This window comes from Oncorhynchus kisutch, linkage group LG15 (assembly GCF_002021735.2).
Source record: "Oncorhynchus kisutch isolate 150728-3 linkage group LG15, Okis_V2, whole genome shotgun sequence".
Taxonomy (NCBI): domain Eukaryota; kingdom Metazoa; phylum Chordata; class Actinopteri; order Salmoniformes; family Salmonidae; genus Oncorhynchus; species Oncorhynchus kisutch.
This window is the reverse complement of record NC_034188.2, coordinates 38,627,068-38,748,068: the sequence shown is the minus strand read 5'-3', so window position 1 is coordinate 38,748,068 and position 121,001 is coordinate 38,627,068. Positions and strand designations below refer to the sequence as shown.

Sequence of the window (121,001 nt, the reverse complement as noted above, 5' to 3'; positions counted from 1 at the left end):
CTGGGGTGACACCATGTGCTAGCTTGATAGTTAGCTAGCTAGCACACAGTGTCGCCACCCCCCCTGCTGTGTATCTGTGTGCCACAATTGCACCCTTCTCCAGACAGTCCCTTTTTGCTCTCAGCGATAAATGGCAGCGTATTATGTAAGGACAATAACAATATATTAACGTGATGCATACAAACTCGCTTTATGATGTCATATTTTTAGCAACGCTTAACACCAACTAGGCTAAAGAGTCGGTAGAGAGCTTATGAAGGTTGCACAGCCTATGACACCATGCTATTTAGCAAATAAAATTATTGTGTCTAATGATTATGTTTGTTTGTTTGTTGATACATACATATTACTGAATGTAAGTTAATTCAATATTTTCATATTAAAATGTGAAATGTGAATTTATGACTGAATGCCAGTGGTGTAAAGGACTTAGTAAAAATACTGTACTTTATTATTAATAATTTTGACTACTTCTACTTCACTACATTCCAAAAGAAAATAATGTACTTTTTACTCTATACATTTTCCCAGACACCCAAAAGTACTCGTTACATTTTGAATGCATAGCAGGAGAGGAAAATTACAAGAAATCCTGCTATGCCCTGTGACGAACCATCAAACAGGCAAAGCGTCAATACTACACTGGCTGAATCATACTACACTGGCTCCGACGCTCGTCTTATGTGGCAGGGCTTGCAAACTATTACAGACTACAAAGGGTAGCACAGCTGAGAGCTGCCCAGTGACACGAGCCTACCAGACGAGCTAAATCACTTATATGCTCGCTTGAAGGCAAGCAACACTGAGGCATGCATGAGAGCATCAGCTGTTCCGGATGACTGTGTGATCACACTCTCCGTAGCCGACGTGAGTAAGACCTTTAAACAGGTCAACATACACAAGGCTGCGGGGCCAGATGGATTACCAGGACGTGTGCTCCGGGCATGTGCTGACCAACTGGCAGGTGTCTTCACTGACATTTTCAACATGTCCCTGATTGAGTCTGTAATACTGCACACTCTAGGAGCTCAGATGCAAAAATGTAATTACCAACGTTTCGACAACCTTGATAATTTATTGTTAAAACGAGAGGCTACCTGGATCTTTAATTTAAAGACCCTTGCGCCCTTCGGTCTCAACATAGACTTTGATCTGAAGCCATTCTTGTGATTATTGTGACTTTGCCATTGTAATTGTTTGTAAACTTGTGTAGTCAAATTAATCTATGATCGTATGCTATCCATTTGTTGTTTGTATGCTGTTCTTTGTATGACATTTTAATATTTGATTATTAACCAATGATATTAGGCCACTCTTGGCCATGATTACAGACACCTGTGTCTTTTTACACTATATAAACGAGTCATCCCGCAGTGTTTGTGATTATACCCTGATGAAGACAGCTTGGCTGTCGAAACGTTGGTAATTACATTTTTGCATCTGAGCTCCGAGAGTGTGCGGCTCTCTTTTATTTTCAAGTTTCTACTCTGCTAGACAGCACCTCGTCTTAATAGGTGTGTGTTTCTTTTTCTTCTAGATGAGTCTGGAATACCAACATGTTTCAAGCAGACCACCATAGTCCCTGTGCCCAAGAACACAAAGGCAACCTGCCTAAATGACTACAGAACCGTAGCACTCACGTCTGTAGTCATGAAGTGCTTTGAAAGGTTGGAAATGGCTCTAATCAACACCAATATCCCAGAAACCCTAGACACACTCCAATTTGCATACCGCCCCAACAGATCCACAGATGATGCAATCTCTATTGCACTCCACATGGCCCTTGGCTCACGTAAGGGAACACTTACGTGAGAATGCTGTTCATTGACTACAGCTCAGTGTTCAACACCACAGTACCCTCAAAGCTCATCACTAAGCTAAGGACCCTGGGACAAAACACCTCCCTCTGCAACTGGATCATGGACTTCCTGACGGGCCGCCCCCAGGTGGTGAGGGTAGGTAGCAACACATCTGCCACGCTGATCCTCAACACTAGAGCTCCACAGGGGTGCGTGCTCAGTCCCCTCATGTACTCCCTGTTCACCCACGACTGCAAGGACAGGCACGACTCCAACACCATCATTAAGTTTGCAGATGACACAACAGTGGTAGGCCTGATTAAAGACAATGACGAGACAGCCTATAGGGAGCAGGTCAGAGACCTGGCCGTGTGGTGCCAGAATAACAACCTATCCCTCAACGTAGCCAATACTAAGGAGATACTTGTGGACTACAGGAAAAGGAGGACCGAGCACGCCCCCATTCTCATCGACGGGGCTGTAGTGGAGCAGGTTGAGAGCTTCAAGTTCCTCGGGGTCCACATCAACAACAAACTAGAATGGTCCAAACACATCAAGACAGTCATGAAGAGGGCACGACAAAGCCTATTCCCCCTCAGGAAACTAAAAAGATTTGGCATGGGTCCTGAGATCCTCAAAAGGTTCTACAGCTGCAACATCGAGAGCATCCTGATTGGTTTATCACTCTCTGGTATGGCAATTGCTCGGCCTCTGACTGCAAGGCACTACACAGGGTAGTGCATATGGCCCAGTACATTACTGGGGCTAAGCTTCCTGCCATCCAGGACCTCTACACCAGGCGGTGTCAGAGGAAGGCCCTGAAAATTGTCAAAGACCCCAGCCACCCCAGTCATAGACTGTTCTCTCTACTACCACATGGCAAGCGGTACCAGAGTGTCAAGTCTAGGACAAAAAGGCTTCTCAACAGTTTTTACCCACAAGCCATAAGACTCCTGAACAGTTAATCAAATGGCTACCCGGACTATTTGCACTGTGTCTGATAATTCATGTACATACTACCTCAATCAGCCTGACTAAACGGTGTCTGTTGCCTCGCTACTTTTATGGCCTCGCTCCTAAACGATATCTTAACCGCCATCGATAAGAAACATTAATGTGCAGACGTATTCATTGACCTGGCCAAGGCTTTCGACTCTCAATCACCACATCCTCATCAGCAGACTCGATAGCCCTGGTTTCTCAAATGTTTGCCTCTTCTGGTTCACCAATGAAATCTCTGATAGAGTTCAGTGTGTCAAATCGGAGGGCCTGTATACCATTCTGTATACTTCTGGCCCTTCTCTGGACACTGTGTTAACAACCCTCCAGACGAGCTTCAATGCCATATAACTCTCCTTCCATGGCCTCCAATTGCTCTTAAATACAAGTCAAACTAAATGCATGCTCTTCAACCGATCGCTGCCTGCACCTGCCCGCCTGTCCAGCATCACTACTCTGGATGGTTCTGACTTGGAATATGTGGACAACTACAAATACCTAGGTGTCTGGTTAGACTGTAAACTCTCCTTCCAGACTCACAACAAACATCTCCAATCCAAAGTTAATTCGAGAATTGGCTTCTTATTTCGCAACAAAGCATCCTTCACTCATGCTGCCAAAACCCACTCAATAAATTGGATGCAGTATATCACAGTGCCATCCGTTTTGTCACCAAAGCCCCATATACTACCCACCACTGCGACCTGTACGCTCTTGTTGGCTGGCCCTCGCTTCATACTCGTCACCAAACCCACTGGCTCGAGGTCATCTACAAGACCCTGCTAGATAAAGTCCCCCCTTATCTCAGCTCGTTGATCACCATAGAATCACCCACCTGTAGCACGCGCTCCAGAAGGTATATCTCTCTGGTCACCCCCAAAGCCAATTCCTTCTTCGGCCGCCTGTCCTTCCAGTTCTCTGCTGCCAATGACTGGAACGAACTACAAACATCTCTGAAACTGAAAACACTTACCTCCCTCACTAGCTTTAAGCACCAGCTGTCAGAGCAGCTCACAGATTACTGCACCTGTACATAACCCATCTATAATTTAGCCCAAACAACTACCTCTTCTACCCTACCAGGTAGGCCAGTTGAGAACAAGTTCTAATTTACAACTGCGACCTGGCCATGATAAAGCAAAGCAGTGCGACAAAAACAACATCACAGAGTTACATATGAAGGTACTGTCAATAACACAAAATAAAAATAAAATATCTATGTGCAAATGTAGAACTGTAGGGAGGTAGGCAATAAATAGGCCATAGAGGCGAAAATAATTACAATTTAGCATTAATACTGGAGTCATAGATGTGCAGATGATGAAGTGCAAGTAGAGATACTGGAGTGCAAAAGAGCAAGAGGGTAAGTGTAAGGGATTTCTTCCATTGACGGAGAGGCGGACCAAAGCGCAGCGTGGTTATTTTGATTAATGTTTTAATAAATCACTTCACATGAACAAACTAACAAACTAACAAAAACAAGAACCGTGAAAACCCAAAACAGCCCTGTCTGGTGCAAAACACAGAGACAGGAACAATCACCCACAAACACACAGTGACACCCAGGCTACCTAAGTATGATTCTCAATCAGAGACAACTAATGACACCTGCCTCTCATTGAGAACCATACTAGGCCGAAACATAGAAATACCCAAATCATAGAAAAACAAACATAGACTGTCCACCCAACTCACGCCCTGACCATACTAAATAAATACAAAACAAAGGAAATAAAGGTCAGAACGTGACAGTACCCCCCCAAAAGGTGCGGACTCCGGCCGCAAAACATTGACCTATAGGGGAGGGTCTGGGTGGGCGTCTGTCCGCGGTGGCGGCTCTGGCGCGGGACGCGGACCCCACTTCACCATTGTCTTAGTCCGCCTCATTGTCCGCCTCCGTGGCTCTCTAACCAAGGCAACCCCTCTCAATGACCCCACTGGACAGAGGGGCAGCTCGGGACAGAGGGGCGGCTCGGGCCAGGGGGGCGGAAGCTCTGGACAGAGGGGCAGCTCGGGACAGAGGGGCGTAAGCTCTGGACAGAGGGGCAGAAGCTCTGGACAGAGGGGCGGAAGCTCGGGACAGAGGGGCAGCTCGGGACAGAGGGGCAGGGGCTCTGGCGCCTCTGGGCTGAGGGGCTCTGGCGCCTCAGACTCTGGCAGCGGCGCCGGACAGGCGGGAGGCTCCGGCAGCGGCGCCGGACAGGCGGGAGGCTCCGGCAACGGCGCCGGACAGGCGGGAGGCTCCGGCAACGGCGCCGGACAGGCGGGAGGCTCCGGCAGCGCTGGAGAGGAGGAAGGCTCTGGTAGCGCCGGACTGAGTAGCTCTGGTAGCGCTGGAGGGGAGGAAGGCTCCGGCAGCGCTGGACAGGCGGGAGCCCCTGTAAGGATGAGCCGGAGAGACAGCCTGGTGCGGAGGGCTGCCACCGGAGGGCTGGTGCGTGGAGGTGGTGACGGATAGACCGGGCCGTGCAGGCGCACTGGAGCTCTTGAGCACCGAGCCTGCCCAACCTTACCCGGTTGAATGGTCCCGGTCACCCTGCCAGTGCGGCGAGGTGGAATAGCCCGCACTGGGCTATGCAGGCGAACCGGGGACACCGTGCGCAAGGCTGGTGCCATGTAAGCCGGCCCAAGGATACGCACTGGAGACCAGATGCGTAGAGCTGGCTTCATGGCACTTGGCTCGATGCCCACTCTAGCCCGGCCGATACGCGGAGCTGGAATGTACCTCACTGGGCTGTGCACCCGCACTGGGGACACCATGCGCTCCACAGCATAACACGGTGCCTGCCCGGTCTCCCTAGCCCCCCGGTAACCACAGGCAGTTGGCTCAGGTCTCCTACCTGGCGTAGCCATACTCCCTGTGAGCCCCCCCCCCCCCCCCCCCAATACATTTTTGGGGCTGACTCTCGGGCTTCCATCCGCTCTGCCGTGCTAGTTCCTCATAATGCCGCCTCTCTGCTTTTGCTGCCTCCAGCTCAGCCTTGGGGCGGCAATATTCTCCTGGATCTGCCCAGGGTCCTTTCCCGTCTAGAATCTCCTCCCAAGTACATTTTTCCAAGTAGTGCAGCCTCTCCCACTGCTGCTGCTGCTGCTCCTGTTGCAGCTGCCTCTGTTCCTTCTCCTGCTGCTCCTTTTGCCGTTGCCCGTTACCACGCCGCTTGGTCTTGTTGCGGTGGGTGATTCTGTAAAGGATTTCTTCTTCCGAAGAGGAGAGGCGAAAAGGATCAGAGGACCAATATGCGGCGTGGTAAGTGTCCATGGTTCTTTTAATACGTAAACATGAACAACTGATTACAAAAACAAGAACCATGAAAACCCAAAACAGCCCTGTCTGGTGCAAAACACAGAGACAGGAACAATCACCCACAAACACACAGTGACACCCAGGCTACCTAAGTATGATTCTCAATCAGAGACAACTAATGACACCTGCCTCTGATTGAGAACCATACTAGGCCGAAACATAGAAATACCCAAATCATAGAAAAACAAACATAGACTGCCCACCCAACTCACGCCCTGACCATAATAAATAAATACAAAACAAAGGAAATAAAGGTCAGAACGTGACAGTAAGTAATAATATGGGGATGAGGTTGTTGGGTGTGCTGTTTACAGATTGGCTGTGTACAGGTACAGTGATCAGTAAGCTGCTCTGACAGCTGATGCTTAAAGTTAAAGAGGGAGATATAAGACTCCAGCTTCAGAGATTTTTGCAATTCGTTCCAGTCATTGGAAGCAGAGAACTGGCAGGAAAGGCAGCTAAAGGAAGTGTTGGCTTTGGGGATGACCAGTGAAATATAGCTGCTGGAGCGCATGCTACGGTTGGGTGTTGCTACGGTGACCAGTGAGCTGAGATAAGGCGGTGTTTACCTAGCAAAGACGTATAGATGACCTGGAGCCAGTGGGTTTGGCAAAGGATATGTAGTGAGGGCCAGCCAACAAGAATATACAGGTCGCAGTGGTGGGTAGTATATAAATAAAACAGATTCGCACTGTGATAGACTACATCCAGTTTGCTGAGTAGAGTGTTGGGGGCTATTGGGTAAATTAAATCGGCGAAGACACTGATCGGTAGGATAGTCAGTTTTACGAGGGTATGTTTGGCGGCATGAGTGAAGGACCTTTGTTTGCGAAATAGGTAGCCGATTTTATATTTAAATTTGGAATGGAGATGCTTCATGTGAGTCTGGAAGGAGAGTTTACAGTCTAACCTGACACCTAGCTATTTGTTGTTGTCCACATATTCTAGGTCAGAACTGTCCAGAGTAGTGATGCTAGTCGGGCATGATAGTCGGGCATGATAAAAAAAAATGTTTTTTTTAAATACACCCAACAATGACAATAAAGTAGGCTGGTATGTAACATGCTACATTAACATGAGAAAATATGTATTGTATAATTTTTTGTCAACTCACAGCCTATCCATAACTCAACATACTGTAACCTGGCAAATATGATCTATTTAATTTCTCTCCATTTCTCAAATGTCTATATCTGTGTTTGTACACTAAGGCCTGATCCACTGATAAAAGCAACTAACTTACTTGCTCACCTTTTTGTTGACAAGGTTTCAGTACTGTTTGCTGACATTACATTGGGGAGGACAGGCTCGTGGAAATACCTCCTGGAGTGGAATAAGTTGAATGGATGTTTGATGCCATTCCTTTCGCTCCGTTCCAGCCACTATTATTTGCGGTCCTCCCCTCAGCAGCCTCCAGTGATACAGTAGCAGTACTGGCTATATCATGTGCGATGGTTATGAAGCGCTACTCGACAGTCACAAGAAGGGGACTTAGTCCTATGTGGCATGTCAAGGAACTGTAGCCTACTGTTCAGATGGGTTAAATGTAAACTGAAATCTGGACACTAACTGTAGGTCTACACCCTCCACATAGCAGTAATATTAACTCCTGTAGAATGAATACTTTTTTTGCAGTAAAATCATACACCAAATGCAGGCAAAATTGTACTTGGGAAAAGGAGTGGATAATTGTTTACAATTTCTTTCAGCATGTTGAGAGAACGCGAATGCGCAGTTATCTTTATCAGCATCATAAAAGATGATAGCATTTCAACCACGTAAATTAGGGCTATGCATCCAAGCCAAACTCAAATCTTATCAGAAACATGTTGGGTCGTTTTCATAGCTTTCTATTTCCTTACAACAGGTCAAACTGATGTCATATGACATTTAACACAAAAATGTGTTATTGCATTTTCACCCAGATCCCTAAGCGTATTTCCTCCTCGAAAGAAGCAGACATGACAGAGAAAACTTTACCGATGTCAACTAGACATTATTATTCTGGTGAGCAAGTGTTTATTTAGTCTTCTAGGACAACATACAGCACAATGACAGAAGAAAGCTGCAAGTACTGTATCTAATTATAGACAGGTTGACTATACAAAAGCCTGCCAAAATGTCTGAAATTATAAGCAGAAACCTATCTAAATCAGGAAACAACAAAAAAAATCCTGCAACTGCTGTCAAAAAATAATTCCGCTGTCTCTGACTGTAGCTTACATATCATTTTCTATATTAGTGGGTTAGGGTCGGGTGCGGGTCTCAGATTTTCACTTTATCATATATAGTCAGGTGGTTGTGGATGGGTTATTAGCAATTGCGGGCGGGTGCGTGTGAACAAACACTGACCCAGGCACCACTAGCAGACAAGTTTGCATTCCTTCCTGTCCATTAAGATGCCACCAATCTCCTCCGTACTGTTTCATCCTCTTTTACCACTTCACCAACTCTATCCCAAACATGACTTTTCTGGTCCTCCCTTCTCTTTATTTTCAACTCTCCATTTCACAGCTTTTCTCTTATTGAATGAACTCCGACATTGTTCTTTTTGCAATGAAGATATGTGAAGTTATTTGGATTTTTACGAATTATCATTGAAAGACAGGGCCCTGAAAAAGGGACATTTCTTTTTTTGCTGTGTTGATCATTAGAAAACACTTTTGCAATTATGTTAGCACAGCTGTAAACTTTTGTGCCTGATTAAAGAAGCAATAAAACTGGCCTTCCTTAGACTAGTTGAGTATCTGGAGCATCAGCATTTGTGGGTTCGATTACAGGCTCCAAATGGCTAGAAACAAATACATTTCTTCTGAACAACGTCAGTCTATTCTTGTTCTGAGAAATGAAGGCTATTTCATGCGAGAAAATGCCAAGAAACTGAAGATCTTGTACAATGTTGTGTACTACTCCCTTCACAGAACAGCGCAGACATTCTCTACCCAGAATGGAAAGAGGAGTGGGATGCCCCCGTGCACAACTTAGCAAGAGGACAAGTACATTAGAGTGTCTAGTTTGAGAAACAGACGCCTCACATGTCCTCAACTGGCAGCTTCATTAAATATTACCCACAAAACACCAGATGACCACTGTCATCACAGTGGTCTCTGACTTGCGGTCAAACTTAAACTTGCGCCTTTTTTCAATGCTGATTTGAATGTCATTGAGAAAACAGAGAAGTGTCAAATATTTTTTTCCCTCACAATCATCCATTCTGAATTTAAAAGTAATCCTCGAACTAATCATCTAGTTTTTCAAAAGTATCTGTAATGTTATTACAATATTTTTGGTTGTTAACGTAATGGATTACAGTTTTATGTAATCCCTTACATGTACATTGTAATCTGTTACTCCCCAATCATACTTATGCACTATTGCATATGCCTAAAATAATGAAAGAAAAACCTAAATGTAGCATATAGATAGATATAAATCGCACAAGAATTATACATTTATGGATTTTTTAAGGTAATGTTTTCTCGTTATTTAACCAGCCCGCCACTCACCCGCCCTTTATCCACACAATATTAATGACCCTAAATCCGACCCCACCTGCGGATATCCGCAGGGACGGGACGGCAGGTTATGAGTCAACCCATGCATCATTATTGTCTGCCAACAACACAGTGTCAGTGTTTGTGTGTGTGCAGGACTGCATTCTAGCCTCTTAAGCCCATCAGGAAATTGGGAGTGGAGGTTCTCTACCATCTACGGTGTGTGTGTATACTGTACTTCCACATTATTATAGCCACACCAAAAGAGAATCAAAGCTGACCTTTGATGTGGAGCCACTCCTTTCTTTCACACACGGTCTGATATCAAGAAAAGCAAACTACAGTATGTGGATTCTGATCCGTGCCTTTGTATGTCTAGCCAAGAGGTATTACTGGTATCACGTTTTGAGGTAAGACCCAGATGCAGACTGTGTCGAAGTAACAAACTTTATTACAACAGGGGCAGGCAAACGACAGGCCAGGCAGGGGTCAGGTCAGGCATAGTTTGGTGATCCGGTGGAGAGGGGTGGGCCAGGAAACAGGAGACAAAGGGCTGTGAGACATGGGTTTAACTCTGGACACATGAAAGGTAGGATGTATATGAAGGGTACGGGGCAACAGAGGACGAACAGCAAATGGGCTAATGATCTTGGAGTGAGGGAGAAAGGTCTCGGCTTCTGGGGGTGTAGCCGCGGGGCTATAGTGGCGTGCCAGCGCATCTGGCTTGACCTTCTTGGATACAGGTCGGTGCTGCAGAAGGGAAGTGGCCCGGGCCTTGCTGAACCCCTCCCGGAGGTCCTGGTACTCCACGGGGCTGGCAGAGAGGTCCGGTGCAATTTCCATGTCCCCAGGAAGATGTCCGAGGGCAGGCAGAGCTGACTTCAGGCCATGAGTGTGGCAGGGCAGGCTCCAGCCCACAATGGCACCAGTAGCCCAGTCAATAGAGAGATTGTGTCGCTGGAGCCAAGAGACTCCCAATACCACGCGAACCTGCGGAGACTCAACTAGCAGGAATTGGATTGTCTTGCTGTGGTTCCCTGACACTCGTAAGTTGATGGGGGTGGTATGGTGGGTGACCCAGCCTATAGAGCGCTCGTCCAGCGCTCTAACATCAATGGGAATGGAGAGGGGTTGAGTGGGGATGCCCAGCTCGGATGCCAGGGTAATGTCTATAAGACTCACATCGGCCAACGAGTCGATGAGTACCTCTGGAGAGACTTGGACTGGTCACCCCACAGCAAGATGGCATGGATAGGGGGCGAGTAATGGGACAAGATTTTTTTTTTGACCCACCAGAGTACTTACTCCAAAGAATGAGCTAGGTCTCTTGAAGGGACAGGTAGACACATAATGACCAGCAGTACCTCCAATACAGACATCTCTGGGTGTCAAGGCTGCGTACGTGTTCGGCTGGAGACAGCCCAGCCATGCCGAGCTGCATCGGCTCAAGAAGAGGTGAGTTGGCAGTCTTCGGAGGCTCTTGGAGGAACTAGGGTAATCTTGGATCCTCTCGGGGACGTAGCCGACCATCGATCCGGATGGTTAAAATGATGATTGAGTCGAGATCCTTTACTTCCTCTGATAATACGTGCAGGAACGTTTCGGACAGCGCTTCTGGGTTCCAGGCACCCTCCGCTGCTACCGTGCGGAAGTCCACTGCATAGTCTGCCACACTGAGGGTGTCCTGCCGAAGCCGGAGTAACTTCCGGGCAGCCTCTCTCCTGGACAACGTAGCCTCGAAAACCTTTTTCACTTCTGCCACGAATCCCTCCAGACTGAAGCTTACGGCCAACTGTTGTTCCCAAATGCCTGGAACCCAGGCGAGGGCCCTCCCGGACATCAGCGTGATGAGGTACGCTATCTTAGAGCAGTCTGTGGTGAGGGAGGGCTGCAGCTCCATGACGAGGGAACACTAAGCGAGAAATGCCCGACAGGTGCCCGACTCTCCATTGAAGCGCTCCGGGGGAGGTAAGCGGGATTCCTGGGAAACCGTGGTGACGGCGCTGTTACCAGCTGGGTTACTGAGGGGCTGGGAGGTTAATGTTGTGGTTGGCTGCCTAGTAGACAACCCACGGAATTGCTCCCTCAATGTGTCCAATACTTGGTCATGAGGTTCGGCCACGGCCTGGAACCTTTCCATCAGACCACGAAGCAACACCTTGTGCCTTCCAATGATGGCTTCTTGGGAGACGAGGGAGTTGTGGATCTGGTTCGGGTCTGCTGGGTCAGTCATGGCCAGTTCGTACTATCACATTTTAATGTAAGACCCAGATGCAGACTGTGTCGAAGTAAAAGTTTTTCACAACAGGGGCATGCAAATGACAGGCCAAGGCAGGCAGGGGTCAATAATCCAGAGAGGGTGTAAAGGTACAGGACAGCAGGCAGGCTCAGGTCAGGCAGAGGTTGGTGATCCAGAGTAGTGGGGCAAAGGTACAGGACGACAGGCAGGCTCAGGGCAGGCAGAACGGTCAGAACCTGGAAACAGATATAACCCAGCCCAGCCAACCGGGAACATTCCCAGAACGTTAGCTAAGATTCCCATTAAGTTCTGGTTATGGTATTATCTATCATTAGGATGGTAACATCCCAAAAACATTCAAAGAATGTTTTTGATAACTAAACCTTTTTATAATTAAATATATTTGTAATGCTCTCCTAACATTCACTAAAATGTTGTGCACAACATCTGACAACCACCACAGAACTTTCCATAAAAGTTATTATTAGGTTTCCAGGTAAAGTAATAACACAATGTATCAGTAATGTCTTCCAAGCAACCCAAAATAGGTTCTGTGAAAGTTAACATAACATTCGTTAGGTTACAGCAAATGGTCTCAAAACACAAAAACTGTCCAGTTGTGCTGGTGAAGTTTTTATAAACCATTCACATGGTATTACAAGAACGCTCCGAGAACACATTTCATCTGTCCATTAAACGTTGCCAGAATGTTTCATTAGGTTGTGGAAGCAGTCTAGTTAGAATATTTTGAGGACGTCACAAAATATCTGTTTCTGTCACACCATGACCTGTTTCACCTGTCTTTATGCTTGTCTCTACCCCCCTCCAGGTGTCGCCCATCTTCCCCATTACCCCCAATGTATTTCGCTGTTTGTCTGTTGCCAGTTTGTTTGTCAAGTCTACCTGTGGTTTTCCCCATGCTCCTGTCTTTTTCTAGTTTTCCCGGTTTTGAGCATTCTGCCTGCCCTGAGACTGCCTGCCGTTCTGTTCCTTGTCACACCACCCTGGATTATTAACCTCTGCCTGCCCTGACCCCGAGACTGCCTACCGTTCTGTACTTTATGGACTCTGATCTGGATTACTGACCTCTGCCTGCCCTTGACTTGTCATCTGTCCCCTGTTCTACTAATAACGTTTTCTTACTTCGACACTTCGACACTTCGACACATCTGGGTCTTCTCCTGAAATGTGATACCTCCCAAAACAAAACAAAAAACTGTCCAGATAATTCTACAACGTTTTTCTTTGTCCAATTAGTTACATTAAACCATGTGCGTAGATTACCCTGTAGTGGGCCAACAATACAGTCCTCAAATGCTAATTGACATTAAATCTGGAGAGAAACATAATGGGGATGTATTACCATCTAATTTCTTTTGCTTTAATGAGCTACAAATGTGCATGCTGAGAATGTTGTGGTAATGCTAGATAAAACTTAAATCTAACATTTTCTAAATGTTATTGAAATGTTCTGAGGACCTGCAAGACAAGGTTAAATGTATATTGTGTGAATATGAATGGAATATTATGTCAAATCTTTAAAAACAATATATGCTATGAACGTCATAAAAATGTACATTTATGGGAATGTTCTGGGCAACCTATGTGAATATCACAAGAATACTCTTGCAACATCCCAGATAACTTGAAATGTTCTGGGAACCTTTAAATAACCTAGACCAGGTGTTTTGTCAACAATCTTACATTATAGGATTGTCCTGTGCAACCTAACTTAAACATTGTATGAATGTCATCACAACTGAGAATATTTTGTGTTTCGGGAACTTATTTCTTGTAATGTACCCATACTGTTCCCACAACCCTAATTAAATGTTCTGGGAACCTTTAAAGAACTCAGGAAGGCCATTCTGTCATCATTCTTGCAACATCAAAGGAATGTTTGTGCACCCTGAAACAAACATTATCTGAATGTCAGCACAACTGGACAGTTTTAGTGTTTTGGGAACCTACTGTATCTGGTGTCATATTCCCACAATGTTAGCAAAACCTAAATAAACATTCTGCAAACCTTTGAAAGAACAGACAAACTGTGTTCTGCAAACATCCTTGTAACATCAGGTGAATGTTCTTTGCACTCTAAATGAAACATTGTAGAGTCATCTTCACAACTGGACTTTTTGTGTTTTGGGAATATATATTTTGTGATGTCCAGACTGTTCGCACAACCTAATGAAACATTCTGGGAACCTTGAAAGAACCGATTAATTGTGTTCTAGGAACATTCTTGCAACATCAGATATATATTTTATACAAACAGTCTGTAATCATCAGCGTAACCGAACAGTTTTATGGTATGAGAACATTTGCCACGACATAACAAATGTTCTGGGAACTTTCACAGAATCAATTTTGGTTTGCTGGGAGGGCTGCAAATACATTTTTATTCAATGATTCTGGGTCTGATTGGACAGGTTCCCCACTTTAGTCCCTGTAATATTGGTGGGATTGACTGGGATTGACAGGCCATGTCATTTGCATATACAAAATAATTCACATAAACTGAATTATGATTAATATCCGAGTGCATGGTTCTAATGTTATAATCAATGAAATTACTTTGGAGTACAAAGCTACTTTTGTGTTTGAGAAAGTGTTCAATGTTCAACGGCGTGCCATTCCAAAAGGTTTGTCAGTAGGGTTTAGCAAATCTTTTGTGGTATGATATCTGGCATGCAGGCCATATTCTGCTCTCAGTAAGTAAGGACTTTGTGTGGACACGTTCTGTGAATTAATGAAAATAAAGCCCTTGACAGAGGTAGAAGTATACCACTTTGCTGGTTTGAGAGGCCTTCGTTTAGCCCTAAGGATTTGGTTTTCAATAGGTGATTCACAGCTTGTTCAGTTGAAATTCTAAGGTCGGTGTGTGTATGCCTGTGTGTTTGTGTGCACGTGCATGTGCATGAAACATGTGTGTGCCTGTCTAGTTATTCGGAGTAACAAAAGTGAGAAATATGATATTGAGTTTTGACAGGGACAAGCACTTACCATGTGGCAAATAGTGCTAACAAAGAGGATGAAGACTTGAATGATGATCGAGGTGGCAAAGGCACCAGCAGAAGAGGTTCATATTCCTATTTGTTGTAGATGCAAACTAAGGCTGAAGACGTTTCGAGGGAATTGGATCAGTGGTGATGACCTACCAGACACTATTTAGATCTCAACCAGCCAAATCCTTTTGGTAGTTTTCTCAATGACAAATGGGACTTATTTAGAGAAAGTTTAGAGATTCTTGATGCCTTAGGTCTAGCTGACAGCCCTCTCTCTATCAGACAAGGCGGTTGGTACGCAGGTCCCCCCCCCCCCCCCCCCCACATACACACACACACACACATACACACACACTTAGGCTGGGATTCAGCCCAATCGAGGGTTATAAGCATTTATGTTTTTAAAGGCATTTTTCGATTGAGTCGACATATGAAGAGTTTACCGTGCCGTACATGCCTACCCTATTGGCAGTTTTTACTTCTTGTATCAGAATACAGGGGGAACACATTACAAACAGTTCTGAAAATCGAATCCCACTTTCCATATATTTGATTGGATTCTGTAACCATATGACTTACACAACTCTTCTTTGCGATTAGATATTGCCCATCATTAGTGGTCTCCAATACCAGATCCATTGTCAGCCATTGGTCATGACTGAGATGCAGCTTCAGGGACCACCAACAGGGGGATCTAGCCTCAAAGCAAAACACCAATATATCACTGCTGGAGTACATTAGCAACCGTGACATACTGTAAGATTCAAAGAGGGGTCACAGTTTTGGTTTTATGTGTAGATCAACATCTGACTTTAAAGGTAAAGGTGCTCTAATGAACAATTTAGTGATTCTTTCTTTGTAGTTTCAAATGGTGCTATGTTTTTTCATTCATGCAATTGTATTATTTTACTACAGCATTGACACGTATGGTCTATATGCAGAAGGCATTATAACATAGAGCATCTTTAACTATGCTAGCGTGACATTGTACGGTAACTATGCCCGTAATCACAGACTACCAGCGATACAATTTGGTGTCAAAGCCTTTAAATTATGTAGGGGCCTATTAAACTCTTCAACAAGATTAAACATTACACATGTAATGACTGGGATACCTGACTACCTACCTATAAAATAGACACGTGGACAAACATGGACAAAAAATATCTCACCAGTATATGGTAATGGATGAGCGGAGCATTCAAAAGCTGAGGCTGGTAAAACATTTTTTACCATGCAAATTAAGTTTTCAGAAAAGCATAAATCTCACCTAGAGGCAGGGGGGTCATGCACCCCAAAAATCTGAGGAGGCACAAATTACATGAGGATGGCTGTGGGATGGAAACAGCTTTTTCCTGCAATCTAGAGCCATTGAGTCTATGTAATAAAAAAAAGGTTATTGTTCTGCATACCGAAGCATACCTCTTGAACTGTCTGTATTCTTCTGACTTGTGGTTCTTTTTTTAAAGAAATGAAATATGCTCGTCTGCATCTCTGCTATGATCTGGGTAAAATATTTAAATTCATGTGAGTCTTATTCAGTACATTTAGTTATTGCTTGCTTTTCTAAAGTCTACCAACCTTGCCAGCAGGCATGCCATCTAAGATAGTTAGACAAGCTAGCTACTCTAACTTGATTGATAGCCTGAAATAGCTTCTTGGTAGCTAGTTACTGTATGAGGTTGGGAGATTGGGAACCTACTGTATCTGAGCTAGCTAAAGTCATCCTCATAAAATTGCTAGGTGGCTTGTAATGTTACACATAAGAAAACAGATGTTATATATTATTTTGTATTATTATAATAAAAATAAAACAAACGTAAACAGAACAAATCTGAGGAGGCACATGTTCCTGTGCCCTCTATGGGCATGACGCCCTTGCCTCGAGGTACGATGAGGTACTACGCTTGAACATTGTATAGCAATGTCCATTCATAAAGTTTCCATGTTAATTCACCTCTATCAAAATAATATCTCACATTCACCATGACGAATACATAACGTAATATGTTTGATGGGGAATTTGTTCGTTTGCCGGTGTGCGTCCTAAAAAGGCAACTCGACTGTAATGGGATTTAGCTCCGCTAACGACTGTGAATTTTCTGTTGCATACATTTCCATCCCAGCTTACTTAGCAGAGCCCTCCTGGCTGGCATTTCTTTGTACGCTTGCAGTGACCAAAAAGTCAGTCTTGTTTCTAATTTCCTCTGTTTATGATTTTTTTGTTGTTGTATCAAACCCTCTGTGTTTCACGAGACCACCATGGAAGCAGCAATCAAATGTGGACAGGGAGACCAAATACCAAGCTTTCACAGACAAAACCTTCAGGGGTGAAAGAGTGTGTGCCTGTGTGTGCCTGTGTGATAGAGAAAGAGGGGAGTGCGGGTGTATGCATGCATGCGTGTGCTCATGCATGTGTGTGTGTGTGCACGAGAGAGAGAGAGAAAAGGAGAGAGATAGGTTGTTTGTGTTCGTGTGTGCATGTTTGAGTGTGTTCATATGCATGTGCACAAGAGACATAGAGAGAGAGAGAGAGGCTGCATGTCTGCTTGTGTGCATGCTTGATTGTGTGTGCGAGAGAGAGAGTGAGAGAGAGAGAGAGAGAGAGAGAGAGATATTCCACTATGTGAAGTGTTGACAACTGCTGCAGGCTTTTGCAGGGGTGGAATGTTATACTCTCCTTTACACAAAGGGACTTGGCCCTTGCAACCAGGCAAAAGAGGACCTCTATGTGCCACTCTTCATGGGGGCAACACACCAACCGGTGTATCACAGTCATGCAATCTCTTATCCGCCATTATGTTGGATTAAAAACATTAAAACCTTTCAGGTGGGGCCATCTTTAAGATTTCCTTTCGCCTTCCTTTGAGGCTGTAATATCTCAGAAATGTGAGACAAGGCTAAATTGCTCTGCCATTGCGTCATTTGTCTTGGTGAATAGGTTCAATGTGTCTGCAACTTCCTTTGATTGTTTTGTCTGCTGGTAGACTTACACAGGGACACACACACTTTACACTGACAATGAGATGAGAGTAACCACATGAAATGCACATGATGAGGTGCAGCTTTGTATTGCAGAGTGGAAATTGGGAACATAAGGGGGAATGGTAACAGTGGTGTCTACAGCTTTGATATGACAAATTGAGCGTTCTTAAACAGTTCCCCAAAGAGGCATTAGGCATTGTTTTTACCGCCCCTGTTATGAAACGTTCTGGGCAATGATGGCGAGATTAAGGAACGAGTGCAGGTTGTGTTACAGTATTCACATTGCTGAAATGGGAAAGTTATTCTGTAGCCTACAGTGCCTCTGCCAATACTAAAATAATATCAACCCTCAATGGCATGATATCACAAGGAACTACATATTAAAGCAAGTGGTACGACAACAAAGAAGGGAAAAGAGGACTAACTTATTTGGTTCATTACTTTTCATTACTTTGCATTATTTTGTTAACATAGCCTTTCATTTTTACATGGACTCTAATGTGACATTTGTGGATGCTGCATTTATGCAAATATGGTGTGTTTAATTTATGACGTGATCATAATATAGATTAATTCTCTAATTTACAGTTGATAAGAATGAAATGAATAGTTAAATACAGGCACAATGCATTACACATTATGGACACACATGGTTTGTTATTGTAGACGTACTTTGTCAGGGACTTGTGGGAATAAATAACAGAAACATCCGTTTAATGACTTCGCAGATGTGGGGAGTGTAAATTATTCTAACACCATGCAACAAGGAGAGCTGCAGCAACTAAATAGTTAACTTCCTGGGGAGTTTCCTTTGGTAAAAAGTTTCCTTATGTATAGCACCTGTTGGGTCGTCAGTTGGCAGTCTGCTTCTCCAAAAATACAGATGCGGTAGTCCCGGTTTTAGCGACAGCTAATAGTTCCAGTCTCCAGCAACCTCACCAAACAACTGGAGTCATGTGTGCTCTGCAATATCATCCACTTTACAAATTGTATCAAATTGCGATGTACTCTCGTGGTATCTGCGGTGACTGTGAAGTTTATTCTAATGCCTGCTAATCTTTGGACTGGAATTGCTTTGGAAACAGATTTTGGAAACTGAACGTCGCGGGCAGGCTACAGTATCGCACTTCTCCCTGGGCAAAAAAAAGTTATCCATTTCAGCATTTGCGAAATATTTCACTCAATATGTAACTCATTTGTTTCATTTGTTGGAACCTCAAGCTGGATATGGAAATTATTTAAAGCGCAGCAGCAATTTTCTAACTTCCAAGCCAATTTTCCATAAAAGCAACAGGTGCGCATCCGAACCAATAAGACTAGCGCATAACGGCCATTAGTTTCAACGTTTTCTTATTGTGGACATTACAGGATTTTTATGACGTACATAGTTTTTCTCAAAGGACTCCGTTTTTGAATGAGGTTATGTGGATTTTACTCTGCGTTTGTCCGCTACAAAATGTCTCCAAAACAGCATTGGTGTCGTCCAAACAACTGTTGTGCGTGGTGATCGAAAACGTCCCGTGAACAGTGCATTGTAATCGCTTTCTGCCACTAATCCAAATGATCCTTCCATTATTCATCCTACTTGTGTCGCTTCTCCAAAAACATGGCTCAGAAGCTGAATCAAGTCACATCAGCAAATTCCAACAACCAAGTTTAAAGGAACAAAACGGTAAGTTGCGTGTTTTGGACTGTGTGTGTGTAGAGTTGTCATGGTTTGAGTTGGAAATAACACATCCATTGCTGCCCATAAACTAATGTGCTTTTGTAAGAGGAGCAGGTTTAAGCTACATCTTGCTTGAGTTTAAACGGCAATAAATACATATCTTATTCAGCTCAAGCAGCATTATCCGGGATAGGAAGTGGAAATGACCTTTTCAAGTGTGCCCATGTGTGTTTTTAAGGGGGGACCTGAGAGCGGTTTTCTCTATGATCCTAAAAGGCTCCATTCATTCAGTGGTAGTCACTCCAGATGATGTCATTTTACTTACCCTTTGAACCCCACTGATTTAGACGGTCAAATAAAACATTTCCCGTTTTAAAGTAAAAAAAACAAACATGGTGAAACACATGAATTATTTATTATTTCCAGCATGTGCAACTTGGAATCAAACTGTTTGTTGTTGTGATGAGGTGTATGTGTGTGCATGCTTAAGTGCATAAATAGCCTATGCTTGCTGCAGTTAATTTAACATTATTTGATGAAGCATACACAACGCGACCTAGCAATGTACTCTGTCCACCATTTAATGTATTCTATGTAAACAGTTTGCAGGTTTTTGCTTTACACTGATACTGAATCACTTTCTCTAAAACGTTGTTTATTCTACACTTACCAGCATCCTTACCAAGTCATTACGAACCCAAAATCGTTTTCTAATGCAGAGCCCCCTCATGCTGTGGCAGTTCATATGGCACTCTATTTTCTACTTTAAGCTTTAGTAGTCGTTGTCTTCTTCTACCGTCAAAACAGATCATTTGCATATTTCACATTCCTGCATGGGGCTCCTCTATCTGCATTTAACCAGAGATCTTTATATAATGATGAGATGCTCATGTCTCCGCCCTAACAATAGGCAGGCGACAAGCATAGGTCTGCATATTAAGCCCATTTTGGTGAGAGTGAAACCTCTCGCTTCACCACTTCATCTCTAATTTATGTACTTGTTAGCATATGGAGGTCAAGGGCAGGAAGTGTTGTTCTTCGGTTGGGCCCTGATCAAAGCCTCGCCCCAGGATCCCCATCTAATCAATCTGGCCATGGAGAAAAACAAGTGGGCTGTTGAACCATAAAACCTGCTCTTAAAACAGTGGCCACACATGGAATTATATTAAAGGCCCTGGCTAGCGGTAATTGTTGACTCTGATGTGTGAGTCGTTTCACCAGAGCTCTGGTGTGGTTGATTGCTGATGCTCGGCCACAATTTGATATTGGTCTGCTGGAAAAGCTAGACCTGGCTGGCATGTTTAGTGGTGGTTGCTGGGAGAGTTACAATCTGGGGTAATTTAAGTCTTTATTTATCTGTTATTTTACCAGGTAAGTTGACTGAGAACACATTCTCATTTGCAGCAACAACATGGGGAATAGTTACAGGGGAGAGGGATTAATTAGCCAATTGTAAACTGGGGATTATTAGGTAACCATGATGGTTTGAGGGCCAGATTGGGAATTTAGCTAGAACAGCAGGGTTAACACCCCTACGATAAGTGCCATGGGATCTTTAATGACCTCAGAGTCAGGACACCCATTTAACATCCCATCTGAAAGACTGCACCCTTCACAGGGCAGTGTCCACAATCACTGCCCCTGGGAATTGGGATTTTTTTTTAGACCAGAGGAAAGAGTGCTTCCTACTGGCCCTCCAACACCACTTCCAGCAGCATCTGGTCTCCCATCCAGGAACTGACCAGGACCAACCCTGCTTAGCTTCAGAAGCAAGCCAGTGGTGGTATGCAGGGTGGTATGCTGCTGATGACTCTATAGATGGCTATCAGTCACCGCATGGTTGCTAGTGCGGTTCCTCTACTCTTAGTCTCAGTTTGGTAGCTCAGTCTAACTTTCTCCAAGGAAACTGCTGTTGACTTTTGTTATGCAACCTGATACATAGGATATCATCTTTTGGCAGGCCAGACTCCAGCCACCCAAGTCATAGACTGTTCTCTCTGCTACTGCATGGCAAGCGGTACCGGAGCACCAAGTCTGGGACCAAAAGGCTCCTGAACAGCTTCTACCCTTAATCCATAAGACTGCTAGACAGTTAAACAAATGGCTACCCGGACTGTTTGCATTGACCCCCTTTTTTTTCTTGCGCTGACTCTCTTGCACAGGCTCTATGCAAACTTACTCTACCCACACACTCACACTTACTACACTGACACTCCGACACACACAAAACACACACATGCATATTGTCGCCCCACACACACTTTCACACTCTTCACACACGCTACTCTGTTTATTATCTATCCTGATTGCCTAGTCATTTCTACCGCTACCTGCATGTACGTATTAACTCGAGGTTCACAGGCCAATGGGGAAATGTGCAGTTTTTCACCTGTACACGTGAAATGTCTGGGGAATGGGGATAGAGAAGTGCAGTGTGCAATCAAAAGGTCCCAATAAGAACAAGTCAACAGGCAATCTGTAACCAACATGCATAATGGGAGAAAAACATGGGGTGGTGTAGTTGTTCGCGACAGACCGAGAACTTGGGACTTGAAATGTGTACATGGAAGTGTAACTTTAGTTTCATACATTGATGTCAATGGATATTTGCATCATAATTCATGTTACTGGTGCAAATCTCAAGTCACCCTCTAGTATCTGGAGATATCATATGTATCTGGAGATTTGACCAAACCTCTCCATGTAATTTTTTGACTCACTCTACTGTAGTTTCATACAAAGCCAAGCATAATTTCCTCACATCAAAGCCATAGTCTTTTGTGTGGCGTGGGATTGGTTGAAGTCAGCGTATTGCATGTTTTGCTCTGTTTAGGAAGTAACGCCTCTCACTATCAGGCAATTATTACCCAACATTTGCTGGCTTGACTTACTAGGGTGGTTTATATAGCTGTTAGCCCATGCTGTTGGCAGCTACCAGCTTGGCAGCTTGAATTCACATTGCCAGTCTGTTATTGTGTTAAATGGTTTCCATAGTAGTTTATATTTTAATTGGAAGTTACGGTATAGCTGTAAAACTGGTGACATGGCACCAAAAGGATTTGGAATATACAGTTATCCTTTAATAATATAAGTTTCTCTGGGAAAAGCCATTTTCAGTTAGAGTAAGTTGTAAATTGACAAATCTTAACAAAGAACTAATGTACAGTTACTCGCACTATAGTAGTTGGCCTATACTGACAACTACGGTCTAGTTGAGGAAAAAAAAAGCTGATTGGATGATGCTTTACTTAAAGTAACTTGCAATGAAACTGCAATACAAATATACCTGAAAATATACTGACCGCACAAGCACTTTCCCACGCTGAGACACTAAACAGTCTCTCGTTGCCACAAGCAGTCCATGTTATTTCCCCCACACTACTTCAGTCTCAAGTGAGGACTAACAGTGAATAACAGTGTCTATATTTTTGCTGTCAGTACAACTTGAACATCGGAGCACTGAATTTGGCAAGCGAGCATGCCACCGCCTGCCTGCTGTTTGTCATTTTGGGCAGCGAGTGTACATTCTCCTCAGGCAAGAGGGAGTTTCTCAAGGGAACTGGGTCACATTTTTTTTTTAAAGCTCTGCATTGGCTGAGAAAGCCTCCAGGCAGGCAGTAGCTTCTCTCTCATTTGCAGTATCAACATTGCCCCAGATAATTTGGAAGGACCTATTGTTTTCAGAAGAATCAATGTCCTCTTGAGGTCAGTATGCAGCTCAAAACATCTTGACATTGTCATCGATATGTCCCTGTGAGGAGTGTCACCCATCCAGCCAAAGGTGTGTGTAATGTGCGTGCCTTTTCTTTTAGTATCACAATAAATGCCCTCCGTGTCCCTTTAAATAGTAAGTGTGGAATAATCTTGCTATACTATGTGGATAGGGAACACCTGCGGATTCTCAACTTTTAATTCATCTACCAGTCAAGGCCTAAACTATAGCCAGCATGCTGATTGTCGATGCCAATTATGGATTCATGTAAATCATGAATAGCAGTGACATGTACGTAATACAATTTTTGTTTTCAGCTTGAACCATTTCAATGTAACAATTTGGCTGTTTCCACCTGTGAACCAGTGACCAAATAACTTTCTGGAGACACAGAGCCAACCAATCCCAAGAACATTCTTTCCTTATCTGCTGCAAATCCTTATCTGCTGCAAAATGAAATGCCTCATTGGAAAAATCAATTCATGAGCGATTCTTAGATAGCAGTAGATTTTAATGAATGTTATCAGCTGCCTACAATTGCTTCAGCACATGGAATATAGTGAGCACTTCTTTAGCTATTTCATCGATGGATTAGGCCTACAGCTGAAAATATATTCAGTATGGAAATGAGCACCGAGTCCAAAAGCACAGAGTTTCCCAGAGGAGACAAAAATATAAAGCGCTCATAAATTTGGTCATATAAACGCACCACAGTAAATAGCCCAATGCTAACATTGACATTGAATGGGAGAGAAGATAGTCTAGACATGAGTATGTCTGTCTCAAATTAGGATTACCTGTCAGTGCTGCAGAGGAGTAAAAGACCGGTATTTGCATCTTTTCCTCAGGTTTCTCTTGTTTCTCAGCTGCACTTCGGCCAGTGGTTTATGTGCTCATTGCCACGCACACTTGACGTAATCCATTGGCATTTTCAAAAACATTGAGGTGAAGGCATTGAAGGCTACATGTAACTACTGTGTTACATAGATAAAATAGACATTACATAGGTCTAGGCATACATTTCCTTGGAAAATGTCTTGAGGAGGAAGCATTTCTGAAATGACTAAACGAGAGAATGTAAATAGAGCTGTTGGCATAATCAGTGCATTACTATTGGGTAATTAGCGTGTTATCATTCTTGCGGTGGCTTCGTCTCGAGTGCAGCTCATATTGGCACTTCCAAACTGAATACATTTGGATTACCTGTAGCTGTGTTTGAGGATTTGTACATTGCTGGAACAGCCCTGCACTTGAATGGATTTAAGCTGTCTGTGGGGATATTGGCTGTTTTGAAAGTAAACTGAATTCCATTAGACTCACAATTTTGACCTTGGTTACCGTCTCTGGAGGGTATGTATACATAGTTTTTGCAGATGTCATCGCCCCCTTTCAGAGAACTATTTGAAAGTGTCTTGTTCTGTCAATACGCCGGGCTTGGGCGTTGCCTTGCAGTTGATTGACAAGGAGCTTGACCCTGAACAAGTACCAAAAAGTAGTGCAGCAGTGGTTTCTAATATAGAGATGGATTAGGAGAGGCAGATGCAACATTGTGCTTACATTTTGCAGAGAAGGTAACAAAGTAGTATTGCTTTGGTACAAGAAGAGCAGAGCTGGTTATTGAGGGATTGGTCACTATGCTAAATGTTCACAGAATATTAATTACTCAAGAAATGTACAAATATTTGGCATGGATCCCCAGATCCTCATAAAGATCTACAGCTGCACCATCGAAGGCATCCTGACCCGGTTGCGTCATCCAGGTTTGGCAACTGCTTTGCATCCGACCGTAAGGCGCTACAGAGGGTAGTGCAAACGGCCCAGTACATCAATGGAGCCAAGCTTCCTGTCATCCAGTACCTACATAAGTTGAAGTCAGAAGTTTACATACACGTTAGCCAAATGCATTTAAACTCAGTTTTTCCACAATTCCTGACAATTAAATCTTAGGTCAGGTAGGATCATCACTTTTATTTTAAGAATGTGAAATGTCAGAATAATAGTAGAGTGATTTATTTCAGCTTTTATTTCTTTCACATTCCCATTGGGTCAGGAGTTTACATACTAATTTAGTGTATTTGTTAGCATTGCCTTTAAATTGTTTAACTTGGGTCAAATGTTCTGGTAGTCTTCCACAAGCGTCCCACAATAAGTTGGGTGAAATTTGACCCGTTCCTCCTGACAGAGCTGGTGTAACTGAGCCAGGTTTGTAGGCCTTGCTCACACACTTTTTCAGTTCTGCCCACAATATTTCTATGGGATTGAGGTCAGGGCTTTGTAATGGCCATTTCAATACCTTGACTTTGTTGTCCTTAAGCCATTTTGCCACAACTTTGGAAGTATGCTTGGGGTCATTGTCCATTTTTAGAAGACCCATTTGCGACCAATCATTAACTTCCTGACTGTCTTGAGATTTTGCATCAATATATCCACATAATTTTCCGTTCTCATGATGCCATCTATTTTGTGAAGTGCACTAAGTCCCTCCTGCAGCAAAGCGCCCCCACAGCATGATGCTGCCACCCCCGTGCTTCACGGTTGGGATGGTGTTCCTCGGCTTGCAAGCATCAGCGTTTTTCCTCCAAACATAACGATGGTCATTATGGCCAAACAGTTCTATTTTTGTTTCATCAGGCCAGAGGACATTTCTCCAAAAAGTTAGATCATTGTCTCTATGTGCAGTTGCAAACTGTAGTCTGTCTTTTTTATCGCAGTTTTGGAGCAGTGGCTTCTGCCTTGCTGAGCGGCCTTTCAGGTTATGTCGATGTGGGACTCATTTTACTGTGGATATAGATACTGGAGGAAATAGGTACACAAGTATTTTCATAGGGTCCTTTGCTGTTGTTCTGGGATTGATTTGCACTTTTCGCACCAAAGTAAGTTAATCTCTAGGACACAGAACGTGTCTCCTTCCTGAGCGGTATGACGGCTGCGTGTTCCGATGGTGTTTATACTTGCGCACTATTGTTTGTACAGATAAATGTGGTACCTTCAGGCGATTGGAAATTTCTCCCAAAGATGAACCAGACTTGTGGAGGTCTGCAATTTTTCTGAGGTCTTGGCTGATTTTCTTTAGATTTTCCCATGATGTTAAGCAAAGAGGCAGTGAGTTGGAAGGATAGGCCTTTTTAAATACATCCACAGGCACACCTCCAATTGACTCAAATGATGTCTGCAGCTTCTAAAGCCATGACATCATTTTCTGGAATTTTCCAAGCTGTTTAAAGGCACAGTCAACTTAGTGTATGTGAACTTCTGACCCACTGGAATTGTGATGCAGTGAAAGAATCTCTGTAAACAATTGTTGGAAAAATTGCTTGGCATGCACAAAGTACATGTCCTAACCGACTTTCCGAAACTATAGTTTGTTAACAAGAAATTTGTGTAGTGGTTGAAAAACCAGTTTTAATGACTCCAACCTAAAGTGTATGTAAACTTCTGACTTCAACTGTATATACTAGGTGGTGTCTGTGGAAGGCCCAAAAATTGTGAAGGACTCTAGTCACCCGTCAGAGCAGTCTATCTGATACCACATGGCAAGCTCTACAAGAGTGCCAAGTTTAAAAGGCTCCTTAACAGCTTCTACTCTGAGTAGCTCAGCGAGGAGTGACGCAGCGGTCTATGGCACTGCATCTCAGTGCTAGAGGCGTCACTACAGACTTTGGTTTAATCCTGGGCTGTATCACAACCGGCCGTGATTGGGAATCCCAAATGGCGGCGCACAATTGGCCCAGCGTCGTCCGGGCTATGGGAGGGTTTGGTCGGTGTAGGCCGTCATTGTAAATAAGAATTTGTTCTTAACTGACTTGCCTAGTTAAATAAAGGTTTTTACACTGATGATTTTTGCTGTTACCTGTTGTATTCGGAGCGTGTGACAAATCAAATTTCATTTGATTTTATGTAAGCATATGTTGTCTTTTCAATCATTGACCAGTTATCAAACCCAGACTATTATATTCAGAAATTGCCATCCTGATTAATTATGTTTTACAACTTCCATTGTGACCATGGATTTCCTGAATAAATCTGAGTGTTTCACAGGCATGACTCCAATGTATGCATCCAGCAGCCCCCACACACCAAAGAATAACAATTTATCCTCACTTTTGGCATGGTCCAGTGGTGGCAGGAATACCAACCCAGCAGTCTGGGAACAATGTGTCTTTTGCTCCACTAGAACAGTGGTTCTCAAACGTATTTAGGCCAGGGACTCTTTTTGTGATAGCAAATTCATCAGGGACCCCCCTCATGAATAAAAATAGCGTACAAGGAGTTCTACTCGACCATGGCAGTGCAGTCCCAATGAACCAAGTCTCGGGCTCCGGGAAGGAAAATTTTTAGGGCCCATCACTTGACATTGGAGAGAAAATGTGGCAGTTGTCAAGCAAATAAAAAATAAAATTGTCACGGGGCGAGTATTTGAATCAGCTTTAAAGCCAATATCCTGTAATTCTACACATTTTGACATGAGGCTGAGAAAGAAGTTAGCTGTTTTAGAGGTTAAATTACAGTGCTTTTTTTAACTGTTGGGGGGGGATACAAGAGAAATTGAGTTAAAAAATGTACAATTGGTGGAATACTGTGGATACCAATATCCCTGTGAGCCTCTCGGGCCCAGGTTGCCCAGGGTTAAGAACATACATTATAGATTGTAATACAATAATATTATTGTCAATTTATTCCATGGATCCCTTGGCCAAAATGTGTTTAATCTGTCATTAATATCTATATTTTACTGTGATATATAAATTTTAAAAAGAGAACCCTGCACTAGAATGTTCTCCTCTTCCGCTGTAACAGTCTGAAGGTAAAAGTCATAGTCATAGTCAACTGACACAATTTCTGATCTAATTCCGTGAGGCTGTGATGTGTAATCTGCTGCACATTGATTACGATATCAGAGCAAGATCAACTTCTCACTGGAGTTTATATGCTAGTTTGAGCAGTCTGTTAGAACATGGAAAAAGATTATTAGTACTGTATTTCACTGCCTCGTGAGGTCACATATGGAGCTTGTATACTGTTAGAGTTTTACAGGAGCCCCACATCAGCTGTTCTCACATGCTGGGCTTCATATACTGTAGGTCAGTCAGGGAATGAGTGAGGAGGGAAGCTAGATACAGTTTAAAATTCGGATTAATCGTGTATGGTTGTACTCCATTTTTAAAGGGGGACTGAACTGGCCTCGTTTTTCATATTGCTCATTAAGAAATGGTAGCGGCCATGACTGAAGCCAAACGAGAGCTGTGTTGGATGTAGTTTGGTGTTTCTTAGGTGTGTCTTTGCCATTCAATCACAACAAACAGGGGCTTTGGTGAGTAGTGATGGCGAGTTAAGCTAAACTAGCTTTGCTATGGAGATAAGGTTTTAAGTTGAGGACTTCTCCCCTCCTGACTGACTCGCCATCTTGATGGTCTGCAAATTCAGTTCTATGTTTAGGCTAAAATCTGCGCTGACCTTGTGTTTAGCCAAGCTGAGAGCAGCTAGCTAGCATAGCTTGGGGATAGCGGGAGCTGGCTAGCCTGTCTTATCACAGTTATTCCAAAATAGAAAGGACAAGGGTCTGGAATGTGTTTCATAAGAAACTCGTTCTACAACACCTTGAGTCTGCTCAGCTGGTCTACAACACAATATTCTATAACTGTCTATTTTTGTCTCGTCTCTCCTTATGTCTACTGTTAGATCTTTCCCGGGTGATAAATCCCAGAACTACTAAAATCCCTATAGGTGTAGGCTACATGTGGACATTGCCCAGCTTGAGTGTAGATACATTTATCAACAGAAAATCAAGCAGGTTAGTATTTTTAACATGAATCTGGTTCTGAAGGCAGCTCTGCAGAGTGGCCACTAGCTGGCACTACCACAAAGTTTTAAAATCAGATTTTAAACATAACCCAACCTTAAACACACCGCTAACCCTAATGCCTAAACTTCACCTATAACTTCAATAGCCAATTTTGACTTTGCATCTGGCCCATCTAGCAGAAATCACTGTGTTGTGTAGTGTTTCCCCCAGGATTTTTTCATCAGCGGTGGCAATGTTTTTTCTGGATCAAAATGGGATTTAAGTGGTAGGTCTGGCGGGGGCGTTGTAGTGGGCGTTAGGGTTGGGTGGTAGCCAGATTTTCATATCATCATACCGTCCTTCTCTCATCCCAGGATTTACTGTAGTAGCTGTTAAGTACACAAAAAAAAGCCAATTGGGCGTCTATTACCAGAATGCTAACAAAATTGGCAGAAGTACTAGTGAATGACGCCCTTTCTCCAGATTAAATCGGCCACTTAGCTAACTAGCAAGTTAATCCAAATACAAAGCTGGACTTAACACCTCCCACTTTCTCCCGTAGTGCTGTATTTACACCAACAAAAAACACTCTCTACAGTACAACCAATTTGGTTGGATATGCAACTAAATATTTAGCTGTGCGACCATTCGTTTTATTTTGGGAGCCATGACACTAACTAATGTCCCATAAAATGATTGTTATTATGAGTGCCCTAGAGAGAAAAAGTGAGTGCAGATGAGTTAGTGTCAGGGTTGCACCATTACCACAGATAAAACGGCTTGCTTCTAGACCAACCAGATCAAAAGATCTGACCCATATTACCGGCACAACATTTGTATCTTCCTATCGTGGCTCACGTCATTAACCATTTTGTTGACACTTTGTTCAGTCATGTTACCTCATTGGCTAACTTTAGCAGTATATACAACTCCGTAGAGGAAGGGGAGGACCATCCTTCTCTGTGAATTTCATAAACATTTAACCCTTTGGCATGCACCAACACACGGGTGTGATCGTTCTACAGTGGTTCCTGCAGCGTACGCTCAAACCGGTGTGATTTTAGAACTTTCAGTTTCAAATTGACACAACAGTCAGCGTTTGTATTGAATGTGTCACTGTCACCTTCATTAATCTGGGGCGGCAGGGTAGCCTAGTGGTTAGAGCATTGGACTAGTAACCAGAAGGTTGCAAGTTCAAATCCCAGAGCTGACAACGTACAAATCTGTCGTTCTGCCCCTGAACAGGCAGTTAACCCACAGTTCCTAGGCTGTCATTGAAAATAAGAATTTGTTCTTAACTGACTTGCCTGGTAAAATGAAATAACAAAATCACCATTATTCTCTCGACCTGTAAACTTTAATTCATAGGCTAGGTCTTGGCAACCTCATGATGGGTATAGGGGAAAATTGTCATGTAGTGGCTTAAACCTATCAACGTTACATTGAGCTGGGTGAATTGAATATGCATGACAGTCATCCAATATGCTGTAATATAAATAAGGCCATGCATCTCAATAAAAAAAATTGTGCTTTTACACAATGTAGAAACGTAATATTCCACACATTACTTTGTCATTTTAATGACAGGTATTCGTATCAACAAATTTAGCTTTTATAATAAGTCAATGTCTTTACAGTGTTACAGGTTATACTGAACAAAAATGTCAACGTAACATGCAACAATTTCTGATTTTACTGAGCTACAGTTGATACACAGTAACAGTCAAATGTTTGGACACCTACTCATTCAAGGGTTTTTCTTTACTTTTACTATTTTCTAAACTACAATTTTTGATTTTGACTTTATTTAACTACGCAAGTCTGTAAAGAACAAATTCTTATTTTCAATGAAGGCTTAGGAACAGTGCGTTATAACTGCCTTGTTCAGCTCGGGGATTCGATCTGGCAACCTATCTGTTAAAATATGTCTGTTTCTGTCCTGCCCTTGACTTTGGTGCATGGCATGTGATGTTCATAGCCTCTTCATTGCAAAACTCCCTGATATTCTCAAAAATATACATTTGTCTAGCTGTGTCCAGTCCAGATGGTGCTTCTACATGCAGACCATTTATGGGAGGATGTCAGCGTTGCGCAGCAGCTGAAACCTGGTCCGGACTGAGTCTGAACTGCTCCTTGGCGTCAACAACACCAGGCTCCAGAGCGTCGAAGCTGTAAAACAGGAAATAAAAAATAAACATTTGAAGACGTTACAACATTACAATTCACCTCCCAAGTTTAGATAAGAAGAATAACCCCATACAATGAAATTAAAATTATATTCACCTGAAGTGCTGGTACTTATTGATCTGTGGCAGTGGCCTGAAGTACGGAGTCAGGTGTTGCCAGCCATAGCTTTCCACCAGCACCGTACCATCCTCCAGTCCAACCAGCTGTGGGATGTTGACCCCTGTGCTGGTGTTGTGAAGGACAGCACTGTGAATCTCAGACAAAGTGCCAGTCATGTTGGAGGTCAATTAAATAATCAAAATGGGTTTATGCTTTACATACCAGGTGTTATCATCAATTCCTTTGGAGACGCCACACTGCTGCTTTTGTCACATTGGCTGGCAGCAGTTTTCTACCAAAATGTTTGTCCTGGGTGGTGTCCTGGTAATACTATTGAGTTATCCTCGGCGTAGTTGTTTAAGTTCACCACTCGCTGCAAGTCCTCATGCTTCAGCTGTAACCCGTGCTTGCTTGGGCCAGCTGTCTTTTTGATTGGAGGCATTAGCCCATTCTTCAGTATTACTGGTGGAGGAGAGTCGGGCGTGTTCTACTGATGCTGAAAGGCAAATTCCGGATACAAATATTTTAGCATTATTATGCAATAGATAGCCGTAATCACCATCAGACACACCTGGCTAACTTGATAGGTTGTCAGCTAGCTAGCTAACAGTAAGCTTTAACTTGGTCTTTTGTTTAGACATGTAGCTCGCTAGCTAGCTTAACAATGAATAGTAATCCCAATTCATGGAGTACTAGCAATACAAACTGATTGTCAAAGCTAGATAAAGTTAACCAAATAGGTTCAATGTTAGCTTGATAACTAGCTAACATTAGGCTATAACCAGCAATGTGAAATGGCATCCTGAGAACATTAGTACAGGCAGATCATAAACATAATGTTAGCTAGCAAGCCATCCATCTAATGTCAGCTAGCTAGCTACCAGTAAGCTTTAACTTGCAATCAAAACAACTTTCTGACAAAATGACATGTATAATATCTGAAACTGTAGCTAGACTCTTACCCGTCCGTATACATGGATGAATGCTTCACGGCAGACTGCTACCCCTTTCATTAAATATGATTTTGTTTTTGTTTGTACAGCTTGCTTGGCCTGTTGTCAAGTCACTCTGGTTAACACTGACCATTTGCAATGCCACAATCATCTTAAGCTTTACTTCCCACCAACTGACCATTTTACGTGCACTAGCAGAGCTGGTTAGGCTGTTTTCATGTTATCTAGAGCGTTAGTGACTTTAACAGTGCTCCTGGAAACAATTTAATTACCCTTTTTTCCCGACGTTGACCTACACAGCTCAACACAATATGGCCATTCGTAAAGTCATCAGTTATTCTGCACTCTGGCACATTCAGATGAGAGTGCTCTGAAACAGTTGTCGCAGTGACATTCTATTGAAATGGATACTTTCATAGTAAAGTCTTGTTAAGTTTTATTATACGATACATATACATAAAAATAGAAAAGCCTTGTTATACAGGATTACCTACACATATTGACCAGCTGAAATAGACAGAAGCGTGCTATATGGCAGACCAATCCAAACATCTCTCTGCTTGTCCAGCCCACTCATTATCTCAGTCAATCATGGCTAGCGGGAAGGTTGACATTTTCTGTGGCTTAACCAACTAGGCTCGTAATTTAACAGTTTTCTTCGTGTTTACAGATGGCATACACGTTTGGTATTAAGGCACATTAAAGTTCACATGTTCGAGAGGGCATTTCTGCCAAAAATGCATTTTGATCAAAATCGTTGTAACATAAATGGCTCCTGTGAACTAGTGACCTGTGACATATGCCAAGTTTCCTGAAATGGGTCACATTTCTGCGAGAAAATGCATTTTGATAAAACAAATGTTTACGGTCAATTGCCTCACCTGTGAAGTAGTAAGTTTAGGCTATTTACTCCATGGTGCCCGGCCATGTTGCCAGGTGAGAACTTTTCCTGTCTGTGCTCGCTCCTTAACATTCCCACCACCACAATACACAAGACTCCTTACCCCCCCCAGTCACACAGTGGGTTCCACATAACGTTGGTGAGGACGGCACACCCTAACAGGTCATGGTGAGGGAGGTACCAGCATAGTCTCTGGCGACAGCCTCTGTGCCTGTACACTACACACATGCTGCCCCTCGCAGTACCCACACTAGGTCCCCTGGGAGGGGGTATCCAATGGAATGAAAATGTACATTGGAATGTTAGGTAGCTCTTGCGACTACTGATGATTTGAGCAACTGTGTTCTGGAGATACGTGTGGTGCACGGTGCAGACCGGATGGCCTGTCAAGATAATCGGGATTCTCCTTTTTTGATGAAGGCACATTATTACAATCGGTCCACTAAAGCAGAGCAAGGATGGGTCCGTCTTATTGGCAGGCATGGCTGTCTGACAATACAGAATGACATTGGCAGCAGCTGCAGATTTTTTTTTTTAAGGTAAACATTGTCTCAGGCTTTTCACTCCCAATGCCAAGAACACAAGGATTGTATCAATCATGAGGTGATTACATTTGGAAACAATAGCAATGGGCTATTATCCCTATGTCAATAGTCTGCTAGTGCAAGCGTAGCTACCATGGTAATGCAGTCAGGGCCAAAAAAAGGATGACCGACTGGGTAAAGATTGAGCAACAGCAGTGCCTGATGTGAGGCCTAATTTATCAACCAATCGCCATCTGTATAAAAAGTGGTAAAGTGAGTTGGTTATTTTTAAAGGTGGTAGGCCTTCTTTTTTTTCTCCCCAACGGCAAGGCAAACATCTGCTCAGCTGTTTCTCATTAGCGCTTATCGTTGACAGTATTGAAATCGCCCAGGAGCCCTGCTGGTTAATGAGATGCCATTGACAAGCCCAATCTATCATGTGTCACCTCTGTTTGTCAAACTCCATCTTTCATTCTATTCAGCTTGACAGCCAACGTTTGTTCATGTCGTCTCCCCTCCCACTTGTTCACAGGCATTATGCAGACATTTAGACCTAGGTCATTGAGTTGGTTTGTATCTGGAACAGATTTGAGATTTTGCTAGACCCAGTAACGAGTCCGATGCTATGTGCACCGTGATGGTAATCAATATAATGTGGCCATGGGGTACCAACATAATCATAACCATGATGGATCTTCCTTTAAAAGTTTTCAGCTTATGCCGTGACCGTTTGCGGTAGATGGTGGCAGATTGTGGTAAATTGCGTTGTTCTGCTTCACAGGAGAGCCAATTGAATGGAAACTTTTTAATTTAACTCGTTTTTTGTCAGAAATGCCTTCTCGAACATGTGAACTTTCATGTGACTTAACACATTTGTATGCCATCTGTAAATATGATTTTTCAATTTTTTATTCGAACCTAGTTGATTAAGCCACAAAGACAGGAATCTTCCCGCTAACCATGATTGGCTGAGACAATGAGTGGGCTGGACATGCAGAGAAATGAGTTTGGATTTGTCTGCCATATAGCACTTCTGTCTATTTTGAGCTGGTCAGTATGTATTGGCAATCCTGTATTACGTGTCCTTTTTTGAAATACAGTATCAGTCAAAAGTTTGGACACACCTAGTCATTCCAAGGTTACTATTTTCTGCAATGTAGAATCATAGTGAAGACAGAAACTGTGAAATAACAAATGAATCTTGTAGTAACCAAAAAAGTGTTAAACAAATCAAAATATATTTGAGATTCTTTAAAATAAAATAATTTTATTGGTTACATACACATGTTAAGCAAATGTTATTGCCGGTGTAGCGAAATTCTTGTGTTTCTAGCTCCGACAGTGCAGTAATATCTAACAATTTCACAACATACACACAAATCTAAGTAAAGGAATGGAATTAAGAATATATGAATATTTGGATGAGCAATGTCAGAGCGGCATAGACTAAGATACAGTAGAAGAGAATACAGTATATACGTATGAGATGAGTAATGCAAAATATGTAAACATTATTGAAGTGACTAGTGTTCCATTTATTAAAGTAGCCAGTGATGTCAAGTCTATGTCTATAGGCAGAAGCTTCTAATGTGCTAGTGGTGGCTATTTAACAGTCTGATGGCCTTGATAGTTTTGGCCTTCCTGTTACTTCGTGTGCTGTCGGTTTCCTGGAGGTTAGGTAGTATTCTGCCGGTGATACGTTGGGCAGATCGCACCACCCTCTGGAGAGCCCTCAGTTGCGGGCGGTGCAGTTGCCGTACCAGGCGGTGATACAGCCCGACAGGATGCTCTCAATTGTGCATCTGTAAATGTTTTAGGTAGCCACCCTTTGCCTTGATGACAGCTCTTGGCATTCTCTCAACCAGCTTCATGAGGTAGTCACCTGGAATGCATTTCAATTAACAGTTTTGCCTTGTTTTAAAAATGTAAACTTTTATTTAACTAGGCAAGTCAGTTAAGAACATATTCTTATTTACAATGACGGCATACCCCGTACAACGCTGGGCCAATTGTGCACCACCCTATGGGACTCCAAATTTATGGCTGGATGTGATACAGCCTGTATTTGAACCAGGGACTGTAGTGACTGACGCATCTTGCACTGAGATGCAGTGCCATAGACCACTGTGCCACTCGGGAGCAGCGTTCCTTTTGTTATAAGTGAATTTGTGGAATTTCTTGACAAGGTAGGGGTGGTATACAGAAGAGCTCAATTTGCTAAAAGTCCAAGTCCATATTATGGCAAGAACAGCTCAAATAAGCAAAGATAAATTACAGTCCATCATTACTTTAAGACATGAAGGTCAGTCAATCTGGAACATTTTAAAGGAAGTTTCTTCAAGTGCAGTCGCAAAAACCTTTTAAGCGCTATGAGGCAACTGACTCTCATGAGGACCGCCACAGGAAAGGAAAACCCAGAGTTACCTCTGCTGCAGAGGACAAGTTCATTAGAGTTATCTGCACCTCCGATTGCAGCCCAAATAAATGCCTCACTGAGCTCAAGTAACAGACACTCCTCAACATCAACTGTTCAGAGGAGACTGCCTGAATCAGGCCTTCATTGTAAAATTGCTGCAAAGAAACCATTACTAAAGGACACCAATAAGAAGACGAGACTTGCTTGGACCAAGAAACACAAGCAATGGACATTAAACCGGTGGAAATCTGTCCTTTGGTCTGATGAGTCCAAATTTGACATTTTTGGTTCCAACTGCAGTGTCTTTGTGAGACACAGAGTAGGTGAGTGGTGGTGTGGTACCCACCGTGAAGCATGGAGGAGGAAGTGTGTTATTGAGGGTGGTGCTTTGCTGGTGACACTGTCAGTGGTTTTAATTAGAATTCAAAGCACACTTAAGTATTGTTACCACAGCATTCTGCAGCGATACACCATCCCATCTGGTTTGGGCTTAGAGGTACTATCATTTGTTTATCAACAGGACAATGACCCAACACACATCCAGGCTGTGTAAGGGCTATTTGACCAAGAAGAGTGGTTGAGTGCTGCAGCCAACAAGTGCTCAGCATATGTGGGAACTCCAAGACTGTTGGAAAGGCATTCCAGGTGAAGCTGGTTGAGCGAATGCCAAGAGTGAGCAAAGCTGTCAAGGCAAAGGGTGGCAACTTTGAACATTTTCAAACATTAAATATATTTTGATTTAACACTTTTTTTTGTTCGTTACCTCATGATTCCATATGTGTTATTTAATATTTTTTTGTCTAATTATTCTACAATGTAGAAAATGGTAAAGATAAAGAAAAACTCTTGAATGAGGTGTGTCCAAACATTTGACTGGTACTGTATGTGTGATATTAGTTTAGATTTTTGAATGAAGCATTATTATGCACCTGTCTCGGGGGAGGAGCAAATCATACATATCATCTGTGTACTTAAATAGCGAATTGAGGACACTTTCCCGTGGTAATTTCCATGCCAGCCAGGTAGGCTGTACTCCTGTTGTAAAGCGAATTAGTGTGCTTAATATTAGCAATGTTGAGGAATAAATATAGTAGGCCTAGCCTATAGAAGAAAGCTGATTGGATCCTCTTTTAATAGAGGCACCAAAACGGTTTCACACAATTGCATACCCTATAGAAATGTTGTTCAACATGAGCTTATGGGCTCTCATGAAGAGTTTGATTTGATATTCGATGACATTTGCATTGACATCAGAGTGATTACAGGGACAATGGAGTGTGGAGTACCAGGCAGTTAGCAAGTTGGTAGGCTACTAATGACCATCAGCAGCAGCATAGCTTGGAGAAGCCTCGTTACCTTGACTAAACATTCTCGTGGAATTTGACTGTGGCCATGACTCGTGACTGCTGATGTGGCGGTAATATGATCACCATAACAGCCCTAATCATAACCCTGATGCACTGTAATCATGCAAATACGGCAATAATTGGTTAGAAGTGGGCTAAGTAATAACTTTTCATGTAATCAGTTTAAGAAGACATTTTGAGGCTCTATTCAAAAGGGATTTGTTTGTAGTCTGTCCAATGTTCTTGGAGACATTACAATACTTCCAATTTTGAGCATGTAGAAATTCTCCCCAAAAGGAATGGACCCCATGCCACTTGAAACCGTGTCAGTGCAGGGACGTGAGAGGGAAGGTACTAAACATGAGTTTTACCTTAGCAAGAGAGGAGTGTCCGGTATAATGTCAAAGGTGTGAAACTGTGAAATTAATCAGTTCTACAAGGCTGTTTATTTTTCTGCTTGTTTTCTCGATTCAAAGACCGATCCCTCAATATCTCAGAGAAAGTGTGACAGGATGTGCTGAATTCAAACGCCTCAATATTATTTTTATTACATTTTAAGGCATGACATCTGGATATTGTTTTGCAATAGTTTCCTAAAATGTAATTGTAATCTACTTCTGTGATTTCTTTGTCTCACTAAACTAACTTCCTCAAGATAATAAATTACTAATCAAGAGGATTGCAGAATTTACTGATTAAATTGGAATCTATCGTCTTGATTGCACCCATAAAGTTCAAGTAGCTAGAGGAACTGTTGAGCAGTCAGGGTGTGTCAGAAATGTTCATGACCTGTACATACAACACGTCAACACCTGTGATAGATCTTACCTTCCGGCGTGTAAAAAAAAAAAGGCAAACGTGAGGAGAAAGGCGGCATTAGTACAAACCTGACATGATTAAAGAACAAATATTAAGGGAATAATAGTTAGCTTAAAGAAGGAAAAAAGTACTTCAGTCAATGAAAATAGTTCTGTAATATTTACCCTCGTTAAGTTATAGTGTACTATGGGTGTGTCTCAGTAGTCCTCTCCTTGAGGCTTCCTCACCTTGTGTCCTCTGTATTGATGTGAAGGAACTGGATAGGTGAACACTACTTCACAACACATCCACCATATTCATTTCACAGGAATTTTAGGTTCGTTCAGTTGAAATAGATTGGAGGAAGAGCAGCAGCAACATCAGAACATTGAGACATGCCCTTTGTCCCCTTCACCCTGAAGCAATTGCTACTGTAGCTTTTTGGACCAGCCATCTGCTTGTATGGGGTCATTTAGCGGTCATAGGTGATCTCATCTCTAGACTCAACTGCAGTTTCTTCTCATAACAAAAACTATAAAATGTTTACCGATATGTAAATTAGCATTTTTAAGACTGCTTTTGAATATAAAGCTTCAATATGTAACTTTTTGGATGACCCGACCAAATTCACAAATTTACTTCTGGTTTTGTACACTAGCTTCAAACAGCTGAAAAATACAATATTTTAGGTTTTGAAAAATATAGTTCACAGCGATTTAGATGGTACAGTGATTCTCTCCTAATTTCACAAACTTAATTCGGCAAACTATTAGAATTTTAGAAACCAGGAAATGGCGGAGTGATTTTCTGCATCTTGCACCTTTTATTTTTTACAGCTGCTTTAGAGAGAACCTCTGTTTCCCAGGCATCCATCTAGGATGAAATTAGACAGCCATTTTTCCAGAATTGCAACCGCACATGAATATTCATCTTTAAAGATCACATCAAAGCTTTTAAAACTGGCTGCTGCTGTTATAATTCTGCGTTTGCAATATATTTTTCTCAAGACTGTTTGCCTTATGCAATGGCTTATTTTTGGAGAGAAACAAGTAGCCACAGTTAAGTAAAAAGAGAGAGGGGAAACTTTTTGTTATTGGTCTATTAATTTAAGTGAAATGTCTCATTTTGTATATTTCTGTTTCTGAGTACTGGAGGCTGTAAATGACGAGTGTTTTTCTGCATTCAGTTACCTTGTTTTAAAACGCCACAGGTCATTAAAGGGGCAGATCAGACTAAAACATGGTTTTATTTATATTTCCACACAGAGATTGGAATAATGCTGTGAAATTGTGACTTCACCAGGCGGTCAAAATATCCCACCCAGCCAAACAAGCAGAAATTTCAGCAGTCTTTTTTTTTTTTACAATAAGTGCAATATCGTAATTGTCACAAATTTCATAGTATTATTCCAACCTCAGTGTGGAAATATAAATAAAACCATGTTTTTGTCTGATCTGCCTCTTCAAATTGCTTTCAATCACCCATTTTTGTAAATGTAATGCATTTTAAACTTCAAATTTCTCTAGTAGGGCCCTATAGGTTATTTATCATAATGAACGATATCAGCAAAATGTCCATGATAAGTGGACGGTTCGTTTGTTGTCGATACTGTTCGGTTTTTCGTCCCAGCTCTACCGTCAATACCATTTAAAAAAAATGTTTTTAGCTTGTTCTTTTGTAAATGTGAATATTTCTTATTTTCTAAAAATGTGAATACCTGCAGTCAACTTGTGCACTAGGCTAATTGATTGAGCCAGTCACATGGTATGTTTGTTTACAATTATACAACGGGTGGGCCTAATCCTAAAATGTCAGTGTCTTTTCCAACGGCTAAATCTGACGTTAAAATGCATATTTACCCTGTTCCATCTGACTGTGCGATCCACTGTCTCATCAGCACAGCCAGGCAATTTATAAACTTTGTCTCCACTATAAAAAGCTTCTAGATGTTATCTCACATTTTTGTTAAGACTAACATTTCGTTTTCAACAGCAGAGATTTGTGTAAACCTTGCTGTCTGTCTCACTTGCTGTCTGTCTCACTGACACTCAACGTCAACAAAACTAAGGAGATGATTGTGGACTTCAGGAAACAGCAGAGGGAACACCCCCCCCATCCACATCGATGGAACAGTAGTGGAGAGGGTAGCAAGTTTTAAGTTCCTCGGCATACACATCACAGACAAACTGAATTGGTCCACTCACACAGACAGCATCGTGAAGAAGGCGCAGCAGCGCCTCTTCAACCTCAGGAGGCTGAAGAAATTCGGCTTGTCACCAAAAGCACTCACAAACTTCTACAGATGCACAATCGAGAGCATCCTGGCGGGCTGTATCACCGCCTGGTATGGCAACTGCACCGCCCTCAACCGTAAGGCTCTCCAGAGGTTAGTGAGGTCTGCACAACGCATCACCGGGGGCAAACTACCTGCCCTCCAGGACACCTACACCACCCGATGCTACAGGAAGGCCATAAAGATCATCAAGGACAACCACCCGAGCCACTGCCTGTTCACCCCGCTGTCATCCAGAAGGCGAGGTCAGTACAGGTGCATCAAAGCTGGGACTGAGAGACTGAAAAACAGCTTCTATCTCAAGGCCATCAGACTGTTAAACAGCCACCACTAACATTGAGTGGCTGCTGCCAACACACTGTCAATGCCACTGACTCTACTCCAGCCACTTTAATCATGGGAATTGATGGGAAATGATGTAAATATATCACTAGCCACTTTAAACAATGCTACCTTATATAATGTTACTTACCCTACATTATTCATCTCATATGCATACGTAGATACTGTACTCTATATCATCGACTGCATCCTTATGTAATACATGTATCACTAGCCACTAACTATGCCACTTGGTTTACATACTCATCTCATATGTATATACTGTACTCGATATCATCTACTGTATCTTGCCTATGCTGCTCTGTACCATCACTCATTCATATATCCTTATGTACATATTCTTTATCCCCTTACACTGTGTATAAGACAGTAGTTTTTTTTGGAATTGTTAGTTAGATTACTTGTTCGTTATTACTGCATTGTCGGAACTAGAAGCACAAGCATTTCGCTACACTCGCATTAACATCTGCTAACCATGTGTATGTGACAAATAAATTTGATTTGATTTGACATTTGCAACATTGTTTCAGTATTCAAATGCGATCTCCAGCTGCCCCATAGTAATGGACGAGACAGAGAAGCAGGCAGTGTTTCTCAGCCAGTCGAAATCATGAATCAGCTGACATTTCTTTATGGATATATACAAAGAAATGTGAAATTGAAAAAAATGTTAAAAACAAAACTAAGTGCAGCTAGTTTGCAGTCTTTCCAGCTACAGTTTGAAGTGATTGTGTTAGCTGTGTTGTGTTAGCTCTGAACAACAGTGTCCTGACAAGTGAGCACATTTTCTTTGCCAGGGGAAATCACGCCTCATTAGCTCATTGTAACTGCTACTTTGCTGTTATTCTGGCTGCACTGTTGATGTGACTGTAAGTTAGCCGTAGTTGGCTAACTCGAGAGCAAAGGGATAACAACTTTTCCAGCCAGCATGGCATTGGAACATTTTAGAACGAACGACTGGGTTGCGTCTGTAGATACAGAACAGAAAGACTGAACGACTGGGTTTGGCAACCACACTGCCAGCAGGCTTGGGTACCAACCCTAGATTTGTGTCGTAACTATCTTCCGGAAGGATTAAATAGAATGAATAAATCAATCAAAATAATGTTCATGAAAATATATCCGTCATTATTTGAATATGATGGTAACCCCCCGTAGCCAGTGTTTTGGAGGATATATTGGTATGGTTTGCCGGCACTAATTCGTCTTGGGCCTAACAACACGCGTGCCAATATATCCTCCAAAAACTGACATCACTGGCATTATCACGTAAAGTGCCCACAGAGTAAATGGAAGCTTTGAAGTGACGATCCATTGTTGTGCAGAGTGAGATAAGTAGTGAATGTGAAGTGTAAATTGATCACCTATGTTTGCCAGCTACAGTGCCATCAAACAATTCATACCACTTCTTACAGCCTGAATTCAAAATGTATTACATTTTATATTTTTTCTCACCCATCGACACACAATACTCCATAATGAAAACATGTTTTTATAAATTGTTGCAAATTTATTGAACATAAAATACAGATATCTAATTTACATAAGTATTCACACCCCTGAGTTAATACTTTGTAAAAGCACCTTTGCAGTGACTACAGCTGTGAGTCTTTCTTGGTAAGTCTAAGAGCTTTCCACATGTGAATTGTGCAATATTTGTCCATTATTCTTTTCAAAATTCTTCAAGCTCTTCAAATCAAATGTAACTTGACCGCTCAGGAACATTCACTGTCTTCGTGCTAATCAACTCGTATAGATTTGGTCTTGTGTTTTAGGTTATTGTCCTTGCTGAAAGGTAAATTCATCATGTCTGGTGGAAAACAGACTGAACCAGATTTTCGTCTAGGATTTTGCCTGTGCTTAGCTCCATTCTGTTTTTTTGTATCCTGAAAAACTCCCTAATCATTAACGATTATAAGCATAACGATAACATAATGCAGCCACCGCTTGAAAATATGGAGAGTGGTACTCAGTAATACAGTGGCTTGCGAAAGTATTCACTCCCCTTGGGATTTCTCCTATTTTTCTGCCTTACAACCTGGAATTGAAATATTTTTGTTAGGGTGTGTGTGTATCATTTGATTTACACAACATGCCTACCACTTTGAAGATGATGAAATATTTTTTGTGAAAAAAAAACAAGAAATAATACAAACAGAACTTGCATTACTATTCATCCCGCCTCCCAAAGTCAATACTTTGTAAAGCCACCTTTTGCAGCAATTACAGCTGCATGTCTCTTGGGGTATGTATCTATAAGCTTGGCACATCTAGCCACTGGGATTTTTGCATATTCTTCAAGGCAAAGCTGCTCCAACTCCAAGTTGGATGGGTTCTGCTGGTGTACAGCAATCTTTAAGTCATACCACAGATTCTCAATTGGATTGAGGCCTGGGCTTTGACTAGGCCATTCCAAGACTTAAATGTTTACCCTTAACTTCTTGCGTCGAGCAATCCCGTATCCGGGAGCGTAATCATAGCCTCATGCTCATTACCATAACGCAACGTTAACTATTCCTGAAAATCGCAAATGAAAGAAATATATTCACTCACAAGCTTAGCCTTTTGTTAACAACACTGTCATCTCAGATTTTCCAAATATGATTTACAACCATAGCTACACAAGCATTTGTAAGAGTATTGATAGCTAGCATAGCATTAAGCCTAGCATTCAGCAGGCAACATTTTCACAAAAACAAGAAAAGCATTCAAATAAAATCATTTACCTTTGAAGAACTTTGGATGTTTTCAATGAGGAGACTCTGTTAGATAGCAAATGTTCATTTTTTCCAAAAAAGGTTTTGTGTAGGAGAAATCGCTCCGTTTTGTTCATCACGTTTGGCTAAGAAAAACCCCTGAAAATTCAGTCATTACAACTCCAAACTTTTTTCCAAATTAACTCCATAATATCGACAGAAACATGGCAAACGTTGTTTAGAATCAATCCTCAAGGTGTTTTTCACATATCTATGTGATGATAAATCAAATAGTTGGGTTTCTCCTCGGAAGCAAATGGAAAAATACACGCAGCTGGAGGTTACGCAATAATTGCGACGGAGGACACCAAGCGAGCACCTGGTAGATGTAGTGTAAAATGGTCAATCTTCCAATGATATGCCTACAAATACGTCAATGCTGCAGAAACCTTGGGGAAACGACAAAGTGTAAGCTCATTCCTGGCCCATTCACAGCCATATAAGGAGACATTGGAACACAGCACCTTCAAAATCTGGGGCACTTCCTGTTTGAAATTTCATCTTGGTTTCGCCTGTAGCATCAGTTCTGTGGCACTCACAGATAATATCTTTGCAGTTTTGGAAACGTCAGAGTTTTCTTTCCAAAGCCGTCAATTATATGCATAGTCAAGCATCTTTTCGTGACAAAATATCTTGTTTAAAATGGGAACGTTTTTTTTATCCAAAAATTAAGAGCGCCCCCTATATCCAAGAAGTTAAACCTCTCAAGTGTTGCTTTAGCAATATGCTTCGGGTCATTGTCCTGCAGGAGGGTGAACCACTGTCCCAGTCTCAAATCTCTGGAAGACTGAAACAGGTTTCCCTGTATTTAGCGCCATCCATCGATCCTTCAATTCTGACTAGTTTCCCAGTCAATGCCGATGGAAAAACTGTGGGGATGGTGTTCTCGGGATGAGACGTGTTGGGTTTGTGCCAGACATAGCGTTATTCTTGATGGCCAAAAAGCTCAGTTTTAGTCTCATCTGACCAGAGTACCTTCTTCCATATGTTTGGGGAGTCTCCCACATGCATTTTGGTGAACACCAAACATGTTTGCTTATTTTCTTTTCTCGAAGCAATGGCTCTTTTCTGGTCACTCTTCCATAAAGCCCAGCTCTGTGGAGTGTATGGCTTAAAGTGGTCCTATGGACAGATACTCCAATCTCCTTCAGAGTTATCTTTGGTCTCTTCATTGCCTGTCTGGTTAATGCCCTCCTTGCCTGGTCAGTGAATTTTGGTGGGCGGCCCCCTCTTGGCTGGTTTGTTAAGGTGCCATATTCTTTCAATTTAATGGTGCTTCGTGGGATGTTCAAAGTTTTGTATATTTTGTTTTATAACCCAACCCTAATCTGTACTTCTCCAACTTTGACCCTGAACTGTTTAGAGAGCTCCTTGGTCTTCGTGGTGCCCCTTGCTTAGTGGTGTTGCAGACTCCGGGGCCTTTCAGAACAGGTGTATATATACACTGAGATTGTGACAGATCATGTGACAATTAGATTGCACACAGGTGGCTTTATTTAACTAATTATGTGACATCTGAAGGTAATTGGTTGCACCAGATCTTATTTAGGGGCATCATAGCAAAGTGGGTGAATACACATGCACGCACCACTTTCCAGTTTTAGATTATGTTTTTTTAACAAGTCATTTTTTTTCATTTCACTTCACCAGTTTGGACTATTTTGTATGTCCATCCATTACATAAAATCCATTACAGGTTGTAATGCAACAAAATAGGAAAAATGCCAAGGGGCATGAATACTTTTGCAAGGCACTGTATGTTGTATTAGATTTGCCCCAAACACAACCCTTTTGTAGTCAGGAGAAAAAGTTAATTGCTAAGCCAAATGTGTTGTAAGATTACTTTAGTGCCTTGTTGCAAACAGGATGCATGTTTTAGAATATTTTTATTCTGTACAGGCTTTCTTTCCTTTTCACTCTGTCAATGAAGTTAGTATTGTGGCGTTTTAATTGACTGAACTTGTATGTCTAAAACTAATGTACTGTCATTTTTCTTTGCTTATTTGAGCTGTTCTTGCCATAATATGGACTTTGTCTTTTACCAAATAGGGCTATCTTCTGTATACCACTGCTACCTTGTCACAACAACTGATTGGATCAAATGCATTAAGAAGGAAAGAAATTCCACAAATTAACAAGGCACACCTGTTAATTGAAATGCGTTCCACGTGACTACCTCATGAAGCTGGTTGAGAGAATGCCAAGAGTTTGTATAGCTGTCAAGTTAAAGGGTGGTTACTTTGAAGAATCTCTCATGATATATTTTTAAAAAAATGGTTACTACATGATTCCGTATGTGCTATTTCATAGTTTTGATGTCTTCACTATTATTCTACAATGTAGAAAATAAAGAAAAACTCTTGAATGAGTAGGTGTGTCCAAACCTTTTGAGTGGTACTGTACAAACAATGTCCATACTGCTTCCTTTCTCCAGATGTAACGGTTTTCTTCCTGGGAAGGAGAGGAGGACCGAAATGCAGCGTGGTTATGGTTGAACATCTTTAATAAAGAATATAACGTGAACAATATACAAAATAAGAAAATTTTGAAAAACCAAAACAGTCCTAACTGGTGCAAAACACAGAGACAGGAAACAATCACCCACAAAATACCCAAAGAATATGGCTGCCTAAATATGGTTCCCAATCAGAGACCACAATAAATTGAGAACCACTCTAGGCAACCATAGACTTACCTAGAATACTACACTGAACACAACCACATCAATCTACAAAACCCCTAGACAAGAAAAACACATAATCACCCATGTCACACCCTGTCCTAACCACAATAATAAAGAACACTGAATACTAAGCCCAGGGCGTGACACCAGACAGCTGAACTCTGGGTTGTGGGAGCCTGGCGGGGCGGCCATTAATTAGAAGTACAGGGGAACCCTCTTAAAGAAGCAGCTCTATATCTTAGAGACTAAAGCAAAGCCATTACATTTGTTTTTTAATTGCCCAGATTAAAATGTTCTTTGGTGCTTGTTTCCCCTTTCCTGGCTAGGATTAATCATTAAATTTGCCGCTGATGGAAATCACTTTAGACCGTTTGAAAAGCTTTATTCAGATTTGCTTGCATAGCTCCAAGCTTATTAAAGGGTTGGTCAGAATTTTTAATTTTTTGTTGATGTACCTAAATTTACCAAAAATGAACTTCCCAACTTTGCAATATCTGCCTACCGTAGGTGGCTTTTGCTTAATGGCTGTAATGCTACCTGTTTTCAAGGGCATGACAATGAAATAAGTGTGGTCTTTGGTGAGAAGTCATAAGTAGAGCTTTTTATTTATAAACTATTTTTACAAGTAATGGATTCTGTGGGAGGAAGATGTGTGAAGTTGAGGCTCTCTATGGAGTGTGAATGTGGGTAATGTCCAAGCTGCGATCCAAGATATACAAACTTGTGCACTTTCTGTGTTCAAGGATATTGAAAGGTCGACCCACCTCTCTTAAAAATTAACTTTCCACTTTATCAATACCTTCACTGTGGACTATTTTTAAGATGGAGTTTTCTGTTTTTGGGCCTAGAAAGCTTTATGTAAAAAAAGAAAAAGGTGGGTCTACGATCACCCGTCTGTCTTCAGTCTCCAACTCCATCCAACAACCTGGATCTCTAATCAGCCTTTAGCAGTATGTGGATCTTGAGAGGCAAGCTGTGTGCCAATATGGCCCGCCCAGATAAAACTGTAATTTACTCCAAACATCCAGCTGCCCATTTCAGACTACAAAGGGGCCCGGAGCCGCCTCTGCCATAAGGTCTTACAGCTGTGGAGGGAACTTGAAAAAATATGTGGCCTGTCTGTAAACCGGCTGGTGCTGAGCCAGACAGAGGGTTAGACTTATCTCCCTGCGTTTTGTAAGGTACGTCTCGAACCTCCCATTCACAGGATTTGTAATCGGTTAGAAGGAGAAACAAGAATTATCTTTAGATATTTACCCATAGCTAATGCTGAAATTAAGGCAAATCTGACCACCCGCAACAATGGCAGTTTGTTTTGGCATTTGGATAAACTAGACTGCCTTTTGATTTAGCTAACAATATATAGATATCAGCTTTGACAGTGTCCCAAAAAATATGTTTGAATGTGAGGACTGGTTACAGTTCACAAGCTGCCACTGTCACTCCCAGCAGGAGTCTTTTACATTATTATCCATATCGAACAACGTAACACTCTCAATGATTTGGCGTAATTGTTATTCATTATGTGAGACTTAATAAATGCAAACGAAAATAAGTCTGTCCAATGAAATCAGTCCATCACAGAGAAGCTCATGCTTGAAGCAAGCAGGGAGAGAGGTCAGTAGTAGTGTTTCCCAAACTTGGGGTCAGAGACCCAGGTGGGGTCCCCTAAAATGTAAATGGGGTCCCCTGAGAATCTTTAATCTTGTCAAACATTAATAACTGGTTTCTCTTTAAATGGGTATAGAATACAACATTTTAGACTAAACTAAGGGCCTTTTTACACTGTTATAATTCACTTTTATGTTATTGTATGTTGGTACAGCCTGTGGGACCTAAGGGTTTGTGAAATATAAAGACAATTTCATATTATTAGCATGTACACTGAGCAAAAATATAAATGCAGCAATTTCAAAGATTTTACTGAGTTACAGTTCATATAAGGGAATAAGTCAACATCAGTGCTGATTTATCACTCCTGTATGTAGTTAATTAGTTGTGAAACACGTATTATTGAGTAGAATTCAGTGATGAATAGTAAGTTAGTTGGGTTTTTTCATGAGGTTGTGGCTGCCATCTGGTGGCGACTAGAAACAACAATTGATGGCCCGTGAAAATATTAGTGCTTGAAAAAGTACTTACCATAGATTATAGGCAACATAGGCACTGAGCTAAAGGCTATGCTTCTATGCTTGCTTCAAGGCAAGCAACACCGAACCATGCATGAGTGTGCCAGCTGTTCAAGATGACTGTGTGATCTTGTTCTCTGTAGCTGACATGAGTAAGACCTTAATGTTCACAAGACGGATTACTAGGATGCGTAGTCTGAACATCCGCTGACCACGTGGCAAGTGTCTTCACTGACATTTTTAACCTCTCCCTGACCCAGTCTGTAATACCTACATGTTTCAAGCAGACCACCATAGTCCCTGTGCCCAGGAATGCCAAGGTAACCTGTCTAAATGACTATTGCCCCGTGGCACTCAAAGCTTTTCATGGCTACATATGTGAAAGGCTGGTCATGGCTCACATTAACACCATCGCAGACACCCTGGATGCACTTCAATTCACATACCGCCCCAACAGATCCACAGATGACGCAATCTCTATTGCACTCCACACTGCCCTCTCCCACCTGGACAAAAGGAACACCTACGTGAGAATGCTGTTCCTTGACTATAGCGCAGTGTTAAACACCATAAAGCCCTCCAAGCTCAACACTAAGCTCAGGACCCTGGGACTGAACACCTCCCTTTGCAACTGGATCCTGGACTTCCTGATGGGAAGCCCCCAGGTGGTGATAGTAGGGAACAACACAACCGCCACGGTGACCCTCCAACATGGATGGCTCTCAGGGGTGCGTGCTTAGTCCCTTCCTATACTCCCTGTTCACCCACGACTGCGTGGCCACGCACAACTCCCAATAACATCTTAGTTTGCTGACAACTTGACGGTGGTTGGCCTGCTCACCAACGACGATGTGTCAGCCTATAGGGAGGAGGTCACTGACACTGCCCGGACAACGTCCTCTCCCTCAACGTCAACAAGAGAAAGGAGCTGATCGTGGTCTATAGGAAACGGAGGGTCATGCTTGCCCCCATCCAATTCAAGGGGGCTGTTGTGGAGTGGATTGAGAGCTTCAAGTTCCTCTGTGTCCACATAACAAAGGAATTATCATGGTCCACACACACCAACACAGTCGTGAAAAAGGCATTTCAACGCCTCACCCCTCTCAGGAGGCTGAAAAGATCCGGCATGGGCCCTCAGGCTATATACAGTAGCGAGTCTACTTTATATAGACTCGGCCTTATTACATTTATTTCTTTACTTACCTATTGTTCGCCTAATACCTTTGCACTATTGGTTAGAGCCTGTAAGTAAGCATTTCACTGTAAGTATTGTCACTTAAGCCAAATACAAACTTTGATTTGATCCTCAAAAAGTTAGAGCTGCACCATTGAGAGCATCTTTACTGGCTGCATCACCGCTTGGTATGGCAACTGCTTAGCATCAGACCACAAGGCGCTACAGAGTTTAGTGCATACGTCCCAGTACATCACTGGGGCAGAGCTCCCTGCCATCCAAGACCTCTATATCACTCAATGTCAGAGGAAGGCCCTAAAAATAGTCTGACTCCAGTCACCTAAGTCGTAGACTGTTTTCTCTGCTACCGCATGATAAGTGGTACCAATGCACCAAGTCTGGAACCAACAGGACCCTGAACAGCTTCTACACCCCCCCCCCCCCCCCCCCAAGCCACAAGACTGTTAAATAGTCCGTTTGGGTAGGTAATGGCTAACTATTTAACTATCTGCAAGGACCCTTTTTACACTAACTCTTGGACCTCAGGACCTGCTAACAGATGGCCACTCCTGGGGTCCCATGTTTTGACACAGAGGGCCTAAGGGGAAGTACATCTCCTCTGAGGTGAGGTGTCCCCCTCACGTGGCCAGGGTGCTTACTTCACTGGACGAGGCCAGTGTTTCCCCAACACTGGTCCTTGAGTACCCCCAACAGCACACAGTTTCATTGTAGCCCTTGACAAACAACTCATTCAACTCATTAAGGGCTTGACAAGTTGAATCGGGTGTGCTTGCCCATGGTTTCAATAAAAATGTGTACTGTTGGGGGTACTCGAGGCACACTGGACTAGGGTGCTTTACTGTACTATCGGGCCAAAGGGATTTTTGAAAGGAAAAAAACCCCAGCTGCGTCTTGGCTTGCGGGTCTTCTGCCGAGTGATGGATCTTCCAGACAGACCATTAACATTCAAATCCCGCTATTTACATTTACCTTCTTATTCTCTTAAAGGCCCTTGCGCTCTCTCTCTCTCTCTCTTCCTCCTCCCTCCCTCTTTCCATCTATCCAAGTAGAGGAAATCAAATGTCAAAACAAACTGTAAAAAAAAATTCTGAAACCTACAGGTGCATATAACTTCATCTACAGCTGAAGTTACTTATCACTGTTGAAGATTTACCGACCTGTGAGTCGACTGTCTTCATGAGATGAAAAGTCGATAGTCTTAGGAGGTCTCCGGTATTTGTCTGCTCTGGTATGTCTGTCAGTAACGAACAGAGATAAGCCTTGGCCACATGGTGTCAAAGGGTTGTGTCATGCTGTCAATCAAATCTCAATGATTTTGTCTTTGACACTAGCCATAGTGGTTTTCATATGTTGTCAGGAGATAAAATGTTGCGAGTTGAAGGTTTGTCAAAAGTTTAGAAGACGCAGTTAGTAGAATGAGGATGCCTTTTGTGGACTTAAACCAACACAAATGCACTCAATTACTACAAACACACACTTGGACTACAAACCGGTATGTACAGTATAGGCCTAGGCACGCACAGTGTCTAGGCGTATACAGTGCCATGCCTCAGCCAGGCTTCTGTGCTGCCTCAGCCAGGCTTCTGTGCTGCCTCAGCAGGCTTCTGTGCTGCCTCAGCAGCCGCCACAGTAGCATCAGTGACCTCTGCAATTCAAGTGTCATGCTTTATGTTTAGTCTCATACAGGAGCTTATTGCCAGTCAGATTGTATCATTACAGATGGCAGAGGTCCGATGCAGGCCAACTTTTATTTTTAACCTTGCCTTAAACTCTGAGCGGAATGCTTACCATTTTGTCCGAGTTGAAGTGTGTTGTGGTCTGACATGAATAGTGCTGGTCTATTAGGGGAGCAAAAGTTATGTCTGACAAATATTACAACATGTCTGTTAGAAAAGCTCATTGCTACAGGCTTTCTAGAATGTGACATTCATGATATAATTATGAAAACATGAGTATTTAGTAATGTTACAGCAAAGCCAGAATAGTTTTTTTCTTCTTCAAATCTCACTTTCCATTGTGATAGGACACATACAACAAGTCCAGTGGGTGCCTTTTTACATTGGGTGGGTGGGTGGGTGGGTGTGTGTGCGTGCTCTTGAGTGTGATTGTGCATGTGAATGCAGAGTGCAACTACCTACTTAAGTGTTGTGGACTGTGACTAGGTAATTGTACATTAGTGTGGGTGTCCCTTCATGTCCCCCAGTGTGTGCGTTCATGTGAGCACTTACTCACTGTCCTCTGTTTTGGCAATCGAAAAGTTAATGTTTTAATAGTGTTAGCATAGGCCCAAATGGTTTACCAAGTAATGTGTCAACAAAGTACAATGGTAGCACTGTGTGTGTATACAGTTGAAGTCGGAAGTTTACATACACCTTAGCCAAATACATTTAAACTCAGTTTTTCCACAATTCCTGACATTTAATCACAGTCCAAATTCCCTGTTTTAGGTCAGTTAGGCTCACCACTTTATTTTAATCATGTGAAATGTCAGAATAATAGTAGAGAGAATGACCTATTTCAGCTTTTATTTCTTTCATCACATTCCCAGTGGGTCAGAAGTTTATATTCACTCAATTTAGTATTTGGTAGTACTGCCTTTAAATTGTTTAACTTGGGTCAAACGTTTTGGGTAGCCTTCCACAAGCGTCCCACAATAAGTTGGGTGACTTTTGGCCCATTCCCCTTGACAGAGCTGGTGTAACAGAGTCAGGTTTGTAGGCCTCCTTGCTCGCACACGCTTTTTCAGTTCTGCCCACAAATGTTCTATAGGCTTGAGGTCAGGGCATTTTGATGACCACTCCAATACCTTGACTTTGTTGTCCTTAAGCCCTTTTGCCACAACTTTGGAAGTATGCTTGGGGTCATTGTCCATTTGGAAGACCCATTTGCGACCAAGCTTTAACTTCCTGACTGATGTCTTGAGATGTTGCTTCAATATATCCACATCATTTTCCATTCTCATGATGCCATCTATTTTGTGAAGTGCACCAGTCTCTACTGTAGCAAAGCACTCCCACAACATGATGCTGCCATCCCCATTCTTCACGGTTGGGATTGTGGTGTTCAGCTTGCAAACCTCCTCCTTTTCCTCCAAACATAACGATGGTCATTATGGCCAAACAGTTCCATTTTTGTTTCATCAGACCAGAGGACATTTCTCCAAAAAGTACAATCTTTTTCCCAATGTGCAGTTCTAAACCGTAGTCTGGCTTTTTTATGGCGTTTTTGGAGCAGTGGCTTCTACTTTGCTGAGCGGCCTGAAAAAACATGTGCGAGCAAGGAGGCCTACAAACCTGACTCCGTTACACCAGCTCTGTCTGGCGGAATGGGCCAAAATTCACCCAGATTATTGTGAGAAGCTTGTGGAAGGCTACCCAGAACATTTGACCCAAGTTAAACCATTTTAAAGGCAGTGCTACCACATACTAATTGAGTGAATGTAAACCTCTGACCCACTGGGAATGTGATGAAAGAAATAAAAGCTGAAATAAATCATTTTTTCTACTACTATTTTGACATTTCACATTCTTAATATAAAGTGGTGATCCTAACTGACCTAAGAAAGAGAATTTTGACTAGGATTAAATGTCAGGAATTGTGAAAAACTGAGTTTAAATGTATTTGGCTTAGGTGTAAGTAAACTTCCGACTTCAACTGTGTGTATGTATATTTATGTATTTGTCCTATTTATTCAAACTCACTTACTCCCATAATCTTGATTACACTTTCCTCACAGAAAGTGGGTCAAGGGAAAGTCAGGTTTGAGGTAATTCACTCCTGAGATTGGGCCTATTATGTGACATTGGTTAACCTGGGGAGAGAGGTCATTTGGAAGTCTGGGTTTCATGCAGAAATGGACAGACCTAGAGGTGTGTGTGTGTGTGTGTGTGTGTGAGCCACTAAAACAGTGGAGGTTGAAAGTGGGTGTGTAATATAAAGATGGTATGTGGCCTCATACTGTATTGTAGCTTTTTTTTCTCTTTTTATTTTAAAAAGGTCTTGTTCAAGGGAATAGTTCTAATTCCTGTTTTAACACAGACATGACAGAATATGTACATATTTTCCCCATTTATTACAGTAAACCACACTGTGACTGTACCATCAGTGGGCTACCGGAAACGCATCCGATGACATTTGCACCTGCAAATAGAACTTGATTTCTATGATATATCAGACTGTCGATTTAAGAAGTTCAACATGCAACATAATATCCCTTTTGGTTTTATGGACAGAGTAGGATATCACTTTCTTCCCACGTGTCTAAAAACCTTCTAATCAGGGCATAACCTTTTCTCTCCTTCCCTCTGTCACTGACAGTAAGGCCAGATTGTCATTTAATAAAAAGGCATTCCATTCAGCATTTAGCTGATTTTCCCCAAGGAATTATGTTTGGGAATGGTTCCCAAATGCATTTGTCTATTTTTAATTGCAACAAGTATGTTTTTAAAGGAGGTTGGTTGTTCTCCACCTACATTAAAACCATGTGTATCCTACTATTCTTAATGTGCCGCTTGTACTGGTATATCTGAGGTCGTATTTTCACAATCATTATGTACCTAATGAGCCTCTGTTTTCCACACTGTAATACGAAGGTAATTCAAGACATGCCATTGTGATGGAAAGCCTTAACAGGATTAAAGAGCCTATCGGCTGGCTGGTTTTATAGCTGTTAGTGGTCCAACCAACCAATGACTAGCAAGCGAGCAGTCAATCAAATGGGCCCAATGATGCCGTTACTTGCACCTCCAGATGAAATGAGCTATAAAACTTTTTTTTAAAAATTGACATCAAAGACATCAAATAAAAGTTGGCTGAAGCAACAAGGATGATCTGTTTATCTCTGACTGAGAACATAAGGTGTTTTGTTTCTTCTGGAAGAGGTGTTTCTGAGTTGTACAGCCATGAAATACTGCTTGAAGGGTAATCGGCTCTTTTGTCTGGAAAGATATTGCACAAAATGTCCGTTTTCTATCTCCGGGGGAGTGAAAGAATCATTTTGCTGCAACAGCTTGCCTACCCAAACAAGGTGGCTTTTCTTTTTCCTCGCTGTGGTTGGTGTTGAAAGCCAAGTTTTTTATTTTTTTTATTTTTTAACTTCTGTGAAAGAACCGGCTTCATTGAGAAGTCTTGACATGCGACCGTTCCTTATAATTTGTGTCTTACGTAATTCTCTCCCTTTCCTAGTTGGCGTTCCACCAACCCTAAATGGAAACATCAAAATCTTTTGATGGTGTCTGATGTGTTATCTCACCAAGCTGTGTCATCCCAATTATTTATCTCATATTTGTGGTCGACAAGCACTGTATTTCGTGCCAGATGTACAACTTGTGTCACAGTGGATCAAATCGAGTTGGATCTTGGATCAGACACTTACGCACAATGTCTTTCTGTTGTCGACGACTCCCTTGGTCAGCAATGTTGTCCAGACAACGCAGTCAGCGCTCGGGGAAAACTCCCTGCTATTGCGACCTGTAATAGTGATCTGGGGTCATCTGACCAACACTGGCAGAAACCACTGTGTTATAGAAGTATAGTCTACTCTTCCTTGTTAAATCATGCTAACATGGCAAGATTTGTGAGATGGTTCTGCACAGTCTCCCTTTGCCTGACTCTTGATTAGAGAATGGAAATGCTATCCTGTGCAATTAAAATCCAATTGTTCATCTGGAAAAGCTTACTTTCCTCTTATTCCTCAAAGCTGCCTGTTTTAAAGCCGATCTCCCTGATACATCTATATGTGACATCATAACGACACTGTTTCTTAGGAGATTGGTTCAGCTCGCTATTATTGTCGTGGTGGGAGGCAGGCAGTAAATTTTGGGCCGGTAGGCTGGCAAACAGACAAATTATTGACAGTGTATTCTCCTTGAGGTGACAGGCCCTGATGGAGAGAGGGAGTGTAGAGGGGCAGCGTGAGGGGTGTGATTTAAGACCCTTTGGCTGCAGGTCCCGGGGGAAACCGGCCCGTGGTGGGTAGCTCGTTAAGTCATTCCAGGAGTTTATGGAGACAAGATGTTGAATCATAGTGTATTGTAGCTGTAATTTTTTTTTAAAGGAACCGCTGACAGTGGAGATTTGTGTAAATTATAGTGTCAGAAAGGTGTTGGGGAAGCTTTGAGATGTTTTTTTTCTTTGCTGTGGTTGTAAAAGTCACTCAAATACTTTGCCCCTATAGGGAAGGACACGTACTTCCTGAGGCAACACTTGATATTTTGTCAAACGGTAGTGTTCAGGCATTTCATTTATTTCACAAAATAAATTAAGCTTAATAGGTATTGTGATGTTCAGTGTTTAGGCAGGGGCAGTGGACTGATGCTTTACTGTGCCAAATGGCAAACTGGAACAATTATTTTGGCCCACTCATACAGTATGATGGCCCCAATCATAAGTGACCCTTATTTAGTGTTTTGCCCCTCTGACCATTCAATGTTTTAACAGTTGTTTTCTTTCTTCGATTAACAAAAGTAGATAATTTGTCAGACAGAGACTATAGTGAGAATGACATTGCAAGCAGACCTTACATGTTTCATACTTGCGCTCTTACCAGCAGAAACCAACTTCTTGTGAGTAAAAACTTAGTGTGTGTGGTGATTCCTTTTGAGGATTATTGCATTGATCCACATCAAATCTCTGAAGCGGTGCTGCGTTGGCAGAACATAAAACCGTGTCCACATTTCAACACAGAGGTCTCATAACCATTTATTAAGTTATACTTTTATTACTCCACTGTATTACTTTAAAAATATTATCAGAGGCTCTGACGATCAATATTTAATGAAGATGCAATTTAGCTGGTAACTCATAGCCTCTGTCGAATAAATTATTCTTTATCAGTTTGGTGTTCGCATATTTAGCCTGGCAGAACAGTCTGTGCATTCTTCCTCTTTCCTCAGATATATTTTTACTTACTTCTGTATCGTCATTACTTTTTTCTGTGTTTACATTGTATTATATTGGAGGTTGTGAGGCTTCCACCCCATTTGCATTTCCCAAAAATGGATACAAGGTTTATTGTTATAAGTATGGCATTTCATTATTCCAAATACATCGCCATCCAAAAAGATTCTTTTTTTTCTTAGCCTTGTGCATCAGTAGGTTTCTACCATGTCCTGAAATGGCCAACATCTTTAATAAACCACAATTACAATGCCAGCAGAGATGAAGTTCACCATTCCTATTCATCTTTACACAATCTTTCATCTTGTCTCAAACAACTCTTCTACCAATGTAAATATAATATAAAAGTAACATTTCCCAAATATCTTTCCAAGGAGTCCAAGATTCCCAGCATGAGAAGATAATCCCCGTCACAGGAGAGGGAGTGATCCATAGTCCGGACTTCCCACTCACCTACCCCAGGAGTACCGTGTTGGTCTGGAGACTAGTGGCCTCCAATGACAACATGAGAATCCAGTTATCCTTCGACGAGAGGTTTGGCCTGGAAGACCCAGAGGATGGAATATGCAAGTAAGATCATAAGCAAAAACACATATGAAATGTGCATATAACATATTGTGAGAACAACTAAGATTTATATTGCAAATGCAACATATAGACAACATAGCTACACTATATATAGAAAAGGATGTGGACACCCCTTCAAATGAGTGGTTTTGGCTATTTCGGCCACACCCGTTGCTGATAGCTGTATAAAATGGAGCACACAGCCATGCAATCTCCATAGACAAACATTGGCAGTAGAATGGCCTTACTGAAGAGCTCATTGACTTTCACCACCTTTCCAGCAAGTCAGTTCGTCAAATCTCTGCCCTGCTTGAGCTGCCTCGGTCAAATGTAAGTGCTGTTATTGTGAAGTAGAAACGATTGTTCTGCCCTCACAATATGTGTAAGTATAAAGCTTGGCAGACAGCTTATAACTCCCAATAAAGACCCCGGAGGCAGGAGTACTCTTTTTTTATGTTTCGTGAGATAATCTTTGCAAAACTGTAAACTACAGAATAAAGTATTTAAAAAAAAAAATATATATATATATATATATATATATATTATTAGAAAATGATTTGTACACATTAATACATAAATGCGTACACAAAGAATAGACTCCTGCATGAACCATCACGAGCTAACAATACAATAGGTCTAGCTAGTCAACATGACATTGCAGAAAGGATGACAATTTACCTGACTGGAAAAGTGCCACAAAATTACTAAATTAATACACATATTAAAAAATAATTACAACTGTATCATCTTGTAACAGAGATACCTAGTCACTCACATTAGCCAGATACACAACAATATAAAGTAAAGGAAGCTAAGTTGCATGTCAAAAAGATAGCTAACATGATAACACCTAATGTATTCTCCTATGGCGATTAGTTAGCACACATTAGCTTAGCATCATTGCATCCCTAAAGCCTAGAATACACTTTTAAAAATGTTAATCTTCTAGAAAGCACAGCTTGAATGAACAAAAGCATGTACTAATGACTCAAAAACCAAAGGTGCCTACTTAAAAACTTATCTTTATCAAAGGCCTAGTAGGTAAGGAAGATGAAGCTTATCTGTATGTTTCCGTTGGAATGAGCTCTAAACACGAAGTTGGTTGATTTAAAGCTACGGTACCCACGTTTGCCACTAGATGTCAGAGTAGCGCAATAGAGCACTATAATACTATGTATAGATAACTATATGTCTATCAGAACAGTTCTCACTTAGTTTAAATACACTGTAAGGTCCATGGAAAATGAGAACACCTCCTCCCAGCTGCCCACTGCACTGAGGATAGGGAACTCTGTCACCACCGATAAGTCCACTATAATTGAGAATTTCAATAAGCATTTTTCTACGGCTGGCCATGCATTCCACCTGGCTACCCCAACCCGGTCAACTGCACTGTACCCCCCCACGGCAACTCGCCCAAGCCTTCCGCATTTCTCCTTCTCCCAAATCCAGTCAGCTGATGTTCTGAAAGAGCTGCAAAATCTGGCCCCCTTCATATCAGCCGGGCAAGACAATCTGGACCCTTTCTTTCTAAAATTATCTGCCGAAATGATTGCAACCCCTATTAATAGCCTGTTCAACCTCTTTCATGTCACCTGAGATTCCCAAAGATTGGAAAGCAGCTGCGGTCATCCCCCTCTTCAAAGGGGGGGACACTCTTCACCCAAACTTTTACAGACCTATATCTATCCTACCCTGCTTTTCTAAGGTCTTCGAAAGCCAAGTCAACAAACAGATTACCGACCATTTCGAATCCCACGCACCTTCTCCGCTATGCAATCTGGTTTCAGAGCTGGTCATGGGTGCACCTCAGCCACGATCAACATCCTAAACGATATCTTAACCGCCATTGATAAGAAACAATACTGTGCAGCTGTATTCATTGACCTGGCCAAGGCTTTCGACTCTGTCAATCACCACATCCTCATCAGCAGACTCAATAGCCTTGGTTTCTCAAATGATTGCCTTGTCTGGTTCAACAACTACTCATCTGATAGAGTTCAGTGTGTCAAATCGGAGGGCCTGTTGTCCGGGCCTCTGGCAGTCTCTATGGAGGTGCCGCAGGATTCAATTCTCGGGCCGACTCTCTTCTCTGTATACATCAATGATGTTGCTCTTGCTGCTGGTGATTATTTGATCCACCTCTACGCAGACGACACCATTCTGTATACATCTGGCCCTTCTTTGGACACTGTGTTAACTAACCTCCAGATGAGCTTCAATGCCATACAGCTCTTCAACTGCTCTTAAATGCAAGTAAAACTAAATGCACGCTCTTCAACCGATCGCTGCCCGCACCCACCCAGCATCACTATTCTGGATGGTTCAGACTTAGAATATGTGGAAAACTTCAAATACATAGGTGTCAGGTTAGACTGTGAACTCTCCTTCCAGACTCACATTAAACATCTCCAATCCAAAATTAAATCTAGAATCGGCATCCTATTTCACAACAAAGCATCCTTCACTTGTGCAGCCAAACATACCCTTGTAAAACTGACCATCCTAACGATCCTCGACTTCGGCGATGTCATTTACAAAATAGCCTCCAACTCTAATCAACAAATTGAATGCAGTATATCACAGTGCCATCCGTTTTGTCAAAAAAGCCCTATATACTACCCACCACTGCGACCTGTACGCTCTCGTTGGCTGGCCCTCGCTTCATACTCGACGCCACTGGCTCCATTTCATCTACAAGTCTCTGGTAGGTAAAGCTCTGCCTTATCTTAGCTCATTGGTCACCATAGCAGCACCCACCCGTAGCATGCGCTCCAGCTGGTATATCTCACTGGTCACCCCCAAAGCCAATTCCTCCTTTGGTCGTTTTTCCTTCCAGTTCTCTGCTGCCAATGACTGGAACGAACTGCAAACATCTCTGAAGCTGGAGACTCATATCTCCCTCACTAGCTTTAAGCACCAGCTGTCAGAGCAGCTCACAGATCACTGCACATGTACATAGCCCTTCTGTACATACAGTGCCTTGCAAAAGTATTCGGCCCCCTTGAACTTTGCGACCTTTTGCCACATTTCAGGCTTCAAACATAAAGATATAAAACTGTATTTTTTGGGGAAGAATCAACAACAAGGGGGACACAATCATGAAGTGGAACGACATTTATTGGATATTTCAAACTTTTTTAACAAATCAAAAACTGAAAAATTGGGCGTGCAAAATTATTCAGCCCCCTTAAGTTAATCAAATCAAATCAAATTTATTTATATAGCCCTTCGTACATCAGCTGATATCTCAAAGTGCTGTACAGAAACCCAGCCTAAAACCCCAAACAGCAAGCAATGCAGGTGTAGAAGCACGGTGGCTAGGAAAAACTCCCTAGAAAGGCCAATACCTAGGAAGAAACCTAGAGAGGAACCAGGCTATGTGGGGTCCTCTTCTGGCTGTGCCGGGTGGAGATTATAACAGAACATGGCCAAGATGTTCAAATGTTCATAAATGACCAGTATGGTCGAATAATAATAAGGCAAAACAGTTGAAACTGGAGCAGCAGCACAGTCAGGTGGAAGTTGAAACTGGAGCAGCAGCATGGCCAGGTGGACTGGGGACAGCAAGGAGTCATCATGTCAGGTAGTCCTGGGGCATGGTCCTAGGGCTCAGGTCCTCCGAGAGAGAGAAAGAAAGAGAGAAGGAGAGAATTAGAGAACGCACACTTAGATTCACACAGGACACCGAATAGGACAGGAGAAGTACTCCAGATATAACAAACTGACCCTAGCCCCCCGACACATAAACTACTGCAGCATAAATACTGGAGGCTGAGACAGGAGGGGTCAGGAGACACTGTGGCCCCATCCGAGGACACCCCCGGACAGGGCCAAACAGGAAGGATATAACCCCACCCACTTTGCCAAAGCACAGCCCCCACACCACTAGAGGGATATCTTCAACCACCAACTTACCATCCTGAGACAAGGCTGAGTATAGCCCACAAAGATCTCCGCCACGGCACAACCCAAGGGGGGGGCGCCAACCCAGACAGGATGACCACAACAGTGAATCAACCCACTCAGGTAACGCACCCCCTCCAGGGACGGCATGAGAGAGCCCCAGCAAGCCAGTGACTCAGCCCCTGTAATAGGGTTAGAGGCAGAGAATCCCAGTGGAAAGAGACAGCAAGGGCGGTTCGTTGCTCCAGAGCCTTTCCGTTCACCTTCCCACTCCTGGGCCAGACTACACTCAATCATATGACCCACTGAAGAGATGAGTCTTCAGTAAAGACTTAAAGGTTGAGACCGAGTTTGCGTCTCTGACATGGGTAGGCAGACCGTTCCATAAAAATGGAGCTCTATAGGAGAAAGCCCTGCCTCCAGCTGTTTGCTTCGAAATTCTAGGGACAATTAGGAGGCCTGCGTCTTGTGACCGTAGCGTACGTGTAGGTATGTACGGCAGGACCAAATCAGAGAGATAGGTAGGAGCAAGCCCATGTAATGCTTTGTAGGTTAGCAGTAAAACCTTGAAATCAGCCCTTGCTTTGACAGGAAGCCAGTGTAGAGAGGCTAGCACTGGAGTAATATGATCAAATTTTTTGGTTCTAGTCAGGATTCTAGCAGCCGTATTTAGCACTAACTGAAGTTTATTTAGTGCTTTATCCGGGTAGCCGGAAAATAGAGCATTGCAGTAGTCTAACCTAGAAGTGACAAAAGCATGGATTAATTTTTCTGCATCATTTTTGGACAGAAAGTTTCTGATTTTTGCAATGTTACGTAGATGGAAAAAAGCTGTCCTCGAAATGGTCTTGATATGTTCTTCAAAAGAGAGATCAGGGTCCAGAGTAACGCCAAGGTCCTTCACAGTTTTATTTGAGACGACTGTACAACCATTAAGATTAATTGTCAGATTCAACAGAAGATCTCTTTGTTTCTTGGGACCTAGAACAAGCATCTCTGTTTTGTCTGAGTTTAATAGTAGAAAGTTTGCAGCCATCCACTTCCTTATGTCTGAAACACATGCTTTTAGCGAGGGCAATTTTGGGGCTTCACCATGTTTCATTGAAATGTACAGCTGTGTGTCATCCGCATAGCAGTGAAAGTTTACATTATGTTTTCGAATAACATCCCCAAGAGGTAAAATATATAGTGAAAACAATAGTGGTCCTAAAACGGAACCTTGAGGAACACCGAAATTTACAGTTGATTTGTCAGAGGACAAACCATTCACAGAGACAAACTGATATCTTTCCGACAGATAAGATCTAAACCAGGCCAGAACATGTCCGTGTAGACCAATTTGGGTTTCCAATCTCTCCAAAAGAATGTGGTGATCGATGGTATCAAAAGCAGCACTAAGGTCTAGGAGCACGAGGACAGATGCAGAGCCTCGGTCCGATGCCATTAAAATGTCATTTACCACCTTCACAAGTGCCGTCTCAGTGCTATGATGGGGTCTAAAACCAGACTGAAGCATTTCAGTAAGGTAAATTGTTAATATTCATCTATGCATGTGATGTCATCTAGTAACATCCATATGATATTGATGTGTACAAGTCTATACCATACCATAGTTAATACTTTGTAGCGCCACCTTTTGCTGCGATTACAGCTGTAATTCGCTTGGGGTATGTCTCTATCAGTTTTGCACATCGAGAGACTGAAATTTTTTCCCATTCCTCCTTGCAAAACAGCTCGAGCTCAGTGAGGTTGGATGGAGAGCATTTGTGAACAGCAGTTTTCAGTTCTTTCCACAGATTCTCGATTGGATTCAGGTCTGGACTTTGACTTGGCCATTCTAACACCTGGATATGTTTATTTTTGAACCATTCCATTGTAGATTTTGCTTTATGTTTTGGATCATTGTCTTGTTGGAAGACAAATCTCCGTCCCAGTCTCAGGTCTTTTGCAGACTCCATCAGGTTTTCTTCCAGAATTGTCCTGTATTTGGCTCCATCCATCTTCCCATCAATTTTAACCATCTTCCCTGTCCCTGTTGAAGAAAAGCAGGCCCAAACCATGATGCTGCCACCACCATGTTTGACAGTGGGGATGGTGTGTTCAGGGTGATGAGCTGTGTTGCTTTTACGCCAAACATAACGTTTTGCATTGTTGCCAGAAAGTTCAATTTTGGTTTCATCTGACCAGAGCACCTTCTTCCACATGTTTGGTGTGTCTCCCAGGTGGCTTGTGGCAAACTTTAAACGACACTTTTTATGGATATCTTTAAGAAATGGCTTTCTTCTTGCCACTCTTCCATAAAGACCAGATTTGTGCAATATACGACTGATTGTTGTCCTATGGACAGAGTCTCCCACCTCAGCTGTAGATCTCTGCAGTTCATCCAGAGTGATCATGGGCCTCTTGGCTGCATCTCTGATCAGTCTTCCCCTTGTATGAGCTGAAAGTTTAGAGGGACGGCCAGGTCTTGGTAGATTTGCAGTGGTCTGATACTCCTTCCATTTCAATATTATCGCTTGCACAGTGCTCCTTGGGATGTTTAAAGCTTGGGAAATGTTTTTGTATCCAAATCCGGCTTTAAACTTCTTCACAACAGTATCTCGGACCTGCCTGGTGTGTTCCTTGTTCTTCATGATGCTCTCTGCGCTTTTATCAGACCTCTGAGACTATCACAGTGCAGGTGCATTTATACGGAGACTTGATTACACACAGGTGGATTGTATTTATCATCATTAGTCATTTAGGTCAACATTGGATCATTCAGAGATCCTCACTGAACTTCTGGAGAAAGTTTGCTGCACTGAAAGTAAAGGGGCTGAATAATTTTGCACGCCCAATTTTTCAGTTTTTGATTTGTTAAAAAAGTTTGAAATATCCAATAAATGTCATTCCACTTCATGATTGTGTCCCACTTGTTGTTGATTCTTCACAAAAAAATACAGTTTTATATCTTTGTTTGAAGCCTGAAATGTGGCAAAAGGTTATTTATTTATCTAGCTCCTTTGCACCCCAATACAGTGCCTTGCGAAAGTATTCGGCCCCCTTGAACTTTGCGACCTTTTGCCACATTTCAGGCTTCAAACATAAAGATATAAAACTGTATTTTTTTTGTGAAGAATCAACAACAAGTGGGACACAATCATAAAGTGGAACGACATTTATTGGATATTTCAAACTTTTTTAACAAATCGAAAACTGAAAAATTGGGCGTGCAAAATTATTCAGCCCCTTTACTTTCAGTGCAGCAAACTCTCTCCAGAAGTTCAGTGAGGATCTCTGTGTAGGACGACTTCGGAGACAGGTCTGAAGTACACCTTAAGGGTGCCCTGTTTCATGGCTTTGACTTCAACCTTTCAAACTTTTGTCACTGCTGTGTACAGTTTTGACGATGAGTCCAACAGGCCATTCGTTTCTGTGGACCTGAGTGTCCTTCAGTTAGATGACATCTCCAACTTGCCGGTTAGATTTGCCAACTTGCCTTTTTCTGTGTGACTGGAGTGTCACCAGGTATTCTTGTCTCCATCTCCAAAATGTGTCTGCGAGAATGTGAACTTGTTTCCATTGCTTGCTGTAGAGATCGTTGAGGTCGAAGTCGCCTCGGGGTGCTGTTGTTTTATTCTTCTGTGTCAGCAGCATTGCAGGTGTCAGGACTGCTGGCATCTCCAGATCTGTAGACACTGGAACTAAGGATTGAGCGTTCATGATGGCTATGACTTCAGCCATTAGTGTGTTGAGAACTGTGTGTTCCAAGAGCATGTCATCCAAAATGCGATGAGCGACTCCCAACGTCCTCTCCCAAGCTCCTCCCATATGCGACACATGAGGAGGATAGAAGGTCCCTGTGCATCCTTGATCTTGAATGTAAGTACTCAGAGACCTGAGTGGAGTTGCTTCGCAGGTCCTCGGATAGAGAAGAATCTTCTTAAAGCGTTGTTGAAGCTGGTGGTAGACACTCAATCAACTTGATGTGTATCGCTCTTGTACTCCTGCAGGAGAACATAATAGCCTAGGGTTTACTCTCTGCGCTACTTCCTCTGGTCCGGTGAGAGGTGAAGTTCCAGGGTCCGAAGATATCCAGGCCAACATGAGTGAATGGTGAAGCTGAGGTAAGTCTGTCTGCAGGTTAGTCTGACATCTTTTGGTGTTCCAGTTTTCCTCTGAGTTTCCTGCAGGTTACACACTTATAGACCACACTGGATACCAATGTTTTACTTCCAGTGATCCACAATCCAGATGACTGGACTACGCCCTGGTGTGCAACTTGCTCATTGTAGTATCTTACCAACAGATTGGCGATGTGGTGGTTCTTGGGGATGATGAGGGGGTGTTTCTCTTCCCACGTCATATCAACTGCTGATGTGCAGCCTACCATTCCCATCAACCCGTCTTCATCAATGATGGAGTTCAGATGACCACTTTTTTTTCCTTTTTTTTCTTTCTTGGTGACCTCTTTTGTGAGTTGCCTGATTTAGTTTTCTTTGAAGACTTCTTGCTGTACGCATCTGATGGTGGTTTTGGCTGGTGCAAGATGGTTGCTGTTGCACTTGTCACTGTTATTAGCCCTAGAGAAGGATTTGGCCAGGTGTATGAGCTTTGCTGTTGCTTGGGTGAGCGACTTCCAGCTGGAGAATCGTTCAATCCTGTGTGAGCCAAGCTGGCCTCCAATAGCTTTGGCAGTGGCGGCTTCCAACCAGCTCTGTGGTCCCTTGGCGCAGTGTTGTGTTAACCATTCTCGCCTTGATCTGGATGCTGTTAGCGCAAGGGCTAAGGAATGTTGTGCATCCATTGTGTAGCACTGTCGTCTGGTATCAGTCCAATTCTATGTGAGTGGTGAGAGTGAGCTGTGTCTTGCCGTCTATTGACTCGATGATGTAGTTGCTTCCGCTCCTCCCAGATATATCCACAACTGCTGAACGTGTCTTCAGAGTGTATGGAGCGGAATTGCCTCGGACAGCAAAGAGGTCGAAGAACTTGGTTCATGTTAAAGACATGTTACTTTTCTTTGTCTCAGACAGCGTCCGTTCTGAACGCCTTTCTCTGCGGCCTGCGGGATACACTTTGTCTTAGCATATCTTGGAGCATGACCTAGAGCTGAATGCATCTCCACAGATCTCAGTGCACTTTGAGGTTACTGCAAGTGTTGCACTCTCCTCTTGCTTTCCGCCATGATTTTCCTTGGTAGCGGAGTTTTCTGTTCTCCATGAGGCTGGCCCCGGATGCAGTGTGGAGGGATGTCTATCACTGTCACATTCTTTGCACAGCACCCCTTTCCCACCATATTTTGCGAGATGACTGGTTGAAGCACAGCATCTGTAAAATGTGGTTGTCCTTGAGACTAGACTTAAGCTTTATCTAGTATCTTGCTCCTGAAACTGCAGCATTTTCTCATCGGATGATGATTGTTGTGCAACAACACTGCCTGGGTCCTCAACTTTCTTCCCTGAGAGTCTGGTTGGCTTCAGACTCAGATGAGACTTCTGTCGTCCTTATGGACACTGGTGTTCTGTGTTTTGTTGTGCTTCGTAGGTTGTTTCTCAGTCTTTGAAGAGTTATAGCCTCGTTTTCAAGAAGGCAAAGCTTGGAACATTGTGTGGCTTTGCCTGGTTTAGGATGAACTTGGCAAAGAAGGAAAAAGGTGGGAATGCAACCCTATTTATCTTCCTTGTATTTTGACGCTGTAGGAAGCTTCTCTATGATAGGATTGACTCCAGCTCTAGAAGCAGGTCCCCAAGCTCTCAACTTCTGGTTGTTTTTGTTTGTTATCCTCGGAAATCTTCAATTTTCTTCAGAAGTGCGCCTTCAATTTCTTCAGGTGAACCATAGCAGTCTTCAATTCTCTGCCATACAAGTGTGTGCCCTGCTGTTGCGTTGTGTATATGCACCTATTTTATTCTCTTGGCCTGCTCAGATGACTCAGCCATTTGGGGAGTAGGTCCAGCTCTTCTCTGGTTGTCAGATTTAAGTCCTGGGTGCTGCTAAGGAAGGATGGTTTCCAGGCCCAATAGTTTTCTGGATGGTCGTCAAACTTCAGAAGGCCAGAACTCACCATTTTCACAGCGTATCAGGTACTTGGTTACATCTTTAGCTCCTGAAGTATTGGCTGAGTACTGTCTGGGTGAATCCTCTCCGGAGGCAGCCGACTGTGGCTGGCGAAACGGCAGGTGGGCTTGGTTGGACCCTTTTTTTGTTATATTCTCCTACTTTGTTATGTGGTTGTTCTCCTACATTGATAATCTCTCCTCTATAGTGTGTAATCGTGTTCTGAAGTGGAGAGATTATGTCGGTGTTATGATGGTTTCCTGTAGGACTGACAGGTCCCTGCTTAACTTTTCACATCGGAGGTCTGTTTCTGTATTGTAGCGTCTGACTGTATCAATGTTGACCACTGCTAACTTGACCTGCGATGGTGTCAATGGCTTTGTGTCACGAGGCCGTTGAGCAGTGACACAAAGCCACTCAATTCATACAAAAAGTATTTCATTAGATTTCGTGTGTCTAGTGAACAATGGATACGCAACAATGGGGTAACGTGTATATAATTAGTCTCTACAGGTGTGATCAAGCCTTACATCAACTTTTCCTGAAGCTGAATGGAAAATGCTATTCCCTGACTAGTTATTCAGAAGAAAACACTCTGTATAATTTACAAAAGTTAACTTACCAGTGTGGACCCAAAACAAACACATTTTACACATTTACAAACGACCTGTTTGTCATTACAACCATGGTGTTCTTTTGTTAATGAAGCCTATATCAAATACCCTGACAATGATCCACATCATATGAGTAGACAAATGATGTTAGTTGCTTTTTCTGGATAACACACTATCCTTTTTTAGGCTGTAAACAAGTAACATAAATCACTATTGATCCATTCTGTTCTGATCTAATGAGATGTAGGATTTTCTACGGCCTAGAATCAAGGATTTTCCCAGTCATGATGGACGAAGCTAGGCCCCTGTTTGTTCTCATTGTCAAAGACTGAACTCAAGTATGTCAGACTCTCCTATACCACTTTACCCAACATGTTATATCCCAGAGGTTGTAAATAAACCATTTTAAGGTGGTATGACTTGTATCATTATTATAGGGCTGTGAAACCCATAGCCGAATTGCTTCAGACTGAGCATTTCTCATCATTTGCACTACCTTTCAAAAGGTTGGGGTCACTTGGAAATGTCCTTGTTTTCCATGAAAACATGCATGAAATTAGTTGCAAACTGAATAGGAAATATAGTCAAGACGTTGACTACATTATGAATAATGATTTTTAATTGAAATAATTGTGTTCTTCAAACTTTTTATTTTCGTCAAAGAATCCTCCATTTGCAGCAATTACAGCTTTGCAGACCTTTGGCATTCAAGTTGTCAATTTCTTGAGGTAATCTGAAGAGATTTCACCCCATGCTTCCTGAAGCACCTCCCACAATTTGGATTGATACCATACGGTCAAGCTGCTCCCACAACAGCTCAATAGGGTAGAGATCCGGTGACTGTACTGGCTGAATACCAGCTGACTGCTTCTTCCCTAAATAGTTCTTGCATAGTTCGGAGCTGTGCTTTGGGTCATTGTCCTGTTGTAGGAGGAAACTGGCTCCAATTTAAGCACCGTCCACAAGATATGGCATTGCAAAATGGAGTGATAGCCTTCCTTCTTCAATATCCCTTTTACCTTGTACAAATCCACCATCAAAGCACCCCCAGACCATCACATTGCCTCCACCATGCTTGGTGGTGTCAAGCACTCCTCCAGCATCTTTTTGTTTTTTCTGCGTCTCACAAATGTTATTCTTTGTGTTCTGAACACCTCAAACTTAGATTTGTCGGTCCATAACACTTATTTCCAATCTTCCTCTGTCCAGTGTCTGTGTTCTTTTGCCCATCGTAATCTTTTTTTTTATTGGCCAGTCTGAGATTTGGCTTTTACTTTGTAACTCTGCCTAGAAGGCCAGCATCCCGGAGTCGCCTCATCACTGTTGACGTGAAACTGTTTTTTTGCCGATACTATTTAATGAAGCTGCCAGTTGAGGACTTGAGGCGTCTGTTTCTCAAACTAGACACTAATGTACTTGTCCTCTTGCTCAGTTGTGCACCGGGGCCTCTCACTCCTCTTTCTTTTCAAGATAGAGCCAGTTTGCGCTGTTCTGTGAAGGGAGTAGGACACAGCATTGTACGAGATCTTCAGTTTCTTGGCAGTTTCTGTAACTCGTCAGAAGAGACTGACGAGTTACAGAAGAAAGGTCTGTGTTTCTGGCCATTTTGAGCCTGTAATCGAACCCACAAATGCTGATGCTCAAGATACTCAACTAGTCTAAAGAAGGCAAGTTTTATTGCTTCTTTAACTTCTTGCGTCGAGAGCGTAATCATAGCCTCAAGCTCATTACCATAATGCAACATTAACTATTCATGAAAATCACAAATGAAATGAAATAAATATATTCACTCACAAGCTTAGCCTTTTGTTAACAACACTGTCATCTCAGATTTTCAAAATATGCTTTTCAACCATAGCTACACAAGCATTTGTGTAAGAGTATTGATAGCTAGCATAGCATTAAGCCTAGCATTCAGCAGGCAACATTTTCACAAAAACAAGAAAAGCATTCAAATAAAATCATTTACCTTTGAAGAACTTCGGATGTTTTCAATGAGGAGACTCTCAGTTAGATAGCAAAAAGATTATTTGTGTAGGAGAAATCGCTCTGTTTTGTTCATCACGTTTGGCTAAGAAAACCCCCGAAAATTCAGTCATTACAACGCCAAACTTTTTTCCAAATTAACTCCATAATATCGACAGAAACATGGCAAACGTTGTTTAGAATCAATCCTCAAGGTGTTTTTCACATATCTATTCGATGATAAATAATTTGTGGCAGTTGGGTTTCTCCTCGGAAGTAAACGGAAAAATACACGCAGCTGGAGATTACGCAATAATTGCGACGGAGGACACCAAGCGAGCACCTGGTAGATGTAGTGTAAAATGGTCAATCTTCCAATGATATGCCTACAAATACGTCACAATGCTGCAGACACATTGGGGGAACGACAGAAAGTGTACGCTCATTCCTGGCCCATTCACAGCCATATAAGGAGACATTGGAACACAGCGCCTTCAAAATCTGGGGCACTTCCTGTTTGAAATGTCATCTTGGTTTCGCCTGTAGCATCAGTTCTGTGGCACTCACAGACAATATCTTTGCAGTTTTGGAAACGTCAGTGTTTTCTTTTTCTCCAAAGCTGTCAATTATATGCATAGTCGCATCTTTTCGTGACAAAATATCTTGTTTAAAACGGGAAAGTTTTTTAATCCAAAAATTAAAAGAGCGCCCCCTATATCCAAGAAGTTAATCAGGCACAACAGTTTTCAGCTGTGCTAACATAATTGCAAAAGTTTTTCTAATGATCAATTAGCCTTTTAAAATGATAAAGTTGGATTAGTTAACACAACGTGCCATTGGAACATAGGCGTGATGGTTGCTGATAATGGGCTTCTGTACACCTATTATATACAGTCTGAACCAATAATATTTTATCATGAACATAAAACTAAAAAACAACTATGTATAAAATTAACCACAACAGATGATCATGCTACTGTAAATCACTGATCATAAAACACTACAGATTCCATTAATAATCAGCCGTTTCTAGCTACAATAGTCATTTACAACATTAACAATGTCTACACTGTATTTCTGATCAATTTGATGTTATTTTAATTGACAAAATGTACTTTTTTTCAAAAACAAGGACATTTCTTAGTAACCCCAAACTTTTGAACGGCGGTGTATTTACGAAGAGCGATTGCCGTTTTATAATGGGTAGGTTCCATTTATTTACAGTAGTGTGTAAATTATTTCTTTCTTCAGTGGAAATACAAAATATGAATAAAAATGCCAAATATTCCAAAGGCTAAATCAAGCAGAGATTTTCAACTATTTAATCATTACTGAAACATGCAAACTACAAACATTAAACCAGTTACAGATAATGAATACCTGACAACTAGATAGAAATATTTTATGAAAAAATATTCATACAAAAGTCGTGTTTAAAACATGAGTACAAACAAAGTGAGTGTGTGTATTACGAACTGTATCCCCATTTCCCAATCAAATACCTAAATTGATACTAAGAAAAAAATATATATATTTTTCCCCCTCCTATCTGGCAATCCTCATAAAATTTGACATAGCCTTGTTTAAATGCATTCTGAAAGAAATGGTGTAATGTACACAAAAAAAGTGGAGCCTTGTATTAAATGAGTCATGAAGAAAACTGTAATGTAGGCTCCACGAAATATAAAATAGTTATGAAGGAAATCGTGTAGGCCTACAGTTGCTTACATGGGGGGGGGGGGTCTTTCTGACTACAAGGGCGGCAGTATTTCAAAGTATTAAGTGAAAACAAGCATAGAAAACACTTGGCATTAATAAAACATGAACAAACAAAACATTTTGCTGTCAACCTGGTTGATTAACAATATTGGGTTAACACATTTTTTTATAGAGTTGAAGTCAGAAGTTTACATACACTTGGGGTCATTCAAACTCATTTTTCAACCACTCCACAAATTTCCACAAAATATATTTTTTGGCAAGTCTGTTAAGACATCTACTTTGTGCATGACACAAGTAATTTTTCCAACAATTGTTTAGACAGATTATTTCAATTATAATTCACTGTATCACAATTCCAGTGGGTCATACATTACATTAAGTTGACTATGCCTTTAATAAACAGCTTGGAAAAAGCTTCTGATAGTCTAATTGATTTTTTTTTGTCAATTGGAGGTGTACCTGTAAATGTATTTTAAGGCCTACCTTCAAACTCAGTGCTTCTTTGCTTGACATCATGGGAAAATCAAAAGAAATCAGCTAAGATCTGGTTCATCCTTGGGAGCAATTTCCAAATGCCTGAAGGTACCACGTTCATCTGTACAAACTGTAGTATGCAAGTATAAACACCATAGGACCACACAGCCGTCATACCGCTCAGGAAGGAGACACGTTCTGTCTCCTAGAGATGAATGTACTTTGTTGCAAAAAGTGCAAATCAATCCCAGAACAAAAACAAAGGACCTTGTGTAGATGCCGAAGGAAATGGGTACAAGAGTATCTATATCCACAGTAAAATGAGTCCCATATCGACATAACCTGAAAGGCCGCTCAGCAAGGAAGAAGCCACTGGTACAAAACTGCCATAAAAAAAGCCAGACTACGGTTTGCACATCGGGACAAAGATCGTACTTTTTGGAGAAATGTTCTCTGGTCTGATGAAACAAAAATAGAACTGTTTGACCATCGTTATGTTTAGAGGAAAAGGGTGAGGCTTGCAAGCTGAAGAACACCTTCCCAACCGTGAAGCATGGGGGTGGCAGCATCATGTTGTGGGGGTGCTTTGCTGTAGGTGGCACTGGTGCACTTCACAAAATAGATGGCATCATGAGGCTGGAAAATGATGTTGTTATATTGAAGCAATATCTCAAGACATCAGTCAGCTATTTTTTTACTAGGATTACATGTCAGGAATTGTGAAACTGAGTTTAAATGTATTTGGCTAAGGTGTATGTAAACTTCCAACTTCAACTGTATATTAAATAATTAAATGTGGGACAAAAAAAATTGCGCTGAGAGGTGCCATCTGGGTTTCTATCAGATGTCGTGGCTCTCTATTTTCATCATCGGCAGGTGCTTAGAGAACCTGGGCTTCAGCTATGGCTGCTATTGCAGCTTTCTCCGCTTGAGAATGTAAGTGTGCCTTTACCTCTGCTTTTCTTTCCAACCTCACTAATGCTCTTGTGGCTGAATGCTGAGGGGACTTGCTTCTAATGTTCCAACATCTAGTGTAAAAGCCTTCCCAGAAGAGTGGAGGCTGTTATAGCAGCAAAGGGTGGACCAACTCCATATTAATGCCCATGTTTTTGGAATGAGATGTCCAACAAGCAGGTGTCCACATACTTTTGGTCATGTAGTATATGTCTGCATGATTTGTTTCGCCTTAGGGTATACCTGATGGATGCCATTTAATCACTAATTTAAATACAGGATGTACAATGACAATGATGTAGTATACTGCAACTATGCAGAATGTAGGCCTATACTTTGTAACTCTATTTACAGTGGTAGTAGTTTACCTCATCTTTCTCTATGCTTTAGCCAGCTTGGACACTCCCCAGTTCAGTTAGCATGCAGAGGCTATGCCCGGGGAGCATGACATGTTGCTGTGTTGTGGGCTATTTTTAAAGATTTATAGTCAAACTGGGCCCATTTGTGAAATTGCCTTTTTCCCCATGTGGCTGCTGATGAATATCGAAAAGCACAGCGACCGAGTGATTTGTTTTGCCAAGGCTGCCGCAGCCATACGCCATGGGCACATATTTTGTCGGCAGCGAGTTCCCTGCGGACGCGCCGTGTGATTGTGCAAAATGATCGGAGGTCTTAGACCCCCCCCCCCTATTTGATTTAATACCTCTTTTTCAATTACCGGCTATCTTTGTCTCTGTTACTATTCATTAGGACCAGCAGTGCTGAACCGGTCTGTGATCGATTTCCTTCATGTATTATACCTAGCGTCCCAATACCAATTCAGCAGGTCTGACTTGTCCTGTAGAAGGGAGAGAGGACAGAGAGTGGCTGGCTATTGTTGGAGAGTCACCTGATTGCAGTTAAGACGTATGACATGACAATGCCACAGCCAGCCAGATCCCCAGAGATGTGTAGTCATCATACTCAGGCTGATCCTAGATCATCTCTCCCTGCCACAGCCCTTAATCTCACCTAGGATATGATGACATAAAAGGCCAAGTTTATTCTGCCGTCAGAAGAACCATCCAGAGGATTCAGTCCTGGTAATTTGACCCCACGTTCAGCCATCTTGGGTGGGTGGATGTATTTTGATGAGTGGGGTCACTGTGGTGTCTGATGCCCAAGAGGAGGAGTCCCACATTGGGGAAGAGTGAGGATTTGCAGCCTTTGTTCTGGCCCTACTTCCATACAAGACTGCACTAGTTTCCCGAGGAGGGGAGCAGACAATAACATCCTCATGCAGGGTCATGCAAGTCATTGCCACGTCTACCTCTCTCTACTTCCCACATTTTTCATTTTCAAGCAGGGGCAGAGAACATGTTTAATCTGATCAGGTTGGCAGGGATGGCAAACAAATGACTTCATGCACACACAAGCAGAAGCAGACAGATCTCCACAAGTGTCTCTCACACACATGCTCTCTCTCGCTCTCTCTCCCAATCACTGTCACTGTCGGTCTCCTCCTCCCCCCCTCTCTGCTTCTCTCTCTCCCTCTCTTACAAACACCAGCACACACCCTCTTGTTAGCTCTACCCCCTTCCAACTCATCGTTAACATCCACGGTCTCTCTCCTAGTCTGTTGAAAAAATGAATCCAGTGCACCCCAGTAGGAATCCATTCCAAGCTGACATATCTGAAAAGAAAACATTCACATACAAAGCGTTATATCGCTAAGGTTCTCAACCCTACGCCTCACATCACAATAACCAGTAAATAAATAAGAGAATGCAAAATCCTCAAATCCTTGGTTCTCTAATCCGCAGTAGTAGACGGGAATAAAACAAATAAAAGGTTGGAGGGGGGAAAAGGCGCTAGAAAGGGAGTGAGAGCACCTCCAGCGAGCGGTCATCCTCAAGATGAGTATGATCTTCAGTTGTTCAGATGCTCAAAACATGCTGCCCAAAACCACCAAAGAGCGCAGTCATATTGGAGTGTTTTTCGCCTCTTGCAACGTGTCGTTTGGCACAGCAGCACAGACACTTGAGACACTTGGCTACAGTGCTATTTAACCATTCTCGGGAACTGTTACTGTATTTACTGTATTTCTTTAAACAATGTGTGCGAGTGATGCATGTACGTCGGTGGATTTGCAAATCCAAAACGGGATGTTGAGCATGTAGCATCGGAAAATGTGAAACTATGTAATAAGCAGGTTGCACTGCATGATAGATGACCCCTCTGCCACCGTGGGGCTGTCAGCGATTTGATCCGAGAGTGCACCGTCCTGCTTCAGTCATCTAAACCGTGTCAGGAAAGGCTGAATATTGACTGCTAATCAGTGCCGATTATTTTTTTTTTCTAATGAGTTTGGCCTTATTTCCATGGCAGCATATTTGATGAGTCATTAATTTTCCATTCACCTAGCTCAATGTAACATCGATAGGTTTAGACTAGTACATGATAGTCAAATTTTTCCTACACCCATGAGTTTATTGCAGCCTAGCCTATGAATGAATGTTTACAACGTAGGTGCACTTGTTGAGAAATGTTTGTAATCAAGGTGACAGACCGTGAAACATTTCAATATTGCCTTGCACACGCTTGCCTGCATATTTTATTATTTTAAATGTTTTATTTACCCTTTTAATTAGGCAAGTCCGTTAAGAACAAATCCTTATTTACAATGACTGCTTACCCCTGCCAAACCTGGACGACGCTGTGCCAATTGTGCGCCGCCCTATGGGATTCCCAATCACGGCCGGATGTGATACAGCATGAATTCGAACCAGGGATTGTACTGGCGCCTCAAGCACTGAGATGCAGTGGCTTAGACTGATGCACCACTCGGGAGCCCATCTAGCTGATCTAGAGTGTAATCATTAGTCCACCAGTTGCAAATTAGAGTTTCTATTGGACAAATGCAGATATGTTTATCCCCATTTAATTCTGTTTGCTTAAAAATAATTTAAGCAGAATCGGCGGAATTAATACACCTCTGATCAAACACAGTTCACTTTCATAGCAGCCACATAAAAACAGCATGATCACTTTGCTCGTTATACAATTTATTCTCGCAACCATCTACACTCTCCTCCTTTCACCTTTTCCCTTTGCTTGTGGAAGACAGTGTCTGTTACCAGGCAAAAAAAAACTTGCTCAGGATGAGACTCATTTGTCTCCTTGAGATGAATATACTCTGGTGCAAAAAGTGCAAATCAATCACAGAACAACAGCAAAGGACCTTGTGAAGATGCTGGATGAAACGGGTACAAAAGTATCTATATCCACAGCAAAGTGAGTCCTATATCGACATAACCTAAAAGGACGCTCAGCAAGGAAGAAGCCACTGCTCCAAAACCGCGATGAAAATGAAAAATCCACACTATGCTTTGCAACAGCACATGGAGACAAAAGATTTTTACTCTTTGGAGAAATGTCCTCTGGTTTGATGAAACAAAAATAGAACTGTTTGGCCTTAATGACCATTGTTATGTTTGGAGGAAAAGGGGGAGGCTTGCAACCCGAAGAACACCATGAAGCCCTCGGGTGGCAGCATCATGTTGTGGGGGTGTTTTGCTGCAGGAGGGACTGGTGCACTTCACAAAATAGATGGCATCATGAGAAAGGAAAAGTATATGGATATATTGAAGCAACATCTCAAGACTCATTCAGGAAGTTAAAGCTTGGTCGTAAATGGGTCTTCCAAATGGACAATGACCCCAAGCATACTTCCAAAGTTGTGGAAAAATGGCTTAAGGACAACAAATTCAAGGTATTGGAGAGGCCATCACAAAGCCCTGACCTCAATCCCATGAAGAATTTGTGGGCAGAACTGACAAATTGTGTGCGAGCAAGGAGGCCTACAAACCTGACTCAGTTACACCAGCTCTGTCAGGAGGAATGGGCCAAAATTCCCCCAATTTATTGTGGGAAGCTTGTGGAAGGCTACCTGAAACATTTGACCCAAGTTAAACATTTTAAACGAAATGCTACCAAATACTAATTGAGTTTATGTAAACTTCTGACCCACTTGGGAATGTGATGAAAGAAGTTAAAGCGGAAATAAATAATTCTCTCTACTATTTTTCTGACATTTCACGTGAACAAAGTCGGGCAACAAAACCTATTACGCCGGAATACATTATTCAACACCCGACCACAGATGCACATTTCTCCCGTTTTTTTTTTAATATATATTTTTCCTTTTCCACTCTGAGGAGTTGAGTAGAATGTAATCCCAAGTGAAGTACTGACGATTGCATTTTGAATCATCTGTAATACAACTTTTGCAAACTATTTTTTTTTTTACAAGGGACGGGCAAAGTAACTGTTGAGGTGTCAAGAGGCATCGTTGTGAGTGGAGCACTATGCATTCGCTAATGAGCACAGGCTTAATTAAAAAGTGAATCCACAGCTCAACAAAAGATGTACAGTGCCATGAAAAAGTATTTGCCCACCTTTTTTTTTTATTGATTTTTCTCCAAATGTGATAATTTGTGACACTAAATGTTATCATATCTTCAACCAAAACCTGATATTAGATAAAAGGAAACGGAGTGATCAAATAAAACATGTATACTTACTTCATTTATTTAATGAACAAGTTATGCAACACCCAATGCCCCTGTATGAAAAACGTATTTCCCCCCTACACTCAATAACTGGTTGTGCCACCAATTAGCTTCAATGACCAAACACTTCCTGTAGTTGTTGACCACTGGAGAGGAATATGGGCCCACTCTTCCATGCAGAACTGCTTTAACTCAGCAACATTTAGCTACGTGGTTTTTGGGGGTTATTTGCTCGTTATATTTTTTTGACTACCTTTTACTTCACTACATTCTGAAAGAAAATGTATTTTTACATTTTCCCTGACACCCAAAAGTTTTTGTTACATTTTGTGCGCTAAGCAGGACAGCAACATTGTCAAATCCATGGTCATCCTTACGGCCTCTGATCTGATGGACTAAATAAACACACGTTTCGTTAGTCAATTTTGTCCAAGTGTTAGTGTGCCCCTGGCTATCGGTAAATTAATATAAAAGTATATTTAACATTTTACACGGGTGACTTTTACAAATGTTCTATAAAGGTACTTTTTCCACCCCTGCATGGTGGTGGTGGTATTGTGATGGACAACTTGCCGTCATTGAAGTAACCATGAATTCTGCTCTGTATCGGAGCATTCTACAGGCGCATGTCGGGCCATCCGTCAGTCCGTCCGTGAGCTGAAGCTGAAGTGCAGCAGGGTCATGCAGACTATTATCCAAAACACAGAAGCAAGTCTATACATTTTTTGCTTTTCAGCCATATTGATAATGTTTTTGGAATTACCTAGTCAAAGTCCAGACCTAAATCAGATTGAGATGTTGTGGCAGGACCTGAAACGAGTAGTTCATGTTCGAAAATCCACACATGTCGCTGAGTTAAAGCAGTTCTGCATGGAAAAGTGGGCTAAAATTCCTCCACAGTGATGTGAAAGACTGCAACTAAATGCGTACTGTAGTTCTTTATCAGTCATTGCAGCTAAAGCTGGCACAACCATTTTTTTCAATGTAAGAGAGCAATTACAGGATGTTGCATGACTTTGTTTATTAAATAAATGAAATGGGTATAAAATGTTTATTTGTTCAATCAGGTTCCCTTTATCTACCCTGAACAAAAATATAAACACAATATGTAATGTGGTGTTCCCGTGTTTCATTTGCTGAAATAAGATTGCAGAAATGTTCACAAAATGCACAAAAGCCTAATTCTCTCAAATGTTGTGCACAAATTTGTTTACATCCCTGTTAATGAGCATTTCTCCTTTTGCCAAGATAATCCTGACAAATGTGACATATCTGTGTGGCATACCTGACAAGTGTGGCATATCAATAAGGTGATTAAACAGCACGATCATTACACAGGTGCACCTTGTGCTGGGGAAAATAAAGGCTACTCTAAAATGTCCAGTTTTGTGTCACGACACAATGCCACAGATGTCTCAAGTTCAGGGAGGGTGCAATTGGCATGCTGACTGCAGGAATGTCCACCAGAGCTGTTGCTCTACCACCTACAGTGGTTCCCACACTTTCTATAGTCCCGTTTTTGTCACAACCCGACTCGTGGGACGTGACAAAGAGCTCTTATAGGACCAGGGCACAAATAATAATTAATAAAAAATATATATATTTATTTCCACATCTTACTGTTATTGTGAATAACTCACCGCAGGTTAATGAGAATGTTGTGCTTGAAAAGATGCTCATGACTCTGCAATGTTGGGTTGTATTGGAGAGTCTTAGTCTTAAATCATTTACCACATAGTCTGTGCCTGTATTTAGTTTTCCTGCTAGTGAGGGCCGAGAATCCACTCTCACATATGTACGTAGTTGCAAAGGGCATCAGTGTCTTAACAGCGCAATTTGCCAAGGCAGAATACTCTGAGCGCAGCCCAATCCAGAAACCTGGAAGTGGCTTCTGATTAAATAAAAGTTTCACAGAACCGCTTGTTGCAATTTCGATGAGGCTCTCTTGTTCATAACGAATCCAGTTTGTCATCCGTTTCGGGGAAGTAGTTGCGTAATTGCGCACCCAACTCACTCAGGTACTTCACTTTATCACATTTGACATTGTCCGTAAGCTTGAGTTCATTTGCACACACAAAAAAATAACGCAATGAAGGTTATGATACTTGTTAATACGGCTAGGGGACACCAGCCAACGGGACACCTGTCGACAACTTCCGGTGAAATTGGAGGGCGTGCAATTCAAATTAATATCCATCATTTTTTATGATTATTTAACATTTAGGTACATGTGTCTTATATCGGTTAAAAGCTTAAAGTCATGTTCATCTAAGTCTATTGTCCGATTTAAAGGCATGGCATGCTTTACAGCGAAAGCATGCCATGCCTTTGTTCGAGGACGGCGCCCCACATCAAAATATTTTTCCACCGGCACAGGTTTCTTAAATTCACAAATAGCGATTAAATATTCACTTAGCCCCAGCTACAACATGCATGGTCATTTTGTTAGATAAAAATCCTTCTTTATATCCTAAATAGTCAGTAAAAAAATTTGCCATCGATTTGAGTAATCCACTCTTTCAACATACAGAGAGAGAAATCCAAAAAGCTACCGCTAAACTTTGTTAAACCAAGTCAAAATACGATTCTATGTAATCCTCAGATACTTGTAAAATGTAATATTTCATACAGAAAGAAGTATTTTCAATAGGAAAGCAAAATTAGCAGGTGCACGTCCTCTTCGTCGTGAGCGCATAGACTGATTTCGAACTCCTACTCCCAGTACTAAAACTCAAAATTCTTCCTCGTTTGGGAAGAAACAAGCCTGAAACCTTGAAAAAGACTGACATTTGGGACTGACATTTGCGCAGTGTGGGTTCTGTGTTTGAGTCCAGGCTCTGTCGCAGCCGGCCGCGACCGGGAGGTCCATGCACAATTGGCCTAGCGTCTCCCGGGTTACGGAGGGTTTGGCCGGTAGGGATATCCTTGTCTCATCGTGCACTAGCGACTCCTGTGGTGGGCCGGGCGCAGTGCACGCTAACCAGATCGTCAGGTGCACAGTGTTTCCTCCGACACATTGGTGTGGCTTCCGGGTTGGCTTCCGGGTTGGATGCGCGCTGTGTTAAGAAGCAGTGTGGCTTGGTTGGGTTGTGTTTCGGAGGACGCATGGCTTTCGACCTTCGTCTCTCCCGTGCCCGTACGGGAGTTATAGCGATGAGACAAGATAGTAACTACTAACAATTGGATACCACGAAATTGGGGAGAAAAGGGGGTAAAGAAGAAAAAAAGACTGACATCTAGTGGAAGCCATAGGAATTGCAATCTGGGAGCTGGATTTGGATATGCCCCTATTACATTCCATTGGAAGAGAATAATTCCACTTGGTTTTTCTTTGGATTTTCTCCTACCATATCAATTGTGTTAGTCTCATACATTATTTTAACATTTCTACAAACTTAAGTGTTTTCTATCTAGAGGTCACCGATTAATCGGAATGGCCGATTTAATTAGGGCCGATTTCAAGTTTTCCTAACAATATGTAATCGGAATTTTTGGACACTGATTATAGCCGATTACATTGCACTCCACGAGGAGACTGCTTGGTAGGCTGACTACCTGTTATGCGAGTGCAGCAAGGAGCCAAGGTAAGGTGCTAGCTAGCAGTAAACTTATCTTAACATAATCACTAGTTAACTACACATGATTGATGATATTACTAGTTTATCTAGCTTGTCCTGCGTTGCATATAATTGATGCGGTGCCTTTTAATTTATCATTGAATCACAGCCTACTTCGCCAAATGGATGATTTAACAAGCGCATTCGCGAAAAAAAGCACTGTCATTGCACCAATGTGTGCCTAACCATTAACATCAGCTCCTTTCTTAAAATCAATACACAAGTATATTTTTTTAAACCTGCATATTTAGTTAATAAAGCCTGTTAACATGAATTTCTTTGATCTAGGGAAATTGTGTCACTTCTCTTGCGTTCATTGCTGAAAGAGTCAGGGTATATGCAGCAGTTGGGCCGCCTGGCTCGTTGTGAATTAATTTGCAAAACATTTACATAATTATGACATAACATTGAAGGTTGTGCAATGTAACAGGAATATTTAGACTTATGGATGCCACCCATTAGATAAAATATGGAACGGTTCTGTATTTCACTGAAAGAATAAACGTTTTGTTTTCAAAATAATAGTTTCCGGATTTGACCATATTAAGGCTTGTATTTCCGTGTTATTATATTATAATTTAGTCTATGATTTGATAGAGCGGTCTGACTGAGCAGTGGTAGGCAGCAGCAGTCTCATAAGCATTCATTCAAACAGCACTTTCCTGCGTTTTCCAGCAGTTCTTTGCCAATGCTTCAATCATTGTGCTGTTTAAAGCCTATCAACTCCTGAGATTAGGCTGGCAATACTAAAGTACCTATTAGAACATCCAATAGTCAAAGGTATATGAAATACAAACGGTGTAGAGAGAACAAGTCCTATAACTACAACCTAAAACTTCTTAACTGGGGAATATTGAAGACTCACGTTAAAAGAAACCACCAGCCTTCATTTGTTCTGAGCAAGAAACTTAAACGTCAGATTTTTTACATGGCACATATTGCAATTTTACTTTCTTCTCCAACACTTTGTTTTTGCATTATTTAAACCAAATTGAACATGTTTCATTATTTATTTGAGACTAAATTGATTTGATTGATGTATTATATTAAGTTAAAATAAGTGTTCATTGTTCATACAGTATTGTTGTAATTGTCATTATTACAGATATATAATAATCGGATGATTTAATCGGTATCGGCTTTTTTGGTCCAGTAATCGGTATCGGCGTTGAAAAAATCTGTCGGTTGACCTTTATTTCTATTAAATGGTACCAATTATATGCACATCCTAGCTTCAGGGCCTGAGTAACAGGCAGTTTACTTTGGGCACATCAGTCAGACAGGAAGTGGAGAAAAATAGACCCTAGCCTGAAGAGGTTTTAATGCAGACAGAGAAGAGCTTCAATTTCTTAATCATAGCCTCAATTTTGTCCTGCACATGAATTGTCACACCCTGACCATAGTTTGCTTTGTATGTTTCTATGTTTTGTTTGGTTAGGGTGTGATCTGAGTGGGCATTCTATGTTGGATGTCTTGTTTGTGTATTTCTATGTCTGGCCTGATATGGTTCTCAATCAGAGGCAGGTGTTAGTCATTGTCTCTGATTGGGAACCATATTTAGGTAGCCTGGGTTTCACTATGTGTTTGTGGGTGATTGTTCCTGTCTCTGTGTTTGCACCAGATAGGGCTGTTTAGGTTTTCGCACGTTTATTGTTTTTGTTAGTTTATTCATGTATAGTGTCTTTATAAATAAAAAAAACATGAATAACCACCACGCTGCGTTTTGGTCCACCTCTCCTTCACCTAAGGAAAACCGTTACATGAATATAGTTGTGGAGTCCCTGTAATCCTAGATTCAGATCATTCAGGCGAGAAAAAACATCACCCAGATAGGCCAGTCATGTGAGAAACTCGTCATCATGCAAGCGGTCAGACAAGTGAAAATTATGGTCAGTAAAGAAAACTTTAAGCTCGTCTCTCAATTTAAAAAAAACATGTCAATATTATGCCCCTTGGTAACGCTTTTACAACATACAGAAGTGCGCTGGTTATATGGTAGCTGCCCATATCATTGCATAGTGCAGAAAATACACGAGGGTTCAGGGGCCTTGCTTCTAAAAAGTTAACAATTTTCACTGTAGTGTCCAAAACATCTTTCTAGCTGTCAGACATTCTCTTGGCAGCAAGAGCCTCTCGGTGGATGCTGCAGTGTACCCAAGTGGCGTCGGGAGCAACTGCACGTGCGTTACCACTACACTATGTCTCCCTGTTATGGCATTTGCGCCATCAGTACAGATACCAACACATCTTGACCACCAAAGTACATTTGATGTCACAAAGCTGTCCAGTACTTTAAATATATCCTCTCCTGTTGTCCTGGTTTCCAGTGGTTTGCAGAAGAGGATGTCTTCCTTAATTGACCCCCCGTAAACGTAACGGACTTATACCAGGAGCTGTGCCAGGCCCGCCACATCCGACTCATCCAGCTGTAACACACAGAATTAACTGGCTCGAATGCGAATTGTTTCAAAACATCTCCTGCCATGTCACTTATGCATCATGAAACAGTGTTGTTTGATGAAGGCATTGTCTGTGTAGTTTTTTTGGCCTTTTCCCCCAGCATTGTCCCACCCATATCCTCGGCAGCAGGAAGAATTAAAAGTATGGGGCTTGCCTGTCCTATCCACTCGGTAGCTCACCATATCAGACACTTCTAGACCCTTCTTTTTAATGGTATCTGTTGCTTTTATACATGTCTTACTACTCGAAAGTCGTCTTAATTCTCGTTCAAAAAACTCCTGTGGTTTATTTTGTTTGTTTCTAAATGACTGCGCAAGAGTGAAGGTTTCATTGAGTTGAGATAGTACTTTTGCACAAATAACACACTGTGGCTGAGGAAAGGCACTACTCCCAATATAAGTGAACCCCAAATTAATGTAGTTCTCATCATATATGCGTCTCTTAAAATGGTCCAACGTCCCTGTCTGTTCGGTGCTTTCCCGGGTAAAGGGGCAGCAGCTCTTCAGCTGCATCAGATTCACAACTGTCAGTGTCTACGCTAGCTGGGCTAACAACAAATGTAGAATGCCATTGTCATGCCATTCAACCGCTGTAATCACCTCATTTTTCAACATAATGCACGGCCCAATGTCGCAAGAATCTGTACACAATTCCTGGAAGCTGGAAATGTCCCAGTTCTTCAATGGCCTGCATACTCACCAGACATGTCAACCATTGAGCATGTTTGGGATGCTCTGGATCAGAGTGTACGACATCGTATTCCAGTTCCCACCAATATCGAACAAATTCGCATAGCCATTGAAGAGGAGTGGGGCAACATTCCACAGGCCACAATCAACAGCCTGATCAGCTCTTTGGTTCAGTATAATATTAGGTTTTGATTGAAGATCTGATAACAATCCATGTCATATATATTCAAAAATAGAGATAATCAGAAAGGGGGCAAATCATTTTTCACTGCACTGTATGTGATTACAGCATTAGCCTAATAGGCTTGTCCCAGGGTCTGCGTCAGGCCCATTATCGCTAATCGAAGGCGACTGCTGCTAATGCCACTCCCCTCCCCAACCCACCTGAGGTTGATCGCTGAACGATTACACAGGAAATGCTCAGCTCTTTTATTACCTTAATATCGACACTAAATTGTGGAGCCGCCCATTGCTTCCCGTGGAGACACTGTGAGCATTCGCCCCACCGTTCGAAACCGTTCAGTGATAGCATAGACCCTTCTCCTCAGTGAGAGGGAACTGGATGGATGGGCGGGAGTGGAGGAAAGTAAAAACGAGGGGACCATGTAGGTCAGATGCAGCTCAGTGGGGTTGTATTAGGGCTCAAGAGGGACAAAGCTCACCTCACAATAATCAAGATGGCGCCAATCAAGTTGGCTGCCATGTTATCGGCTCTTAACCAACCATGCTATTTTTTATTTTATTTTTTGCGTTGTTCGTAACTTGTTTTGTACATAATTTATGTTTTTTATATATATTTTTTATTATTGTTGTTTTTGAGGGGTGGATCAGTTTTGATGTTGTGAAGATATATACACTTTTTTAGAATATACAGTGCCTTGCGAAAGTATTCGGCCCCCTTGAACTTTGCGACCTTTTGCCACATTTCAGGCTTCAAACATAAAGATATAAAACTGTGTTTTTTTATGAAGAATCAACAACAAGTGGGACACAATCATGAAGTGGAACGACATTTATTGAATATTTCAAACTTTTTCAACAAATCAAAAAATGATCTCTGAATGATCCAATGTTGACCTAAATGACTAATGATGATGATAAATACAATCCACCTGTGTGTAATCAAGTCTCCGTATAAATGCACCTGCACTGTGATAGTCTCAGAGGTCCGTTAACTAGTGTACGTGGGACGCTAGCGTCCCATCTGGCCAACATCCAGTGAGATTACAGAGTGCCATGTTCAAATACAGAAATGCTTATTATAGAATTCTGAAAACAAAACATATTTTACATAGGTTTAAAGATGAACTTCTTGTTAAACCAACCACAGTGTCATATTTATAAAATGCTTTTCGGCATAGCCCAGTTGACAAATCATTACAAACAGTAACCAGCCAAGCAGAAGCGTTACAAAGCTCAGAAATAGAGAGAAAATGTATCCCTTACTTTTGATGATCTTCATATGGTGGCAATCAGAAGACATTCATTTACTCAATAAATGTTCCTTTTGTTCGATGAAGTGTCTTTATATCCAAAAACCTCAGTTTTGTTAGCTCATTTTCTTCAGTAATCCACAGGCTCAAACGCAGTCAAAACAATCAGAAAAAAATCCTAATTGTATCCGTAAAGTTCATAGAAACATGTCAAACGATGTTCATATTCAACCCTCAGGTTGTTTTTTAGCCTAAATGATCTATAATATTTATACCGGACAATAACGTCGTCAATACGTTATTGACGTTATTCTCGTCAATAACGTATTGACGACAATACGTTATTGAAGGTAAACAAGAAATGCACATGCGCATGAAAAAGCTCTGCGACACGGTAGTCCACTCGTTCAGACTGGTCTTACTCCCTCAAGCCTGAAACAATTTCTAAAGGAGGGTGACATCTAGTGGAAGGCATAGGAACTGCAAATCGAGTCCTAAGTCAATGGATACTGTAATGGCATTGAATAGAAAAAATATATATAAAAAAAAAAATAAAGAAAAATACTTCCTGAATGGATTTTTCTCAGGTTTTCGCCTGCTAAATCAGTTCTGTTATACTCACAGACACTATTTTAACAGTTTTGGAAACTTTAGAGTGTTTTCAATCCAAATCTACCAGTTATATGCATATCATATCTTCTGGGCCGGAGTAGCATGCTTTTCATCCAAAACTCTGATTGCTGCCCCCTACCCTAGAAGTGTTAAGTTTATTCAGAAGATAACTGCTCTATAAATATTCTTCCATGGTGCCCCGACTTTCTAGTTAATTATATTTACATGATTAGCTCAATCAGGTAATATTAATTACAGAGAAAGGATTTTACAGAATTGCATGTCATATCACTTAATCCGGCATAGCCAAAGACACAACAGCTGTGATGCTTTACAAAAGTACTGAACCTTTCTATTCTCTTAGCTTCTACAGATTGAGAATTAAAGAAAAAATGTTGCTAAAATAATTATATTATTGATTGATTGACTATGACTTTTCAGATCAGCCACTATTGCTATCTGCAGCGTTTAGTTCTAGGTAAATGTTGCTGCTACCGAAAATAGCTTCTGGACATTAGAACTGAGATTACTCACCTCAGACTAGACAGTTTTTCTTCAATGAGTCGGTACGAGAGGGATATACTACAGACACCTGACCAGTCCCAGATCCCCGTCATTCGCTGGAGAAGGAAACAGATTTTCCATCCTGCTAATGTTAAATCGCTGGAAAATTAATGGGAAGAACTGAACGCACATATGTCCTACCAACGGGACATTAATAACTGTAATATCTTATGTTTCACCGAGTTGTTGCTGAACGACAACATTAAGAAAATACAGCTGGGGGGGTTGTACACTATCGACAGGATAGAACAGCAACATCTGGTAAGACACGGGGCGGGGGCCTATACATATATGTAAACAACAGCTGGTGCACGATATCTAAGAAAGTCTCAAGGTTTTTCTCGCCTGAGGTACAGTCTCTCAGATGTTAAGCTGTAGACCACACTATCAACCTAGAGAGTTTTCATCTGTATTTTTCGTAGCTGTCTACCTACCACCACAGACCGATGCTGGCACTCAATGAGCTGTATACCACCATAAGCAAACAGGAAAACGCTCATCCAGAGGTGGCGCTCCTAGTGGCCGTGGATTTTAATGCAGGGAGTTTTACATCATTTCTATCAGCATGTTAAATGTGCAACCAGAGGGGAAAAAAATTCTAGACCAACTTTACTCCACACACAGAGATGCGTACAAAGCTCTCCCTCACCCTCCATTTGGCAAATGTTTACAAGCAAAAATGAAAACGGGAAGCACCAGTGGCTGTTTTGTTAGCACAGACTGGAATATGTTCCGGGATTCTTCCGATGGCTTTGAGGAGTACACCACATCAGTCACTGGCTTTATCAATAAGTGCATCGAGGACGTCGTCCCTACAGTGACTGTACGTCCATACCCCAACCAGAAGCAATGGATTACAGGCAACATTCGCACTGAGCTAAAGGGCAGGGCTGCCGCTTTCAAGGAGCGAGACTCTAACCCGGACGCTTATAAGAAATCCCGCTATGCCCTCCGTAGAACCATCAAAAAGGGAAGCGGCAATACAGGACTAAGATCGAATCGTACTACACCGGCCCCAACACTCCTCGGATGTGGCAGGGCTTGCAAACTATTACACACTACAAATGGAAGCACAGACGAGAGCTGTCCAGTGACACTAGACACACATACTCATTCAAGGGTTTAATTTTATTTTATTTTTACTATTTTCTACATTGTAGAATAATTATCAAGACATAAACTATGAAATAACACATATGGAAACATTTTGATTCTTCATAGCCACCCTTTGTCTTGATGACAGCTTTGCACACGCTTGGGATTCTCTCAACCAGCTTCATGAGGTAGTCACCTGGAATGCATTTCAATTAACAGGTTAAAAGTACATTTGTGGAATTTCTTGTTTGAGGCAATCAGTTGTGTTGTGACAAGGTACGGGTGATATACAGAAGATAGCCCTATTTGGTAAAAGACCAAGTCCGTATTATGCCAAGAACAGCTCAAATAAGCAAAGAGAAATGACAGCACATCATTACTTTAAGACATGAAGGTCAGTCCATCCAGAATATTTCAAGAACTTTGAAAGTTTCTTCAAGTGCAGTCGCAAAACCCATCAAGCACTATGATGAAACTGGCTCTCATGAGGACCGCCACAGGAAAGGAAGACTCCGTTACCTCTTCTACAGAGTATAAATTCATTAGAATTAACTGCAGCCCAAATAAATGCTTCACAGAGTTCAAGTAACAGACACATCTCAACATCAACTGTTCAGAGGAGACTGTGTGAATCAGGCCTTCAAGGTTGATTTGCTGCAAGGAAACCACTACTAAAGGACACCAGTAAGAACACGAGCAATGGACATTAGACCGGTGGAAATGTGTTCTTTGGTCTGGAGTCCAAATTTGAGATGTTTGGTTCTAACCGCTGTGTCTTTGTGAGATGCAGAGTAGGTGAACGGATGCTCTCTGCATGCGTGGTTCCCGCCGTGAAGCATGAAAGAGAAGGCACAATCCCAGGCACACTTAACCACCATGGCTACCACCGCATTCTGCAGCGGTACGCCATCCCATCTGGTTTGCATTTAGTGGGATTATCATTTTTTTCTTCAACATCACAATGACCCAACACCTCCAGGCTGTGTAATGGCTATTTGACCAACAATGAGAGTGATGGAGTGCTGCATCATATGACCTGTTTTCAACAATCAGCTGACCTCAACCCAAGTTAGATGGTTTGGGATGAGATGGACCGCAGAGTGAAGGAATAGTAGCCAACAAGTGCTCAGCATATGTGGGAACTCCTTCAAGACTGTTGGAAAAGAATTCCAGGTGAAGCTGGGTGAGAGAATGCCAAGAGTGTGCAAAGCTGTCATCAATGCAAAGAGTGGCTACTTTGAAGGTTTTAAAATAAAAATATATATTTGGATGTGTTAAACACTTCTTTGAATACTACACTCCATATGTGTTATTTCATAGTTTTGATGTCGTCGCTATTATTCTACAATGTAGAAAGAAGAACCCTTTTAATGATTAGGTGTGTCTAAACATTTGATTGGTACTGTATATGCAGTAAGTGCTTGCTTTCATTACATGGCCACTTTGTCTCATCTCCAATGTGAATTCATGGGACTACACACATTGAGCCAAAGCTCTCCTTTTTCTTTCTCTCTCTGTCTCTCTCGTTCTTTCTTTCTCTTTGGCCTTTTTCCAGGTATGATTTTGTGGAGCTCGAGGAGCCATCCGAGGACACCATCCTGGGCCGCTGGTGCGGGTCCCAGGTACCCGCCAGCCACATGTCCAAAGGCGGTCAGATCCGGGTGAGATTCAGATCTGATGAGTACTTCCCCTCCGAGCCTGGCTTCAGCATTCACTACTCCCTGCTCCCCATGGTAAGCCTTAAGTCATCTTTCCTCTGAGCACATAAACGGCACACGCTCCCTCACATAATAACCTATTATGTAACGGCCACTGCTATTCTGTATGTGTAAACCTCTCTCGACGTGTTTGTTTTGTCCTGCATTCATAGCTAAGTGCTGTTGTGATAGAAAACGTGACCTGGATTGCTGTTTGAGGCACCTGTGTGATTGTCTCGCTCTGGCACTGCTGTCGATCCAATCAGACAAGGTTTCAAAAAGAGGAGGATGGTGGTGGAGTGTTAATGGTGTTGGGTGAGATTGAGATTGAGCTCGGCCCAGATGGCGTCTAGACTCTCAGACACAGCATGGCCCGCTGACCCTGGTTGGATTCAATCCATGTCTTATTCCTCTCTTCCTACTGGATATAAAAGGTGGATTAAAGAGCTGGAAAAGTGGCTCTTTTTCGCTGATTCTTCCATCCTTTCTCGGTTCAGGAGGTGTGGCAGTAATCCCAATTTAGTTCATGAAAGATCACACAACTTTGGATCACACCGCTGTCACTGTCTGTTTACATCCTATGCCTCGCATCTTATTAGTCTCTCCTCTCTCTTTTTTTACTCTCTCCCCCATTTTCCCCATCCTCCCCCCTCCCCTCACTCTTTCTCTCCTTTTTCTCTATGTCCTCATCCCAGACCACATATACATATATAGAGCCCCCTTCATACCCACACCTTTCACTTGCAAATGCCCAGAGATACACTGAAAGTGAAGGCTGCTGTTTTAACCTGTCATGTTGCAGTTGTGTGCGCCTCACTCTTAGCAAACAGCTCTTCCCTTCATTAATCCGCAATGGCCTGCGGCGCAGTGAAATAGTTTCTGTTCCTGACGAGCACCAATGGCAAAAGGAGGTCAGCAACGGTGCTATTTTTTGTCTGTTTGACCTTTTTTTAATTTTTTGTCAGCGGAACAGGCAGGATTTGGTTTATAATTACCACATTATTTCAATTGGTTTTATTGACTCTGTTCCCTTTGGTAGATGAGTTGACAGTTCTTGAAAGACAGCGACCCGGCTCTACTTATATTAAGTGGTTTCTGACACCGTCCCAGTTAGAGGGGAATAAAGCAGTTAACACACAGGAACTTTATTCACACACAGGAACTTTATTCGCACACAGGAGAAGATGAACATGGGGATGGTTTGTAAAGGTATATGGCAATGGACATGGGGATGGTTTGTAAAGGTATGTGGCAATGTACAAGGGAATGAAAAGTGGGAAAACTAGTAGAATGGTTCTGTAAGGGACAGAAACGGGTAATGAATACACACAAGCCGAATGAATACACCAAGGCACAAATGCACAGATACAGAATCTTACAGAATATAGTAGTATTACATGTAAAAGGACTGTATAGATTGCATATGCCACCTCAAGAGTATTACACCACACAATCAATTCTCCAAATAGAAGTAAATAACAATGATAAACACGAAACAAATGTCACACAATTCACTTTGGGCATGCGCACCAGCCCACGAGTCCAGCGATACTATATGAGTAGGCAAGTGGAGGATGCTGAGGGAAGGATGGCTCATAATAATTACTGGAACGACGTGAATGGAATGGCAGCAAAACACATGTGTTTGATGTATTTTGATACCATTCTACCGATTTTTAGCTGTCACCATCCTCCTGTGGAGCGAGTCCAGTTGTTGATGGGCAGAGACAAATATGTTGCTCTCTGCCACTACTTGAGGGAGACTGCAAGTATTGTGTGTCTTGCAGAGTCAAGAGGATGGGCAGATGTCCAGCCCCCTTAAAAAGCAGACATTGTATATCCCGGTCACTACAAAGATACACGCGTCCTTCCTAACTCAATTGCTGGAGAGGAAGGAAACCACTCAGAGATTTCACCATGAGCCCAGTGATGACTTTAACATAGTTTGTTTTTAAATTACTTTGATAGGAGAAAACTGAGGATGGATCAACAGCATTGTAGTTACAAACCAGCTTCACCTGGAATGCTTTTCCTAAAGTCTTAAAGGAGTTCCCACATACGCTGAGCACTTGTTTGCTGCTTTTCCTTCACTCTGCAGTCCAACTCATCCCAAACCATCTCAATTGGGTTGAGGTTGGGTAATTGTGGAGGCCAGGTCATCTGATGCAGCAATCCATCACTCTCCTTCTTCATCAAATAGCCCTTACACAGTGTGTTGGGCCATTGTCCCATTGAAAAACAAATCATAGTCCCACTAAGCGCAAACCAGATGAGATGGCATATCGCTGAAGAATGATGTGGTAGCCATGCTGGTTAAGTGTGCCTGGAATTCTTAATAAATCAAAAACAGTGTCACCAGCAAAGCACCCCCATACCATCACACCACCACCTCCGTGCTTCACGGTGGGAAACACACATGCGGAGAACATCCGTTCACCTACTCTGCGTCTCACATAGACACAGAGTATCGCAGAGTCCTTTGAACTCATCAGATCAAAGGACAGATTTCCACTGGTCTAATGTCCATTGCTCGTGCTTCTTGGCCCAAGCAAGTCTCTTCCTCTTATTGGTGTCCTTTTTAGTAGTGGTTTATTTGCATGAATTCAACCATGAATGCCTGATTCACGTCTCCTCCTCTGAACAGTTGATGTTGAGATGTGTCTGTTACTTACTGCCATTTATTTGGGCTGCTATTTCTGAGGCTGGTAACTCTAATGAACTTATCCTCTGCAGTAGAGGTAACTCTGGGTCTTCTTTCCTGTGGCGGTCCTCATGATAGCCAGTTTCATCATAGTGCTTGATGGGTTTTGCAACTGCACTTGAAGAAACTTTCAAAGTTCTTGAAATATTCCGTATTGACTGACATTCATGTCTTAAAGTAATGATGGACTGTAATTTCTCTTTGCTTATTTGAACTGCTCTTGCCATAATATGGTGGCTCAAGAAGGTGTCTTTTACACAGGTAACAAACTGAGATTAGGAGCACTCCTTTTAAGAGTGTGCTCCTAATCTCAGCTCGTTACCTGCATAAAAGACACCTGGGAGCCAGAAATCTTTATGATTGAGAGGTGTTCAAATACTTATTTCCCTCATTAAAATGCAAATCAATTTCTAAAAATGTTTACATGTGTTTTTCTGGATTTTTGCTGTTGTTATTCTGTCTCTCACTGTTCAAATAAACCTACCATTAAAATGATTGACTGATCATTTCTTTGTCAGGGGGCAAACGTACAAAATCAGCAGGGGATCAAATACTTTTTCCCCTCACTGTACATATCCCAACCGGAAGCCTTGGATTACAGTCAACATCCACACCGAGTTAAAGGCTTGAGCTGCCGCTTTCATGGAGCGGGACACTAATCCGGACGCTTATAAGAAATCCCTCTATGCCCTCAGACAAACTATCAAACAGGCAGAGCGTCAATATAGGACTAAGATTGAATCCTACTACACCGGCTCAGACTCTTGTCAGATTTGGCAGGGCTTGCAAGCTATTATGGACTACAAAGGGAAACCCAGCTGCGAGCTGCCCAGTGATGCGAGCCTACCAGATGAGCTAAATGCCTTTTATGCTCACTTCGAGGCAAGCAACACTGAAGCATGCATGAGAGCACCAGCTGTTCCGGACGACGGTGTGATCACACTCTTGGTAGCTGATGTGAGCAAGACCTTTAAACAGGTCAACATTCACAAGGCCGCAGGACCAGACGGATTACCAGGGTGTGTACTGGTATGGGGTGTGTACTGGTGTACCAGGGTGTGTCTTCACTGACATTTTCAACCTCTCCCTGACCGAGTCTGTAGTACCTACTTGTTTCAAGCAGAGCACCATAGTCCCTGTGCCCAATGATGCGAAGGTAACCTGCCTAAATTAGGCTACACCGGGGCTGCAGGGTAGCCTAGTGGTTAGAGCGTTGGACTAGTAACCCAAAGGTTGCAAGTTCAAATCCCCGAGCTGACAAAGTAAATCTGTTGTTCTGCCCCTGAACAGGCAGTTAACCCACTGTTCCTAGGCCGTCATTGAAAATAAGAATTTGTTCTTAACTGACATGCCTAGTTAAATAAAGGTCAAAAATAAAAAGTATAATGTTTGAATGACTACCGCCTGTAACACTCATGTCAGTAGCCATAAAGTGCCTTTGAAAGGCTGGTCATGGCTTACATCTACACCTTCATCCCGGAAATCCTAGACCCACTCCAATTCACGTACCGCCCCAACAGATCCAGAGATGACACAATCTCAATTCCACTCTACACTGCCCTTTCCCACCTGGATAAAAGGAACACCAATGTGAGAATGCTGTTCATTGACTACAGGTCAGCGTTCAACACCATGGTGCCCACAAAGCTCATCACTAAGCTAAGGTCCCTGGGACTAAACACCTCCCTCTTCAACTTCCTGACAGGCCGCCCCCAGGTGGTGAGGGTAGGTAACAACACATCTGCAATGCTGATTCTCAACACCGGGGCCCCTCATGGGTGTGTGCTTAGTCCCCTCCTGTACTCCTGACACAACAGCCTGATCACCGACAACGATGAGCCTATAGGGAGGTGGTCAGAGACTTGTCCATGTGGTGCCAGGGAAACAATCTATCCCTCAATGTGAGCAAGACAAAGGAGATGATAGTGGACTACAAGGAAACAGACTGGGCTGAAGTAGAGTAGGTCAAGAGTTTCAAGTTCCTTGGTGTCCACATCACCAAGAAACTATCATGGTCCAAACACACCAAGACAGTCGTGAAGAGGGCACAACACCTTTTCCCCCTCAGGAGACTGAAAATATTTGGCATGGGTCCCCAGATCCTTAAAAAGATCTACAGCTGCACCATCGAGCTGCACCATCACCGCTTGGTACAGGGGTAGTGTGTACGGCCCAATACATCACTGGGGCCAAGCTCCCTGCCATCCAGGACCTGTATACTAGGCGGTGTCAGAGGAAGGCCAGTCACCCAAGTCGTAGACTGTTATATTTGCTACCGCATGGCAAGCGGTACCGGAGCACCAAGTCTAGGTCCAAAATGCTCCTTTAACAGCTTCTACCCCCAAGACATAAGACTGCTGAACAATTAATCAAATCGCCACCCAGACTATTCACTTTACCCCTACCTACATGTACAAATTACCTCGACTAACCTATACATCCGCACATTGACTCAGTACCCCCTGTATATAGTCTCGTTATTGTTACAATCTTATTGTTACGTTTTATTTGATTTTTTTATGTTAATTTTAGTAAATATTTTCTTAACCAACAACGCAGTTCAAGAAATAGAGTTAAGTGCTTGTAAGTAAGCATTTCACGGTAAGGTCTAAGGCCTGTTGTATTCGGCGCTTGTGACAAATAAAATTTGATATGATTCACCTGTTCAGTCTGTCATGGAAAGAGCAGGTTTTCCTAATGTTTTGTACAGTCAGTGTATATAATCACCACTCATACAATGCAAGGTAGACCATAGACATTGTCTGAAAGACCAGATGGGACTTGATATTTGTTCGGTTCTTCTCCTTTATCTCTAAGCCAAATATCATGGGAGAGATAGTTATAAAGCAGATAGATTTACGGAGAATAAGGATCTCACAGATTTGAAGGTTTTGGTACCCTTTTACAGAATAATGTACGCAATGACTTCTGTCAATCCATAGAGAATAGTTACCCCAAAACCTTTAATATCTGGCCCACCAACATCAACTTTCATTGCTTAGAATCCCATCCAAGCACTACAGAAGTTCTAAGATGGGGAATTAATCTATATTATTTATGGATGTGAAAGTTATGAGGGTAGAGAAGATGACAGCTTACAGTACTTCTACTCTAGTATGTTTTTATTCACAAATCACAGATCATTTTAACGATCTCAGATCTGAACCCTAAACCGCCAGGTAAACTTTTCTGTATTCTGCATCAATCCTAATCAGAGCGAAAATTTGTAAATGCTAATTATCTTATCAAATATTATCTTACACAATATACAACACTATGCTTTAGGCACTCCAAATCTCTAAATCCATAACCGAGTAAGAATCCAGTTTGCTGTAGGATTTGTGCCTCCTTAAACATTGGTTCCCAAATTTGTTTTTCCTCTGTGGTATTTACAGTTGTATATTTTTCTTGTAGAACTGTTCTGTTCTAGAGAAGGAGGTGTGTTTTGGCTTCGTCTCCGGCATAGGGTGCACATCAAAAGAGTTGTGGCTGGATCATGAGGTGCTATTTATAATGTCCAATGGAGGGGAATATATATTGTAGAACCTACAATTCTGCTGCCTGCTGTCTTCTCCATGGTACTGATGCATTTTAGGGGTGTGGTCATTTTGTTTCTTTCCCAATTGACATTTCATTTTGGAGTCTGTGGTAGTACCATACATCATAAGCTATAGAAACAGGAGATTCTGTCTGTATAATGAAGTCATGTGGATAGGATATAAAAACTACCTGACAGAAAATTGTATATTCGCGACGGAATCATTGATCTTCATGAATGTTTAGGCTTCACCTGAGAAGGTGATTGCTTGGGACTTGACTTCTTTACACTACTCTAACCGCACTTCCATCCACAGTTCGTGTAATATCATGCCATATAAAAAAAATCACAAAATGTGATGCAAAATGGTATGGTGTCTTTTTGTGTCTAAAATGTAATATGTGAGAAATGGCAAATCAGTCATGCGACTCGTTGGGATGGCATGCAGTTTATTAGGCTGGAGATTAAATAAATGATGATGAACTTCACTGGGTGGTGCAAGGTGATGCGCTTGAGGCTCCTTTCCAATAAATATTGAGGATCTTATTCTGGTGACATGATGATCGATGCTTGCAACTGTTTTTCTGACAGCTATCGGTAGAGTGGAAAATGCAATGGAAACACATTGAACATTTAGATTTTTATTCGCCATGTGAGATTTTTGTGTGCTACGTCATCGCGCACTGACTTTTACCCGCAACAAGTCAGTTTGGTGGAAACACACCACTGGTGGGAAAATTCACATTTTCTTTCTGCAGATTTTTTAAATATTCGCATGAAAATCTGTCGCCAATTGGATGGAAACCGATAGTGCGATTGAATCAATTCTATTTAGTTTTTCCCAAATGTAGTTTTTTCTCCATTATGTTTTTCCAGGTTTCAATTTTTTTTCAGGTTTTCTCTGTCAGTCACACTTAGATGATTATTAAGTCCACAACAGTGCTTAAACCATATCAGGAGACTACTTTTCAGGTCTGGGAAAAGTCTAATGCATTTTGTGGTATGGTTACCTTTTAATTGATCTGTGCACCAGCCATAGACCGTTGTTTGGTTAGCAATATTTCTGTAGCGCTCATGTGATTAGAGTTTGCAAAACAAATGTCCACTGGATTGATGCAAATTGATGCAAAAACTACTTTGTAGTTAATACTAAATTGAGAAGGCTTTTGGAAACGGCAGTGGTAGAAAAACGGACACACCAGACAGTGCCTTTGCCTCTTCAGAAAGTTGAAGGAAATTATGAATCACTGCTGCATTTTGTTCATGTCATGGCAAATTACTGCAATTACTGCAAGTTCAATACATTTAGGTGATTTCCTACTAAGTTCAATACATTTTAATGTCTGGATTCTGTGTTTCTGTCCTCGTTCTCCGCAGTGCAGATTTTATAGGGCCCTATGTACAGGTAACTGCCAAAATAATGGAAACACTTAAGTAAATGAGGGATACAAAGTACATTGAAAGCAGGTCCTTCCACACATTTGTGGTTCCTGAGTTTATGAAGCAATTAGCATCCCATCATGCTTAAGGTTATATACAAATGCTGGGCAGGCCACTGTTTTGGCCATTTATTTTGGTACCCATAGGTTGATAATGCTGCCATCCAAAGGGCAATGTGAAGCATTTGTCATGGCTGTCTCAGTCACCAGATCTCAACCCAATTGAACACTTATAGGAGATTCTGGAACGGCGCATGAGACGGCATTTTCCACCACCATCAACAAAACAACAAATGATGGCATCTCTCGTGGAAGAACAGTGTCACATCCCTCCATGCATACATCCCTAAATACTGCCTCTGTCCATCCATACGTAAATGGATATTTGCGAGGATTAAGAGAGGAAGAACAAGGTGGCATGTCATTCATGTTTCGAGTTGGGGCAGACAATTAATGGCCAGCAAGAGTGTTTACTGGTGGAAATCACGAGAGGAAAGGTTAGCTTTGGCCTCACTTCGGCCTGGCTTCTCGCTGAGCATTCCTCAGGCACTGGAAGGCCCCAATGAACAGCAGCACTCTGTTCCTCTGTGGTAAACCAACGCTACTGGAACCTCAGGTCATGGCGGCAGCACTTGTTTATATTTAAACAAGCAATAATTCCACTTCCAAGGAAAGGGGATATTCTTAGGAAGAGATTATTGTAATTCGTGGGAAGAGATTTTGGAAACGCTAAAAAGGTCCAGGCGAAGAGGTTGTTAAAACACAGCGTGGCTTGAGAAAAAATGTGTTTCTCTGAATGGGAGCGAAAAAGGAAAACTGAAATTCCATTGTCTCCCTAAATGTCAGCGTCAGGGTGACCCATTTTTCACACGATACCTCCAGTAAGTTGACCGTGGTTCTTTATGGAACTGAGGTCCATTGTGCCTTGACACTTATTGTGGAGAAACATAATACTATTTTAAATATAAAGTACCAGTCAAAAAGTTCTTTATTTTTCATATTTTCTACATTGTAGAGTAATAGTGAAAACATCAACTATGAAATAAAACATATGGAATCATGTAGTAACCAAAAAAGTGTTAAACCAAATCCAAATATATTTGAGATTCTTCAAAGTAGCCACCCTTTGCCTTAATGACAGCTTTGCACACTCTTGGCATTCTCTCAACCAGCTTCGTGAGGTCACCTGGAATGCATTTGAATTAACAGGTGTGCCTGGTTAAAAGTTAATTTGTTGAATATCTTTCCTTCTTAATGCATTTGAGCCAATCAGTTGTGTTGTTACAAGGTAGGGGTGGTATACAGAAGATAGACCTTTTTGGTAAAAGACCAAGTCCATATTATGTTTCTGAGCCATTATTTGACCATGCTGGTCATTTATGAACATCTTGGCCATGTTCTGTTATAATCTTCACCCGGCACAGCCAGAAGAGGACTGGCCACCCCTCATAGGTTCCTCTAGGTTTCTTCCTAGGTTTTGGCCTTTCTAGGGAGTTTTTCCTAGCCACCGTGCTTCTACACCTTCATTGCTTGCTGTTTGGGGTTTTAGGCTGGGTTTCTGTACAGCACTTTGATAGATCAGCTGTTGTAAGAAGGACTATATAAATTGATTTGATTTGACACTCCATCAAATGCGGACTTTTTCATGAACTTTAAAAGTTTCTTCAAGTGCAGTCACAAAAATCATCAAGCGCTATGATGAAATTGGCACTCATGAGGACCGCCACAGGAAAGGAAGACCCAGAGCCATCTCTGCTGCAAAGGATACGTTTGTTAAAGTTCACTGCACCTCAGATTGCAGCCCAAATAAATGGTTAAGTGTTGAAGTAACAGACACATCTAAACAGCAACTGTTCAGAGCAGACTGTGAATCAGTTCTTCATGGTTGAATTGCTGCAAAGAAACCACTACTAAAGGACACCAATAAGAAGAGATTTGCTTGGGACAAGAAACACGAGCAATTTGCATTAGACCGGTGGAAATCTGTCCTTTTGGTCTGAGTCTAGATTTGAGATTTTTGGTCCAACCGGCGTTGGTGGAGAATGGATGAGTAGGTGAACGGATGATTTCTGCTTGTGTGGTTCCCACCTTGAAGCATGTAGGAGGAGGTGTGATGGAGTGGGGGTGCTTTGCTTTGTCCTTAAGCCATTTTGCCACAACTTTGGAAGTATGTTTGGGGTCATTATCCATTTGGAAGACCCATTTGAGACCAAGCTTTAACTTCCTGACTTATGTCTTGAGATATTGCCTCAATATATCCACATAATTTTCCCCTCTCATGATGTCATCTATTTTGTGAAGTGCACCAGTCCCTCCTGCAGCAAAGCACCACCACAACATGATGCTGCCACCCCCGTGCTTCACGGTTGGGATGGTGTTCTTCGGCTTGCAAGCCTCCCCTGTCTTCCTCCAAACATAACGATGATCAATATGGCCAAACAGTTCTACTTTTGTTTCATCAGACCAGAGGACTTTTTTCCAAAAACTGATCTTTCTCCCCAGTTGCAAACCGTAGTATGTCTGTTTTGAAGCAGTGGCTTCTTGTTTGTTGAGCGGCCTTTCAGGTAATGTCGATATAGGGCTCGTTTTACTGTGGATACAGTTACCTTTGTACCTGTTTCCTCCAGCATCTTTATAAGGTCCTTTGCTGTTGTTCTCAGACTGATTTGCACTTTTCGCACCAAAGTACGTTCATCTCTAGGAGACAGAACGCGTCTCCTTCCCAAGCGGTATGACGGCTGCTTGGTTCCATGGTGTTTATCCTTGCGTACTATTGTTTGTACAGATGAACGTGGTGCCTTCAGGAATTTGGAAATTGCTCCCAAGGATGAACCAGACTTGTGGAGGTCTACAATGTTTTTATGAGGTCTTGGCTGATTTCTTTTGATTTTCCCATGATGTCAAGCAAAGAGGCACTGAGTTTGAAGGTAGGCCTTGAAATACATCCACAGGTAGACCTCCAATTGACTCAATTAGCCTAGCAGAAGCTTCTAAAGCCATGACATCATTTTCTGGAATTTTACAAGATGTTTGAAGGCACAGTCGACTTAGTGTATGTAAACTTCTGTCCCACTGGAATTGTGATACAGTGAATTACAAGTGAAATAGTCTGTCTGTAAACAATTGTTGGAAAAATTACATGTCATGCACAAAGTAGATGTCCTAACCGCCTTGCTAAAGCTATAGTTTGTTAACAAGAACTTTGTGGATTGGTTGAAAAACACGTTTTAATGACTCCAACCGAAGTGTATGTAAACTTCTGACTTCAACTGGTGTCACATAGAAATGTCCTTGTTTTTGAAAGAAATGCAGATTTTTTTTGTCCTTTAAAATAACATCAAAGTAATCAGAAATGCAGTGTGGACATTGTTAAGGTTGTAAATGACCATTGTAGCTGGAAATGGCAGATAAAAAAAAATTATAATAATAATTTTAAATGGATTATCTACATAGGCTTACAGTGGCCCATTATCTGCAATCATCACTCCTGTGTTCCAATGGCACATTGTGAGCTCTTCCAAGTTTATCATTTTAAAAGGCTAATTGATCATTAGAAAACCCTTTTGCAATTATGTTAGCACAGCATACAACTGTCCTTCTTTAGACCAGTTGAGTATCTGGAGCATCAACATTTGTGGTTTCGAATACAGGCTCAAAATACCAGAAACAAATAACTTACTTCTGAAACTCATCCTTCTGTTCTTGTTCTGAGAAATGAAGGCTATTCTTCCAGATGTGATTCTTAGCATTCTGGCGAAAGACTTCAATCTTGGTTTCATCAGACCAGAGAATCTTGTTTCTCATGGTCTGAGAGTTCTTTAAGTGCCTTTTGGCATACTCCAAGCGGGCTGTCGTGCCTTTTCCTGATGGGTGGCTTCCGTCTGGCCACTCTAACATAAAAACCTGATTGGGGGAGTGCTGTAGAGATGATTGTCCTTCTGGAAGGTTCTCCCAACCTCTTGGCATGGTTTTTGCTCTGACTGTAACGGTTCTCTTGTGGTGAAGGAGAGTCGGACCAAAATGCAGCGTGATGATGATTCATGATATTTTAATGAAGGGAAAAACTATACATGAAGAAACTACAAAACAATGAAATGTGAAAACCGATAGGGAGGGTGGGCGTCTGTCCATGGTGGCGGCTCCGGCGCGGGATGTAGACCCCACTCTATCAATGTCCTAGTCCCTCCTCCTCGCGTCCTAGCATAGTCCACCTTCGCCGCCGACCATGGCCTAGTAGTCCTCTTCCAGAATCCCACTGGACTGAGGGGCAGCTCGGGACTGAGGCAGCTCAGCACCGAGGGGAAGCTCAGCACCGAGGGGAAGCTCAGCACCGAGAGGAAGCTCAGCACTGAGAGGAAGCTCAGGCAGGTAGCTGGATCCGGCAGATCCTGGCTGGCTGGCGGTTCTGGCAGATCCCGGCTGACTGGCGGATCTGGAAGAGTCTGGCTGACTGGCGGATCTGGAAGAGTCTGGCTGACTGGCGGATCTGGAAGAGTCTGGCTGACTGGCGGATCTGGAAGAGTCTGGCTGACTGGCGGATCTGGAAGAGTCTGGCTGACTGGCGGATCTGGAAGAGTCTGGCTGACTGGCGGATCTGGAAGAGTCTGGCTGACTGGCGGATCTGGAAGAGTCTGGCTGACTGGCGGATCTGGAAGAGTCTGGCTGACTGGCGGATCTGGAAGAGTCTGGCTGACTGGCGGATCTGGAAGAGTCTGGCTGACTGGCGGATCTGGAAGAGTCTGGCTGACTGGCGGATCTGGAAGAGTCTGGCTGACTGGCGGATCAGGAAGAGTCTGGCTGACTGGCGGATCTGGAAGAGTCTGGCTGACTGGCGGATCCTGGCAGACTGACGGATCTGGCTGCTCCACGCTGACTGGCGGCTCTGGCTGCTCCATGTAGGCTGACAACTCTGGCGGCTTCTTACAGACTGGCAGCTCTGGCGGCTCCGTGCAGACTGGCAGCTCCTTGCAGACTGGCAGCTCCGTGCAGACTGGCAGTTCCTTGCAGCTCTGTGCAGACTGGCAGCTCCGTGCAGACTGGCAGCTCCGTGCAGACTGGCAGCTCCTTGCAGACTGGCAGCTCCTTGCAGATTGGCAGCTCCTTGCAGACTGCCAGCTCCTTGCAGACTGGCAGCTCCTTGCAGACTGACAGCTCTGGCTGCTTCATGCAGACTGACAGCTCTGGCTGCTTCATGCAGACTGACAGCTCTGGCTGCTTCATGCAGACCGACAGCTCTGGCTGCTTCATGCAGACCGACAGCTCTGGCTGCTTCATGCAGACCGACAGCTCTGGCTGCTTCATGCAGACCGACAGCTCTGGCTGCTTCATGCAGACCGACAGCTCTGGCTGCTCCATGCAGACCGACAGCTCTGGCTGCTCCATGCAGACCGACAGCTCTGGCTGCTCCATGCAGACCGACAGCTCTGGCTGCTCCATGCAGACCGGCAGCTCTGGCTGCTCCATGCAGACCGGCAGCTCTGGCTGCTTCATGCAGACCGACAGGTCTGGCTGCTCCATGTAGACCGGCAGTTCTGGCTGCTCCATGCAGACCGACAGCTCTGGCTGCTCCATGCAGGCTGGCAGCTCTGGCTGTGCTGAACAGGCAGGAGACTCCAGCAGCGCTGTAGAGGAGGAAGGCTCTGACAGCGCTAGATAGGCGGGAGACTCCGGCAGCGCTGGAGAGGCGAGGCGCACTGTAGGCCTGATGCGTGGTGCTGGCACTGGTGGTACTGGGCCGAGAACACGCACAGGAAGCCTGGTGCGGGGAGCTGCCACCGGAGGACTGGTGCGTGAAGGTGGTACTGGATAGACCGGACCGTGCAGGCGCACTGGAGCTCTTGAACACCGAGCCTGGCCAACCTTACCTGGCTCGATGCCCACTCTAGCCCGGCCGATACGAGGAGCTGGAATATACCGCACCGGGCTATGCACCCGCACTGGGGACACCGTGCGCACCACTGCATAACACGGTGCCTGCCCGGTCTCTCTAGCCCCCCTGTAAGCACAGGGAGTTTGTGCAGGTCTCCTACCTGGCGTAGCCATACTCCCTGTGAGCCGCCCCCCCAATACATTTTTGGGGCTGACTCCCGGGCTTCCTTGCCAACCGTGTTCCCTCATATCGCCGGCTCTTCTCTCCGACTGTCTCTGCTCTCCTCGCTGCCTCCACCTGTTCCCATGGATCTCCTCCCATGTGTAGCAACCCTTGCCATCCAATATATCGTCCCATGTCCAATCCTCATTGCGCCGCTGTTGCTGCCTTTGTTGCTTCTCCTGCGGCTCCTGCCTGTTGACACGCTGCTTGGTCCTGTTGTGGTGGGTGATTCTGTAACGGTACTCTTCCGTTGAGAGTCGGACCAAAATGCAGCGTGATGATGATTCATGATATTTTAATGAAGGGAAAAACTATACATGAAGAAACTACAAAACAATGAAATGCGAAAACCGAAACAGCCCTATCTGGTGCAAACACAAAGACAGGAACAATCACCCACAAAACACTCAAAGAATATGGCTGCCTAAATATGGTTCCCAATCAGAGACAACGATAAACACCTGCCTCTGATTGAGAACCACTCCAGACAGCCATAGACTTTGCTAGATACCTCCACTAAGCCACACACCCGATAACTAACAAAACCCCAAGACAAAACACACCACAATAAACCCATGTCACACCCCGGCCTGACCAAATAAATAAAGACAAACACCATATACTTTGACCAGGGCGTGACACTGACATGCACTGTCAACTGTGGGACCTTATATTGACAGGTGTGTGCCTTTCCAAATAATTTCAAATCAATTGAATTTACCACAGGTGGACTCCAAGTTGTAGAAAATGTTTACCTCATAGTCATTGTATCAGTTTAAATTCAAATCGCTTGACTACTGAGCCAAAACAACAAAAAATGCGTCACTATCCCAATACTTTTGGAGCTCACTGTTTTGTGTAGTATTCTGTAACAATGTATATCTACTTATTTATGCAATATCTGTGTCATATTTCCCTGCAGTGGAGCTGATCACATTCCTCCACAATATGCAACCCTGCAAGAAAGTGACAATGGCTTACACAATGGGATTGTGGTTCAACACTTTTTATATGTTTTCCTGGATTTAGATGTTCCTGTCAGACATTATTCATTGCCTCCTGGCATAGTTCATGTGTATATACATACACTGAGTGTACAAAACATTAAGAACACCTGCTATTTCCATGACAGACTGACCAGGTGAAAGATATGATGTTAAATCAGGGTCGATGAAGGGGAGGAGACAGGTTAACAAAGGATTTTTAAGACTTGCAACAATTGAGGCATGGATTGTGTATGCGTGAATGGGCACGACAAAATATTTAAGTGCCTTTGAACATGGGATGTTAGTAGGTGTCAGGCGCACCGGTTTGTGTCAAGAACTGCAATGCTGATGGGTTTTTCACGGTTAACAGTGTCCCGTGTGTATCAAGAATGGTCCACCACCCAAAGGACATCCAGCCAACTTGACAAGACTGTGGGAAACATTGGAGCCAACATGGGCCGGCATCCCTTTGAAACGCTTTTTGACACCTTGTCAAGTCCATGCCCCAATGAATTGAGGCAGTTCTAGGCGTGCCAGTCAATATTAGGAAGGAGTTCTTAATGTTTTGTACACTGTGTCCATTCACCTCTGCACATGCCTCAGATGTCTAGTTCTGCTCTACCACTCCTCACTCTACATACACACACACACGGTCCACTCTGTCAATTCTGGCAGGAGTTGCGGTCTAAGCCCCTTGTCTGCCTGCTAAGCTATTTTCCTTATAAAAGATTGACACAGCTTGCAACCAATTTGAAACACCTTTTAGCTATGGCTGCAGAATACAATAGACGCTATTCTGTGCTGGGCTAATTCTTAGCCGATGAAATTGTGGCTAAGATGAAATACTTAGTATCAGGCACCACAATAAAAAAATTAAAAAGTTAGAATGTGAACATGTTAACTGCAGTTATAAGGCACAAATATTTGCAGGGTTGCTATGCAAGGAGATGTCATAGCTTAGTTATGTCAAAGTGAGCCGAGTTGATGACTTGCACATTTTGATAGCCGTGCAAATAATTGGCTAAATACAGGTAGTCTGACTCAGTTCCATCGCATTTTATATTGGTGGTTTTGTCTGTCTTTCCTTTTTATTACAAATACAATTGTGTTGTGTGGTGGTGCTGTTAGTTACAAGTATAAGGAAACATTCAATTACAAACACGATCACTCAAAGGGCTTCAGGCTTTCACATTTGTGTCGATGTGGGCATTGTTCCACCAATGACAATTTTCACCACATTGGTACTTGGGAAATAACCCTCTGCGCTTCCATATCTACCATCCCATAATAGATGATCGCTTCTGCTACAACTGAACACTTTGGAGGAAAAACTAAGACTACCGAACGACCGTACTCTTGATACCACAGTTGAAAAATTTCAGAGAATTCATGCTAGTCCAAAGTTATGCCTTTTAGTCAGGGCTCTCATCATCTTCACAAAGCTTCACATTTCATCTGTCTCTTTAAGGAGCACTTGGCTGCCGCTTCTGACGCCGTGCCTACAGAGTGCCGTTAATTGGAGGAGTGTAGCACCGTCTGCATTCACAAGCTGTTAATGGTTCCCATTCTACACTGGTATCCACTGCCAAGACCAGGCAACAGTAACAGGATTCACATTGCGTGCTTCTGCTATGAAGCAAAAATCTCGACTTTTCTCATAGAAAAGCAATGGCAAGATGTTTTGCCTTTCGTTGATCTCCAGAGACAATTCTTTCATGCTCTTAATGTTCTTTTTTGGTATTTATGATAAATATTGTCTTTTTAATCAAACCGCATGACCAGTGCATTTGGATGAAAAGTCCTGTCACATTTGACTTTGCCCACTTTTCTAAGAACTGCCATTCACAGTAAATCTAAAAAAAATTTTTTTTATTCAATGTGAAGTTGTTCATACAAGGCACCACAGATCACTAAACCACTTGGCATAAACACATTTGCATAAACAACATTTTCCGACCTCTGCCTCGGCCATGTTGCTAAACTCTAGCCTTCCTCTCTAATCTTATCATGCAGTGGCAGCACCAAAGGGAGCCAAATGTTGAAGGAGTGCTGACGGTTATTTCAGAGTGTATTACAATGGTATTACGTTGTCAGTGAATCAGAACAGTCGTTCCCGTATCGCTTTCATTATTCAATGTGACATTGCCAATCCTGTGGCGACTCCTTTTCCCTGATTCGTTCTGTATATCTTTAGTCTGTCTGAGATGAAAACTGCCCCCCCCCCCCCCCACATCAAATGAAATCCCTCTTTTTCCTCTATTATGACTCCCGTCATGATTTCTTGATTGTTTGTCATCTAGGCATTAGACATTTCACATAGGATTTTTGTCAAAGCTTTTGATAGGCCTACACTGTGATAATATAGGGAGTTGGATTCCACTAGTAATCAATGTACTAAATAATGTAAATGTTTTAGTGCTGCTTTTTAGTGTCCATATTAGCAGTGCTTGCTTGCTGGTGTCACAGTGATGCATTCAACTTGTCAGTCACACAGGATTGGGTCTGTATTGCCACGTAAAGCTACACGCAAGCTGACATGTCAGACAGAATGAGCAGAGATGGTGCACTACTTTTCAACGCAGGCAATGGACCTTAGTCAAAAGTAGTGCACTATATAGACAATTGGGTGTAATTTGGGACTCAGCCAGAGTATCACAGACCAGAAAGTCTATCTGGTGGATTAGTCTCATGTGGGGATATCAATACCCCAGGCATCAATCTACTGCACCGCTCTGTGTCTTAGGTGGAGATATCAGTCAGGGAAAACAAATGGAACTTATGAGTCTTAACTTGAGCCTTGTTGCTGCTGTAGTTATGTCGGGATGAATATGTAGCTGAGAGAAGTGGAATCTACAGTGATGCCAAAACAAATGGAGCTTTGATGTTCGGTTTTGTAATGCACTGTAGCACAATCACTCATTATGTAGAGCTTAAGTTACTTTGTATGGGGGTTTTGCTGGTAATAACTGTAACTCAATTTAAACCTCTTCAATGCAGCAATCTTTGTATGGGGCTCTCTAAAAGTGGCCATTAAATTATGCTTAATTCAGTTTAGACCATGAGCCTGAAGTCTATGAAACCTTTTCCCCATCTTCCTTTGTGTCGGTTTTCTTATGTGTGTGTCGAAGCCCGAGGTAAATCCATCTCTGCAGAGCGCAGATGCGTTGTCTGAGGCCGTGGCTGTCCTCGGTACCGTGGAGGAGGTCATGAAGTACCTGGAGCCTGAGAGATGGCAGCTTGACATGGAAGACCTATACAAGCCCACGTGGCACATCCTGGGGAAGTCATTCCTCCACAACAAGAAATCCAGAGGTACAGCGACTGCCGCTTCTCAAACGGCTAACAACAGGGGTTCTAGTGATAGGAATTGCAGTGGAAGAAAGGTATGTCATGTTGAGATGGAGGGAAAAACAGATATACAGCTCTAGTTGAGCATAACCTTTCACAGACAGTTTTATCTTGAAATGATATCTTGGCAATTGAACCTGTTTTAGAAATTGATGCCCCTTTTTGTAATATAGTAAAAGGTATCTAATCCGTTTAGGTTGACGTGGTGAGGTTTAATCTATTTCTTGAACAGGAGTGGATCTCAACCTGTTGAGAGAAGAGGTGAGACTGTACAGCTGCACGCCCCGCAACTTCTCCATCTCACTGCGCGAGGAGCTCAAGAGGACGGACGCCATCTTCTGGCCCAGCTGCCTCCTGGTGAAGCGCTGCGGGGGCAACTGTGCCTGCTGCTCGCATCGCTGCTCCGACTGCCAGTGTGTGCCTACCCGGGTCGTCAAGAAGTACCACGAGGTAAAAGTGTGGCAACTTTCCCAATTCTCTGAGATTTTAATATCCCTGGAATCAGAAGGGAATGAACTGGAAATCCAGGATTTCTGGAAAACTTATGGGAAAGTTAACTTTGCAGCTCTAGACAAGGGTCATAATGTTCTACTTAAACTTGAAGTTAATTATTTTTCTGAAAGATCAGCATAATAAATGCAAGCTAATGTATCATAACAAAATGACATCTGGTTATTCATGTGTATATTCAAATATATTGGTGTGATTCCACCAAACAGACTTGTTGCGGATAAAAATCAGTGGGTGATGACATAGTGCACACAATGTACTTTTTCACTTAAGCTTTCATGTACCGAATACAAATATAAAGTTCAATGTGTTTCCATCGCGTTTTCAACTCTACAGATTAAATTGCATTACTAGCCAACAGCCTGCCCGCAAGATACTATGCGGGCAGGCTCATCTACATTGAGATTATTATGGTTAACAGAGATTTTTATTTTATTAGTCAGATTGCCGTCAAGCGTCAATCATATCATGTCACCAGAATAATACTCTCGATATTGATTGGAAAGGAGCATCAAGATCACGTGCACTTTCACCACCCTGTAAAGTTCATCATAACGTTTTGCATCTGTAGCCTAATAAGCTGCATGGTTTCCTGAGTCGTAGTGGGAGGACCACACACCATATCATCGCGTGACTCCAAGTTTACGTCGATATGATGGTCTTTATATCACTTTTTGGCTCATAAAGGTGTTTCCACCACCATTTCCCACATAAAACATTTTACGGACACAAAAAGATTCCACCATGTCAAAAGAACAAATGATCTGTCGGCATTTATAAAAATTATAGAGAGACTATCTGTTTCCATCACAGCTGTGAATATATTATATATATATATATATATATATATATACACACACGTGTCAATGTGTTTGAAGTTGTTTTGGTGCAGTGCCTGTTCCAAACTCTCAATCTGAGCTCTGGCTTGCCGCTCTCTGTAGGTTCTCCTGCTGAAGCACCGAAGCGGGGGCCGAGGCCTGCAGAAGTCCATGACCGATGTGCCCTTGGAACACCATGAGGAGTGCGACTGTGTTTGCAAAGACGACTGGGACTGATCTCAAACCTGTGTACCGGTGCCACCGGCATCCCAGGAGACACTCGAAACTGCACACGTCTTCCAGCATCTCCCAGGCAAACTCTAACCATCTCCATTGAGAGTGAGGAGAAAATGGGATTGCTTTGCTTGTCGTTTCTCATCTTGCTAATTGGACGAGAATACAAACTGACTGGAACTACTTCATTTGTGGATGGATCTTGCCGCTGTGGAGGACCTGTAGCTGACTGAGTGCATTGGAGAGACAGGAATGATAGACCTATCTTATTCATTCTTCACTCTCTGAAGGCTCTCTCTCCCTTTGCTTCTCAGAGATCGGAACTGGTGCTAAGGGACATCTTTGGCAGCGTTGGTTTAGCGTCATTTTTTGTGTGCCAAATCCTTTAAGGGTTCTTGTTGAAATTCAACACACGTGGCCAGAGAGTATCTCGGAAAATGGGCTCCTTCTTCTTCAAGTACTTTTCTGTACAGAAATGAGCTTCCTTCAGGCCAATCCCTCTGGTACTTTATTATTCCTATAAAACAGGAAAATAATGGTCCTTTTTATCAGCGATTCCCCACTCCCCTCTGTTTTCCAACCTATTAGATCTTTGGAGTGACATAATGGTAATGTTGACTGTCTTACTGATACAAACTATATTATGTGTAAGTATTTCATTTTCATGGTTTTTCCTGTACTGTTGTATTTTTCTACCAAAGATACTTGTATTCATTGAGGAGATAAAGTTGCACACTTAAACCAAGTGGGTACAGTTGTGTTGCATTTCAACGTACATACCGTCGTAGCAAAGGTGTAAAAATGTGCTTGCTTTATAACTTCATATAACCCCAACTAGTGCGTGGAACAGAATGGATACTCAATATTTATTTGTTCAATGAAAGGGAAGTTATTGTCCAGAATGCTTTTTTTGTATGCTGAAATGGTCGTTTCTCTGTCATTTGCACAGTTGTTGAGTGTCCATCTTCAAATATTTCTATGTCCACGCCATGTCAAATATGGGTGTGTTCTCTTCTCTGCGTACCAAAGTTATTTAACATGCCCTTTTATGATCTATTTTGTTGTATGTATCGGTCAGTAGAAATAAATCAGTCAATGTGTTACTGGAGATGGGTACTTGTATTTTGACATATTCCTCTGCAATATAAGGACTTTCAGTTGGTGTCAAGATAAAGCATTGTCTGTTTCTCATTGTTATTGTAATGGTATAAATTAGTATTATCAGGGAATATTGACTGAGGAAATTACATTTGGTGGCATATCAGTCATCTAACAGAATAGGATTATGGTCATGGATCCTTCTACATACACGCCTATGCTCTTAGAAAAAAAAGGGTTCCAAAAGGATTCTTCAGCTGTCCCCATAGGAGAACCCTTTTTGGTTTCAAGTAAAAACCCTTTTGAGTTCCATGTAGAACCCTAAGTGGAAATTGTTCTACATGGAACACAAAACAGTTCTACTTGGAACCAAAAAAGTGTTTTTTCCCCCCAAAGGGAGTCCTATTAGGACAGCCAAAGAACCCTTTTAGGTTCTAGATAGCACCTTTTTAACAGTGAAATTACTTTTCTGACTGTGCATTTCATCAACAGTGGGTACTGTCAATGTGAAAAACCCACCACTGTCAGATATCAGTGTAAATAGCTGTTCTATGCACCAGTAATCTAGGAACTCTACTCATGTCTCTCAATTAATGAGGTCGGAAAATAATCAAACAATTACATTTACAGTTGTTGTTTAATCAAGGAATGGCTAAGGTAATGGCTGATTGGATTTCCAATGTGCATATTTTATTACCACTCTATAACAAAACAATTAGATATAACTTCTCCCTGCATTCATTAAATAAATAGAAAAGGGAAGACCATTAAAAAAATAATTGCTGTGTAAAGGAGGGGAATGAGAAACGATAACAGTAACCAACTGATTGACAGACACATTTAGCTGAGCAGCCCTCAACCAAATCAGAACATCACAGGCAGGAGGGAATTATTTCTAATAAACAATTGACTACTTTGTCAAAATTTCTGACATGGATAGAGCCTAAACTTTCTAGCACCGTTTTGAATTTCTAACGCAGTAGGGATAATAAGGGGAGTGGTTTGTGACACGAGTAGCCGCTCACCGATTCTGTCAGCTCATGCCTCCAACACTGCCAAAATATCTGCTATGCGGATGTCAGCCAATGCTGGTTAACACTCGATCTGATTGAATCCAGGCCTTACTGTTGAAATATAACTAGTAGTACAGTTCTTCACTGGCGTAGCACACACCCCCACAGCTCCACAAGCTTTTTCTCTCAGCCTCATGGCAAAATGTGTAGAATAGCATTAGATTAGCTATAAAACTGCAAATGCTTCTCTGCCTCATGGCAACAAAATGTCATTGAAATGTAATTATATTTATCATTTTTGTTAGGGGTTGCCCCGCAGGTCAGGCCCACCGATAGCATATGAACATCAGAAGCCACGATTAATTATTTATATATATATATATATATATATATATATATATATATATATAAAAAATCTCTCAGGCTCATGACAAAATGTTTAGAATTACAGGAAAATTGGCTCTAAACAGCCACATTTTATGATGGCAAAATGTATAAAATAGCATGAGCTAATAGCTCTGCCCCATGGCAATAAAGAAAAAATCTATAAAAATCAATATAGTTTAAACTGCGATACACCACTGCAGTTAATTTAATCTATTTGATAGACATCAGGTTCACTGAAATATTATGTTTATATGGTTTAGAATTATTCACCAATTATCTGTGCAGAGAGGACAATCTGGAATGGGTTGTGCTTACAGGCAGAGTGAGAGGATCTCCCTGATGTTAGGACATGCTGAAGATAATTGTTTGTGTGTGTGCATGCATGCTGTAGAGTTATGTAATTCTATTTAGTGTGTAAATGCACGCTGTCCCGCATGCGCGATGAATAAATCCATGACTCCTCTGTCAAGATTGGAGAATGTAACATAGTCTGGGATGGGCCATCTCGGCAACGTCAGCAACCAACCTGCTCTACCTATCGTACAGTGCCAAAGGTTTGGAGGCCAGGTTGTCTGCATGGCATATTGTGTTAATGTCTTTCCAAAAACACCTAAGGAATGGTTTGATTTTTGTATATTGTGTACTTCAAATCCATCGATGACCGCAACCATTCCAAACATTACACAAACCCTAAATGCCTTTCAACAGTCTCTCTGGTTTCTCTATGTTTCTATGGGTCACCACACCCTGGAGGGCTTGTATCACCACATATCAAAATACTGTGCAGCGTTGTTCCATCCAACCCTTTTGGGCCATGAGGTCAACCAGGGGGAGGTTCTCATTTGTCCGTCTCCGATAGCTGTCCCAGCCAAATATTCTGATCTAATGTACGGCCTGGCAGACGCCTGCTGTGACGCCAGATGCTACTGCATAAACCCACCGAGTTCCACTGGTTTATAATATTAAACAGACTCCCTCCCTCGGCCCTGGACAGACTTTCTTTTTTTCTCTTCCTTTGCTGGCAAAACACACGAAACAGCACGGTCAGTTATGTGTGGTATTCAAATGCCCCTTTTTTGTCTTCTTTTGTAACAAGACATGTTCCACAACCACTACTTGGCCTCAACTTTTAGGACAAAATTTACCAATGGAAAAAAAATCAAGTTTAAAGAAATCGTAAACTTGCATGAACCCAAGTGTGCAGACCCCACTCCCTATCCAAGCACATGAACCATCCTCAACCGTGTTCCATGGTACTGCTAGCATTCAGAGTTCTTAGCTCAAGCCCCATCTGTTGGGAGTTTTTTGTTCCCATGGGCTCCCCAAGACACAGATCCTGGAACAGTTTCAGACTGGACTCACAACATATCAACAGCTTTCCACCATGGTCCATATTCATAAAGAATGTCGGCGTTGGAGTGCTGAACCCACTGGTCCATATAACCGTATTGATTAAGATATAAAAGGCAAAGCAGATCCTAGATCAGCACTCTTCTGAGCCACTTTAATACAGCCTATTTGTACTGTCTAGCAGAAATACTGTTCTGAGTATCCATCTCCAGACTACATGTCCAATGTCTAATTAGGTCTGTGAATGGATGGAGAAGCCAAATTGGAAATTGATAATTATAGGCCTGCCTAGAGCTGCGGTGTCTAGCAAGCGGCTGCCGTACTGGGTTATGCAATGTCCCTCTGACATCAAATTGGTTTTAATCTCTGGCTTTCTCTCAATTAGATTTTCTCAACTCCTGCTTCCTCTCTCCTCCATCCTTCCTCACGTCCTTTTGAAAAGGTCAAAGGTAATCGAGAAGAGGCAGCGAGGAGAGTGAACTTGGACGAAAATGTACTTGTATTAAAATAAAAAGCTCCTTCTCCACTCACACGTCATCAGGCATATTACGTTTACAGGAGTGCATCCCAAAAAAAGTGATTTTAAAAGATAAAAGAATAAGTAGCATATCTTATCGGGGAGAACAAGTATTTGATATGCTGCCGATTTTGCAGGTTTTCCTATTTACAACGCATGTAGAGGTCTGTAATTTTTATCATAGATACACTTCAACTTTGAGAGACGGAATCTAAAACAAAAATCCAGAAAATCACATTGTATGATTTTTAAGTAATTAATTAGCATTTTATTGCATGACATAAGTAAGTATTTGATCACCTACCATTTGAATTCCGGCTCTCACAGACCTGTTAGTTTTTCTTTAAGAAGCCCTCCTGTTCTCCGCTCATTACCTGTATTAACTGCACCTGTTTGAATTCGTTACCTGTATAAAAGACACCTCTCCACACATTCAATCAAACAGACTCAACCTCTCCACAATGGCCAGAACCAGAGAGCTGTGTAAGGACATCAGGGATAGAATTGTAGACCTGCACAAGGCTGTTATGGGCTACAGGACAATAGGCAAGCAGCTTGGTGAGAAGGCAACAACCGTTGGTGCAATTATTAGAAAATGGAAGAAATTCAGGATGACAGTCAATCACCCTCGGTCTGGGGCTCCATGCAAGATCTCACCTCGTGGGGCATCAATGATCATGAGGAAGGTGAGGGATCAGCCCAGAACTACACGGCAGGACCTGGACAATGACCTGAAGAGAGCTGGGACTACAGTCTCAAAGAAAACCATTAGTAACACACTACGCCGTCATAGATTAAAATCCTGCAGCACACGCAAGGTCCCCCTGCTCAAGCCAGCGCATGTCCAGGCCCATCTGAAGTTTGCCAAGGACCATCTGGATGATCCAGAGGAGGAATGGGAGAAGGTCATGTGGTCTGATGAGACAAAAATATAGCTTTTTGGTCTAAACTCCACTTACCGTGTTTGGAGGAAGAAGAAGGATGAGTACAACCCCAAGAACACCATCCCAACCGTGAAGCATGGAGGTGGAAACATTATTCTTTGGGGATGCTTTTCTGCAAAGGGGACAGGACGACTGCACCGTATTGAGGGGAGAATGGATGGGGCCATGTATCGCAAGTTCTTGGTCAACAACCTCCTTCGCTCAGTAAGAGCATTGAAGATGGGTCGTGGCTGGGTCTTCCAGCATGACAACGACCCGAAACACATAGCCAGGGCAACTAAGGAGTGGCTCCGTAAGAAGCATCTCAAGGTCCTGGAATGGCCTAGCCAGTCTCCAGACCTGAACCCAATAGAAAATCTTTGGAGGGAGCTGAAAGTGGGTATTGCCCAGCGACAGCCCTGAAACCTGAAGGATCTGGAGAAGGTCTGTATGGAGGAGTGGGCCAAAATCCCTGCTGCAGTGTGTTCAAACCTGTCAAGAACTACAGGAAACGTATGACCTCTGTATTTGCAAACAAAGGTTTCTGTACCAAATATTAATATTGCTTTTCTGATGTATCAAATACTTATGTCATGCAATAAAATGCAAATTAATTACTTAAAACTCATACAATGTGATTTTCTGGATTTTTGTTTTAGAATCCGTCTCTCACAGTTGAAGTGTACCTATAATAAAAATTACAGACCTCTACATGCTTTGTAAATAGGAAAACCTGCAAAATCGGCAGTGTATCAAATACTTGTTCACCCCACTGTATGTGTGCAAACTTTTCACCTCTAACAATACAACAGCTGATTCAATGGGTGGCAGATATCAGAACTCTTCAGTGGCAGGATACACTTGTGCTTCCTCGCCTAAAGGAGGCTATCGAGAAATTGACACACTCCTCGACCACTTATCGGTTTCTGGGTGACGGAGGAGAGAGGAAGGAGGACAGTCTTTTGCCCAAATGAGAAAAGGCCATGGACCAGGAAATGTTTTGTCAGCACAGAGGTAAGTAAGTATAGGTTAAAATGTTTGACAGATGTCACCCTTACTACCCCACTCCTCAGACGTTAAACCAACTGGTCTCCCCCTCTACCCTCACAGAAATGACAGGTCTTTGCATCTCCTCCAGAGTTGGCAAGAGCAAGTACAAAATCAAACACACCAGAATACCAAAACACAACACTTTATTGACTCTCTTTTGTTTCGTCATCTCTCTGTTTTATCTCTCAGTCCAGGCGTTATAGATTTTTCCATTTTAATCAAATCAAATCAAAAGTTTATTTGTCGCGTGCGCCGAATACAGTGACATGCTTACATACAGGCCCTAACCAATAGTGCAAAAAAGGTATTAGGTGAACAATAGGTAAGTAAATAAGAACAACAGTAAAAATATAAATACTATATACAGTAGCGAGGCTATAAAAGTAGTCGAGGCTACATACAGACACCGGTTAGTCAGGCTGATTGAGGTAGTATGTAGATATGGTTAAAGTGACTATGCATACTGTATATGATGAACAGAGAGTAGCTGTAGCATAATTTACCAGCGTCACCTGGTAAATCACCTGGTTGTTCATGCTTTTTTGATCCCGTTGTACTCAAGAAACGAAACAAAAGCCAGATCGCCAACCAGGAACATTGGACAGTCCAAGAACGAAGCTGGACTTGATATAGTGACACAAGCACAATACATTGGTAGTGTATGGCTACCTAGCCCCTGACCTAATGCATTGTGACACGGCTCAATCAAATGGCCACACAGACTATTTATATTGACCCCCCAACCCTACAATTTGTTTTTACACTGCTGCTACTCGCTGTTTATTACCTATGCATAGTCACTTTACCCCAACCCAATCTACAAACTACCTCGACTAACTGGCACCAGTACCCCCTGTATATAGCCTCGTTATTGTTATGTTGTTTTGTGTCATTGTTAATTTTTTACTTTAGTTTATTTAGTCAATATTTTCTTAACTCTATTTCTTGAACTGAATTGTTCGTTAAGGGCTTGTAAAGTAAACATTTCACGGTGAGGTATTTGGCGCATGTGACAACTCAAATTTGATTGGATATTATCGTAGGTACATTTGTGAGATATATGGAATGGATTGCAATGCTAGCTTTATATAGACATATAGATGCACCATCATAGAGCGGCAGCATGTCCTATTGAATATTGGTCACCCCCGCTAGTCCACAACATCACCTACGGGTATAGTTAGGGTCCAGCAAGAGGCGATTCAATTGGCACAATAACACCACCGATAGGTTGGCGCAACCAGAGAACAAAGATCTTTAAGGTAGACTCGGCGAAATGAAGTTGCCACGAGCAGCAGTGCAGATGTTGAGATGAGTGAGATGCAAGACTTCACACTCTCATAGTCAAACACAGTCTCTGCGCATGTGCACGGGTTCCCGTCACTCTGTTCACAGCATGGTAGTCAGGGCACCAAAACAGAGGAGAAGTTGAACCTCACGCTTCAACACTCTTAGTTGTTGCGGGAAATTGAACCACTGTGCTGTTTATTTTCTGCATATTTGTAATATCACTGAGTCTACCTTTAAAGAAAACAAACGTGAGCAGTATCATGGATGTTGTGACTATGGCCTCCTACTTTTGGATTCAGGGAGCCTGCAGCTCGCTGGTGTAGCACACACACCCCCGTCCAGGGGTCCCCCAGAGGTTGGGCCCCCAGATAGCATATGAACGCGTCATGACTTTAAAAATAAATTAAAAATAAAAAGCTTTAAAACTTCTACATTTTCACTCAGCCTCATTCTAATAATTATGATCATTTATTCAACTTCTATAGCACCTTTCATTACAGAAAAAATCTCAAATCTCAAAATAAAGGCCCAAATAAAAAAATATATAGCTACAGTCTAAAGTTTTTACTTTATAACTATGTAAGCATTTCACGATAAAGTCTACACCTGTTATATTTGGCGCATGTGACAAATAACATTTGATTTGATAACGAAGAGTAGGTCTGGACTATGAGAAATTGTCAGCTGGAATTGAATATTTTGGGTGTTTCAATCCCCTACAGATGGGACGACAGTCAAGAGGGATCCACATACCTTAAGCAGAAGGAGGGGTTTGTCAATGGGGAGGGGATGAGCAGGTCCTCCAGTGGCAGGAGGGCAGATTTATGTGCATTTCAGGCAGCACAGTTCACTTTCCATTCAAGGTGTCTCACCGGCGCATAGCCGTCCCCGTTGTCTGACTGCCTTGTACGAGAAGAAGTTAGTCGCTCAATAATTAGAGCCCGCACAAAGCTTTGGAGTAGTCCTCTGACTGAGCAATGAATTCCTCACTGCCAACTCACCTTCCATTCCACTGGAAACAACCAAAAGTAGGGTGGTGTATTCAAATCAAAACACACTAGCTAACTAGCGAGCTAGCTATGACTATAGACTTGAAAGCTCTGATTTGCCATCAAATTCACAGGCAGGAATGAATTAGATTTAACCCAGAGCTATTCAAAACCAAAAATAAAATACAAGACCTCACAAAACCATGACAAAATGGAGTAGTGTGTAGAATAGCAGGAAATTTGCTCTAAAACAACATTTTCTCTGAGCTTCATGGCAAAATGTGTAAAATAGCATGAGATTAGTTATAAAACTGTGCTACGCAACTGCTTCAGTCAGTTGTTTGCCACACCACTCGTATGAAGTGGTACATGTCATCTGCGTGGCGTTGCTCACATGTGACAGATGCCTGCTCCATATGGCCCTGAGCTCTGGAGGTCAGATGGGTCGCGAAGGGCCCCGGGGGCCCGAGACTAATCATTCACTGGGATCTCCCTATGGAGGCCAGGGGACACCACTACCAAGAGTCTAAGACCCCCACTGACACTGATAGATGCACGCCCAGACTCTCTCTGACACTTGAAGAATTAGCCCAACAGACACTACTGTCCGTGTGTTTCCTCACTCAAAACGAAGATATATATATATATAGACTACTGGCTCTGTTATTTTCAAGGGTATATGGGGAAGAATGTAATGTTTATTTGTTGATTTTGTGATTTATCGTCTCCCGTTTGTTGCGTAGTTCTATGAGTACAGTGAACACAGGGAAATAATGCTCATGAGATGAGACGTGGGTAGCGTGCTTGGAGTCGTAATGGTTTTATACAACAATCTTAAATCAAATCAGTCTTAAATCAAACAGATTAGGACACAAGGTGGGTGAACCATCTGCATCACACATCCTGGAAGAGGTAAGTTACCTGGTAAACCTTTTTGTACTTGGAGTTTATTGTTTTCTGTTTGTCTTCGTGGGAGTGATAAGGATTTAGTTTCTTAGTGGGTAGTTGAGTAAGTTTCTCTACCTCTTTCTGACAAATTAGCCGTGGTCTGATAACTGTGAAAGTAGGAGTCTAAGTCCATTCACTCCCAAACACGTCATGCTCCGCTGACCACAATAGATTTCTGACACAACATTCAAGAAAGCGTTGACCGACTGTGACCTACTGTACGTAGTTCAATAGATATAGAGAAGCAAGACTTTTCAAACTCTCATTTCACAAGAAAGTTGCATATTGCTGCCTTGCTAAGAATTATGTAATGCATTAACCAACCAACGCATCGGTCCCGTACGGTATGAGTAGGCATCTCTTCTATAGATGTCATGCCATACAATACAGGCAATGAAAAGCCCAAATAGATTGGACCATCACGCTAGAAATAAAGAGTCGATTCAAACACACCTGAATGGGGAATCATAGAATGTGTGTCTGCTAACTCTGATGAACAGCGTTTTACAAGATCTCAGTGTAAAGTTACTGTACAGTTACATCTGCTGTTCCCAGCTTGGTCTTGACCCTCATGAGTGGGCACATTCCTTCCTGTCGCTTCAAAGCCCTTCAAAAATAGCAAGGATCATTTCCTTATTTTCATCACCCACTCGTGGCATGACTCAGAGGGGGTGTGACCTACCTTCGCTCTATGTTAGCATTGCACCCCAACATTAGCAAAACACTTGGGTTCTCTGGGATTCACAAAACAGAGATTAATTGGACTTAATGTCATTTGTTATTCCTTCCTAAATGAAACCTACTGAACAGTTACTGTTTAAACTCAATAGGATGTTTTATATACAGCATCATTTAGTAATGAGGAAAGGAACCCCCAGGATCCCGAGTAGCATTATTCAACGTGAAGGCCAAAAGGCCTTATTGTGAGGTAGTGTGTGTGTGCGTGCGTACTTGAGTTCAGGTGGAAAAATAACAGTCGAATCAGGACTGCCTTTTTGCAGCTTTTTCCACACAATTTATTTATATATTTTTTATGCATTTGTCTTGAAAACATTTGTCAATGATTATAATTGTCACGCCCTGATCTGTTTCACCTGTCCCTGTGATTGTCTCCACCCCCTCCAGATGTCGCTTGTTATCCCTGGTGTATATATCCCTGTGTTTCCTGTCTCTCTGTGCCAGTTTGTCTTGTATGTTTAGTCAAGTCAACCAGTGTGTTTTTTTCCCCGTACTCCTTTTCTATTCTCTTTTTGACCACTGCCTGACTCTGGACTACTTTCCTGCCTGTCTGATCATCCTGCCTGCCCTGACCTTGAATCTGCCTGCCCTTCAGGTACCTATTGGACTCTGAACTGGTTTTGACTTTTTGCCTGTCCACGACCATTCTCTTGCCTACCCATTTTTGGCTTAATGAACATTGTAAGACTCCAACCATCTGCCTCCTGTGTCTGCATCTGGGTCTTGCCTTGTGCCTTGATAATAATTTCTTCCTATACAAGGAGAACATCAGTAACAGAGCAAATCATATTCATTAGAAAATGTAATTCATTTAGTTAATTTTGGATTACCATATTCCAGGGTAGTGAAAACGGAGATATGAGTAGGCTAGAATCACTCAACATTCTCTGATCTCAATTCTTACTTTTTAAAAACGTTGCATTGTTGGTTACTGACTTGTAAATACACATTTCACAGTAAGGTCTACACCGGTTGTAATTCGGCACATTTGACAAGTAAAAATGAATTTTGATTCTGAGAGAACACCCTAAAAACAAGAACTTACACTCCGAATCAGGGAGTCATTTTTTTTTTTTTTTACCTTTATTTTATGAACACTCTTATGCCGGGGCGGCAGTGTAGCCTAGTGGTTAGAGCATTGGACTAGTAACCGAAAGGTTGCAAGTTCAAATCCCCGAGCTGACAAGGTACAAAATCTGTCGTTCTGCCCCTGAACAGGCAGTTAACCCACTGTTCCTAGGCCGTCATTGAAAATAAGAATTTGTTCTTAACTGACTTGCCTAGTAAAATAAAGGTAAAAAAAAAATATGCACGCTAAAACCTACTCAGAAAAGAGTCATAGCATTTTATCAATGGCCTCATCTTGAACAACACAAACCAACACTATCTCCCTTCCTTTTCCATGTCTTCGTCTTGGCTTGCCTACTGTCGGAACATTACAAATAGCCTCAGTAGTTAGTCACACGCATAAACTGCCCCCTGGTCAAATGTTTTACGAATACTGTTTTCTTTTAAACCTGTTTGAAAGGAGGGTCATAGACCACATGTAAGGCACTACACAGCACTAG

The 121,001-nt window shown here is 42.3% G+C and overlaps 1 protein-coding gene across 1 annotated transcript; it reads left to right on the top strand.

The window, feature by feature from the left end:
• The first annotated feature begins 18,675 nt into the window (after positions 1-18,675).
• LOC109905280 (platelet-derived growth factor C) lies at positions 18,676-110,238 on the top strand. Its single transcript, XM_020502562.2, has 6 exons — positions 18,676-19,500; positions 56,882-57,077; positions 89,324-89,501; positions 107,349-107,532; positions 107,801-108,018; positions 109,020-110,238. The coding sequence occupies exons 1-6, from the start codon at positions 19,389-19,391 to the stop codon at positions 109,131-109,133; spliced, it is 1,002 nt and encodes a 333-aa protein (XP_020358151.1). The 5' UTR covers positions 18,676-19,388; the 3' UTR covers positions 109,134-110,238.
• Positions 110,239-121,001: the final 10,763 nt, after the last annotated feature.

Coding starts and splice junctions, on each gene's coding strand:
- LOC109905280 (XM_020502562.2), top strand. CDS start 19,389: ATGATCCTTCCATTATTCATCCTACTTGTGTCGCTTCTCCAAAAACAT. Junction 19,501..56,881: donor AAGTTTAAAGGAACAAAACG/GTAAGTTGCGTG, acceptor TATCTTTCCAAG/GAGTCCAAGATTCCCAGCAT. Junction 108,019..109,019: donor TCGTCAAGAAGTACCACGAG/GTAAAAGTGTGG, acceptor CGCTCTCTGTAG/GTTCTCCTGCTGAAGCACCG.